The sequence below is a fragment of the Chiloscyllium plagiosum genome, unplaced genomic scaffold (assembly GCF_037043375.1).
Source record: "Chiloscyllium plagiosum isolate Xiang-an unplaced genomic scaffold, Cpla_swu_hap1 HiC_scaffold_29, whole genome shotgun sequence".
NCBI classification, from domain to species: Eukaryota; Metazoa; Chordata; class Chondrichthyes; order Orectolobiformes; family Hemiscylliidae; genus Chiloscyllium; species Chiloscyllium plagiosum.
Genome location: NW_028270167.1, coordinates 8,174,098 through 8,318,276, shown reverse-complemented (window position 1 = coordinate 8,318,276; position 144,179 = coordinate 8,174,098). Strand labels below are relative to the sequence as shown.

At 42.7% G+C, this 144,179-nt stretch overlaps 2 protein-coding genes across 5 annotated transcripts; one reads left to right on the top strand and one right to left on the bottom strand.

The window, feature by feature from the left end:
* The first annotated feature begins 41,741 nt into the window (after positions 1-41,741).
* On the top strand, positions 41,742-100,924 carry tmprss5 (transmembrane serine protease 5). Of its 4 annotated transcripts, none has more exons than XM_043676558.2 (15): positions 41,742-42,098; positions 51,801-51,882; positions 57,088-57,207; positions 65,302-65,668; positions 67,111-67,209; positions 75,871-75,987; positions 78,206-78,341; positions 81,939-82,052; positions 83,060-83,103; positions 87,671-87,833; positions 91,047-91,225; positions 95,660-95,758; positions 95,847-95,989; positions 97,052-97,204; positions 99,449-100,924. In XM_043676558.2, exons 3-15 carry the CDS (start codon positions 57,205-57,207, stop codon positions 99,470-99,472), a joined length of 1,641 nt encoding a protein of 546 aa, XP_043532493.2. In that variant the 5' UTR covers positions 41,742-42,098; positions 51,801-51,882; positions 57,088-57,204; the 3' UTR covers positions 99,473-100,924. The 4 variants fall into 4 exon arrangements, with proteins under 4 accessions (XP_043532493.2, XP_087832477.1, XP_043532494.2 ...); XM_087976351.1 differs by having other exon boundaries at positions 57,085-57,207; XM_043676559.2 differs by lacking the exon at positions 51,801-51,882.
* A 500-nt stretch (positions 100,925-101,424) lies between these two features.
* ankk1 (ankyrin repeat and kinase domain containing 1) lies at positions 101,425-130,013 on the bottom strand. Its single transcript, XM_043676555.2, has 8 exons — positions 129,741-130,013; positions 124,719-125,010; positions 122,927-123,069; positions 120,773-120,822; positions 116,185-116,340; positions 109,562-109,677; positions 108,758-108,833; positions 101,425-104,241 (listed from the first exon to the last, which is right to left on the bottom strand). Exons 1-8 carry the CDS (start codon positions 129,962-129,964, stop codon positions 102,944-102,946), a joined length of 2,355 nt encoding a protein of 784 aa, XP_043532490.2. The 5' UTR covers positions 129,965-130,013; the 3' UTR covers positions 101,425-102,943.
* Between the last annotated feature and the right edge of the window lie 14,166 nt (positions 130,014-144,179).

The window sequence follows — 144,179 nt, the reverse complement described above, 5'->3', positions numbered from 1 at the left end:
GCTTAGGGTTTAAAGTAGTGTTGGGGCAGAACGGATGACATTTTATTTTCCATCTGGCAATGTCTTTACTTGAAAGCTTGGTACTGGCCCCAGATGCGCCACAAGAAAACAAGATGGCCTAACTTGAATAACTAGCTGCAAGCAACTTCATTATTAAACACTTCATACACATTAAACTACTTCCTAATAAATCTCCTGCTGACTGCAAAATATATACCTCTTAGACCACAATGAATGTAGGCAGGCTTCAATACTGCAGGATTCTCTAGTTTAATTTCTTGGTGTGTATGAGTAATGGTGGTATAGGTTTGTCATTTAACTTTAATTTTCTGCATCCCTCCGTTTCTAGCCTCTTCCACTTCCCCAATTACCTTTTCTCCATCTTTGGAGGTCATGCCCCTTTACCTTATTCTTCTATAAGATGTGGGAATCACAAGCAAGGTCAACGTTTGTTGCCAAGTCTGAATTGTCCTTTAATGAGTGACTTGCTCGGCTACCTCAGAGGGCTTTATTACAACTCATTGGAGTAGTGTACTAGAATTCAAGCCTTTCTGTTCACAGAATTATCACAAATGATGAAGCTTTTATAAAGTATGCAGCGTTCCCAATTTACTTGACTTTCAGCCTCAGGATGATAGAAAGCAGAGACCAGGTTTATGTACCATTCAAATTCTGAGTAATTAACCCCATTCCCATTCCCTGCTTTCCTTTAGATGCTGGTGAGTTTTGACTGCAGAGAACAGAGAGACTGCTCTTGAGCTAGGGAAGAACTGAACACGGTCTCTCGCTTCCTCTATCTCCCTCTGTAACTTGTTTCCAGCTCCAAGTTGTTCAGTTGCCTGAAAACCAATCGCATGGTTGTTGGCAGGCAAAATGTCTCTGTCATGAAGCACTGTTCACTAATTCATAAACCAATCAATATCTTGCACCAAGAGGAGCTGCATCTGTAATCCCTCTTGATTACAAATGGTTTGCAATTCAAATTTCAATTACTGTATATTTAAATAATTATTTACACAATGCTTGGCATGGCTGTCAATTTGCTTTCAAAATATTTAGCTACCATTTCAACGACTGGCTCTAAAACAGTTATTTATGATTTCAGTCCAGTTTTTAAAACCTAAACCTAAAAGGGCATGATTCTGTCAGCTGTTAAACATCAACCACTCTTTTGGGGTCTGCTGTCACTTATCAGCTAGATGGGGTAAGGATGGAAGATTTCCTTCAATAAAAGATATTTTTGTGAAGGAATTGATGTAGTGTTAATATCACTGGATTAATAATCCAGAACCTCCAGTTTAATGTACTGGGGACATCTGTTCAAATCCCAATATGGCAGATGGTGAAATTTGAATTCAATAGAAATCTGCAATTTTTAAAAAAAATGGTGACTGTATGGCCACTATTGATTGTCATCAGAACCCATCTAATTCACTAATGCCGTCCAGAGTAGGAAATCCGACCCTAACCTGGTCTGACCTATATGCCTATCCAGATTCACAGATATGTGGCTGACACTTAATTGCCCTTTGAGCATTATGGATGGGTAGTAAATGCTGGCCCAACCAGTCACACTCATGTCCCATGGATAAATAAAAACAAAGCCAGTTTTTTAACAATTGACAATAGTTATGATCCTCATCACTGAGAATAGATTAATATTTCAGATATTCTCCAGGTGCCGTAGTAGGATTTGATCCCATATCCCCAGAGGAATATCCAGTGACAAACAACTATGCTGCCATATCCCTACCTTGTGACCTTAAGGTCTGCAATTATCTCTAACACCTCTTTACTTCTCTCCTTCTCTTAGCCAGCCTTTAAAGTTCATCACTCTGTCCAACCTTTTATCGTCTGTCTTTTATTTCTCCTTCAGCTCCCCTGAAGGCTCCAGGGAGGTATTAAAGAGGTTATACAAATGCAGCTGGTAGCTTAGATAAGCTTTTAAAAAATGAGAACTTGTCCTCTCTGGTCCTTCAAGATCTTTAGGAAAGGGTCAGAGGTATAATGTTGAGATTACACAAGACACTGATGAGGCCCCTTCTGGAGAGTTGTGTCTAGTTGTGCTTGCCCTGTTATACAAAGGATAGTATTGAGCTGGAAAGGGTTCAGAACAGATTTACCAGGATGTTGCTGGGAATGGAGAGTGAGTTATGGGGAGAGGCTGGAGAGACTGGGACTTCTTTCACTGGAGCGTAGGAGGTTGAGGGGTAACCTCATAGAGGTTCCTAAAATCGAGGGGTATAGATAAAGTGAATGGTAAGTGTTTTTCACGATTAGTGAGGGATTTCAAGACTAGAGGGCATACTCAAGGTGAGAGGAGAAAGATTTGAAAAGACCTGAGGAGCTTTTTGTTTACACACACAGTGGTTCGTGTGTGAAATGAACTTCCAGAGAAAATGGTGGATGTGGATATAGCAATGATGTTTAAAAGACATTTAGATAAGCACATGAATAACAAATGTTGGGAGGGATATGAGCCAAGTGCAGGCAGGTGGGACTGGTTTAGTTTGGCATTATTGTCAGCGTGGACTGGTCGGACTGAAGGGTCTGTTTCTGTGCTGTGACTCTGACTATCTCATTCTATCAGCCCTTTCTCCCCAATCAGAGACAAGAACAAGCTAAGGTAAAGTCTATGGAGTGCTGCTTCCTACATTTCGTGGAAGCATGTAGGGTCTGAAAGAGAAGAGGAACAGTTTATTTTATTGTTGTTTGAAGCGGGTGAGAGCAGAAACCAAGGGGCGTGAGGAAAATTGAGAGGGAGGGTCAGGGAAAAATGTGACCCAGCCTGTTATATTTCCTTGAGTTGAAGTGTGGTCCTTTTGTTTCAATCTAAAAAGTCACATATTTTAATTTAATTCACAGTGAAACAAAGTGAGGTTAGCAATCTGTCTCACTGCTTCTGCTTATATCTATATATACACCAAACATTTCCCACAGTGTTGACGACTGCACAAGTGTCTCACCACGGGAAGCAACTGGGAATAGGAGACGACAGGCAGAGAGAGGGCGAAGTAGGTTTGTCAGTTCTCCAAGCTGGTCATGGAGTCCACAGGAATTCAAGATTAATCTCGCAGACACTCCAAGGAGCAAAATCATAGGAGCATTGAAAATAACGTGGCTTGTTTTCATGTTCCTGGAACAATTCCGTTGATAAATTAGAAAATGATGTTAGAAATTAGAACAAAAAGGTGGTCGACCTACTCTTAATCATGCATTGGGTACAAAGACTGATCACTTTCTGTCAATGAACCAAATGAGTGCGTTAGGAAACTGGAAGTTTCAGCTAGCCACTGGAGAAGTGTGTGTGGAACTGGGGTGGCCAAAGATCATAGCACAGAGTCACAGAATAGATACAATGCAGCAGGAGGCCATTCAGCTCATTCGTTCTGAATGAACATATTATTTGGTACCAAATTTCTGCCTTTTCCCTGTAACCCCGTGCTTTGTTTTTATTCAAATCATCATCTAACTCCCTCTTGTATGCCTCATTTGAACCTGCCTCCACCACACTTAACAGGAATTGCATTGCAGCCCCTATCCACTCACCGTATAAGAAAAAGTTTTTTAGTAACTCGCATTCATTTCTTCTGCAAAATTGTGCCCTCCACTTCTCAATTCTTTTATAAGTGGGAATGGTTTCTCCCTATTCAGAACTCTCTCGATTTTGAATTTTTTTATTATGCGTTAGGAGGCTATTGCTGCCCATACCAATCCTAATTGTCCAGAGGGCAGTTAAAAGTCAGCCACATTGCTATGTGTCTGGAGTTACATGTAGGCCAGACCAGATAAGGATGGCAGTCCCATCCCTACAAGGCATTAGTGAACCAGGTGGGTTTTTCGTATAATTAACAATAGATTCATGGTCATCATTAAAATTCTGGAATTCAGAATCTATTGAACTCAAATTCTACGTTCTGCCATGCTGGGGTTCGAACTTGGGTCCCCTGAACATTACCTGGATTTCTGGATACAGTCCTGCGATAATACCACTGGGGCATCATCTCCACCTAAATCTATCAAGCTCTCTATCAAATCTCATCTTTCAAAGGAAAACAAACCAAATCTCCAGTTTTTTTTCTCATAATGACAGTGTTTCATCCATGCAGCTATTCTCGTAAACCTCTTTTGCTCTCTCTCTCATGTATTTGCATCATTCTGATGATATGGCACCTGGAACTGTAAGCAAAATTCCAGCAGAGTTCTAATTAGCATTCCAAACATGTTTAGTATAACCTTAATGCCATCATTCTTTATGTCACTGTTAAAGCCAAGGATACTATAGGTTTCACTAACTACTCTCTTCATCTGTCCTACCATCTTTTTAATATCTTCAAAATGTGATGATATTTACCATAGTTTGTTTCACCAACTCTCTGGAGTTATTGGGCAAAGGAGAAAGAAATAGCTGTGGATGCAGAATAGCAGGAATGGTTAGGAAAACATTTTTCAAGAGCTTATATGAAATAAAAACCTGGGGATGCTAGAGATCTGAAACAACCAGAAACAGAAACGTTTGTTTTTCTCTCCAGTGATGCTGCCAGACTGCTGGGTTTCTCCAGTAATTTCCAGCAAATATTTGCTTTCAGAGATTATTTTGGGGATGAGAGAGGGGGATGGGATGGCAGAAATGGAAGCTGAGATGAGGGCATAAATGCGAAAAGTTCTCCTTAAGTTTCCCTGCCTTTTTTGTCAGTCTCTCCTACTTTTAAGATTGGTTCAAAAGTAAGACCTTAAAAACTATCATTGGCTCACCTCTCCTGTAGTTGATAACAATTTTCTGTCTGATTAACACTTCTATGAAGTGCATGGGCTGTTTAACTATGAGATTGCTATATCAATGCAGTTTCTTGTTACAGTTCTCCATTTTTCCCAAGCATACCAATAATAGAACTGGATGATATGCCCAGGGTGTGTTCTACAATCTTGCCCACCCCTATACTCAGACTAGGAACAGACGGTCTATAAACAGCCTGGTGTAAACTTAGTCGGAGAAAGTGAGGACCGCAGATGCTGGAGATCAGAGTCGAGACTGTGGTACTGGAAAAGCATAGCAGATAAGGCAGCATCCGAGGAGCAGGAGAATCAACATTTCGTGCATAAGCCCTTCATTAGGAATCTTAGTAGGATCTACTGGGAGATACTTGATATTGAGCTCCCCCATTGCTAATGTATTAGGAGTGACTGGGTTATTTTGTTTGTAGAGGGTTTCAGTTAATGTGAAGAACTGTGAAGTACAGAACCAATACGTGTAGCATTAGATCAGCTGAAATTAGATGTTACACACACAAAAATAGCAGGAGGAACTCAGCAGGTCTGTCAGCATCTGTAGTGATAGAAGCAGTTAACATTAAGAGGTAAATCTTCTTAAAGCTGAAAGAAGTGAGAGTTTGTTTTAACTTTGACAGAGGTGGAGGAGGGTCAAAAGGAATAAGCAGTGTAGAGGCCCTGTGCACAAGATAAAGAGGCTGTAGATGGTGGTGAAAGATAAAGGGATGTAAAACCGTTATAAATTGCAGTATGAAAGGCAGCCTGACATCACAAAGCCTGTCCTTCGTTTATATTACATCACCCCCACCTCTCAGCCTTGTCTCGTTTGTGTTTTGTTCACTTTGTTGTCAATTGACAATTCTCTCCCTTTCTTGAAAAATCCATTTTCCAACCTCTTTTTCTCATTCTGATGTAGTCATATTGGACTCGCAATGTTAACTTTGTTTCTCTCTCCACAAATCTTGCTGAGATTCTCCAGCATTTTTCTGTCTTTTTCAGATTTCCAGTATCTACAGTATTTTGCTTTAATTTGAAATGATACATTGGCAATGTAGCATTGCTGTATTTTTGTTAAAAATCACATGACACCAGGTTGGTCCACCAGGTTTCTATAACATGGTGTTGTGCAACTTTTAACTTTGTCCATCCCAGTCCAACACCGTTTCCTCCACACAACGTATTTTTGACCACTGCACTCTGGGGTGCTGCGCAGAGTTCACGCATTTGCAATGGTGAATGAGTTTACAGCAATAATATGCATCAGACACATTCCTTTCAACTCACTTTCATTTTAATTACCCTTCCAAGGGTTGTTTCTGCAATGTTTGTGCTTCAGAGCAGTAATTGGACTGTGAGATAATGGGGAGTGGAGACCTGAGTATCCGAACTGGGAGAGAAACCCTGAGCCCATTTCTTCCACGGCTGTAATTCTTGCAATTGGCAAGACAGTATTGACTTGAATCGCATTCCTGGACTTTGGGCAATGTCTTAAACAGGCAACAAAAGCACCACCAAAGGCAAGGTCAATAAACGTGATATCTTTCACCTTCATCTGAAGCCTGAAGGCACAACAGAGCTCCTGTTGATTCTGTAGCAATGCTGTGGTCTGAACCCTCAATCTTGACCCTCACCCATTCTCAGTTGCCAGCATTTAATTTTGTTCTGGATTGGTTGCACGGTGGGTCAAGTTCAGATGGCCCTCAGGCTGACCCTTTTTGCTGATCACTCAAATCACCTGCTTGTTTCTCCCTCTTTAGGAGAAAAGAACCTGTGTTTATGTGGCGTCCTTTCATGGCATCCAAATATCTCCTCCAAGGGTTTTACAGCCAATGAAGTGGTTTTGAAGTGTAGTCACTATTGTTATTATTCTATATTATAATGTGAAAATGCACCAAGCAATTCGCACACATTCAAGCTGCCACAAACAGCATAGAAACATTGAAAATAGGAACAGGAGGAGGCCATTCAGCCTGTCAAGCCTGCACCATCATTCAATATGATCACGGCTGATCACCCAACTCATATCTTGTTCCCACTTTCTCCCCATACCCTTTGACCCTTGAGAACTATATCTATCACCTTCTTGAAAACATTCAATGTTTTGACCTCAACCGCTTTCTGTGACTAAAAATTCCAAGAGTTCACGACACTCTGGGTGAAGAGATTTCTCCTCATCTCAAGCTAAATGGCTTACCCCTTATTCTTCGATTCAGACCCATTGTTCTGGACTCTCCGGACATCAGCATCATCCTTTCTATGTTCAGAATCTGTTCTGAAGAAGCACCATACCATCCTCAAAACTTTAACTGTTTCTCTCTGTGGTTGTGGGTATGTTCACTGAGCTGGGAAGGTTGCTTGCAGACGCTTCGTTCCCTGTCTAGATGACCTCTTCAGTGCTTTGGAGCCTTCTGTGAAGTGCTGCTGTACTATGTCTTCTGGAATTTATTTCTTTCCATTTCTGCTGCTTCTGGTTGCTAGTTCCGGTAGTCCATTGCAGTGACCGGTATATTGGGTCTAGGTCAATGTGTTTGTTGATGGACTCCATGGATGAGTGCCATGCTTCTCAAAATTCTCCATCTGTCTTATGTTTCTCTCTGCACAAATGCTACCAGACCTGTTCAGTCTCTCCAGTGTTTACTGTGTTTTCAATCTTCATAGAGATGCTTGTTGAGAGACAATTATCATCCAGAAACTTGGTGAAACCTTTCTGCTCCTCCTTTGAGAAAGTTTCTTTAGATGCATCTGAGAGGGAAGAGGAGATCTCCAGCAATACAACCCTACCTCAGTGTAACACTGGGAATGTCAGAATGTCAAGTCTCTGCTGTAGGCCTTGAACCAGAGTAGAGAGCTACCAACTGATTCTCAGTTGAAACTAACAGACAGTTGTCAATGTCTCCCTCAATTCTTTGTTAAGTATCTATTAACTGAGGAGTGAAAAATGTTTTAAATGTGTGACTTAATAAAGCAAAATCTCAATTTTCCTGTGGGGATACTGGTGTCGGACTGGGTTGGACAAAGTCAGAAATCAGACAATGCCAGGTTATAGTCCAACAGAGTTATTTAAAATCACAAGCTCTCAGAGCGCTACTCTTTCATCAGTTTTTTTTTAAATAAATCTGTTGAATTATAGCCTGGTGTTGTGACTTCTCGATTTTCCCAAACAATGGGCCATCACTCTCCAAGCCATGTGTGTAAGGGATACTGGGGGAGTGTGTACAAACTTAAATTTACTCTCCTTGCTCCTGTGAGTAATTATTGTCAATGACTCATTGTGCACATGAGATCGATGTAAGTGAGAACAGCCGTACTGCAGGTGAAGCAGATGGGTGAAAGTCAAGCAAACAACAGAGGCTCAGAGGTGTTGTCATGTTTGGTGCTACTGTAGCTCAAATCCGAACTCACAGGAGACATCCATGAACCCATTCCCTGACATCATGGAAATGCTGATACAGGGAGGAAGCTGAGAGAGCAGGAGATGGGTGGGAGATAGTTTTGTCTTCCATGCTCCCTATACTCAATGGTCTATTGACACCTTTTTATATTGTGTTGCAGAAAATGCATGAATGATTGAGGAGTTAATGAGACTGGCTAGTTCCGATCCCACCTCCAGGTACTGAAGTGGGAAGTTGCTAAACCGGTTGACTCCTGAGGTGAACTTGGATTGAAATGTCATTGTCATTTCTCACCTTCCCCCAATTGCTAAAGATGCACCAATTTCTGACAAGTCACAGCTGATTACTGTAAAGGTTAATGATTTATTTGTATAAGCTAATTCTTCTATGAATGTCAGTGAAAAAGACTGAATCACGAGCCTGGCTTCCAGAAATGATCTAGCCTCATTAGTAATGAATATGACTGCAAGAAAGGTCAGGTCATCAGCCTGAGATTATGTTTAGCTGGTTTCTGAAAACAGGAACAAGACTTATTTCTTCCATTTTTCAAATGTGAACGGGCTCATTTGGAATGCACAGGAAAATGAGTGTGGGAATTGTAATACGTGATGTTAACATTCTGCTACCTGCAGTCAGCCCTAAATACACTCTCGTTGGCTTTATCTCCAAAGGACCCAAAATTATAACATATCAGCACCAACTAAAGCTGATGTCTACCCTTAGAAAGGGAGATGCATTTTGGCAGAGTAGATATGGGCAATCATGCTGGAAGTGAATCTAACCTGAACAATGAAAAATAGCACAACACGAAGGGAAAGGAGACTCTAAGGTTATCAGAGCTGAAAAATGTGTTGCTGGAAAAGCGCAGCAGGTCAGGCAGCATCCAAGGAGCAGGAGAAGGGCTTATGCCCGAAACGTCGATTCTCCTGCTCCTTGGACGCTGCCTGACCTGCTGCGCTTTTCCAGAATCACATTTTTCAGCTCTGATCTCCAGCATCTGCAGTCCTCACTTTCTCCTCTGAGATTATCAGGTCCATTACTGCAGACTTTGAAAAGGAGAGTTTTGAGATGATCTATGGTGAAGAACAGGATGCCTCCAAATGAACAATCAGAAGGCAGCGGGAGTATATAGGCAAAAATGAGGACTGCAGATGGTGGAAACCAGAGTTTAGATCAGAGTGGTGCTGGAAAAGCACAGCAGGTCAGGCAGCATCCGAGGAGCAGGAAAATCAACGTTTTGGGCAAAAGCCCTTCATCAGGAATAGTATATAACCATGGCAATCTCTGCCCGAGAGCCAAGTCCTAAGGAATGGATGCCTCAGGAAGTTCAATGGACTCACAATTGGTTAATAGCAGTGAATGTTGAAAAGCCATGTCCTGTCAATTGTACCTCAGTGGTGGGGATGCCATTGGAAGTAACACTGAGAGATAAATTTAATCTGCATTTAGAAAAACTAGGATTAATCAGGAACAGTCAGCATGGTTTTGTTAAGGGGAGGTGACATCTGAACACCTTGATTGAATTTTTCAAAGAGGTGATGAGGTGTGTAGATGAGGGCAATGCTTTTGATGTTGTCTACTTGGACTTCAGCAAGGCCTTTTGATAAGGTGGGAGGCTGATAACTAATACGAGTCAATGGCATTCAAGAATATAGGCAAATTGGATCCACAATGGCTATTTGGCAGGAAGCAGAAGGAGATGGTTAAGGGGTCTTTTTCCAATAGACGTCTGCTTCAGTGGGATCCCAGACAGGTCAGTACTGTATTGGGGCCCTTGTTTGTGGTAGGAAGTTTCAAAAACTGAATTCTATATATACTTGAAAAGGGAAAAACCAAACCGTGTCAGAAATAGGGACCAATTAGGGAAATGGGACTAAATGGGTGTTTCTCTTAAAGAGCTGACAAAGAGACAGCCCCTGTAGATTGAAAGACTCTTTAATCTGCTTTCAAAGACCCCAGGAGAAGCTGAAGATAAAGGGGCTTGCCAAATTCCAATTGCAGCACCCACAGAATTTTTAGAGGCAGCAGACTATCTCGTGTGTACAGAAACCAACCTCAAATTACATTGGTCTTAAAGCTTTTTGCCATAATTTCTGTTCAATGATGCCTAAAGACCTTAAACATTTCTGAAGCGACAGTTTCACATTCAAGTGATAAACTGGCCATCCCTCGAGGTTTGTAAAGCATCCCACTGATTTGAAGTAAAGGAGTAGCCCACAACAGAAATGCGTGAGGATGGTGACATATTATTCTGGTAGAGGCAGTAAAAATGATTTACATGCTCCAAACACAATTTAACCATGACAAATGGATTTTCTCTCTACCAATGTAAAACACGATTAATGTGTTTAACATGATGAACATTGAACCATGCTCAGCTCCTAATTACCTCTCCTGTAACATTCAGGATCACATTTTGAGGAGCTAACAAGTGCAACGAAAATAAATATAGAAAGATTAATGGCAGTTATCATCACTGACCCGCCTGGTTTAAGAGGCAGGAACCAAAATGATAACTAGGTGCTGATGGGTAAACTTGAAAAGTTGCAGCATTTTCTCCAATAGATACACATAAAAGTCTAGAGTGTGGTGCTGGAAAAGCACAGCAGGTCAGGCAGCATTTGAGGAGCAGGAGAGTCGATGTTTCGGGCAAAGGCCTTTCATCAGGAATGAGGCTGGGGGCCTCGGGGGTGGAGAGATAAATGGGAAGGGGTGGGGTTGGGGGGAAGGTAGCTGAAAGTGGTACGTCGGCTGACCTATCATCTCCGCACTGCCCGATTCTACCTCCTACCCAAGCCTGACTACCCCGGCTGACCTATTGTCACACTCTCAGCTACCTTCCTCCACCCACCCCCCCCCCCCCCCCCCACCCCCCTCCCATTTCTTTCTCCACCCCTGAGGCTCCTAGCCTCATTCCTGATGAAGGGCTTTTGCCCGAAATATCGATTTTCCTGCTCCTCAAATGCAGCCTGACCAGCTGTGCTTTTCCAGCACCACACTCTTGAGTCTAACCTCCAGCATCTGCCTTACACACCAAAGTCTGCTTTTCCCAGTCTGTGTTCAAGCAGAGTTATCAGAAAAGGACACTAGGTAAAAGAAGAAGAAAAATTGATCTGCAATCACTAAAGTGTAAATTAGAATATTTTGCACCCAGCAAGCTCCCATAAATAACAATGTGGTAATGAAGGGGAGGTGCTGGTATACGGTACTGAGTGGAGACTAGCAATGCCAGAGCCTTTGGCTACTGTACGGGAACATGGCTTTGAATCCTGCAATTGTAGATGGACAAATTTCTATTTAATAAAAACTGCCATTGGGTCAAAATCCTCACAAGTGGCATTGTGTGTGTACTTACATGAAATGATTAGATTAGATTACTTACAGTGTGGAAACAGGCCCTTCGGCCCAACAAGTCCACACCGACCCTTCGAGGAGCAACCCACCCAGGCCCATTCCCCTAACACTACGGGCAATTTAGCATAGCCAATTCACCTAACCTGCACACGTTTGGACTGTGGGAGGAAACCGGAGCACCCGGAGGAAACCCACACAGAGACTGGGAGGGTATGCAAACTCCACACAGAAAGTTGCCTGAGGTGGGAATTGAACATGGGTCTCTGGCGCTGTGAGGCAGCAATGCTAACCACTGTGCTGCCCATTTTTAAAAAGTTTTTTTTGGCAAGTTATATTTTTATTCTATCATGCACCTTCTAATTTTACTGCCCAGTAGATCGATGAATCACAAGGTGAGTCTCAGATACAATTATTCAAACACAAATGTGTAGTTGTTCAAGAAGGCACCACCTTCTGAAGGAATGGGCGAACAAATGTTGGCCCAGGCAGCGATGCCTATATCCTGGGAGTGAACAAAATAAAACTTAGATGTATGGTAACCATGTAACCACTGTTGGTTGTTGTAAAAATCCATCAGGCTCCTTTTGGGAAGGAAATCCACCATCCTTATTAGGTCTGACCCACATGTGATTCTAGACTCACAGCAACATGGTTAACTTTTGACTGCTCTCCGGGAAACTTGGGATGGGCAATAAACCGGCAACAACTCCCCAGTGATGTTCACAGCCTACGAGTAACTAAATGAAAACAGATAGTTTGTTTTTGAATGTATCTTGTTTGAAGAAGACCAGGATGTCAGAGAGAACGGCCCTTCTTCAGAATTATCAAGTAATAGCCAATTAAGCGAGCTTTACAGTCCAATTCGTCCATGCCGACCAGATATCCCAATCCAATCTAGTCCCATTTGCCAGCACTTGGCCCATATCCCTCTAAATCCTTCCTATTCATATACCCATCCAGATGCCTTTGAAGTGTTGCAATTGTACCATCCTCCATCACTTCCTCTGGCAGCTCATTCCATACATGTACCACCCTCTGTGTGAAAAGGTTGTCCCTTAGGTCTCTTTTATATCTTTCTCCTCTCACCCTAAACCTATGCCCTTTTGGTCTGAACTCCCCCTCCCCAAGGAAAAGATCTTGTCTATTTATTCTTTCCATGTCCCTCATTATTTTATAAACCTCTATAAGGTCACCCCCTCAGCCTCTGATGCTCCAGGGAAAACAGCCCCAGCCTGTTCAGCCTCTCCCTGTAGCTCAAATCCTCCAACCCTGGTAATGTCCTTGTAAATCATTTCTGAATCCTTTCATGTTTCACAACATCTTTCCGATAGGAAGGAGACCAGAATTGCATGCAATATTCCAAAAGGAACCTAACCAATGTCCTGTACAGCCACAACATGACCTCCCATCTTCCATACTCAATGTTCTGTTCAATAAAGGAAAGCATACCAAATGCCTTCTTCACTATCCTATCTGTCTGTGACTCTATTTTCAAGGAGATATGAACATTTTTTAAGGTGTGGAGATGCCAGTGTTGGAGTGGGGTGGACAATGGAGAATGGGGATGAGAAACCTATCAGCTTAGATTGAATGGCAGAGCAGACTAGATGGGCTGATTGGCCTAATTTCTGCTCCTTTTGGCCTTATGATTGTCCATTATTGGCTTTATGATCTACTCAATAATATTTTTGCTTTTCACAGGGTATAATGTTAGACCCATTAATTAATATGGTACAGACTTGATAACCCAGCATGTCTTTTATTGCATATTGTTTTCTAGTGTGGTGCAGATTGGTCTTGCCTCTGAATCAGTGGCTGTGAGCTCAGTCAAGGATGATCATCCATTTGAATACGACATATCTGACATTGAAATAGCAACAGTGCTTCATTTGCTGTAGCTTGCTCTGGGACATTCTAATTGTGTGCTGTTTCAATCTATAAATCCACGTCCTGCTCTTTAGGGTGGCTTTGAATGTCTTTTCCTATCTGTCATTTTTGTGTGTTTATATTCTGTCACATACCTCTCTCTGGGGATGAAGTTAATTTGAGGCATTCCTGCAAAATGACTGATAGTAAATTGACAACAGGTTTTATTCTCCATTGAGAAAAGAGAAAAAGAAATTGGACAGAGTGTAAAATGAGCTATCAATCATTATAATCCATATCAGACAACCATCCAAAATGAATTTCATTCTGATTAACCAGTATTGAAAGACACTCTGCATTCCTTTAACAAAAGCCTCATGATTTCTCTGTTAGGAAGGTTTTGTTTATTTTCTTATTTATGGGATGTCGGTGTCCTGTTTTGGGCCAATAGTTTTCACTCCTCCTTAACTTCCCTGGAGAAGGCAGTGACGAGCTGCTGCTTCAACCACCTGGTGAGAGTGGACCCACAATGCTGTTCGGCAGAGAATATTATGGTCCCAGCCAATGGCAAAACTGGACAAGTTATATCCCAGAATAAAACATGGTGTGATAGATCATTAGTTTAATTTTAATTAAAGTGCAAGTTTTAATTTTGTTAGTTACCATGGTAATTAGTCACTGAAGCTGCAAATGTTATTTAACAGAAGAACACAAATTTATTTTGCCAATAAAGAAAAAAATCAAACCTATGGATTACAGTTTAGAAAGATTTTAACATAAACAATGCTTTAGCCTATGTGTCAGCAATATCTTTTACATATATTCAAACCGAGAGAATTGTCACTCTAATCTCACTTCTCACATCTTCCTGAATTACTCTGCCCAGTTCCCCTCCTTTGACTGCTGTCACAGTTTTATGATTGTTTTCAAGGTCTGCTGTCATGAACTCTTTTTCAATTCTGCTGGTCCAAATTTTGATTCTGTTCTGACTACTTGAAAATGACTTGGAAATTCTCACGACCTACAGACTTCACAAACTAAAACCCTTCCGCTATGGTGAAACTATTGTCCTGACTGGAAATTTGAATGTTCTACTCTGAAGTCAAAACTAAATTTGTACCTTTTGACCCCTGGTTTACACTGTCAACCATAAACACAACAGTATAATCAATTCATCTATTAACACCACAGATATTTTGCTAGGTCCTTGTCTGAATCATATGCTTTCTTAGAAATCAAGTCTTCAGTTCACTGTTTCAAATGACATTCTGACCTCTTTTAGAAAAGAATTTAGCTTCACAGAACTAAAACCAAAACCCACCTCCCTCTGCTTTTAATAATTTAAATCCCATACCATAATACTAATTTATTACACATCTTTTATCATGAATTCCAAGATTTTGCAACAATGACAATGAAGGAATGACAATATAATGCAGAATCCGGAGGAGATGTGTCTTGGAGGCAAAATTGCAGGTACGAGTGCTCCCCTGCAACTCTCACCATTAACCTTCCAGGAGGAAGCTCTCTCAGATTTGGAAGCTGCTGCTGAAGGAGCTTTCTCAATATTCAAGAACAATCCCAATCAATTCATGTTGATGAATTATAAAAGATTAGCCATTGCATATAGCATTCTGTAGTCAATCCAACCAGAAGGTGATGCATGAAGTTGAAAATGCGTACAGTAGGCAGGAACAAAATACATTGCATTGTTAATGGCTTGATTAAAAACTGAGAGCATATTCTCTGAGTGGTTGGCAATTTCTCAGCACAGCCATGAGGCAGCCAGCAAGCTGCTGAGATCACCTGAATCTAAAATCTTGCAATTATAATGTGACATGATAAAAATCACACTTTGGGCACAGAATTGAAACCTTCAAACATTTTTTCACCATCATAAGTGTCATAGCAAACTGTGCTATCAACATTGTTCTTGCAATTTATGTGCAGTTCTTATTTTCTCTTTTGTTGCAGCATAGAAAACAGTATTCCAGCACTTGTAACTCAACCCCAAAATGTTGGCTCCCCTGTAGCCCCATTGCTGATCACAGGTTAGCCATTCAGAGGAAACTTACCTTGCACTATAATTTGTCGTGAGAAGCATGTTCTGCAACATTTTGATAGTAGAGAATGAATTTTACACAATTAAAATAGTTATTCCTGTTAATCTCTTATCTGAAATTATCAATGAAGAAATTACAGCCCAATGTTTAATGTTCAAAGTTTGTGCGAAGATTTGTAGCTCGGGTGCTCGTTGTTGTGGTTCTGTTCGCCGAGCTGGAAGTTTTTGTTGCAAACGTTTCGTCCCCTGGCTAGGCGACATCATCAGTGCTTGGGAGCCTCCTGCGAAGCGCTTCTTTGATGTTTCCTCCGGTGTTTATAGTGGTCTGTCCCTGCCGCTTCCGGTTTAATGTCTAATTTTTGCAGAAAGTATGCAAAATAATCAGCAGTGCCCCTGACTAGGGATAAATTCAATACATTTTACTGCTTACCGAATCTGACATTTTATTCCACAATTTCAATCTTACTCCAATTTATGAGAGTGTCTGTGCATGTTGTGTCTCTGTGTTTGCACAAATATGTGTGCATGCATCTGTGCATGTGTCTAAGTGTGGCCTGTGTGTCTCTCTGCATATGTAAGTTGTGCATGTGTGTTTGTGTTAGACATGTGCATGTATTTCTCTGCAAATGAGTTGTGCATGTGTGTATGTTGAGCATGTATGTTTTTGTCCATTTGTCTATTTGTCTGTAACTGTCTTTGTGTATATGTGCCTGTATGTGTCTATGCATTTGCGGGTGCTTGTATGTGTTTTTGTGTGGTAAAAACAAGGACTGCAGATGCTGGAAACCAGAGTTTAGATTAGAGTGGTGCTGGAAAAGCACAGCAGGTTAGGCAGCATCTGAGGAGCAGGAAAATCGACGTTTCGGGCAAAAGCCCTTCATCTATTCCTGATGAAGGGCTTTTGCCCAAAACGTTGATTTTCCTGCTCCTCGGATGCTGCCTGACCTGTGTTTTTGTGTATGTTTGTGAGTCTGTGTGTCTGTTCTTGTCTTTGTGTGACTGTGTGTGTGCACATCTGTGTGTGTCTCTGTGTCTGTGACTGTGAGTGTGTGTGCGTATGTCTTTGTGAGTGCGTGTGTGTCTGTGAGAGTGCGTGCATGTGTGTGTTTTGTGTGTGCATTCTGCCAAGTCACCACACATGGGGACCAGATAAGCATCTCCATTTTCTAGCATTCTGTGAACATGTAACAATTATGGAACTCTGTATTCCAAGAGTAGTTAGATGAAAATATTCAATTCTGACCTATAATAGGAGTGAGTTTCTTACGAGTTTCTGAATAAGTCCCTAAAATCAGTTAAAGGGTTGCTGAAAAGCAGATTGGGGACTCCAGTTGAGTTAGACAGAAACACTCCATGTTTGAAATGCTGGTTTTCAGTTGTCCTTCCGGGAAGCAGTCAAAACCAGCTGTGGAGTTCAGTGCAGTCAGACCTCGGAAGAAGTCAGTGATGCTGAGGAACTGGGAAGATTACCGTCTCCAGTTGGTGGAGGTTATGAGAAACTCAGGAGAAGCCTATGAGCATTAATACTTCAGTGCAGGCGTGAAAATGGAAGTGGAAAAGCCTATAAGCAACATTTCCAACATATGAATGAGCAAACTGAAAACATAGTGGCTCAGTAGTTAGCACTGCTGCCTCACAGCACCAGGGACCCGAGTTCGATTCCAACCTCGGGGGACTGTCTGTGTGGAGTTTGCACATTCTCCTCGTGTCTGCGTGGGTTTCCTCTCACAGTCCAAAGATGTGTAGATCAGGTGAATTGACCATTGTGTTCAGGGATGTGTAGGTTTAGTGCATTAGTCAGGGGTAAATAGGGTAATGGAATGGTTCTGGGTGGGTTACACTTTGGAGGATCAGTGTGGACTTGTTGGGCCGAAGGGCCTGTTTCCATACTGTAGGCCGTTTTTATGATTTGAATATATCTAGGTTGGCGACATTAGCCATCAGTGAGAAGTTGTGCCAGTGAATAAGTAATTGGAGTACAGTCTCAGAGTGCCAGAAAGGATGAATTGTGATTCCTACTGAAGTTTAATGAGATTTGAAGACCCACTGTGTCCTTAACATCTGAGAATTCCGTGGGACTTGTCTTATACAGTCATACAGTAAACAGACCCTTCAGTCTAACCAATCCATGCCAACCATAATGCCAAACTAAGCTAGTTCCACCTGAGAGCCCAAGTCTCACGAAACATTTCTTGTTTATGTTCTTATCTAAATGTCTTTTAAACGTTATAACTGTGCTCAGATCTGCCACTTCTTCTGGAAGTTCATTCCACACACACACACACACACTCTTTAAAAAAGACTTGAATGGCAATTTTTTTTAAATCTTTCTCCTCTCACCTTTAAAATATGCCTCCTAGTCTTGAAATCCTCCACCTTATCAATGTCTTAATAACATTTGCCACTTGATGAATTCTGTGGGGTGTTCAATCACAGTATGTTCCCAATGTTTACAATATGTTAATTTCTGTACTGACTTATATTGTACACAACTGCTGTCTGTTCCAAACTAGAATTTTGTTGACTTATCCTCTCAGTAAGCCCCTGAATCTCACCCTCAATATACCTTAAAACTAAAGTTACTGGTCGCTAAATGGATCGCGACATAACTTGGTGATCTCATAATTGATGGTCTGGACCGGGATCATAACAATATTTAAAAAAAAATTGACAGTATCACATGGGCTGGGAAAAAAAAGTAGAAAGCAGTCCCATGCATGTGGAAGACTTAAACAGTCATGTCATTTAAAGGGAGGAAGGATTTAGCTGTCTGTATAAATTTGTAGAGAGGTATTAATTGCACCCTTTTCATTTACCTTTTTGGACTGATAGGAAATTTGCCTGGACCAGCCATATGTTGCTACTGTGGCTACAAGCCTGAGTCAAAGGCTGGGAATTCTTCAGTGAATATCTCACATCTGGACTTCCCAAAGCCTGTCCACTGTCCACAAGTCACGAGTCAGGCGTGTGATGGAATTCTCCCTGCTTTCCTGGATGGTTGCAAATCTAACAACACTCAAGAAGCTCAACACCATCCAGGACAAAACAGCCCACTTGCAGTTTTCCCTGCATTCCATCTTTCCCACTTGACCAATGTCCACTCGATGTATAGTTGAAACTTTATTGCTGGAACAGCACAGCAGGTCAGGCAGCATCCAGGGAACAGGAGATTCGACGTTTCGGGCACAGGCCCTTCCTCAGGAATGAGCAGAGAGTGTTCAGCAGGAGAAGATAAAAGGTAGGGAGGAGGGACTTGGAGGAGGGGCGTTGGAAATGTGATAGGTGGAAAGAGGTCAAGGTGAGGGTGATAGGTCGGAGTAGGATGGAGGCGGAGAGGTCAAGAAGAAGACTGCAGGTCAGGAAGGCGGTGCCGGGCTGGAGGGATTCGGCTGAGACAAGGTGGGGGGAGGAGGGATGAAGAAACTGGTGAAGTCCAAGTTCATCCCCTGTGGTTGGAGGGTTCCCAGTCGGAAGATAAGACGCTCCTCCTCCGACCGTCGCGTTGTTGTGGTTTGGCGGTGGATGAGTCCAATGACCTGCATATCCTCGGTGGAGTGGGAGGGGGAGTTGAAATGCTGTGCTACAGGGTGGTTGGGTTGGTTCGTCCGGGTGGCCCAGAGTTGCTCTCTGAATCGCTCCGCAAGTAGGCGGCCTGTCTCCCCAATATAGAGGAGGCCACACCGGCTGCAGCGGATGCAGTAGATGATGTGGGTGGAGGTGCAGGTGAATCTGTGGCGGATATGGAAGTTTCCTTTGGGGCCTTGGAGAGAAGTGAGGGGGGAGGTGTGGGCGCAAGTGTTGCACCTCCTGCGGTTGCAAGGGAAGGTGCCGGGAGTACCACAACAACGCGACGGTCGGAGGAGGAGCGTCTTATCTTCCGACTGGGAACCCTCCAACCACAGGGGATGAACTTGGACTTCACCAGTTTCTTCATCCCCCCCTCCCCCCACCTTGTCTCAGCCGGATCCCTCCAGCCCGGCACCGCCTTCCTGACCTGCAGTCTTCTTCTTGACCTCTCCGCCTCCATCCTACTCCGACCTATCACCCTCACCTTGACCTCTTTCCACCTATCACATTTCCAACGCCCCTCCTCCAAGTCCCTCCTCCCTACCTTTTATCTTCTCCTGCTGAACACTCTCTGCTCATTCCTGAGGAAGGGCCTGTGCCCGAAACGTCGAATCTCCTGTTCCCTGGATGCTGCCTGACCTGCTGTGCTGTTCCAGCAATAAAGTTTCAACTTTGATCTCCAGCATCTGCAGACCTCACTTTCTCCACTCAATGTATACTATACTTAGCTTATTTCAGATGATGTATAATACATGGAATGTTCCTGATCTCTTCTCCACTTTAATTTTCTTGCCTCTGTACAATGTGCTTGTCCTTGTATATGATGCTGTTGTCACACATTGTTGTTTCTCATTTGTATAAAGGGTTTGGGGATGAGAATTTAGCAGGTATGATTAGTAGGTTAGCGGACAATACCAAAATTAGTGGTATAGTCAATAGTGAAAAAGGCTATTTAAGACGACAAAAGAGATCTTGATCAATTGGGGCAATGGGCTGAGGAGTGGCAGATGGAGTTTAATTTGGATAAATGCAAGGTATTGCATTTTGGTAAAACAGACAAGGGCAGGACTTATACAGTTAATGATAGGGCTCTGGGGAATGTTGAGAGAAAGTGAGGACTGCAGATGCTGGAGATCAGAGTCGAAAACTAGGGCACTGGAAAAGCACAGCAAGTCAGGCAACATCCGAGGAGCAGGGAGAGATGACATATTGGGCATAAGCCCTTCATCAGCAATGTGTCATTCCTGATGAAGGGCTTATGCCTGAAATGTGACTCTCTTGCTCCTCGGATGCTGCCTGACCTGCTGTGCTTTTCCAGCGCCACAATTTTCGACCCTGAGGAGTGTTGTCAAACAGAGGGGCCTAGGGTTCAAGTACATAGTTCTTTGAAAGTTGTGTCACAGGGTGGTTAAGAAGGCATTTACCATGCTTGCCATCATTGCTTAGAATATTGAGAATAGGAGTTCGAACATCATGTTGAGGTTGTACAGGACATTTGTTAGGCTACTTTTGAAGTACTGAAGTACAACAGTTCTGGTCGACCTGCTGTAGGAATGATATTATTAAATTGGAGAGGATCAGAAAAGATTTACCACTATGTTGCTGAGATGGCAGGGTTTGGGATATAAGGAGAGGCTGGATAGGTTCGGACTTTTTTCACTGCAGGGGTGACCTTACAGAGGTTAATAAAATCATGAGGGGCAGAGATTAGGTGAATAGCAAAGATCTTTTCCCGAGGGTAGGGGAGTTCAAAACTAACAGACATATTCTTAAGGTGTGAGGAGAAAGATTAAAAGGGACTTGAAGAGCAACCTTTTCACAAAGAGGAATGACCTGCCAGCGGAAGTGGTAGATGCAGGTAGTTGCAAAATTTAAAAGACACTTGGATAGGTACATGAATAGGAAAGATTTAGAGGGATGTCAGCCAAATACAGGCGAGCGGGACTCATTTAGTTTGGGAAATTTGATCGGCATGGATGAGTTGGACCAAAGGGTCTGCTTCAGTGCTCTATGGCTCTATAACAATGAGACTTGAACAATACTGTATATAGAGTATGTACTTTAGAATGTTAACCTTTAATCAGCTTACATTGAGAGGTTATCAACATCATTTGTGATAAATAGGAGACTTTTTGCTGTGCAAAAGTGACTCCATAGCCTCTCCACCATATATTGATATCAGCTAATAAGAATTAAGAAATTATCTATACTATCGGGTTCTTCAGAAGTGAAGGGTCTTTATTTGCTGCCAAACATTTGAAGGAAAGCTAGATAAATATGATTAAGAAAGGAATATAAGGACATGCAAATAGGATGCGATGAAGAAGAATGGGAGAAAAATCACATGGAACATAAATAATAGCACAAACTGTTTGGACTGAATTGCTTGTACAATACAATACAATAGTACATTTTTTTAAAAATGGGATTGATGAAACTCCAGAGCTAATTTACTCTTTGCACTGGCAATATAACTTCTTTTTAAATGCCAGTCTAACCCTAGAGGAGATTAAGTTGTGCCAGTTTCGAAAATGAAGGCCCTAGCCTCATACCGTCTATCAAGACTGACAGCAAGACTAATGTTATGATACCTGAATTTGTAAAGCCTTGCTAATCTTTTTGTTTGCAGAACTATAGTCACAGTCACTGCAATTCCATTTCTACTGTTACAAGCAAGTCCAGGGGGGTGAATAAATTCCTCCTCTTGGATAGCAAGATTGGTTGTAATAAAGTTTGAATTTTTAAAGAGTTGTGATGTATTTCTCCAATTTAGTGCATATTTGACAGTGGACAAGATGCATGGAGGAATAAACTAGAAAGATTTCTCGAGTTAACAAATATAAGGAGATATTTTTGCTTCAAACTCATTCAAGTAAAGTATAAAACTGATTAAAATGTTAAACATCTTCACACAGACACATATTTACACACATTCACGTGCACATATTCTCTCTTCCACACAAACACACACACACACACAAAACATTGAAGGAAGTCCATGAATTAAAGGAATTACAAGTTCTGAGGTAAATATGATGATCTCTGAGTTCCCTTGGGGTTGTGTCTGTTGTGGACTGATTATTCTTTGATGACTGTTTCATTTGAACTGCAATCTATCCTTTTGAAGGGTTGGGTGCTGGGGGGCACTTCAAGTTCTCTGTATTTTAAAGTTCTTTATCTTGTGAAGTCATCTAAATTGTGTTAGGATCACAGCACAACATTAAGTTTAATTTGTATTTTGTACATTAAGTCTTAAGAAGGACGAACACGGTTTAAGTTTCATTTTTAAAAAGTTGTTCTTGTGAGTTTGGTGCCATGAAGTCTGGAGACCAGTTTTTTAAAATTAGATTAGATTCCCTACAGTGTGGAAACAGGCCCCTCGGCCCAACCAGTCCACACCAACCCTCCGAAGAGCAACCCACCCAGACCCATTCCCCTCTGACTAATGCACCTAACACTACGGGGCAATTTAGCATGGCAAATTCACTTAACCTGCACATCTTTAGACTGTGGGAGGAAACCAGAGCACCCGGAGGAAACCCACACAGACAGGAAGAGAATGTGCAAACTCCACACAGACAGTTGCCTGAGGTGGGAATTGAACCCGTGTCCCTGGTGCGGTGAGGCAGCAGTGCTAACCACTGAGCCACCGTACCACCCCAGTTTGTTCACATGTATTTTTTTAAAAGGCTGCAAAATATAGGAGAAGAAATAGGCCATTCAGCCCATTGAGTTTTCTCCTCCATTCAGTGAAGTCATGAGAGTTTGACAATCCTCAACTCCACTTTCCTGCCCTTTTCCCCCAATACCCAGGACAAACCCAATGATTATATACTGTCTACCTCAGCCCTAATGATCCAGTCTCTACAGCACTTCACAGGAAGGTATTCCATAGATCCACCACCCGCAAGGAGAAGAAATTAATTTTCACCCCTGTCTGAAACGGGTGATCACTTATTCTGAGATGATGTCATCTGGACCTAACTTCTTCCACAAGGGGAAGCAACCTCTCTGCATGGACCTTGTCATCCCACAAGAATCCGATATGTTTCAATAAGGTCGCCTCTCTTTCTTCTAAATTCCAATGAGTACAGGCCCAACTTCCTTAACTTCTCCTCATAAGGCAAGCTCTCTAAGATTTTACAAGCCTGAAAGTGAAAAGGTGGGGTTTGGTAGTTGAGTCGAAACAGAAGTTGAAAAAACTGTCCTAATGCCTAGCAATAGGTGATCTAGGAAATTACAATGACAGAAAAATCCAAAAAGGGTTTTGTGTGTGTGTGTTATGTTTTATGTTTTGCACTTTATCGTGTGTGTGTGCGTTATGTTTTGTGTTGCATTTTATCGTGTGTGTGTGTGTGATGTGTCTGTGTGTGTATGGAAGTGTCATGTGTGTTTGTGTACATGTCTCTAAGAAACTCTCAAATAGTAAATTATGCAGGACTGCTGAAAACTAAGTTGGAGAACTTGTGTTTGTTCTGAAATTAAAGTAATAGTTTGCAGTTTGTTTTTGTTGTCTCAGAGAGAGATACCAGCTGAAGAAAAACATCTTCTGGTTGTGCAGAAATTCAGCTGAAAGAAACCAAAGGCATCTGCACCAGCCTGAGCTTGACACTTCGGTGGAGTTTTACTGGAGTTTTGGTGTTTGTAAGAATATTGCTGGGATTAAAGGAATAGTGTAAGTTTTGATTATTTTATGATGTGTAATGAAATATTCCCTACTTTTGTTTTTGTCCAGTAAGATAATGCTCACGTCTTTTGTTCACGGAATGTTTTACTCTTTGTGTTCAAAGCAAACTGGCAGGCTCTTGTGAAATTGAAACTGACCTCCACATTTTAAAAGTAAATAATAAAAGCAGGGTCTATCAAACCAAGTTTCTCTCTGAGATCAATTTTACCCAGTACTAATGTCAGGGTGGGATTATAACGTTTGTAACAGAGAAATAAAAAGCTGCTGAGAGACAGCTGTTGTGACTGTTCCATCCTGCACGTCTTTATGATGTTACGTCAGTCTGTAACGATTGGCTAAACTTATAATCATCACTTTTCACAAGGAGGAATTCCAGTCATGTGATTATTGGTAAAGAACAATGTATTTACATGAATGACTTCAGACTCTAATTACCGATGTTATTGAAACAGATAAGAGTCTTCAGCAAAATGAAGCAAAGAACTTCATTACTAGAAATCTGAAACAGAAACAAAAAACTCAATAGATCTGACAGCATCTGCGGAGGGAGAACAAGAGTTAACATTTTGAGTTCTTCAGTTCTTGAAGAAGAGTCATATTAAGGTTTGAAACATTTGCTCGGTTTCTCTTTCTACAGATGCTGCCTGATCTCCAGCATTCTCTGTGTTTAAACTAAGCTGATTGCTAATCTCAGTCCTCATGTTCCAGGCTTAATCTTAAAAAAGGCTTTTCCTTCGCTACATTGATGACTGTATCGGCGCTACCTCGTGCTCCCACGAGGAGGTTGAACAGTTCATCCACTACACTAACACCTTCCACCCCAACCTCAAATTCACCTGGACAGTCTCGGACTCCTCCCTCCCCTTCCTAGACCTTTCTGTTTCTATCTCAGGCGACCGAATCAACACAGACATCTACTACAAACCAACCGACTCCCACAGCTACCTGGACTACACCTCCTCCCATCCTGCCCCCTGTAAAAACGCCATCCCATTCTCCCAATTCCTTCAACTCCGCCGCATCTGCTCCCAGGAGGACCAGTTCAAAATACGTACAACACAGATGGCCTCCTTCTTCAAGGACCGCAATTTCCCCCCCGACGTGGTCGACGGTGCCCTCTACCGCATCTCCTCCACTTCCCGCTCCTCCGCCCTTGAGCCCCGCCCCTCCAACCGCCACCAGGACAGAACCCCACTGGTCCTCACCTACCACCCCACCAATCTCCATGTACAGCGCATCATCCGCCGTCACTTCCGCCACCTCCAAACAGACCCCAGCACCAAGGATATATTTCCCTCCCCTCCCCTATCAGCTTTCCGTAGAGACCACTCCCTCCGCGACTCCCTTGTCAGATCCACACCCCCCACCGACCCAACCTCCACTCCCGGCACCTTCCCTTGCAACCGCAGGAGGTGCAACACTTGCGCCCACACCTCCCCCCTCACTTCTCTCCAAGGCCCCAAAGGAAACTTCCATATCCGCCACAGATTCACCTGCATCTCCATCCACATCATCTACTGCATCCGCTGCAGCCGGTGTGGCCTCCTCTATATTGGGGAGACAGGCCGCCTACTTGCGCAGCGATTCAGAGAGCACCTCTGGGCCACCCGGACGAACCAACCCAACCACCCTGTAGCACAGCATTTCAACTCCCCCTCCCACTCCACCGAGGATATGCAGGTCATTGGACTCATCCACCGCCAAACCACAACAACGCGACGGTCGGAGGAGGAGCGTCTTATCTTCCGACTGGGAACCCTCCAACCGCAGGGGATGAACTTGGACTTCACCAGTTTCTTCATCCCCCCTCCCCCCACCTTGTCTCAGCCGGATCCCTCCAGCCCGGCACCGCCTTCCTGACCTGCAGTCTTCTTCTTGACCTCTTCGCCTCCATCCTACTCCGACCTATCACCCTCACCTTGACCTCTTTCCACCTATCACATTTCCAACGCCCCTCCTCCAAGTCCCTCCTCCCTACCTTTTATCTTCTCCTGCTGAACACTCTCTGCTCATTCCTGAAGAAGGGCCTGTGCCCGAAACGTCGAATCTCCTGTTCCCTGGATGCTGCCTGACCTGCTGTGCTGTTCCAGCAATAAAGTTTCAACTTGGTTGATATGGTCCAAGTTGCAGTTCTTAATATTCAGAAGGGACAGTTGGTCTAGCCAAATCATTCCCACTTCTAATGGGTGAAGCACAAGTTTTTAAAAAATGAGGGAATTGGGAGGAAGAAATTTCAACCCATGCACATAGCAAAATGTAAAAAAAAGTAGGAAAAGACATTGAGTTACTTTTATGATCTGCCAGTCATACACCTCCTCTGTGAGTTATAAAAATTCACTAGGGTCACCCTTCAGACAGATGCAATATATAAACCCTTTATATTCAGTCCTTTAAGTCTTTCACTGGAGGTTTCCCATAGTGTCAGATGCAACTCTGATATATTTTAAGAGAAAGAATAAGACTTGACTCTGCCTTACTTAGGCTAATTGCCTTTTTCCAACGGTTTTCACATAATTTAACATGTTGAGATGGGTTCACAAGCAATGCTGTGCTGTCCTCTGCTGGCTTAGCAATAGATCAGATAAGGCATGATTTAATCACAATTCATGCATATGTATGCAAAGGAAAGATTTGTACGTGTACGGGGAGAAATGTAGGAGTAACTTAGGCCACTCATTTAGAGAGACCTTAGTGGCACAATGGAAAGAATAGCCTCATTTAAGGCTACAAATCACACAACACCAGGTTATAGTCCAACAGGTTTAATTGGAAGCACTAGCTCCTTCATTGAGGAGTGGTGCTCAGAAAGCTAGTGCTTCGTATTAAACCTGTTGGACTATAACCTAGTGTTGTGTGATTTGTAACTTTATACACCCCAGTCCAACACTGGCATCTCCAAATCATTTAAGGCTATATGCTTCTACCTTTGTTGTGTAAACTGGCTGACAAAGGCTTCTCATGGTTGTAACTCCACTGAAAGCAATATGTTGCCTGGGAAATCAAATAGACCAATAATGCCTCTTTAACAGCTCTTAATAGCAGCCGAAAGAGATGGTTTCTGTCCCAGTTCTGGTAGAACAGAGGGAATTTAATAACCTTCGCTGATGATTTCAGTCACCCGCCTCAAGCCGGAAAATTTGAACCAGTTTCTATTCTCTTCACAGAAAGGTCTAAATCACTCAATTTAAGTTGTGGTCGATTTGCTAAGAAGCAAAGGTTCAGAGCATTTTTTAAAATCAATAGCAAACTACAGGGTATTCTGGTGGATTTAGAATTCCTCTAATGTTCTTTCAGTCCAACGTTCATCCTAAAGCACTTTACTTGCGATTTTCTGTGCTGTGTTCTCTCTCTCTCCCTCACTGGAGTGGTTATACAGAAAAAGGTTATTCAATCCTGTTGATGTTTATCTTCCAAATGAGCTGTGGTCTTAATCCTATCTGCCCAGCAAGTTTTTTCCAATATTCTTTAATCATCTTTTCGCTAACCACATTCCAAATCTATTAAAATGTTGACAAAGTGTTCCCTTCAGGCCTACTAGTACATTACAATCATCTGTGTAAACTACGTTTGCCCTGCTGCATCTTTTGTACTTAACCTTGTAGCGGTGGCCCTCCCTTCCAGGTCTCTGGTCAATTGAAAGTGACATTTCAAAATATTCCAGCCACAACAGACCAAATGGCACAAAGGAGAAAGTGAGGTCTGCAGATGCTGGAGATCAAAGTTGAAACTTTATTGCTGGAACAGCACAGCAGGTCAGGCAGCATCCAGGGAACAGGAGATTCGACGTTTCGGGCACAGGCCCTTCTTCAGGAATGAAGAAGGCACAAAGAACAGGCACAAAGAGCAGGCATGTCAACCACGATCCAGAAATGAAACTGGTCAGGAGCAGAGGCAACAGATTTGCTCTCCAGAGATCATTGGCAGTCCAGTCACACAGTTCAGAAACTGTGCTTCCACCTCAGAATCGTGACCCCAGGAGCATACTGAAAAAATTATACTCAACCTGTAAAACTTTATGACATAAGAGACTGTCAGCAAGTCACGATCCAGTCAGGAGACTAATTTCCTTGGGGCATATGAGAAACTCGTGACCTTTTTCAACTTATAAATGAATGAATCATCTATATTTTATACTCCTCAGAGTGAATGTGCCATCTTGGATGGTTTAGAACCTTTGTTCTATATGGGGAATTGTTCCCATAAAAACAACCTTATCACAAGCTCTCAAAATGCCAGGTCCTTGAGGTATTTCCAGAGACCAGTTAAAGTTCTCATAGCTCTCTCTTTCTCATGTCTGGTGAGCTTAGTGTTTCAAAAGTTTGGTCTTTACTTTATGTTGCATCTGTTGACACACCAACATGGTGTTTCAGAGCTGTAAGATAATGAAAACTGTGCTCTGAGAGAACAACATTGCTCTGTTGAGAGCTGGTGCTGAATTTTGGGTTTAGAAGAAGGAATCTAGCATTAACATCTGCAGGGGAACTCCAGGTTATGCCAGTACCTGCAGGGGAACCCCAGGTTATGCCAGTATCTGCAGGGGAACCCCAGGTTATGCCAGTATCTGCAGGGGAAACCCTGGTTATGTCAGTATCTGCAGGGGATCCACAGGTGTGTATCAGCATTTACAAGGGATCCCCAGGTATGTATCAACATCTACTGGGGATGCCCAGGTGTATATCAACAGCTGCAGAGGAATCACAGCAATGTGGTTGACTCTCAACTGCCCTCTGAAAGGCTTAGCAAGCCACTCAGTTCAAAGGCAACAAAGAATGGGCAATAAATGCTGACCAGCCAATGACGCCCACATCTATGAGTGAATAAAAAGAAAAAAGTCCTGAGACAAGAGAAGATTCTCTCTATCTTACCCCATTAACTCCCTTAATCTCAACATCTCCACTAAATCACACGTTTACACTCAAAGAAGCAGAAGCTTCAATCCAAGGATATAAAGTCAAATTTTGGAGGAACTTTGCATAACCTCAGGCCTGATTGTTAAACCGGGATTAAACCAAGAAAGTCTCACTTCCAGAATAATTTACATTGACCTCCAATCTGGAGGCAGGAAAGAAAAGAGGTTTCGGTGGTGGAAATTCAACTGATCCAAAGTTTTATCTCATGCGGAAATTCATTAAGTTTTAGGTCATGTTGAGCTGACACAAAGAAATACTTTTGCATTAGAATTTAATTAAAAACCATTTTTATGAGAAAAAGAAAGCTATCATACTTGGTGTGTAATTAATATCAACAAATGCCTAGTCTTCAGGGAATCACTTTTACTGATCCAGGTAAAGTATACACAGATCTTTAAGCACAACAGGGAAATTAAGCCAAAATATCATTTCTCTCTCGAACTAGTCACCTTTGTTTTCATAACGTGTAGACATTTAATAACTTGCTTTCTATAATCTTGCAGAATTTATAATTCATTGAACATACTTCTAGAAGATTTAGGATTCTTTTCCAAATACCAATTCTGGCTTTGCTAAACTCTAAGTTTTTCTTTAATCATCGATTACATTGGAAGAAGAGAATGTGGAGACTGGAAATTTTGATGATATAAATTAAGGGTTTTTAAAATTTGGGAATTTGAAAGACATTGATTGAGGGAGACATTTTTCTGCTGGTGGGCTGGAAGCAAGCCTAAGAAAAGGGGACTTAAAAATCTTAAACACTTTAAAATCAGAATTATTCAGGAGACAAGTTAGGAAGCACATCTTCATCAATAGGTAATAGAAATATGGAATTCTCTCCCACAGTCGATACCAACTCAATTAGTCCTTTTAAATCTGAGATGAATAGACTTTTGCTACATAAATGTCTCAAAGGATATGGATCCAAGGTGGGTAGAGTTAAGATAGAGACATTAGATGTGATGTTGAATGGTCAAATGGATTTGAAGGGCTGAATGGTCTTCACTATTTCCAATGTTCCTTTGTTCTTAAAGTAAAGTGAGGAGAATAGCCCAAGACAGCATTGAACTCTTGGAAGCTTATAGGTCTCTTGCTGTGACTCAAACGTGTGTGGTGAAAAACAATGCTATAACAGGGATGAACAGACAGCACTGCCAGTGTGTCCTGATTTAACACTATCTAACAGGCACACACTAGAGATCAAATCTAAGGCTTTCCCACTCAGCAACTTACTTGAGAAGATAACCAAAAGAGAAAATGCTGGAAAATCTCGGCAGTTCTGGCAGCATCTGTAAGGAGAGAAAAGAGCTGACGTTTCGAGTCTAGCTGACCCTTTGTCAAAGCTAAAAAAGAGAGAAATTAGGAGGTATTTATAATAGGCTGAGAGAAGGTGAGTCACGGCTCCAGAAGCAAAAGTTGCAATAAAGAGGTGATACTGTCATTATCACCTCTTTATTGCTGCCTTTGCTTCTGGAACCATGACTTACCTTCTCTCAGCCTAGTATAAATACCTCCCTATTTCCCCCTTTTTTTAGCTTTGACAAAGGGTCAGTTAGACTCAAAACGTCAGCTCTTTTCTCTCCTTACAGATGCTGCCAGACCTGCTGAGATTTTCCAGCATTTTCTCTTTTGGTTTCAGATTCTAACATCTGCAGTAATTTGATTTTTTACTTGAGAAGATCACTGATCCATGGGGGAACGTTACAATCTACTCAACAAAACAGGTTGTTTATGTCCAGGAGCATTGACTAATTGTGTGAAGTTATAATAAGGGATTAGGTTTTTCCCAATTTCAACTGAAGATAAGTTAGCAACTAGGGGATTAAGATTATTAATTATCGATTAAAATTAATGCCGACAAACACAGCGAGAAGTTAATAAAGGGGATGTTATGATGTGGAATATAGAAACAGTAATTCAAAGACAATCTATAATAACTTTTAAAAGGAAGGAAGATAAATCATCATCGCCAGATGTAAGGTACAAGTCAGGAGTGTATTGGAATGCTCTCCTCTTCTTGCAGTTCAAACAACACTCAAGAAACTCAACATCATCCGGAGCATCCCAATGTGACCTACTCTACATTGGAGAAACCAAATGCAGACTGGTTGACAGCTTTGCGGAACACCTCCGGTCCATGCACAACATGAGCCTGATCTTACTGTAGATGGTCATTTTAACACAATGTCCTGGTCACATGCCCCATATGTCTGACTTCTGTATGCTGCAGTGTTCCAGTGAATCACGCCCAAACTGGAGGAACAACATCTCATCTTCAGACTAGGCACTTTACAACCTTCTGGACTTAATAATGAGTTCAACACCTTCAAACTGTAGACCATTTCTTCCATTTCTTTTAGCTTGTTATCATGTCCTCCCCTTCCCCCTATCCCACATGCTGTCCTATCCAGTCAGGTAGGAGCCAAACCATTGTTCTGCCATTCTCACATTCTGAGCACTTAATCTGAGCTATCAACATCTTTTCTTCACCAGGACTCTACACCTACTACACCTACTCCCCTCAAACTATAACATAAAAGCTGCACCCTCCACACGTCATTTCAGCTCTAATGAAGAGTCATCTAGACTTGAAACATTAGCTTGCTCTCTCTCCATGGATGCTGTCTGACCTGCTGTGATCTCCAGCATTTGTTGTTTTCAGTACCATCCAAAGGAACCCAGCCCACTTTTTAAATGTTTTTTATATTTTCCTTTTGTATTGATCAGAAATGCACACCGAAATGACCCAGCAACCAGTTGGAATAACTGAGCCCCATTTGCTCATGAAAACATCTCACAAATTTTAACTGCATGAAAACTCCTGAAAGTTTATAATCCCTGCTCCTGAGAAGGTTATAACTCCTTTGATAAGCTTCAGTGATCTTGTCACATGAGTTATCAAATCTTATAGACTTGGAAGACATGGTGTTTGATCTCTAGTTTATTTTGAATTGAACATGAAGTGAGGTAACACTGGGGATACTGTAATTAATCTCAATGCCTGTGGATTATTTTCATACGCAAAATTTTAAAAATCAAACAATAGTCCTGTCATCAGCATTCCCTGTTAGCGGACACAGTTGAAGATAGGATTCTCCTCCATTGAAGAATATTCTGTGGTCAGATATAAATAATCCTGCGAGCAAGTGTTCAAATCTCACCATGTCACTTTGATGGCGAATACCCTTGCCGACCTCTATAGGTGTGCCACCGAGAGCATTCTGTCTGGATGTATCACTACCTGGTATGGCAACTGTACCATTCAAGATTGGAGATGATTTACAGAGAGTGGTGAACTCTGCCCGGACAAACACAAACGACAACCTCCCATCTGTAGAATCCATCTACGAGGCTCGCTGTCAAGGAAAAGCCGCCAGCATTCTCAAAGATCCATTCCACCCTGGCAATGTTTTTCTACAACCTCTACCATCGGGGAGAAGGTACAGAAGCCTGAACACACGCACCAGCCGGTTTTGTAACAGTTTCTACCCTACTGTTGTTAGAATACTGAATGGACTCACAAGCTCTTAACATTCGCCTGTCCCTGTGTTTTTGTTTTTGCTGCTGTTTACCTATTATTTACTTATCGATGCTACTTAACAGCTTTTCACTGTTCCTCAGAACACGTAACAATAAATTCAATTCAATTCAATTTCTGTTTTTTAAAACACATTTAAAATGTGTAAGTAAAACAATAAAATGGTGTCAGTGGAAGATGACAAGAAGCTGTTGGATTGTTGTAACAAGCCAATTGATTCTTTAGAGAAAGAAACCTGTCATACTTCCTTGATAGGGGTCTATTTGTAACTCCAACCCCACTTCAATAATGTTGAGTTTTAACCACACAGCCATCCATGTACTCAGCCAGATCAAACCATCAGCCTCCCCATTCAAATCACCTAACAGTGCCACCTTCAGGCATCAAGGTGGCTCAGTGGTTAACACTGCTGCTCCAAAGTGCCAGGGAACCAGCATTGATTCTAGTGTCGGCCAACTGCATGTTTGCACATTCTTTCCATGTCTGTATGAGTTTCCTGTGGCTGCTTCGGTTTCCTCCCACAGCCCAAAGATGTGCAGACGAGATCGATTAGCCCTAACAAATGCAGGGCCACAGGGATGGAGTGGGCCTGGATGGGATGATTTTCGGAGGGTCACTGCGGAGTTGATGGGCTGAATGATCTGCTTCCAAACTGTAAGGATTCCATGTGACAATTTGCGGTGAGCAATAGCCCCCTTTGCCAGATTTTCCAGGAACATTCATATCCTGAGAATAATTAATAACTCATTAACTAGGCTTGCATGTGGAGAACGGTAATTTAAAGTGTACATTGGACAAATGATGTGGTGATACCCATTTTGATCTGGCACCTGTGTCAAATTCCCACCCCTTACACTAGTACCAGTCAGTTGCTTCAGAACAAGATGGAAAATCCGAACTTCTAAATAGCTGAATTAAACTGCTGAACCATTATCATATGATTGCCTGGAATCTTCAGTTAATCTACATTGAAATTCATTGACAGTTGTCCAATGTTCTTTAAACAATGCTATCGGTGTCACAGTGACACTGCAATCATTGCTGTGCTCTCTGAGCAATCCTAATTGTCTAATTAACCATTTGTCAATAATAAAATGTAATCTTCAGCAGAGAATTCAAATGCCTGTGCACAAGCGGAGATGTGCCAAAGTCATCTGTCTGCACAGAACCTGACAGGATCATTTGTACAAAGATTGAAACAGCACAAGAAATTGTCTCTTCAATTTCTACCTCCACATGCCGCAGTCATCATAAGACATTCAGGGACTGCCAATGACAGGCGGTGTGATAGTGACTAGAGATACAACTGTTTCCAAATGTTCATATTAGGATTCCAAGTAAGCTGCAGGGTTGGCTCACAGGACATCTGTCTTTTCTCAACCTGATGGCCCAACGTTTCACAGAATTTCGGGTTGAAATCAAGCCAGAGGATTTTCTAATCATTGCCAATTATTTAATGAGAATGCTTGAATGGGTTAATGTCATCATCTAAACCTCAGTTGATGGAATTTGATGGATATTACTCCATCAAAAAGTACCGAGATCCATTTAGTTCACATGTCTAATGAAAGATCATTGTACTGGAATGTTAACTTAGTCTCTCTCTTCACAGATGCTGCCATTTTTTTGTCTCTAATTTAGCCTTTTACCATTCTGTGAGTGACACCATCATGTTGACTGATCACAGCAATCAATCTCTACAAATTACTCTGACCTGACTCAGACAGGAGGCAAAGAAAACTTAATTGTTTGTAGACAGTTTTAGGAAGCATTGTTGCTTCCTCCCCGCCAAGGATTGTCAGACACATTGGCACTCCATGTCTTAAATCACTCCTATATTGTGAGAAACCCAAAGAATGAATGTGCTCAGTTTATCCAATGTTAAATCATAGGCCATGAATTTAACACCATGAACGTAAACCGGATATCAAAATGAGGATTTCACAATCCATAATCCAATACAGAGCTTGCTTGCTGGGAAACAAATGGAGAAATCATAAGGTTCGTGATGTGTGTCGATGGTCAAGGAGGCTACCATCATTTGTAATGTTATGAGTCATAGAGCCATAGAGATGTACAGCATGGAAACAGACCCTTCAGTCCAACCTGTCCATGCCGACCAGATATCCCAACGCAATCTAGTCCCACCTGCCAGCACCCGGCCCATATCCCTCCAAACCCTTCCTATTCATATACCCATCCAAATGCCTCTTAAATATTGCAATTGTACCAGCCTCCACCACATCCTCTGGCAGCTCATTCCATACACGTACCACCCTCTGTGTGAAAAAGTTGTCCCTTAGGTATCTTTTATATCTTTCCCCTCTCACCCTAAACCTATGCCCTCTGGTTCTGGACCCCCGACCCCAGGAAAAAGACTTTGTCTATTTATCCTATCCATGCCCCTCATAATTTTGTAAACCTCTATAAGGTCACCCCTCAGCCTCCGATGCTCCAGGGAAAACAGCCCCAGCCTGTTCAGCCTCTCCCTGTAGCTCAGATCCTCTTATGGAAGCAAAATACTGCAAATGTTGGAAATTTCAAACATGAGCAGAAAAGGCTGGAGAAACCCAGCAGGTCTGACAACATCTGTGGATAGAGATACATGTTAACGTGTTCAGTGTGACTCCTCTCCAGAACTGTGTCTTCATTGGAACTATGTTCTTCAGTTCTGAAGAATAATCAGACCTGACTTGAAACACTAACTCTGTTTCTCTCTCCACTGCCAAACCTGCTGAGTTTCTCCAGCCTACTCTGTGCTTGTGTCTTTCCTAATGTTAAAAATCACACACACCAGGTTATAGTCCAACAGGCTTATTTGGAAGCTCTAGCTTTCAGAGCGCTGCTCCTTCATCAGGTAACTAGTTCATCAGGTAACCTGATGAAGGAGCAGCACTTCAAAAGCTTGTACTTCCAAATAAATCTATTGGACTATAACCTGGCATTGTGTGATTTTTGACTTTGTCCACCCCAGTTCCACACCATCTCCTCCACATCTTTCCTAACATTGTTTAACTTATTATATAATTCCAGCATTTCTGTTGTATTTCATATGATTTTGCAATAGAAGGCCATTCAGTTCAAAATGCTTGTGCTGACTCTTTCAGAGTTCTATTGGTCCCCCTATTCCTGGTCTGTATCCAAAACACCTCTTCTTCACTTTTCAAATATTTTTCCATCTATCTTTTGAAAGTTTCTGTTGGATGTTTTTCCAATGTCCAATCAAGCATAATGCCTAGCTGTGAACAAGTTCTCTTTGGCCTCTATTAGGTTCTTCTGGCAATTATTTTAAACCTACGTCATCTAGCTACTGCCCCACTCATTGGTGGAAGCAGTTTCTCTTTAGTTACCCAAAAAAAAAAATTCGCACCTTAATTAAATACTTTCTGTACTTCACAGGGAACAAATACTACCTTCTTTGTAGGACTTATTTAACCTGGAAAAAAAACTTTGATGGTTATCTGAAGAAGGTTTAATTAATAAGACTGTAAGACGTAGGAGCAGAATTAGGACAGTTATCCCGTTCTGTCTACTTAACCATTCAATGAGATCATGGCTGATCTGATAATAAGCATAACAGATATCACAGCAGAAGTTGGGCCATTCTGCCCATCGGGTTTTGTCTCCTCAAACTCCACTTTCCTGCCTTTTTCCCTTGTGTAGTGATTGCAACAAGGTCAGCCAGGTGGATCTCATTGTTTCTGAGTTCCCAGGTTAGGGCTCTTAACCTGGGCCTGATAGAGAGCCCTGACTGACAGATATAATCAGGAGTGTAAGAGGTTATGTTCACTCTGAGAGCTGGATCTTAGGATGCCAGATCAATATCAGATATATGTATGTGTAAGGGTGACTAGGTGATGGAATACTAGCCTCTGTAGAGTTATTTCACCTTGATTTCCTTATTGACTAAAAATCTGTCTATCTCAGCCTTGTATATACTTAATGATCGAGTAACTACAACCCTCTGCAAGTAACTTAAATTTGAGATTCCTTCCTCTGTGATTGTGCCTTCTGGTCCTAAACTGTCCCATTAGGGGAAATGACCTCTGAGTGTCTACCTTGTTAAGTCCCCCAAGAATCCTGATACATTTCAATGACATCACCTCTCAATCCCCTAAATTCCAGTTTGTATGGATTAATTCTACCAAGAGCAAAAGGTGCCTATCTCATCTCTTTCTGACAGAAGACGTTGTGTTCTGAGTGCAGTAGCGAGCAATCTGTTCAGCATGAATTATTTTTTGAAGTGCCTCAGGCTACTTCTCCCAGTTGGTGTGCCTCACAATGGAGGTCACATGACTATGGCAAAGCAGGAAGGGCATTTTTACATGATTTCATTAAGTCCAAATATTGTTCAGAACAGCTCAGCAATGCTTCATGAATTCCATTCACTAGTAATCCTTTAGTTAAGGAATGGTGAGTGGGTGGAAGATTGAGAGCAAATCCCTGCAATTTCCTCCATTGGGAGGTCTCGCTCATGACAACTTTCATTTATATAGCAATTTTAGTGGGGCACTACATAGCAAGAATCAAGATGTGTGGCACTGGAAAAGCACTGCATGTCAGGCTTCTTGACTCTGATCTGCAGCATCTGCAGTCCTCACTTTCTCCTCATATGTAGCAAGGTTTAGCAAGCAAACTCTGACACCGTGCTAGCGAAGGAGATATTAGGATGGAGAAATCGAAAGGCTTGGTCAAAGAGGTTTGTGTTAAGCAGCATCTTGAAGGAAAGAGAGAGAGAGGTAGAAAGGTGACAAGCTTTAGGGAAGGAATTCAGCAGCTGAAGTTACAGACTTGGAATGAGGAATGATTAATAACAGGGTAGCGTAAAAAGATCAAACTGGAGGAACACAAAAATTCTCAGATGGTTTACGAGCAGCAGGTGTTTGCAGATGGGGTTATGTTATGTATGGGCTTAAATCAGTAGGCACCAAGGTATAAAAGCATCATTATTACGCCTACACGGTTTACTTTCAAATTAAAATCATAAATGCTTTGTTTGTGAACACATTAATTTTAATATTAATATAGCACCAATTATGCAACAGGGGACAAGATAAAATACTCTGTGCAAAAATTTTGATGAGGTGCCTGAAGTAAATGTGACTGTAATAAGAATAAAGGAAACAGAAAGGCCATCTCAAAATTAAGCCTGATCACGAGCACAGCTGCTAACTGTCCAAAGAATCTTAATTGTATCACATTAATCCAATGAGGAGCAAATGAGTGAAATGCGTGGCACTACAGCTCTGCCTTACTGTTTTTGAATTCAAATCAAATCATGTTCATTCCCCTGGGATCCTGAGGCTGTATTAAAGTGTCAATCAGGCAGAGCCTTCCACAAACTGTGGAAACTCCTTAATCATGGTGTGGAGCAGTACTCTGTCCAACTCACAGGCTGCTTTATTAAAGAAAGTGCAACAGGAAAAATAGTGAAGTTACAAATGTTTTAAAATGATGCAGTTCTAAATTGTGTCTTGCCCCTCCCCTCCCCCAGCAGGACATAGAAGAATCACAGAATCCCAACAGTTTGGAAGCAGGCTATTTGGCCCATCACATCCACAATGACCCTTCAAAGAGCATCCCACCCAGACCCACCCGGTAACTCTGCATTTCCCACAGCTCACCCATCTAACCTGCACACTATGGACGATTTAGCATGGCCAATCCATCTGACCTGCACATTGTCGTACTGTGGGAGGAAACCAGACCCACACAGACACGTGGAGAATGTGCAAACTCCACTGCCTGAGGGTGGACTCAAACCTGGATCCCTGGCATTGTGAGGCAACAGTGCTAACCACTGAGTCGCTCAACAGGGTTGTCATTTTAGAATTAAATCTGGGAAGGATGACCCTAAAAATGCAACACAAGACTATGAGAGTGAGTGTCCCACTGTGGAGAGGCAATTGGGAGCACCATTTGAAGATTTTCAGCAGTAGCATGGGTTTTCCAGAGGCTGGGAAATGCGGTAGTGAAAGCTAGGTGGGAGCTGCTGGATTTACCAAAGTAAGTAAATCATCCTGAGCTCAACCAGTCCCACTGCATCCAGGAAGCTGTCGACCACTTCCCTCCTGACCTCATGCCCCATCAGCTCTCAGGTACTGGGGTCAGTCCCCAAAGGTCCCTGGCTGTAGGCTCCTGCTCACTCAACAGCCAGGCTTTCCATCTGAACAGCTGCTGAGAGCCAAAAGGAGCTAAAACAAAAATGCTACTTTTGACATGAATTTCACAAACCCAGACTTCCTGAGTTTTCAGACTTTGCCATTGCCCTGGTAAGACATCAAAGCCAACAATGAAGGAGCAATACCTTCTCGGTAAGGATGGTGAGTGAAGAAAAAAAAAACAAAAGAACTGGGGATGCTGGAAATCAGAAACAAAAACAGGAATTGCCAGAAAAGCTCGGCAGGTCTAGCAGTATCAGAAATCAGAGTTAACATTTCAGGTCCAGTGACTCTCAGAACACAGGATGGTGATTGGCTTGGAGGTGAACCTGCAAGTGGTGGTGATCCTATGTATCTTCTACTCCTGCTTTTTAAGAAACTCATAAATACTCACAGAGTCTTGCAGCGTGGAAGCAGAGGTCACACGTTTTCAAGGTGCTATCAAGGAGACTTGGTGAATTGTGACATCCATCTTGTGAAGGGTGTGCCATCGAGTGAATTGCTTTGACCTGGTTAATGTCAAGCTTCTCAAGTTTTTTGGAGCTGCACTCATCCAGGCAAGTAGAAGGTATTCCGTCAAAGTCCTGACTTGTGCCTTGCAGATGGGGGACAGGCTTTGTGGAGTCAGTTGAATTATTCACCTCAGAACTCCTGACGTATTCTCCTAGCCATATTACTTTTATGGCTGGCCCAGTTAGGTCTAATTCTAAACCCCAGAATATTGATAATGGTGGTTTCGGCAATAGTGATGCCACTGAAGGCCAAGAGAAGATGGTTGCACTTCCTCTTGTTGAAGATGTCATTACCTAGGCTCTTCTTTGTTGTGTGGAGAAAGTGAGGACTGCAGATGCTGGAGATCAGAGCTGAAAATGTGTTGCTGGAAAAGCGCAGCAAGTCAGGCAGCATCCAAGGAACAGGAGAATCGACGTTTCGGACATGAGCCCTTCTTCAGGAATGAGGAAGGTGTGTCCAGCAGGCTAAGATAAAAGGTAGGGAGGAGGGTCTTGGGGGAGGGGCGTTGGAAATGTGATAGGTGGAAGGAGGTCAAGGTGAGGGTTGTTGGAAATGTGATAGGTGGAAGGAGGTCACCTTGACCTCCTTCCACCTATCACATTTCCAACGACCCTCACCTTGACCTCCTTCCACCTATCACATTTCCAACGTCCCTCACCTTGACCTCCTTCCACCTATCACATTTCCAACGTCCCTCACCTTGACCTCCTTCCACCTATCACATTTCCAACGACCCTCACCTTGACCTCCTTCCACCTATCACATTTCCAACGTCCCTCACCTTGACCTCCTTCCACCTATCACATTTCCAACGACCCTCACCTTGACCTCCTTCCACCTATCACATTTCCAACGACCCTCACCTTGACCTCCTTCCACCTATCACATTTCCAACATCCCTCACCTTGACCTCCTTCCACCTATCACATTTCCAACGTCCCTCACCTTGACCTCCTTCCACCTATCACATTTCCAACATCCCTCACCTTGACCTCCTTCCACCTATCACATTTCCAACGACCCTCACCTTGACCTCCTTCCACCTATCACATTTCCAACATCCCTCACCTTGACCTCCTTCCACCTATCACATTTCCAACGACCCTCACCTTGACCTCCTTCCACCTATCACATTTCCAATGACCCTCACCTTGACCTCCTTCCACCTATCACATTTCCAACGACCCTCACCTTGACCTCCTTCCACCTATCACATTTCCAACACCCCTCCCCCAGGTCCCTCCTCCCTACCTTTTATCTAAGCCTGCTAGACACACCTTCTACTTGCCTGGATGAGTGCAGCTCCAAAAAACATTTTCAGCTCTTCTTTGTTGTGTATTTGTTCCTTATTAACCTTGCCTGAATGTTGTCTCAATGTTGCTGCAGGCAGGGATTGATAACTTGAGTATGTGAGGAGTTGCAGATAGACCAAATACTGTGAAGTCATCAGCAAGTATCCCCATTTCTAACTTTGTGATGGAGGGAAGGTCATTAATGAAGCAGATGAAGATGGTTGAACCTAAGAGACTGAGAAACTGTTGTAGCAATGTCCTGAGACTAAGATGATTGACATTCAACAACAAAATCATCATCCCTTTAGACTAGATATGACTCCAAAAAGTGAAGAGCTCCCCAAAACTGATTAACTTCAATTTACTCAATCAAATGATGCCTTAAGTTCAAGGAGAGTCAATTACACTTCTCCTCTGCAGTTGAATTATTTTGCTATTTTGGACCAGTACATTAATAAGATCAGGAGTCAAATGACTCTGGTGAAACCCATACTGAACATCAGTGAGCAGGTTATTGCTGGGTAGGTTTTGTTTGATAGCACGATCAACAATTGTTTCCATTATTCTGCTAATGATCAAGGGTAAATTGATGGGTTCATAAGTGACCAAATTGGATTTGTACAGCATTTTTGTGGACAGGACAATCTGGACTATTTTTCCACATTGTTGTGTTGTAGCCAGACTGGAACAGCTTGAATAGGAGCATAGCGAGTGCTGGAGCACAAATCTTCAGTACTAATGATGGGATCCTGCAAGGACACACAGCCTTTCCTGTGTTCAGTGCCTTCAGCCATTTCTTGATGTCATCTGACATCAATCTAATTGGCTGAAGATGGACACTTCTGGAGAAAGCCAAGATTAATCATCCACTTGGCACTTTTGGTTGACAATGATTACAAATGGTTCAGGCTTGTCTTTTGCACTGATGTATTGGGATCCCCATCACAGAGGACAAACCATTTTATTTGGTAACTCCTTCCTTCGATTAGTTGCTTAAATGTCCCCCACCCACTCACATCTGTTTGTGACAGGACTGCAGAGCTCTGATGTGATCCTTTATTGTGAGATCTCTTTGCCCTGTCTATTGTAAACTCTTCCCACTTTTTAGCACATTGTTAGTCCACTGTTGCACCTTCACTAGGTTGGCATCTCACTTTAAGCAACGTCTGGTGTTGCTGCTGTGTACACCTGTACAGAGGGAGCAAACACTCAACTTGACAGCGGAAGAAGCGCTTGTTTAAGAAATGGTGCTATAAGTGGTGGTTTGAGGGTTTAAAGTTGCAACACTGCAGCTACCACTGAACTGGTCAAAGTCTAAACTGTGTTATTGCCATGGGACCTGTGGCTATCAAATAGCATCCGCCCAGCTTCTGGATATTTTGTAGTTAACTATACTAATCATGCAAAATACTAGATTAGAGATATGGAGGCTGAAAAAATCTCCGGGTTAAATATTAACGGATTGTGCAAAAAAGATCATATCTACAGCAAACAACTTGCAGCTAATGGAACCACATGACAGAGTTCTTCCCTAGAGCTAATCACGTAATTGACTCACTTCTATATAAATGAACATCTCTCTCTCTCTGTTATTTCCATGAAGCAGTAACAGCTGAAGCCTCGCAGGCTATACTACATCATGACCACTTGTTTCCAAACAGCCTTCTTCCCCACTGCGAATTTGTACTTGGATAGAACAATGCACATAGACATCTGGGAGTGAGCACAGGTCAGAGCGACACAGCAAATCATCTTTCTCTGTCCTGCAGTAGAGAAGCTTTATTTTCAAAGAAGCACATTGCCCTTCCTTTCAAGTCAATGCAAAATGGTCAAGCTTGAGGTTCTTTAATGCAGTTACCTGCTTGTTTTTGATTTTCTTTTTCAAATTGGAAAAGGGAAAAGCTGAGAGATCCACTGCAGTAATTACCAATGATGAATGAAGGACCTCCATTGCAGTCAATGCCAACAATGCATGCAGCTGTACAGGTAAAAACAACTCATGTCATTTCATTGGAAATGAGACATAGGATGGCACTGTAGGCTGTCAATGGGTTATTTACATTTTCTAATCCACCGTTTCAGAGATGTTATGACATGAGTGAGAGTAAGTGGGAATTGATCCTTGGTCTCCTGGCTTGGAGGTAGGGACTCTACCATTGCAGTACAAGAACCCTACTTTAGGATTGCAATTAACTTTGTTGCTTGGTTGCTTGATGACTGGCTATTGGTATTTATAAAATATTTAGTGATAGGGGATGTAGTCTGAACTGGTCAACAATCTGCCTGGAATCTCTGCAGCAGGCTATGGTCAGGTTTGAAACAGTTTACATGAGATAGTTGTATTACAAAATTAGTTTTTCCTCAGGCTTCAAAAATGTGGAATTTCTCCATTCCTTCTGCAATAATGGTGGAGATGGTGGTGTAGTGGTTCTTTATTTCTTTGAGAATGTATTTGTATTTGTTAATGAGATATTGGTGTTGCTGGTAAAGCCAGCATGAGTTTGTCCTGAGCTAATAATCTAGAAAGCTTAAGCTAATGCTCTGTGGACAACAATACAAATTCTGCCATGGAAACTGATGACATTCAAATCCAATTTATTAACAAATCAGTAATTGAAAGTGGGTCTCAATAACAGGCACCATAAAACTAAAATTGATTGGTGTGAAAATCCATCTGGTTGACTGATGTCCCTTAAGGAGTAATATCTGCCATCCTTACTTGGTCTGGCCTACATGTGACTCCAGCCCGAAAGTTTCACAGCTGACTCTTGACTGCCCTCTGAAATGGTCAAAGGTTTCTGATTGGTTCTCCAGCTTTGACTGCCTATCCCTGTCTTTAATTGGACAGTAAGTGTGCCATCTGACTACTAATTGCCTAATTAACCATTGGGTGATTGTTCCAAAAATTGATAATAAGATCATAAGACGTAGCACCAGCAGAAGTTTGCACATTCTCCCCATGTCTTTGTGGGTTTCCTCCAGGTGCTCTGGTTTCGAGTCCCACAGTCTAAAAATGTGCAGTTAGGGTGGATTAGCCATGCTAAATTACCCACAGTGTTCAGGGATATGCAGGTTAGGTGTATTAGTCAGGTATAAATGTAGAGTAATAGGGTAGGGGAATGGGTCTGGGTGGGATACTTTTCGGAGGGTCAGTGTGGACTTGTTGGGCCAAATGGCCTGTTTCCAAACTGTAAGGATTCTATGATTTTAAGTGGGCCATTCAGTCTGTCAAAACACTTTGCCATTTAATAAGATCAAGGCTGATCTGATAACTCCACTTTCCTACCTTTTCCCCATAACCCTTGATTCCCCACTGATTAAAAATCCGTCTCTGCCTTGAGTTTGCTTAACAATTCAGTCTTGGTCTTCTGCCTCCCCTCTGAAAGAAGAAATTTCTCCTCATCTCTACCTTAAATCTGCGACACCTTAGAATCCCTACTGTATTATTATTCTGAGTTTATATCTGTTGATCGTAGTCGCTCTCACAAGGGAAAACAGCCTCTCAGATCTCAAATTCCCAAAGAATGTTTCAGTAAAACTGCCGCTCATTTTTCTGAATTGCAGTGAGTACCTGGCCAACCTACTCAACACCTCCTGAAAAGACAGTCCTCCCCATGACCGGGTGAGCCTAATGAACTTTCTCTGGACTATCTGTAATGCCAATCTATCTTTCCATAGAGAAGGGACCCATCACATTTCGCAATATTCTAGCTGTGGTCTGACCAGTACTTTGCAAAATCTCTCTACTTTAGATTCCTTTCTCACATAGCTAGGGAGTTCACCCACCACACCCACACCCACCCCAATTTGATTCTAGCAGTAAGGTTCTGAACCAAAACCCAAAGCCCTACAAATATTATAATTTTCCCCTGAGATCTAAATCTGCCAGTGAATTCTCCCTCTCATACAGCTGATAGGACATCTGCTAAAACCAAATTTTTAATTGCACCAAGCTACATTTTCATGAGAAAGATCTTTTTTTTTCACGAGTAGGTGAAACCTTTGGGCTTTCATAGAAAAAAATGACTGTTTGTATACTGTGACCCCAAAGCAGTGAACAAAAGTCCAGAAATCCTTTTTCCTTCAAACATAGAGTCATAGAGTTGTCCCACATGGAAATTGAACCTTCGGTCCAGCTCGTCTATGCTGACTAGGTATCCTAAATTAACCTAGTCCCATTTGCCAGCATTTCTATTTTTGGCTCTTTTAAAACTTTCCCATCTCACCTTAAACCTATACCCTCCAATTTTGGACTTCCCTACCCTGGGGAAAAGACCTTGACCATTTGCCCTATACATGCCCGTCATGATTTTATAAACTTCTATAAGACCCACCCTTCCCCCCTCTCCCCCCCCCCCCCCCCCCCCAGCCTCCGATGCTCCAGGGAATATAGCCCCAGCCTATTCAGCGTCTCCCTATTGCTCAAACCCTTCAATCCTGGCAACATCCTTGTAAATCTTTTCTGAACCCATTCAATTTTCACAACATCCTTCCTATATTCAGCCTAACGTAAGCATGGTGAATGGATTTAGCTTCAGAGCTGCTTTCAACTGTTAAGTGAGGGATGTGAGGCACATAAATTTATGCCTAAGGTCCTCTTAATTATCACAATTTAATTTAAGAGCTTTATAATTTTGATGTACATGGCATTATTAGCTTTGGGAAAAAGGTAAAAAAATGCTAGCTGCCTTTTCTCCTTGGTGTCCTCCTTCATTCCGACCCAGCTCCCTTTCTCCTGTAACCCGCTCTTCCATAATCACTCCCTCCTGATTTTATTTTGCATGCAGCCTGTTGTTTACTTATGTTTCTCCTCATAATATAAGAAATTAGATGTGAATGGCATAATATTGACAACCTCAACAGACAATTTTTACAACTACTGGTTATACATAAACATTGCATTTACAGGCACATAAATGTCTGGCTAATGGTAAACTGTCAGATTATAATAGAGCAGCAAGCTTTCGATAGTTTCATGCCTCAACTGGTCCTACACTAAGGTGGAAAATGAAGTTTATAAATTTAGGTCACATGTTAAGATACAATGATGATATCATTAGCATTTAGGGTGTAGGTTTGCTCGCTGAGCTGCAGGTTTGATATCCAGACGTTTCATTACCTGGCTAGGTAACATCATCAGTGGCGACCTCCAAGTGAAACAAAGCTGTTGTCTCCTGCTTTCTATTTATATGTTTGTCCTGGATGGGGTTCCTGGGGATTGTGGTGATGTCATTTCCTGTTTGTTTTCTGAGGGGTTGATAGATGGTATCTAGATCTATGTGTTTGTTTATGACATTGTGGTTGGAGTGCCAAGCCTCTAGGAATTCTCTGGCCTCTCTCAGGATAGATGTGTTGTCCCAGTCAAATTGGTGGTTTCTTTCATCCGTGTGTAGGGCTACGAGGAAGAGAGGGTCGTGTCTTTTTGTGGCTAGCTGGTGTTCGTGTATCCTGGTGGCTAACTTTCTTCCTGTTTGTCCTACGTAGTGTTTGTGGCAGTCCTTGCATGGAATTTTGTAGATGACGTTGGTTTTGTCCATGGGTTGTACTGGGTCTTTTAAGTTTGTTGGTTTTTGTTTGAGAGTGTTGGTGGGTTTGTGTGCTACTAGGATTCTGAGGGGTCTTAGTAGTCTGGCTGTCATTTCTGAAACTTCTTTGATGTATGGTAAGGTAGTTCGGGTTTCTGGCTGTGTTTGGTCTGCTTGTCGTGGTTTGTTTTTGTGGAATCTGCGGACTGTATTTTTTGAGTATCCGTTCTTCTTGAATACGTTGTATAGGTGGTTCTCCTCCACCACAAACTGCAGGAACCCCATCCAGGACAAACATATAAATAGAAAGCAGGAGACAACAGCTTTACTTCACTTGGAGGTCGCCACTGATGATGTTACCTAGCCAGGTAATGAAACGTCTGGATATCAAACCTATAGCTCAGTGAGCAAACCTACACCCTAAACCTCAACCTGAGCTACAAACCTTCACAAACCTTGCAAAAAATATCATTAGCATGTTTGAAAGACATACTGACTGTGAGATACAACACAACACTTGTCCCACTTCCCCAAATAACTATCTACTCCCCTTGGCCACACTTCCTCTCTCCCCAGACACATATCACATCTCCTGTATACATCCTTCTCTCAGCTCTCCTGCCACATCTCCCTTCCTCCATCCTCAGGCCATGAAAGAGATGTTAAGAAATGTATGCTGATATGGTTAGATGAAGGAGTTAGTGGGTCAGTTAGCTTAGTTGGCTGGTTTGTGATTTCAATTCCCACACCTACTGAGACTACCATGAAGGACTCTTCTTCTCAACCTCTCCCCCCACCTGAGGCTTGATGAACCTCAGGTTAAACCACCATCACTCTTGTCTTGCATGAGAGAACAGTCCTATAGTTTGGTAGGGCAATGATGACTTCAACCTTTTCAATGGGGTGAGAACTCTAAGTCCCGCTGCAGACCAATTGGCTTAATCCCATGATGTGGATTCTATGAAATGCGTAATAATATTTCTGAACAGGTTAATGAGAGAATACCTGTCACCTCAGTGCAAATGATGCTGCTTCCTGTGACTGAAGTTCTCTCATTCCCTCCCCAAAGACCTTTTGAGAAATATGTGAGGGATATATGATTCGGAGATGCCGGTGTTGGACTGGGGTGTACAAAGTTAAAAATCACACAACACCAGGTTATAGTCCAACAGGTTTAATTGGAAGCACACTAGCTTTCGGAGCGACGCTCCTTCATCAGGTGATTGTGGAGGGCTCGATCGTAACACAGAATTTATAGCAAAAATTTGCAGTGTGATGTAACTGAAATTATACATTGAAGAATTGATTGTCTGTTAAGCCTTTCATCTGTTAGAATACAGTGATAGTTTCACTTCTTTCATGTGTAAATCACAAAACCCTTTTTTTTAAAGTTGCATTCTCGGGTTAGCTGTTAACAATGGTGATAGCTAGACAATATGTTGAAGGTGTTAGTCCCCTGTGTTCTCTGTCTATGACCTGATGTTTAGATTGATTCTAATCTAACAAGTGAAATAACAGAGTTTTACATAAATTCATGCAGTTTTTGAGCTCAGAGTTCGACATGAATCTATGTGGTTTTTGAGCAAAGTGCAATGTAACTTTGTACCAAAAAAATTCACCCCACACAATATATATGTGTGCATGTGGGTCTTTGTCTGTCTGTGTGTGTGTCTGTCTGGGGTGGGGGTTGTGAGTGTGAGAAAGTGTGTGTGTGTGTGTTTGTGTGTAGTGAGTGCAGAGTGTCTTAAGTCTGTGAGGGGGTGCATGTGTGGGAGTCTGTGTGTCTATAAGGGTGTGTGTGGGTGTCTGTGTGCGCGTCTGTGTGTATCTGTGTCCGTGTGCATGTGAGTGTGTGTGTGTGTGTGTAGTGCAATGGTGATCACCTATAATGTGACATGAACCCAATGTACCATGCCTCTGGGCATCCCTGCCTGCAACATATAAGATAGACACATGAGTACCTGGCATGTACACGGTGGGAGGTGTTCCCATGCTTAATAGTGGTATCTATGTCCACAATCTGACACGTTTTGCAGCGTCCACTGTGACAGGGTTGTATGGAGTTGTCCTGAGAGCCGGGCAGTTCTAACCGTGTACATGGCAGGTACTCATGTGACTCAGCCAACATTGTCTATCTTATACGTTGCAGGCAGGGATGCCCAGAGGCATGGTACATTCGGGAAACTGAGCAAAGGCTACGACAACGGATGAATGGGCACCGCACAACAATCAACAGACAGGAGGGTTCCCTCCCAGTTGGGGAACACTTCAGTGGTCCAGGACATTCAGCCTCGGACCTTCGGGTGACCATCCTCCAAGGTGAACTTCGGGACAGGCAGCAGAGGAAAGTGGCTGAGCAGAGGCTGATAGCTAAGTTCGGTACCCATAGGGAGGGCCTCAACCGGGACCTTGGGTTCATGTCACATTACAGGTGATCACCATTGCACTACACACACACACACACACACACACTCTCACATGCACACGGACACAGATACACACAGACGTGCACACAGACACCCACATACACCCTTATAGACACACAGACTCCCACACATGCACCCCCTCACAGACTTAAGACACTCTGCACTCACTACACACACACACACACTTTCTCACACTCACAACCCCCACCCCAGACAGACACACACACAGACAGACAAAGACCCACATGCACACATATATATTGTGTGGGGTGAATTTTTTTGGTACAAAGTTACATTGCACTTTGCTCAAAAACCACATAGATTCATGTCGAACTCTGAGCTCAAAAACTGCATGAATTTATGTAAAACTCTGTTATTTCACTTTTTAGATTGGAATCAATCTAAACATCAGGTCATAGACAGAGAACATCTTCAACGTATTGTCTAGCTATCACCATTGTTAACAGCTAACCCGAGAATGCAACTTTAAAAAAAGGGTTTTGTAATTTACACATGAAAGAAGTGAAACTATCACTGTATTCTAACAGATGAAAGGCTTAACAGACAATCAATTTTTCAATGTATAATTTCAGTTACATCACACTGCAAATTTTTGCTATAAATTCTGTGTTACAATCGAGCCCTGATGAAGGAGCGTCGCTCCGAAAGCTAGTGTGCTTCCAATTAAACCTGTTGGACTACAACCTGGTGTTGTGTGATTTTGAACTGTGATGAATATATTAATTGTTAGCACTGGAACACTATGACAGCTAATTACTACTAATTCAAAGAGGGTTCTTCTGCTATTATCTACACTTAGAGTAGGAGGATCATCCATCTTGCTGAAGTTACTAATTCTAATACCTCTACAATTTAACTAACTGCAATCAGTTGACCGACACTGACTTATCTCATGTCATTGAGTTAAAAGCACCTGAAAAAGACAAAACTGGATTAAAGTAACAAACTTTTGACTAGGGGGCGCACCCATGGAGTGAGTTCCTAAATGCAGAAAACTTTCTCACACCCTATAAACAAACTCTGCAAGCACGTGGCTGGATATCTTTGGCTATGGTTTGGATTTGTGCAAGTGAGATGCAGTGTAGCAGCAGCAGTAATCGGTGCCCAGAGGAGAATAGGCTCCAAATATAACTGGAGCCATATCCCGAAGTTGCAAATTAATATAGACTGAATTCAAATGTATAAACTCTTATCTCCTATGAAATACAAAACTAAACAGTCATGCTCAGTCGTTAAGGTCTCAAACTCACCAGCCTGGTTTATAGAAAATCTAAACTGCACCTTCAAAATCTAGTTTAAAATAAAAATCTAGTTTCCTATTTGCTTCTAATAGTTGATGATCTGTTTGGGAATTTACATTTAAAAGCAAAAGATTTTCGCATGAATTGATCTCCACTGTCCCCTTGGTGTGTGAGCTAATAATGGAATTGTCGAATCAATCCCCCAACCAATGACCCTTTCTCCCTAATTATGCTCCTATTTATGTTGAAGAAATCTGTGCTCCCTATCGTACAATGAAGCTTCAGTGACTACAGTCAGTTTGTCATTGCATTTATGGCCATTAATCTAGAAGCTAGGCACCAAAGAAAATTAGATGCTTCAGTCATCTCCAGTGCTAAATGCCAACTTGTCATAGAGTTATAGAGTCATAGAGATGTGCAGCATGACAACAGACCCTTCGGTCCAACCTGTCCATGCCGACCAGATATCCCAACCCAATCTAGTCCCATTAGAATTCAGAGAGCTTTGGACATTGAATCTCTATTTACAATTTGTCTAAAGTCAGCATGTTAGTCCTTTTCATTGCACATAAATACCCTAAGACCAATGCCTGGAATATTTCTCAATTACAGCTCAACTCTTTCATTCTCTATGCTTGGGAAAAGTCCAAAAGTGAAGTTAAGGGTTATCAGATTGGCCATGATGGCATTGAATGGTAGACCTAACTCAATGGGCCAAATGGCCTATTTCTATTCCATGTCTTATGGTCTTATACCAAAACCAGTAAATCTCACTATTGCTGACAAACATCATTGTCACAGTAAGGAGCCACAATCAATATGACAGAATTACAGAATAGTCCTGGAGGTCTTGAGGTGCAGTGGGCAGCATCCCTGCCTCTGAGCCAAAACTCTAGGTTCGAGCCCCATTCCATGGCTTGATGAAGATATAATCATAGCATGGCCAAACAGGTTGATAATCAACTTCTATACATCCTTCCAACATGCATAGAGCTGGTAAGAGTGAGAGGGATTCCTGATAAGCCATGCGTTAGAAAGAAAATTGGGAGCCTCTACCAGTGCATAGAAACATAGAAATAGGAGCAGGGGTAGGCCATTAGGCCTCTCAGTTCAGCTCAGCACTGTCCCCATGACTTGTCCTACTTGCCTATCTTTTTTTCCACCTATCCACTCCATCCTCCTCCCTGACCTATCAACTTTATCCCCTCCCCCATTCACCTATTGTACCCTATGCTATTTTCTCCCCACCCCACCTTCCTCTCATTTATCTCTCCACCCTTCAGGCACTCTGCCTGTATTCCTGATGAAGGGCTTTTGCCCAAAACGTTGATTCTCCTGTTCCCTAGATGCTGCCTGACCTGCTGCGCTTTTCCAGCAACACATTTCCATCTTTTTACCCATTAGGCCTTTCAATATGATCATGGATAAGCATCCAACTCAGTTCCCTGTTCCCCCTTATTCCCCCTATTCTTTGATTCTTTTAGCCCTATGAACAATATCTATATCCTTCTTGAAAACATTCAACGTTTTGGCCTCAACCATTTTATGTGGTACTGAATTCCACAGGCCCACCATTCTCTGGGTTAAGATATTTCTCCTCATCTCAGTCTTAACTGGCCATTCTGAAAGTGTAATCTCTGTTTCTGAGCTGCCCTGTTGTTGGGAACATCCTTCCTATTTTTAACTTGTATAGTTGTATAGGTTAGGGGAGACCGCTTCCCCTCACCTTCCATTCTTCCTCATTAATCCTAACCAATCCAGTCTGTCTTCCTTTCAGTCTTGCCATCCCAGGCTGGTAAACCTTCATTGCTCTCCTTTGATAGCCAGAACATAGGGGGCAGCACAGTGGCTCAGTGGTTAGCACTGCTGCCTCACAGTGCAAGAGACCCAGGTTCGATTCTAACCTCGGGCGACTGTCTTGTGGAGTTTGTACATTCTCTCTGTGTCTGCGTGGGTTCCCTCTGGTTGCTCCGGTTTCCTCCCACAGTCCAAAGATGTGCAGGTTAAGTGAATGGTCATGCTAAATTGCCCAAAGTGCTAGGTGCATTAGTCAGAGGGAAATGGGTCTGGATGGGTTACTCTTCGGAGGGTCGGTGTGGACTGGTTGGGCTGAAGGGCCTGTTTCCACTCTGTAGGGAATCTAATCTCATCTAAACTACACAGACTACTCTAGGTGTGGTTTCACCAAGGCCATGTACAATTGCAGCAAGACATCTGTACTCGAATCCTCTCATTGTGAATGCTAACATACCATTTACCTTCTTCACATCCTGCTGTATAGGTATCCTTACTTCCAGTAATCGTTCCCCATATTCAGTCTCTATTTTCTGCCGATTGATCTTCTGACTGTGTACAAGATGAGTGCAACAATAAAGTAGGCAGTGAGTGCCATTACCTGTTACACGTGATATAATTGCTTTCAACATTTCTGACATTACTTTACAATACCGGCTAATTTTCCTTTAAATCCTGCAGTCGTGGTCCCTTTAAGAAGACAAGGACACAGATGCAAGATCAAAATTAAAATTACCGATCCAAAAATGACTCAAGCTTAAAGGTGCGGCCGACACAAAGTACACCTTGATATGTTTAACAATCACATTTTGCTGGGGGGCTTGTGGAAACTGTACATAAGGTCAGCTCAGTGGAGAACAAAACCTTCAAACAGTTTTGCAGTGTTGTCAATGCCACAGGTTTGTAAAACACAGGTAAAACTCACCAGAAAATCACCCCAGTTTGTTTTTTTCTGTTTAAAAGGTCAGATATCAGGTATACTTCTCGGTCTTGTCACAGAAGGCTCTTGCCACCTGATTAGTCACCCAAGTGAAGCATTTTCTCACACACACCAACCTTCACACACTGTTAGAAAGAACACAGGCTCTCTTTACCAGAATACACGATATACAGATTAATTATCAATCAAACACCATTTACATTCTCATCCCTTATCCAATATATACTGTAGGTAAAAGCATGTGATCAAAAGCAAATAAGAAGAGCTTTTCTTAATTTCTTTTCAAAGATTGTTGAAAGCAGAATCAATGACAAAATCAGAATTATTACAGTGCAGAAGGAGACTATTAACTACATCATATCTGTGCCTGCTGTTCAAATGAGCACCTCACTTATTCCCATCCTTCTGCCTTATTCCCTACACATTATTCTTTTTCAAATCACAGCCAAACTTCCTTTTGAAGGCCTTAATTGAAGCTGCCTCTAACACACACTCAAGCAATGCATTCAGGACCCTCACTATTCACTGTGTGAAAGAACAGAAATGAGAACATTAATCTTTGATTCCTGGAAAATGGAAGGCAATTCTGGAGGCGTTCTGAGCTCATCAGATTCAGACAAAAGGATCAATGAGCAGAGAAAGAAGTCCCAGATTGCCGTTGTCAGACATATTCAGAGAATGCACATTAAAATATGGAGGATAGGTTCAAAGTAGGTCCAGGCCAGCAGCTAGGTGAAAGTGAGTACTGCAGATGCTGGAGATTAGAGTCAAGATTAGAGTGATGCTGGGAAAGCGCAGCAGGTCAGGCAGCATCCGAGGAGCAGGAAAATCGACGTTTTGGGCAAAAGCCCTTCATCAGGATTAAGGTTGGGAGCTTTGAAGGTGGAGAGATAAATGGGAGGGCGGTGGGGGGGGGTAGGTAGTTGAGAGTGCAATAGGTGGATGGAGGTGGGGGTAAAGGTGATAGGTCGGAGAGAAAGGTGGAGCGGATAGGTGGGAATGAAGGTTGACAGATGGGACAGGTCATGAGGATAGTGCTGAGCTGGAAGGTTGGAACTAGGATAAGGTAGGGGGAAGGGAAATGAAGAAACTGGTGAAGTCCACATTGATGCCATGGGGTTGAAGGGTCCTGAGGCGGAAGATGATGCGTTCTTCCTCCAGGCGTCGGGTGGTGAGGGAGTGGCGATGGAGGAGGCCCAGGACCTGCATGTCCTCAGCAGAGTGGGAGGGAGAGTTGAAATGTTCGGCCACGGGGCAGTGGAGTTGATTGGTGCAGGTGCTCCGGAGATGTTAGCAACTGTCTATTCCATTGAAGGAAAGATTTATCATTACATAGCATCTTCCATAGTCACCAAACATTACAAAATCCTTCATTGACAATCAACTGCATTGTTGAATGTAATCACTATTGTATTGTAAAGAGTTAAAAATCTTCACCACCTGATGAACAGGCAGTACCTCAAAAGCTAGTGCTTCCAAATGAACCTGTTGGACTATAACCTGGTGTTGTCTGATTTTTAAATTTGTCCGTCCCAGTCCAACACCAGCACCTCCGAGTAATATAAAGAGCGCAACAATCAATTTGCATGTGGCAACCTCCCAAAAACAGCAATGTGTCAATAATCAGACAATCTCTCTTTGTGATGTTGATTGAGGGATAAATGTTGCCAGGATTTCAATGAGCTGGAATGTATCTTACTTTCACTTTCAGACAAGGATGAATGGTAACTATATTCCCTGTGGATTTAATGTGTACATTGTAAGCAAGGCAAGTATTCAGGATTTAATCAAATTCCTGTCTAGGTGGGTTGACCTAATGTCATTCTATTTTACAAATCCATCATAGACTATGAAGATTCCATATAAGTGATTGCAGAGCAATTAATGCAACTTTGAACTGACAAATGAAGACAATAAGCCTCATTTTTATACATCTTACTGATCTCATAAACCAAACAGAATCTAACCATCATCCCTTAATGTTCAATGGCAGTACTATTGCTGAATTCTCCATTATCAACGTTCTAGAGGTTACTATTCACCATAAACTGAACTGGACCCATCACAGCATCACAGAGTCATAGGGGTCTTCAGCACAGAAAAGACCTGTCACCCCATTGAGTCTGCACTGGTCAACAACATGCCCCTATCTATTCTAATCCCTTTTTCCAGCACTTGGCTCATAGCCTTGTATAGGCGAAAGTGAGGACTGCAGATGCTGGAGATCAGAGTGGAGAATGTGATGCTGAAAAAGCACAGAATGTCAGGTAGCATCCGAGGAGCAGGAGAATTGATGTTTCAGGCAAAAGCCCTTCATCAGGAATGGGGCTGTGAGCCGAGGGGGTGGAGAGATAATTGGGAGGGAGATGGGGCTGGGGTGAAGGTACCTAATGAGGGAGTTGTGGAGGGAATAGTCTTTGTAGAAAGTGGATAGGGGCGGGGAGGAAAAGGGACTTCAACACCTCCTCCCACTCCACCAAGGACATGCAGGTCCTGGGCCTCATCAATTGTTATTCCCTAACCACCCGACGTTTGGAGGAAGAACACTTCATCTTCCGCCTTGGGACCCTCCAACCCCATGGCATCAATGTGGATTTTACCAGTTTCCTCATTTCCCCTCCCCCCACATTACCCCAGTTCTAACCTTCTAGCTCAGCACCGTCCTCATGACCTGTCCCACCTGTCAATCTTCCTTCCCACCTATCCACTCCAGCCTCCACTATGACCTATCACCATCACCCCCACCTCTATCCACCTATCACACTCTCAGCTATGTTCCCCCAGCCCCAGTCCCCCTCCCCATTTATCTCTTCATCCGCGAGGCTCACAGCTCCATTCCTGCTGAAGAGTTTTGCCTGAAACATCAATTCTCCTGCTCCTCAGATGCTGCCTGACCTGCTGTGCTTTTCCTATACTGCACTCTAGACTCATAGCCTTGGCATCAAAGGAACATATCTAAATACTTCTTAAGTGTTAAATATACTCCGTGGCTGCAAAATCAAATCCAAAGCTAGGAATTCTGCAATAAGTAATTCACTTCCTGACTCCTTTATCATTTCCTGGATTTGATGCAACTGAAATAACACTCAAGAAGTTCAACTCCCTGCCGGACAAAACATCTTGCTTGATTGGCACTCCATTCACCACCTTTTACATTCACTCCCTTCAGCATCAATCTACAAGATGGCTCCACCAAGGCTTCTTCAACACCTCCTTCCATATCTTTGACCACTACCACCCTTAGAAGGGAAAGGTCAGCAGGTGTATGTGAATACCCACACATATTGTACCACAGAACATCACTGTTCCTTCATTGTTACTGGATCAACTTCCTGCAACTCCGTCCTTTACAGCTCTGTGATGTGTCTACAACACATCAAACCTTCGAGACGACAGTGCACCATCACTTACTCAAAGGCAGTTTGGAATGGGCAATAATTGCTGGTCTTGACCAAATAAACTGGGACCAAATAGATTGAAGCTTTTCTGACCACAATTACTGAGACTAACTTTAGATAACTCTTAAGCACCTGCCATGAAGGCACTGGAGAATGAGTTGAAAGGTGAGTAATTCCACTTCTAATCTCCAGATTGTAGTAAACAAAAAAGGAAGTTTCAGGCCTGGGAGGGCAGCTCGGCCAACTGGAATAACGATCCGGGTTTTGTGGGGAGTCATGAACACATTACTTACCCTAGATTGTGTCACCAATTGGACTGAGCAAGTCAGGAAGCTAGCTCACCATCACCTTCTCAAAGGTAACCCGGGATTTTGCCACATTCTGTGACTGCTGCAGGAGGGGCAGGGTTCAGTCAGAATTTGGGATCAAGGGATGTCGGATATCTGAGGGAGGTGAGGGGATGAGGGAGTAAGGTAAGATGTTTCTCCTGCTTGGTGAGTCTAGAACTAGGAGCACAGTTTAAGAATATGTACTGAGGTAAAGAAAAATAGCTTTAGTGAGAGGGTTGTGAATCTTTGGAAATTTTTATCCCAGAGGGCTGTGGAAGCTCAATCTTAGGGTATAATTAAAGTAGAGATTGGTAGATGTTTGTTCATCCACAGTGTGATGGGTTCTGAGGATACTGTGGATAAAAGGCATTAATTGTATTAAATTCAAGAACAGGCTTTGGGGGGGACTGGCCTATTTCTATTCCTTTGATGTCTAAAGAAAGCTGAGTCTCCTTGTTCATTGGTCTCTGAAAACTACCATGTAGATACAACAAACAATGAGAAAGACTCTGCCTTTATTACAGAGTACAGAAGTAAGGATGTCTTACTTCAGTTATATAGAACCTTGGTGTGACCACACCTAGAGTATGATGTGCCATTATGATCCCATTACCTAAAGAAGGACCCACCATAGAGAGAGTGGACCAAAGACTCATCAGAGTGATTCCCTGTGATGACAGCAATGTCCTTTGAGGAAAGATTGAGGGGACTGGGCCTGCATTCTTCAGAGTTATGAAGAATGAAAAGTGATCTCATTGAATCTGATAAATGTTCTTAATGAGCTCAATGTAAAAATAATTCTTCCCCTGGTTCAGTGGCCTTATACCAGGGACACAGTCTCCAAATACTTCATGACTGCAATGAGAAATTATATCCTCAAGAGGGTGTGAGTCTTTGGAATTCTGTCCCAGAGAGGGTCGTGGAAACTCAGTCAATAATATCTTCAAAGATTTCTAGATGCTAATGGCATTATGGTATATGGGGATAGCACAGGAAAGTGGCAATAAGATAAATGATCAGCCATGAGCTAGAATGGTGAAGCAAGATCAAGGGACTGAATGGCCTACTCTCATTCCTAGCTTTCACCAGCTGCCATCGTGTGCCCAGACCATGAGTCTGGGACACTGGGTTACTGGCCCAGTGACATTACTACGGTAATATCAACCTGCTTTGGTTGAAAAGTAAATTTATTTGTTGCCCAGCAACAGCTCAATTATATTTATGGAATTTGCCTGCAGCAGTGACATTGGGCAACTGGTTTTGCTGGCTGAATAACTTTTGCGATTGCTGTATTAAAGCAGAGCTCAACTGGTTGCAGCATCTCTCAGAGTGTCATTGGACAGTGCACAGAATAAAACAAAGCTCCAAAACTCCAGACACTGACAGCCATGAGTCGCATTTACTGAAAACCTTCAATTATGGTAAGACTAGCAAATTAGGAACTTAACTCATTGTTTCTGAAGTACCGATTACATTAATTTTTTTTTAAGAACTGTCATTTATTGTAACTTTGGTAGAAAATATTGAATATACATTGTTAGTCAGTCAGCACCTGAAGGGGAACAAATATCCTAACACTTCACGTAGACCTGATTCACCAATTCTACATGTATATTCATTTTTTATGCTAAAAAGTGGCTTGTACACAAATTGTCAAAATGCTCTTTTTTTTAAATGTTGCAACACATTATGCATTTACAGAATTATGTTGGAATAATGCTTTAAGTTGAAGGAATCAAATATGTCTCAGTGGGTAGCATTCTGGTTTGGAAACCACTACCAAAATGCAAATTCTAAGCTGTGTTGAGGAAGCACTGTGTTCTCCCTCTTTCTCTCTCTCTCTCTCTCTCTCTCTCTCTCTCTCACAGAGGTGTTAAGGCTGCTTGGTCCATAGCCTGGTATTCCTTGATTGAGCAAATGTACGTCTAAACTACTTAACATTCATGAGGATTTCTGCCTCTACCACAGTTACAGGCAGTGAGAGAGATGCAAAGATACCAGCATAGACTATCAGGACCAAATAGCCTGTTTCCGTAGCAAAGGTTTTCTGCATTTAAACAATGATAGATAGCGTGACAAACACCTGGGAATCTTCCACTATGTTAATATAGCTATGTATATAAATGCCAAGTTGGGTTTGACAGGCAGATCAAATGCGAATGTTCCATGCAGGAGTATGGGTGTCATTGTTTAACAGGCACACCCTATTTGCAAGTCACCAATGTCTGCCTCTTGCCTAAGGATCAGAAACTAATCCATTCCCTTTGAATGAACAGCTATTGCAGAAATTAGCCCCAGTTCTTTATGCAGAGAGTGGTAAGGGCGTGGAATGCCCTACCTGCTAAGGTAGTCACCTCAGCCCCATTAGGGAGATTTAAACAATCCTTAGATAAGCACATGGATGATTTTGGGAAAGTGTAGGGGGACGAGTTGAGAATGGTTCACAGGTCGGCTCAGCACTAATAAAAATCATTTCTTTCCTTCAGGAAGAGAATTCGATGACCCTCCCTCCTCCCTTTCTCTCTCCCACCATGCTCTTCTCCTTCTCTTCTCCTCTCTCTCACCTATCCCTTTCTCTTTTCTTCACTCCCTGTCTCCTCCTCCCTCTTCTTCTCTCCCTCACTCCTCACTTTCTCTAATCCTTGCCTTCCCCCATTCTTCTCTTTCTTGATTTCCAAGGCCATCTCTCGGACACTCTCTCCAACACTCCTTCTTAAACAGTGTGGCACAGTGGGCAGTGTCCCTACGTCCTCAGGGCTTGATGGCCATGGAAGTGTATCAGAATGAAAGTTGATCATTAATCTGTAAATCCCTCCAACGGGAGACCATGAGAGCAGAAGACTTTCCTGGTCAGCCAGAACTGCACTAGCTGCCAGACAGCAGCCTCCATATGTAGGTTCTTGCCATGAACAAGTGTCATCCTCATTCCAAGGGATTATCTCATACACTCTCCTTTCTGTTAGCCTCGTAGAGGGTCTCATCGGAATAGAAGATCTGCAGTGTGGAAACAGGCCCTTCGGCCCAACAAGTCCACACCGACCCTCTCAAGAGTAACCCACCCAGGCCCATTCCCCTATCCTACTATCTTATATTTACCCCTGACTAATGTACCTAACCTACACATCCCTGAACACTGTGGGCTATTTAACATGGCCAATTCACCTAACCTGCACGTCTTTGGACTGTGGGAGGAAACTGGAGGAAACAGACACAGACACAATGTGCAAACTTCACACAGTCACCTGAGGCTGGAATTGAACCGGGGTCCCTGGTACTGTAAGGTAGCCGTGCTAACCATTGAGCCACCGTGCCACATTGACTCCCTGTCTCCTCCTCCCTCCCCTTCTCTCCTCTTCTCTCGACCTGGGAAAATTGTTGTGTAGAGGTAATGCCATGGAATTCAAAGTTTGTGAGAAGATTTGTAGCTCGGGTGTTCGTTGTTGTGGTTTTGTTCGCCGAGCTGGGAATTTGTGTTGCAGACGTTTCGTCCCCTGTCTCGGTGACATCCTCAGTGTTTGGGAGCCTCCTGTGAAGCGCTTCAGTGCTCTTTCCTCCGGCATTTGTAGTGGTTTGTCTCTGCCGCTTCCGGTTGTCAGTTCCAGCTGTCTGTTGCAGTGGTCGGTATATTGGGTCCAGGTCGATGTGCTTATTGATTGAATCTGTGGATGAGTGCCATGCCTCTAGGAATTCCCTGGCTGTTCTCTGTTTGGCTTGTTTTATAATAGTAGTGTTGTCCCAGTTGAACTCATGTTGCTTATCATCTGCGTGTGTGGCTACTAAGGATAGCTGGTCGTATCGTTTCATGGCTAGTTGCTGTTAATGAATGCGGATCGTTAGCTGTCTTCCTGTTTGTCCTATGTAGTGTTTTGTGCAGTCCTTGCATGGGATTTTGTACACCACATTGGTTTTGCTCATTCTGGATATCGGGTCCTTCGTTCTGGTGAGTCTGAGAGTGGCTGTTGGTTTGTGTGCTGTTATAAGTCCTAGTGGTCGCAGTAGTCTGGCTGTCAGTTCGGAAATGCTCTTGATGTATGGTAGTGTGGCTAGTCCTTTGGGTTGTGGCATGTCCTCGTTCCGTTGTCTTTCCCTTAGGCATCTGTTGATGAAATTGCGGGGGTATCCGTTTTTGGCGAATACATTGTAGAGGTGTTCTTCTTCCTCTTTTTGCAGTTCTGGTGTACTGCAGTGTGTTGTGGCCCTTTTGAATAGTGTCTTGATGTAACTTCTTTTGTGTGTATTGGGGTGGTTGCTTTCGTAGTTCAGTACTTGGTCTGTGTGTGTGGCTTTCCTGTATATCTTTGTGGTGAATTCTCTGTTAGGTGTTCTCTGTACCATCACGTTTAGGAATGGGAGTTGGTTGTCCTTTACTTCCTCCCTAGTGAATCGGATTCCTGTGAGTGTGACATTGATGATCCGGTGTGTGTTCTCTATTTCTGTGTTTTTAATGATTACAAAGGATTACAGAGTCCAAATCAATGGCACACCCATGAGCTCACCCATCTCTGGACTCATAGCAGAAGCAGTAATGCAAAGGTTAGAACAAACAGTCATACTGCAAATTCAACCCAAACTCTGGGTCAGATATGTGGATGACACCTTTGTAATCATTAAAAACACAGAAATAGAAAACACACACCGGATCATCAACGCCACACTCACAGGAATCTGATTCACTAGAGAGAGGAAGAAAAGGACAACCAACTCCCATCCCTAAACGTGATGGTACAGAGAACACCTAACAGAGAATTCACCACAAAGGTATACAGGAAAGCCACACACATAGACCAAGTCCTGAACTACGAAAGCAACCACCCCAACACACACAAAAGTAGTTGCATCAAGACACTGTTCAAAAGGGCCACAACATACTGCAGTACACCAGAACTGCAAAAAGAGGAAGAAGAACACCTCTACAATGTATTCGCCAAAAACGGATACCCCCGCAATTTCATCAACAGATGCCTCAGGGAAAGACAACGGAATGAGGACATGCCGCAACCCAAAGGACTAGCCACACTGCCATACATCAAGAGCATTTCCGAACTGACAGCCAGACTACTGCGACCACTAGGATTCATAACGGCACACAAACCAACAGCCACTCTCAGACTAACAACTCACCGGAATGAAGGACCCGATACCCAAGGGCTGCACAAAACACTACATAGGACAAACAGGAAGACAGCTAACGATCCGCATCCATGAACACCAACTAGCCACGAAACGACACGACCTTATTAGCCACACACGCAGATGACAAGCAACATGAGTTCGACTGGGACAACACTACTATTATAGGACAAGCCAAACAGAGAACAGCCAAGGAATTCCTAGAGGCATGGCACTCATCCACAGATTCAATCAATAAGCACATCGAACTGGACCCAATATACCAACCACTGCAACGGACAGCTGGAACTGACAACCGGAAGCGGCAGAGACAAACCACTATAAATGCCGGAGGAAAGATCACAGAAGCACTTCACAGGAGGCTCCCAAGCACTGAGGATGTCACCTAGACAGGGGACGAAACGTCTGCAACACAAATTCCCAGCTCGGTGAACAGAACCACAACAATGCCATGGAATGGCCCAGATTATGGTTCTGGAGACTTAGGTTTAATCCTATCGCAGTATTTTTAAATTCTGCTAATTCATTTTCCAATATCTGGAATTGAAGCTTGTCACAGTAATGGTGACCATGGAATGATCATCAATTGTCACAAAAACTCACCCAGTTCATTCATTTTCTTTTAGGGAAAGAAATCATTTTTGTTCACTCTTTCAATCTGGGCATCACAGGCTCTGTCAGCATTTACTACCCATCCCTAGTTATCCTTAGGAAGGTGTTGGTGAGCTGCCATTTTGTACCACTGCAGTCCACATGCTTTAGATAAACCAACAATGCCCTTATGGAGGAAATTCTAGGAGTTTGACCCAGCAAGAGTGAAGGAATGGCAATATATTTGTAAGTCAGGATTGTGAATGGCTGAGAGGAAAACCTACAAGTCATCATGCTCCCAGGTATCTGCTGCCCTTGTCCTTCTAGATATAAGTATTCATGGGTTTGGAAGATGCTATCTGAGGATCTTTGGTGAATTTCTGCAGTGTACCTTATAGATTGTAGATACTGCTGCTACTAAGCATTGGTGGTGAAGGGAGTGGATATTTGTGGATGTGGTGCCAATCAAGTGGACTGCTTTGTCCTGGATGGTGTCAAGCCTCTTGAGTGTTGTTGGAGCTGCACTCATCCAGGCAAATGGAGGGTATTCCATCACCCTCTTGACTTGTGCCTTGTAGATGGTGGACATGCTTTGGGGGAGTCAGGAGGTGAGTTACTCACCACTGTATTTCTAGTCTCTAGTAGCCACTATGTTTATGTTGTGAGTCTAGTTCAGTGTTTGGTCAATGGTAAGCCCCAGGATGTTGATAGTGTGGGATCAGTGAGGTAACCCCACTGAATGTCAAGGAGTGGTAGTTAGATTGTTTCTTATCGGAGATGGTCATTGCCTGACATTTCTGTGTTGGGATGCTACTTGCCACTTGTTAGCCCAAGCTTGGATATTGTCCAAAGCTTGTTGCATTTTAACATGGATTGCTTCAGTGTTTGAGGAGTTACAAATGGTGCTGAATAATTTACAATCATGAGCAAACATCCCGACTTCTGACCTTGTTCAGAGTTCTGAAAACATTGACTCCACTTTCTCTCCACAGACGCTGCCAGACTTGCTGAGTTTCTTGAGATACTGCTGTAAGTTTGAAAATGCCACAGCCAATTTGCACAAAGCAAATTCTAAGTAACAACAATGTGATATTGACCAAATTGTCTGTTTTAGTCTAGCCAGTCCATGCCAAACAAATGCCAAACTAAACTAATCCTACCTACCCACTCCTGGCCCATATCCCTCCAAACCTTTCCTATTCAGTTATCTATTCAAATGTCTTTTAAACATTGCAATTCTACAGAACTGGCTCAAAGGTAGAAGACAGAGAGTGGTGGTGGAGGGTTGTTTTTCAGACTGGAGGCCTGTGACCAGTGGAGTGCCACAAGGATCAGTGCTGGGTCCACTACTTTTCATCATTTACATAAATGATTTGGATGTGACCATAAGAGGTATAGTTAATAAGTTTGCAGATGACACCAAAATTGGAGGTATAGTGGACAGCGAAGAAGGTTACCTCAGATTACAACAGGATCATGATCAGATAGGCCAATGGGCTGAGAAGTGGCAGATGGAGTTTAATTTAGATAAGTGCGAGGTGCTCCATTTTGGGAAAGCAAATCTTAGCAGGACTTATACACTTAATGGTAAGGTCTTCGGGAATGTTGCTGAACAAAGAGACCTTGGAGTGCAGGTTCCTAGCATCTTGAAAGTGGAGTCACAGGTAGATAGGATAGTGAAGAAGGCATTTGGTATGCTTTCCTTTATTGGCCAGAGTATTGAGTACAGGGGTTGGGAGGTCATGTTGTGGAGGATATTGGTTAGACCACTGTTGGAATATTGCGTGCAATTCTGGCCTCCTTCCTATTGGAAGGATGTTGTGAAACTTGAAAGGGTTCAGAAAAGATTTATAAGGATGTTGCCAGGGTTGGAGAATTTGAGCATAGAGAGAGGTTGAATAGGCTGGGGCTATTTTCCCTGGAGCATCAGTGACTGAGGGGTGACCTTATAGAGGTTTATAAAATCATGAGGGGCATGGATAGGATAAATAGACAAAGTCTTTTCCCTGGGGTGGGGAAGTGCAGAACTAGAGGGCATAGGTTTAGGGTGAGAGGGGAAAGATATAAAGAGACCTAAGGGAAAACATTTGTGGACGGCACGGTGGCACAGTGGTTAGCACTGCTGCCTCACAGCGCCAGAGATCCGGGTTCAATTCCCGCCTCAGGCGACCGACTGTGTGGAGTTTGCACATTCTCCCCGTGTCTGCGTGGGTTTCCTCCGGGTGCTCCGGTTTCCTCCCACACTCCAAAAATGTGCAGGTCAGGTGAATTGGCCACGCTAAATTGCCTGTAGTGTTAGGTGCAGGGGTAAATGTAGGGGAATGGGTCTGGGTGGGTGCGCTTCGGCGGGTCGGTGTGGACTTGTTGGGCCGAAGGGCCTGTTTCCACACTGTAAGTAATCTAATCTAATTTTCATGCAGAGGGTGGTGCGTGTGTGGAATGAGCTGCCAGATGAAGTGGTGGAGGCTGGTATAATTGCAACATTTAAAAGGCATCTGGATGAGTGTATGAATAGGAAGGGTTTGGAGGGATTTGGGGTGGGTGCTGGCAGATGAGACTAGATTGGGATGGGATTTCTGGTCGGCATGGACAAGTTAGACCAACGGCTCTGTTTCCGTGCTAAACATCCCTATGACTCTACCCACATCCGCCACTTCTTCAGGAAGTTCATTCCACATGCGAAACACCATCTGTGTAAAGAATTTGCCCCTCGTGTCTTTTTTAAATCTCTCCCCTCTCACCTTAAAAATGTGTCCCCTGGTCTTGAAATCTCCTATGGTAGTACCACTGGACTGTTTAACATTTAGCTTACAGGCTGCCAGTACCTAGAGTTAGCACCATAAGGTAGCATCTTCAACTCAGAACTGCACTGAAATGTCAATTTGGATTTTTGCTGAAAGATCTGAAGCTTGTACCCACAGCCAAAGTTTATAATTACCTTTTGGCAATGCTCATAGTCCATTTGTAAAGTTCAGTTTGTTTCAACACAAAGGATGGCAATTGCATTCAGAGACACTCACCTGATAGAGCCAACAAGTGGCCAGAGCCAACAATTACATTGTAACAGCTGTGATTTGGAGATGCCAGTGTTGGACTCGGGTGGACAAAGTCAAAAATCACTCAACACCAGGTTATAGTCCAACAGGTTTAATTGGAAGCTCTAGTTTTTGGAGCGTTGCTCCTTCATCAGCTGGTTGTCACACCTGGTGTTGTGTGATTTTTAACATTGTAACAGCTGGCATGGTAAAGTTGAATGGGAAATATTAATGCAGGAATTTACATCAGTAAATACAGACACAATACTTTGATTGAATATTATTGGTTCTGAAGTAAAGCTTTGAAATTTAATGTCCTCAGAAATTCCCTGGAATGGCTGAGACCCTCCAAATCCAGAGTTGTGTTTATTGCCAGCTTTTTGACTGTCCTATCATTGGCTGTTGAGAACTAAGCTCTGAAGGTCTATCCCTAAGCTTCTTCACCTGTCTGTCTCTCTCCCCTCCTTCAATATGTCTTTTTCAATCAATTGTTTTGACCAACTTTTGGTCACCTGTCCTAATATGGCTTGGTAACAGAATGTTAATACTTCTGTGGAGAAACTTTATGGCTTCTATACAAATGTAAAATGTTATTGTTAAACTGCTTTAAATAATGATGTGGAGGTGCCAGTGTTGGACTGGGTGGACAAGGTCAGAAGTCAAATAAACCTGTTGGACTATAACCTGGCATTGTTTGACCTCTGACCTTGCTTTGTATATACTCCTGCTATCTTTGATGAGTAATTTTCCATATTACAGAATTTGAACATTGAACCTTCTGGGACCATGCAAACCGCCGAACCCCAGGGAGAGATTATACCTTTAATAAAAGCAACAGCCACTGATACATCACCAGCACAGATTTCAGAAGACTGCACTCAGAGCTCCAAATGCATTGAACTCCAGGCGATGGGTGTGCCCGTTTTAGCAGAGTCAAAATTGGAAGCACCTGAGCTGCCTGTGCAAGACTCCAGCCTGGGATCTGAATTGACAGTACCAGCTTCAAAGGAAGACTCTTATCTCACTACGAAACCGATTGAACCCCAGGCTGTACCCTTGTTAGAGGCACCAATAGCAGAGGGCCCCTCTGAAGCTGTGCGTCGTAGGCGTTGGCATAGGAGATTCAGTAAGTCTGGAAAAGCACTCATACACAATCATTACAGTGCAGAATGAGGCCATTCAGCCCATCTTGCCGGTACCAGCTCTATTGTCTCGTGTCAATATCCTGCCTTTTGACCATATCCCTGCACAGCATTACTCTCCAAAGTAAACATCCAATGCCATTCCTTCTTCCTGCACCCCCGTGGATCATTAACATTGGTGTATTAACAGAACAGCAGAACAAGCAGCTCTAAATTATGAAGCCGTGCTTTGAGTTATTGCAGGGCACAGTTCCTAATAGTTGAGGAAAAAGTGAGGTCTGCAGATGCTGGAGATCAGAGCTGAAAATGTGTTGCTGGAAAAGCGCAGCAGGTCAGGCAGCATCCAGGAAACAGGATGCTTATGCCCGAAACGTCGATTCTCCTGTTCCCTGGATGCTGCCTGACCTGCTGCGCTTTTCCAGCAACACATTTTCAGCACAGTTCCTAACAGTGTCAACTTACTGCAGTCATTGAACATCAATAGCAGATAAGAGGATGTTTTGCCGTGTTCGTCTTTATGGCGCAATTCAAAAGACAAAAATTGAAATGCCACAAAGAATTTCAGAATTTCAGTAAGGCCACATTTGAACCTGTTACCAACACATTTCCAGGCAGTAGATGTCCGATCACCAGTATTAAAATCTGCTTTAAAGGCTGAGTGTCAAAAATAACTCTTGAGCAGGTGTTTGGGATATTTTACAACATAAAAGACACCAATTAGATGCAGCTTGTTATGACACTGAATGACCCAGGAACTATGAAAGCATTTCATACATCTGTTCATTCTCTTCTCAAGTCTTAACAACTCTATGTTCTATGATGCCTATAAACATAAAAATCTTTATAATTCATAAACTCTTGCTCATGAGTAGATAAGCAATGAAGGAATTGTTGGAAGATGAAAGACTAATGTCTATTTATTTCTCTTCTACCATCCCATGATCCACTGATGATGGGTGTCTTACTAAGCACAATGATTGATGTATATAACTAGACTACAAAGACCCAGAATATGAAGTAAGGAAACACATCAATTAATAGAGAGATCTGAGAACCAAGGCAAGGTGACCTGATGTTCCTCATCAGGCTGTGCTCACAACATATGTCTCTTTAATCAATCAGTGATGCCGGCTATGCCTTATTAGTCCTACACACAAGGTACTGAAATTCCTCCTCTTCACCTCTACCTCACTCTCTCCTCTGAGATACTTTGTAGGATTCATGTCTTTAATCAAACTTGCCATTTTTAATATTTCGTATGTGGTCCAAATTTATTGCTGTGAAGCATTTTGAGAAGTTTTCAGCAGTAAGACCTCTCTCTAGAAGTACAGGTCATTGTCTATCCAATGGGAGTTAGTGATAGACAGATTTCCTGCTGAAGAGGGGGATGGTTGCATTCAATCCATTTGTCATCTGGTTCCTTTAGGACCTCGCAGACGACCACCCCGTGCAACCAAGAGGATCCTCGTTCTCCTTTGTGCAGTCACCATCTTCTCTGCAATTGTCGTTGGAATATATTTTGTAGGTAAGACAACTAAATGTTTCTCAGAGGATCTCTGCATAAAGTGGGGCATTTTGAAAGGACCATCTCAAGTTTTAAGTTATCAACTTGAGTAAGTAGTCACATCTTAACATCGCCCGATAGTTGCCATTCCTTCTTCCTGCACCCCCGTGGATGATTAACATTTGTGTATTAACTGGAGGCTAACAGAACAGCAGAACAAGCAGCTCTACATTATGAAGCCTTGCTTTATGAATTATAGCAGGGCACCATTCCTAATAGTGTCATCTTACTGCAGTCATTGAACATCAGTAGCAGATTAGGGGATGTTTTGCCGTGTTCGGCTTTATGGCGCAATTCAAAGGATAAATTTGAAATGCCACAATGGAGTTCAGTTATTCACCTTTTAAAACTACAGAGTCGTGATGCTACAGGAGACCAGTCAGCCATCGGATCCATACTAACTCTCTGTAGGAAGTCAGTCCCATCTCCTCATCTCTCTTCATGGTCTTCTAAGTTTATGTCCTTCGAGTGCTCATCCAATTTTCTTTGGAAACCATTGATCATTGTCATTTTCACCATCCTCACTCCACATCATTGCCACTCTAAACATTTGAAGGTCCTTCCTCATATTCCCCCTGCATCTCTTGCTCAAAATCTTAAACCAGAAGTGGTTGAAGATGGGATCCTGCTCTATGAATGTCCAGAATCCATCTGTGTCTTTGCAAGGAACCACTCTTCATGTGTGAACAGGGTATTGCTAAAATATGATCAGGATCATTGGCTCTCCTCCTCTCTAACCCAGTGTAGAAGTCAATGATCATACATCTATTCAATCCCACCTCCTCCCCTCCGTTGACAGACATTGCTAATGTCCCTCAAGCTAAGTGACTGGCTGGACCATTTCAGAGGGAGGTTAAGAGTCTTAACACCTTGCTGAGTGTCATAGGTAGCCTAGACCAAGTGAAGGAAGGCAGATTTCCAACCTAAATAACATTAGTGAACCAGATGTGTTTCTGTGACAATCAATAGTCACTATAACTGACATTGTTTTGAATTCAAAAATTAATATTTTCCAAATCAATCTGTTCAGAGATGTTATTACAGACCTCTTGTGCAAATGGAAGCTGGACCCCAAACTCCTGACTCAGAAGTAGGATGCTCATTGGCAGTCACTCACTAATGTGTATGAATATGTCCACCTGGGAATTTCTGTGTCACTTGTCATGTGTTCTGTAGGTCCTTGTGTGACTGATGAGCCTGATCCTAGAGCCACATCTCCCACCGCAGGTGTTTGGCAGGTGTTTCCAGGTGGAATTGGTCCCTGGCCTTGAGATTGTTGCCATTCTTTTCTCTGATTCCTTTTCCGCATTCATCTTACCAATGGGTATACTCAAAGAATTGTATCCCTTCATATAGGAGCTTCCTACAAGTTGGTTTCTTCTGACCAAGCATCTCCCTTGCATTGACATTGATGTTGCATTTCCTGAGGGAAACCTTCAGGAGGTCTTTGAAACACTTCCTTTGTCCTCCTCTCGTTTGAGTGCCTTCCTTGAGCTGGGTGAAGAGGATTTGCTTTGGCAGTCAGAACGTAGGCATTCTCAACACAAGGCCAGCCCAGCAGAGTTGGTTTCATGGCCCAAATGCTGATGCTATTAGCTGCTGCAAGGTTACAGACGTTGGTACACCTGTCCTCTGAGCTGAGGCAGAGAATCTGTCTCAGACAACATTGATGGAATACCTTGAAGGCCTTGAGGTTGAGTCTGTATGTAGTCTAAGTTTCAGAGCCATATAGAAGAGTCAGAAGGGTGACAGCCTTATGTACAAGGGTCTTGGTATCAGCACGGTTGTCACAGTCATCCTTAGGCATCCAAAGACAATGCTCACAGATTGGATGTATTGTTGAACCTTCATATCAATGTGATCCTCAGATGAGAGGTAGCTTCCCACACAGGGGACATGTTCAAACATTTGGGAGGATTGCTCCATGGATCTTAATGGAGAGATGAACAGGTCAAGGTTGAGGCTGAGATCAATTCTTCAGAACGTTTCCATAAAGGCATTAATGAGAGGCTCAAAGATCCTCATCTGAGAGAACAGAGATGACACCATCATCCACAGACTGAAGGTGTACAAGTGAGGTCGGTGTTGATTGTTCTTGGGTTCTGACCAGTTGAGTTAGAAATGTTTTGCATTCATCCTGTCGTAAAGCCCAGGCCCACTGGGGAGCTTGTTGTTGACAAGGAAAGAATGGGGCCAATGACGCATCCCTGCTTGACCTCAAAGAATTCTGTCAAATTACTATCGAGAGTGAGGACCATCATTGACATCTTGACATGGAGTTGACAAAAGGACGTTGATGAACTTCTCTGAATTGTCAGCATAACATTCCCGAGCCTTGGTCGTGTCTATAAAGTCTATGTAGAGTGATTGGGCTTTTGTAACAATCAATGGTCACTATTACTGAGACTAGCTTTCAGTTCAAGATTTTCCTAACAATATGTTCAGAAATGTTGCGACAAACTTCTGGACCAGGTGAATGTAACTCTCCTAACTCAGGTTGGGACACTACCACTGTGCTACAAGATCCCTCAATTCAAGATTTCATTCATTGAATTTCAATGCCATCAGCTGTTGTGATGAGTCCTGAACTCATGGTTCCAGAGACTTAGCCTTAGTCTCTGGGTAGCTAGTCCAGTGACGTTACCACTGTAGAGCCTGGTGATCAAGACCAGGAATCCTTACATGAACACAGAACCAAAGAGGTGGACAGAAATCTGAAATGAGTACATAAGACCTATATAAGCTCAGCAAATACACAGGCAGCATCCATGGAGGGAATACAGAGTTAATGTTCAGATCAATTATGTCCCTGGAAGGCTTTGAAGAGACAAAAAAGGTGAAGATGGAACACCCCATCACTCCATCAGTTCAAATGGCTCACCCCGACTTTACCAGGGCAATGAGAATTGGGTTATAAATGCGGGCCTATCCAGGGACACACCCACATCCCATGAATGAATTATTAAGCATAGGAGTTAAATGAGTACAGAGAAAGGAAATACAGGCAGGACAGGAGGCTGGAATGTAAGGAAAGGTCAGGTCTACGATTAAATATAATTAAAATGACGGTACAAATTAAGAAACAAAAGTTCAGTCTCGAGGAAGGATAAATTCCAACAGCAGAATCAGAAATAACTGAAGTCTGAACAAAATGACGGCAGTGATCAGATCTGAAAGTTGTTGAACTCTACTCCGATTCTAACTCGAAACCAGTTTCACAGGATCTTGGAATCATTGTGAGTTGGATTTTACTTTGCAACTAAAGGTGAGGCAAGAATACAAATATTTTCAATCACACCCAGCTGACCTCACCTAAATGTTTTCATAGAATCATAGAGTCCCTACAGTGTAGAAACAGGCCCAACAAGTCCACACCGACCCTCCGAAGAGTAACCCACCCAGACCCATTCCCCTACTCTGTTACTCTTCATCTCCCCTGATGAACATACCTAGCCTACACATCCCTGAATGCTATTAATCAATGGTTGCACATCTCACACAGCCTTACAGACCACCATTTCAATATCATTTCGGCTCTCACTCTTACTGATAACCTCTGTTGCGCTGAAGATTGTGAATTTCTTCTGGTTGTTTGCACCTATTTCTGAGTTACATCCAACACAGAGAAAGGTCAATCAGTAAACTAACCCACACCACACAACCATGATCCCACCCCACTTCATTTTATCCTGTCAGTATTTCATTCTCTCATGTGTTTAACTAGTTGTCTAGCTATCTAGCATCATTTTATTTATGGTAGATTGGGACCTGAATATGTCTGTGTGATAATGATGGTATTAGGCCAACAGAGGGGGATGTCATATGTTCAGGGAACCAGACTGTAGAAGTGGTTTGGGGAACGATAAATTATAGAAATCCCTACACTGCAGAAGGAGGCCATTCAACCCATCGAATCCACACCAACCCTCCAAAGGACATTGGACCCAGACCCACGCCCCCTCCCAATCATTTTTCTCTGTAATCCAGCATTTCCCACAAATAATCCACCTAACCTACTCATCACTGGTACTTTGGGCAAATTCCCATGGCCAATCCACCTGACCTGCACATCTTTGGACTGTGGGAGGAAACCAGAGCACCCAATGGAGACCCTCACAGACACTGGGAGAACATGCAAACTCCACATATTCAATTGCCTGAGAGTGGGATTGAAAACGGGTCCTTGACACTGTTTAAGAGTAAGGACCAGTTTGGCAAGACAGAGGAGGGTATCTTCACCTATCCCCATTTCACCACCCTGCTCCTGCCTTCCCCTTTATCTACAGCTCCCCTGACACCCACCCCCAGTCCTGAAGAAGGATTATGCCGGAAAGAGTGACATCTCCACTTCCTGACGCTGCTGGCTTGCAGTGTTCTTCCAGCCTCCTGCCTGTTTACCTTGGATTTCAGCATCTGCTGTTTTCTTTGTCCTTGACACTGTGAGGCAGCAGTGCTAACCACTGAGCCACTGTGCTGTTCATGAGAAATTATAAAATCCAGAAGTCAGTTGTCGCTGTGATGCACTAGCAGCCCCAAAGAGTGTTATCACATGGAAAGTAGACCAATAATTGTGGGGGGGGGTTTAACTCACTAGAGCAATCAAATGGACAAAGGTAGTTTTGAGGAGATCATTAAATGCTTTTTGGATGTTCTGTTCAGGCTGTAATTTATAGAGGCAACCAGAAAATAAGTTATACTGGACATAATATTTTGCAGCTTGAGACTTATGAATGCTTTTATAGTGAAGGAGCTGTAGGTAGCATTAATAATAATAATACAATTGAATTTTATATTCAGTTTGAGCGAGAGGGGAATGGGTCCAAGACTAGTATTTTAAAGTCGAATGAAAGCAATTTGAGAGCATGAAAACAAAGTGAACTGGCAAAGTACGTAAAGGAGCCAGTCACTAGATTAAAAAAAAAGAGATTAGGTACACTTCAATGAGAAAGAAACATTCCAAAGAGCAACCCCACCATCTCTAGTTCACGAAAGGAAATCAAGGATTGTAGCAAACTTGCATATAATTGCACAAAGATGTGTGGTAGGTCAGAAGGTCAGAAGTCTTAATTTATATGTCCATACATTTGTATGTACCTCAATTACTTTACCTATAGTATATTCCACATTCTAGCCTCCCTCTGGGTTGAATAAATTCTCCTTGAATTCCTGATTAGAATTATTAGTGCCAATCTTATATTTATGATTTTTACTATGGGACTTCTTGACAAATACAAACATTTTCTCTATGTTTAATCTATCAAATTCTTCCACTATCTTAAAGGTCTTTATCAGGTACTGCATTTGTAATACAGGATGGCCATCGTGGTTATCCCAGAGCTCAGCAGTGAGACAGCACTGGCACCTAGTTCAGTCAGAATGTTTGCCTCGAGTATTCCCTCACAGCTCTGCAAGTACGGCTGTGCCCTGGGCAACTATAAGCAATTGCACTTAATAAAGGTGCATGACACAATCATGTACAGTTTCATTTTGATTTCTCGCATGTACGCCAGTTTACTGGATACAAATCAATTATAAACAGGAACATAGAAAGAAGCCATTTTGTCTGTCTAGTCTGTTCTAGTCTGAGGTTAGGAGCAGGAGTAGGCCATTCGACCCCTTGAGTCTGCTCACCCATTCAATATGATCATGGCTGATCATCAAGCTCAACACTCTAAATCCAGCCTTCACCAGCTCCCCCACCACATACCCTTGATCCTTTTTTGCTATACCTCCTTCTTGAAAACACATGTTTTGCCCTCAATTGCTTTCTATGGTAGTGGTTCACCACTCCTTAGATGAAGAAATTTCTCCTCAACTCAGTTCTGAAAGGTTTACCCCATACCCTGAAACTGTGACCCATGGTTTTGTCTCTCCCAGCTCAGGTACAAACAATTCTGCATCAAACAATTGCATTTAATAAAGGTGCGTGACACAATCATGTACAGTGTCATTTTGATTTCTCGCATGTACGCCAGTTGACTGGATACAGATCAATTATAAACTGGAATGTAGAATCTAGACCTGTTAGGATTTAAAATGTTTTGCTTCACATATTAGGAATGTTTGAAGACCCTGGGTTTATTCTTGATGGAGTTTAGAAGGATGACGGGGGATCTAATTGAAACATATAGAATACTGAATGGCCTGGAGAGTAGATGTTGGGAAGATGTTTCGGTTGGTAGGAGAGACGAGGACCCAAGGGCACAGCCTTAGAATAAAGGGAAAACCTTTTAGAATGGAAATAAGGAGAACCTTCTTCAGCTATAGGGTGGGGAATCATTGCCACAGAAGGCTGTGGAGACCAGGTCATTAAGTATATCTAAGACTGAGATGGATGGATGGATGGATGGATGGATGGATGGACGGACGGACGGACGGACGGACGGACGGACGTATCAGCCATGATGGAAAGGCGAAGCGGACTCGATGGGCTGGATGGCCTAATTTCTGTCCCTATGTCCTTTGGTCTTATGGCTTCTCTGAGATTCCTCCTCTTTCTTCTAAACAGTGAATACAATCCTAACCGACTCATCCACCAGTCAATGCAATCAGGGCTGATTTAGATCTAATCATCATCTACTCACCTTGATTCCATCTTTTCAATTGAGCAAAACCTATTCATTTCGAGTTTTATGGTTATTACTGAGCTTGTGTAGGCTGTTTTGTGTGGAAGAAAGTTCTTCACTTCAACTACAGGAAAGATATATAAGGGATCTAAGGGGCAACTTTTTCACATAGAGGGTGGTGTGTGCATGGAATGAGCTGCCAGAGGAAGTGGTGGAGGCTGGTACAATTACAACATTTAAAAGGCATCTGGATGGGTACATGAATAGGAAAGGTTTAGAGGGATATGGGAAATGGGACAGGATTAGGTAAATATATCTGGTCAGCATGGACGAGTTGAACCGAGGGATCTGTTTCCACATTGTACATCTCTATGACTCCAAGGCTCTATGACCACCATCTGTGTGAAAAAGTGTTTATTAATTTCTCTGATAAATTGGACTGGTTCTGATTTTGAGATTATTATATCTTCACATAGATCCCTCAAAGAGATCTAAAAGATAGTGACCTTTTGAGTGAAACTACAGTCTCTTTGATCTTCTAAGAATCGTTAATTTTAGGATGGTCAAGGAACAATGGCTGATGGGCTGACACAATCGTCATTTTATTTCCTCCAGTGAAAACCAGCAGAAAAATTATTTTTGCCTTATCTTTAATTGCAAGTCCGGTTTTAGTTGTATTCAATCCATGAGAAGAATTTTATCCAAAACATAATATTCTGAGAAAGAGTAACCTTTCTTCAATAAAATGGTTCACATTTTCTACTTGTGTAAATAATGTTAGTAAATGTTGAGAGAGTTAGGAGTTGATTTGCTTAACAAAGCTTAAATCTGACTCCTCCTGAGGGCTTGAACATTACTGATGTAATAAACACTGAGCCACCGCCCAGGAGAGTATAATCAATACTGCACTGAAAAGAGTGGGAGGGCTGATTCTATATAGGATATTAAAGCATGTTTTTTGCTGATGGGAGCCACTCCTTAACTGAGTCAACATCAGCGATAATCTGAGTCAACTCTGGAGTCATAACGTTGCAAGAAACTGAAAAACAATTTAAGATGACAATTTTTAGTTAATTCAGTCATGAGATGTGGTCATCACAGACTGAATGAACAATTCTCCAAACATCCCTCATCAGCAGCCTCCAAACCTGCCGATTCTACCAGCCACAAGGACAAAGGCAGCAGACACATAGGAAAGTTGCCAGCTACATTATACCCTCTAAGAGACACACCATCTGAAATGGGAACTATATCGTTGTTCCTTCATTGTCACTGGGTCAGAATCCCAGGACTTCCCTCCCTAACAGCATTATATTGCACTGTATGGACTCCAGCAGTTCCAAGAAAGCAGCTCACCACCACTTTCAACACATGCTGGTCCTTCCAGCAATACACACATCCCATCAGCAAATTTTTAAAAATGACATGCAAAAAGCATGACTGACAACCTTCATTTTCATCTCGTGCAATATTGTCTGTTCTTGATTAGGTAGATGAGTGCTAACTAGTTTGAGACATAGAGAACTCACTCACTCTCCTCAATTGGAATCACTGAAAGAAGCAGCAGTTCCGATTTAGATTTTAGATTTCATTGTTATGTGTACTCAAGTATAGGAGTACAGCCAAAAGTGCATAGTGTCACCACGCCTGGTGCCATCTTAGGTATCAAGGTTCCTAGGTACAAAAGAAGCTTAGGTACAAAGCAGTAAGAGAAACAAAATTTTAAAAGTTAAGCATTACTTCGTAGAATAGAAGAACAATAAAGAAATAGATAATAGTTCACTTTAAAGCCTTTTGTAGTTTAAACTAGGAAAATGAAGTTTCTTTAACACTCATTCAGCATCTTTGAAACTGCTGTTAAAGAACAATGCCAGGAATATGGGGCAGATTAACAAAACCCTCATAACTTTTCACAAACTGGTAGGTTACCAAATGTAATTCATTTGCCGATTATGGCACTGCACATGAGGCGTGAGACAGAGATACCCCAGGCCACTGAATTGTTCTGGCAACTAAAAGTCTCTTTCTTTTTAATGTTTTTTTTGTATTATGTTAGTGAAGCATTTGGAGAGACCAATTGAGAATAAAAACTCCATACCTACTGGAGGTAATGAACCCACAACTCTCTGCAATGGAACCGACACATATGACAGCAGTACACCCTCAAGCGCAGGTTGGTGTCTTCTGTAAAAACTGAAAGGACTGTGGATGTTGTAAATGAAAGACAAAAAGTAAAAACTGCTGGAACAGCTCAGCAGGTCTGGCAGCATCTGTGGAGAGAAATCAGAGTTAAAGTTTCAGGTCGAGTGACCCTTCCTCAGAACTTGAGGAACTGTGTGGACGGGTCACTTCATCTGAAATGTTAACTCTGATTTCTCTCCCCAGATGCCGCCAGATCTGCTGAGCTTTTCCAGCAACTTCTATTCTTGCCTGATGTCTTCTATAGTTCTGTTGGAAAAAAACTTGGCTTAACGTATTTGTAAACATTAAGTGAAGGTTAACTCTGCCAGAGAATTATTCTGTTCATCCCTCTTAATTATTGATGCCTCAGCCAACATCTCTCTTTTTGCATTTGATTGGTTAGAAATAGCCGATATGTAGAGTCCAGGAGTTGTTCAGCTGTTGGAGCAAAGCTGCTCTGAGCGTGCTCATGGAGTTTGTCAGCTTTTTGATGATACTCTATTTCTGGGGTTACTGTATTCCTAGAGCTGGTCTGCTCCAGTTGTCCTGATTTGTTTTGCTTCCGGAGTTGACCTGGAATAAATTTGCTCCTGATATTTGTCTCTCCCTGGTGATACTCCGCTCCTGGTTTGAGTCTGCTCCTACAGTTAGTTTGTTCCAGGAATAAGAATGCAGAAAGTTCTACCACAGAGTGAATTGAGGGTCCTACTGCATGAATTAGAAAAGCTAGCATTCAAGTTCAGTATTAAAAGGGAAGGTGATAAAACATTGCCTTTATTTCTCAGGGACGTGCAATTCTGGTCTCCTTCCAGAAAGATGTTGTGAACCTTGAGAGGGTTCAGAAAAGATTTACAAGGATGTTGCCAGGGTTGGAGGGTTTGAGCTATAGGGAGAGGCTGAACAGGCTTGGGGCTGTTTTCCCTGGAATGTTGGAGGCTGAGGGGTGACCTTATAGACGTTTACAAAATTATGAGGGGCATTAATAGGGTAAATAGGCAAAGTCTTTTCCCTGGGGTGGCGGAGTCCAGAACTAGAGGGCATAGGTTTAGGGTGAGAGGGGAAAGATATAAAAGAGACTTACGGGGCAACTTTTTCACACAGAGGGTGGTACATGTATGGAATGAGCTGCCGGAGGAAGTGGTGGAGGCTGGCACAATTGCAACATTTAAGAGGCATTTGGATGGGTATATGAATAGGAAGGGTTTGGAGGGATATGGGCCGGGTGCTGGCAGGTGGGACTAGATTGGGTTGGGATGTCTGGTCGGCATGGACGGGTTGGACCAAAGGGTCTGTTTCCATGCTGTACATCTCTACGACTCTATGACTAAGTTTTGCTATCTATACAAGATGCTCATGAGGCCATAACTGGAATATTTTGTCAGTTCCAATCCCCTTATCTAAGGAAAGATATCCTGGCATTGGAGGTAATCCAGAAAAAGCTCACTAGGTTGACCCTGTGTTTGAAAGGTTTTCTTATGAGGCGGGTTTGAGTAGGTTGGCTTAGTACTCAGTAGAGTTCAGAAGAATGACAAGAGACCTTATTGAAACATATGAGATTCTGATGGGGTTTGTTAGGATAAATGCAGAATGGTAGGACCAGAGGGAATAATCTCAGAGTCACCTATTTAAGACAGAAATGAGGAGGAATGTTTGTTAGAGTGTAATAAATCTGTGAAATTCTATACTGCAGAGGGCTGTAGAAGTTTAGTGTATTCAATGCTGAAGTGGACAGATCTTTAATCAGTAAGGAGGGTCAGAGTTTGGTGATAAAACAAATTAGTGATGTTCAGAATGATCAGATCTGGCATGACTTCGTGGAATGGTGGAGTGGACTCGATAGGCTGAATAGCCTACTTCTCCTATTATGCCTTATGGTCTCGCAAAGTTCCTAAATTCACGCTACTCCTTATGTTAGACTGCTCCTGGATTTCTGGAATTACACTGTTCCCAGAGACTGGGAAAAGGCAAGAAAAAACAGATATTAAGTCATAATGCTGATTCAGAGAGCCAGCACAGGCATGATGGACCAAGTGACCTCCTTCTGTACTCCTGCTGTGAGTCAGCTCCTCGTGCTCGCTTAGTTCAGAGAAGCTATTCTTAATGGTCCACCTGAAGATAGTGAGAAAATAAAGTAAGTTGAATCAAAAAGAATCCAATTCAACTGCATCACAGAATGAACTCTGCTCTGACTACCAATGGTTTGTGTTCAGTCTCTTTCAGAATTAACACTGAGAACTCTCTCCTGGAAATACATCACCAGTCCTGGCAGGCCTGGCTTCCTGTGTGTGATGAGAGATGGAACTCCTCGCTGGGTAAACTGATGTGCAGATACATGGGACGTATTAAGTACGCTGTGATTATTCACTTGATACATTACTGTACAATCAGAATATCTGAAATTCTGCTCAGTGTATCCCCTTGCCAGCCCTGTTGGGAGATACATCTGAACTTGATCAGGTCGACCTCATTGACCATCCACAAGTTCCCTGAAAGTCGCAAGACCTGCCAACATTGAGGGTGTCACTGGTCCTCATCCAGGCTCCTACCACAGTGTACCCCATAAGGGGTAAGCAGACACTGAATAAGATGAGCTTCAGTCAGAACCCAACTTATCTAATTCTTTGCTTCGAGTTACCCTCACACAACTCCTATTAAAATTACCGACTGTTAGGAATGAGATAACAAGCTGTCCGGTATTTACAGGGAAATGTTCAGGCTGTGCACAGAGTTGAAGACAGAATAATAAATTACTTGTAGTAAGCTGTGCACAGAGCACGTTCAATAGTGTCATACATAGAGGATGAATTAGCATCCTTAAGAGTATCACCGAGCAGGAATGTTAAGTACAGGATACTGAAAAGCACTCAATACCTTATTTATAGGAGTATGTTCAATCACAGGTCCACATTATCAGCAGGACCACTTACTTTCACCGCCATAACAGCACCTGACTTCACCCCTGCCTCAAATTCATCTGCTGTAAAAACCCTCATTCATGCTTTGGTCACTCCAAGGCTAAATATGCAATAGCTGTGCTGCCTGCTCTCCCTTATTTACTGTTGAGAACTCAAGGTTATTCAAATTTTGCTGGATATCTCCTTCATCACACCATGTCCCTTCCACCCTGATTCTCGCTGATGTATAATTTCCTCTGTTGAAGCAATGCCTTGATTTTGAAGTTGACATCCTTGTTTTCAAAGTCTTTCAGGGCATTTCCCCTCTCTATCAGTTTAATTACCTCATAACTCTCTGCACTCCTCATCTTAAATACCTGCACTCTTCAATTTCTGGCATCTTAAGCATCCTTGGTTTTAATCACTTCTCTGTTTATAATCGTGCCTTCAGCTGCCTGGGTCCTAATTTCCTCCACAAACCTCTCTCTGATCTCTACATTTCTTTCCTCATTTCAGATGTTTATCTAAAACCTGCCTCCTGACCTAAGCTTTCTGGCCAGCAGACTCATTTTATGAGGCTCAGTATCTGGTTTTAATTTAAGGTAATTTTTCTCAAACCGTCCAGGAATGTTATGAGACACCTCTGGAGCAGATGGGACTCCCATGTAAACCTCCTCACTCAGAGACAGGGGTTCTACCACTGCATCACAGAGCCCTCTTAGTTCTGATTTTCTTTCTCTTTTTTGTTTTATGTCTTATGTTTTTTTTCCCGTTTTTATATCCAGTAGTGCTATCACACACAACCAAATGGCTTTCTCCATGCCAAATCACCTGTGGTCTTATTCACCATGTGTAAATTCACCTTGTTTCCAATTGTTCAATTTAATGCAGAATCCACTAAGGGGAATACAGTTACACCAAAAGTAAGGGAGAGGTAAGGGGTGTGGGTGGTAATTCATAATGGAATTTTTAGGAGAGATAAGGCACCCTACCCATTACGATGCCCACCTCCTTCTAAAAGCATTAAGAGTATCAGGGGAGCCAGCATGCTCCCTCTTCCCTAGTTTTGATTTATAATTAAATCATAGAGTCATACAGCACAGAAACAGACCCTTTGATCCAACCAGTCCATGCTGACCATAATCCCAAACTACACTAGAGTCATCTGCTTTTGCTTGGCCCATTTCCCTCAAAACATTTCCAAATAGTTTTAAATGTTGTAACTGTACCTGCACCCATTGCTTCCTCTGGGAATTCATTCTGCACACAAACCACAAAAATTGCCTCTCATGTTTTTCTTAAATCATTTTCCTCTCACCTTAAAATTACATCGCCTCGTCTTGAAATCCCACCACTCTAGGGAAAAGACACCTGCCATTCACATTATCTATATCCCTCATTATTTTATAAACCTCTCTAAGGTCACCCCACTGCAAATGTGATTAGCCACAGACATCTCTATGAGATAGGAATTGCTTAAATATAGTTTAAAAGATACCACTCCACTAGTATGGGGCACGATGAGGAGATAGCCATTTCTGAACTGCAATGGGCAGTACGTTTACTGTTAATATCTGTCGGGATCACATGCTGAGCTAACAGATTCTCACTTCACAATGCTTCGCAAAGTACCTTATTATGTTAAGGGATTTTTACCAATATAAGCTGCTGTTGTAAGTCGGTGTGTAATGTGCAGCCCTTTGGCTGTCTTTTGCAGGATAACATGTCTCTTGATACACACTGTGCAGCAGCAAGACTTCAAGGAGATCACAAAGGTTTTTTTTAAAATGATAAGAAAAGCTGACAGTGAGAAAGAACTGCATCACTTCAGCTTCTCAATTTAGCAAAGCGGGCTTCGAGGTTTCTTTAACAGCTCATTGGGAAGGTACCACAGCTGCTGTCCATCACACTCCCAATCTCAGAGCAGAATCTTCACACCTTAAACAGGGTGAGATCTCCAATTGTAGTCCCAACAGAGTCCCGAGGATTCGAAGCATAACACAGTGGAGGCTGATCTAACTCCACATAAGATGTCACAGTCGAAACACGAGAAGAGATCTGCCCGTACTGCTCACAAACAAAGCTTTTCACTGTACTTAGGTACATGTGACAATAAATCAAATCAATCAATCACGAGTTTGATGTAGAAATGTTGATGGCTTGCCTGGGAATGTTGATTGCAAACTGACTTAAAACATAGAACATAGCAGCACAATACAGGCCCTTCAGCCCTCGATGTTGCACCGTCCTGTGAAACCAATCTGAAACGCATCTAACCTACATTAGTATATTCTCATCCAAAGTTAAAAATCACACAATGCCAGGTTAAAGTCCAACAGGTTTAATTGGAAGCACTAGCTTTTGGAGCACTGCTCCTTCATCAGGTGGTTGTGGAGGACACAGTTGTAAGACACAGAATTTATAGCAAAAGTTTACAGTATGATATAACTGAAATTATACATTGAAAAATACCTTGATTGTTTGTTGAGTCTCTCATCTGTTAGAGTGACCATGATAGTTTCACTTCTTTCATATGCAAATCACAAAACTTTTTTTGAAAAGTTACATCCTCAGGTTAACTGTAACAATTGTTGTCAGCCAGATAAGATGTTAAGATGTTGAAGGTGTTAGCCCCCTCTGTTTCCTGTCTGTGCCATTCTGTTTTCCAAACCATTCTCATCCATACACCTTTCCAATGACCATTTAAATGCACGTAAAGTTAGCGAGTCTGTAACTGTTGCAGCAGTGCATTTTACATCCCTACTACTCTCTAAGTAAAGCATTCACTAGCATTCTTCCATTGATAATGAAAAAGTCCAGGAAATGGAGAGTTAACTTTATAATGAGCCCTTTAGTAGCTGGCTGAAAACACCAATCAGTGAGAGACACATTCCTTGACAAGTGTGACATTTGAACTGGCGATCAGGTATTTGTGTTAATGGCCCCTGTTACCACCCTGCTGAGGCCTGGGATATATTGTATATTAATGGGAGCTGAATAAATTCATTGGGTGTGACATCATTCCAAACATTTGTGCATTATTCTGCAGGTACCTGAACTCCAGTGAAATAAGTGTGAGTGAGATTGGACCCAACTACACGCAAGGATTTGTTGAAGTCTCTAATGGATACAACAGAGATTTAGAGAAGATGTGGAGCTATAGGTTTGTACCATTCCCTCAGATCTCAGAAATGTTACATTTACACTAGATCAGAGGGGTAAGGGTCTACAGTTGTGAGGTAGAAAGAACAAGCTCTTTAGAAGATTCTTTTGAGGGAAGATTTCATAGTGGTTACAGGCCAGAGCAGTTCCTATTGGCAAAGGTGCTGTTGGTATTATCATTAGACTATTAATCCAGAGAGAAAATGAGCACTGCAGATGCTGGAGAGTCAGAGTTAAAAAGTGTGCCGCTGGAAAAGCGCAGCAGGCCAGGCAGCATCCGAGGTGCAGAGAGTTGATGTTTTGGGGTATAAGCTCTTCATCAGAAATCAATCCAGAGACGCAGGTAAGTCATAGAGACCTGGGTTCAAATCCTGCCATGGAAGAATGTGGAATTTGAATTCAATTTTTTTTTAACAATCTGGAATCAAGAGTCTAACAATAATCATGAAACTATTGTCAATGATCAGGAAAATCTCATCTGGTTCACTAAAGTCCTTTAAAGGAGGAAACTGCTTTCCTTACCTGGTCTGGCCTAAGCGTGACTCCAGTCCCTCCACAATGTGGCTGACTCTTAACCACACACTCTGCAATTAATGCTGGCCTCGCCAGTGACACTGACACCCCATGAAGTTCTGCTGACCAGTATTCATTCCTCACCCCTTCACAAAGACAGGCAATTCGATCATTATCATGCTATCGTGTGTGGGAACTTGCTGTGTGCACTTTGGCTGCGTATGTCCTACATTAAAGCAGTGACTATGTTTCAAAAACTGCCCTATTGTTGTAAAGTGCCTTGGAACATCCTGAGGCCAAAGAAGGTATTGCATAAAGGCAATATGTTTCCTTTATTTCCAAAAACATCCTTGTTAGCATCAACCTAAATCAGCTTAAGAGAGAGATATAAAATACAACCATCGTTCAATTAGTTGTTAATTCCTTTTGGTGACAGGTGTTTGCAATCCTCACAGCATCTTCCTGATAATTAATTCTTCTTGTTTCTTTCTCCAGGGCTAGCTGTGCATCTGGAAAAGTAATAAAACTGAAATGCTCTGGTAAGTGCAAGTGTTCAAAATGGAATCTTTAATGGGCATTGCTTTGATTCATTGTTCTCAAACCGGGGAATGTACACGATCTCAATCAACACTGGAAACTACTTTTACATTCTCCTCAAAGTCACATGACACACTGACCTGGACCTGTACTAACTGTTTCTTCATCATCCCAGGATCAATACCCTGGAATTCCTGACCATCACTGCTGCCCCAAGTATCACAAAGACTCCAGGGGTTCAGTCATACAGTCATATAGCACAGAAACAGAACCTTCAGTCCAACCAGTCCATGCCGAACATAACCTCAAACGAAACTAGTCCCACCATCTGCTTCTCCTCAAAGAAAATAATAATTGCTTGATGAAGCAATTCTGCCACAAACAGGGACATTGAATTCATTCCCAGCAGAGTACGAGGCAGCAACAATGGACAGATTAAGATTTTGTTAGTTTTTTTGGGAGAGGTTGCTTTTAAAGAGATCCATCTGTGCTTTGAGACAAGGAGGAGCCAGAAAGGAACTGTGTCATTGCAAAATACATTTGACAAACAATATGATGACTCACTAATTTTTGACATTGTCCTTTCATCAGCCAGTCGAGAAAGTTTACACAAAGTTGGCATCATGATGTTTGGAACCTGAAAAGTGTGAGTGCATCAGGGTGGAAAACCAACCACTTGACATAGAATATTTTTATTCAGGTTTGCATAGGTTTTACAGCAGAGAAACAGTCCATTCCACACAGACTGATCTGTGCTTTGCATGAACCTTCTCCCACTTTACATCATCCCACCATACCAGTGAATGAATGAATTTGTTTTATTGTCACATGTACTCAAATGAGTACAGTGAAAATTTTATGTCACCACTTACAGTGCCATCTTTGGTACAAAAGTACTTAGATACAGCTTCTTCAATGCAGCACTTTGTCTGTTGGATATTCTGGTAGGTTTCAAAGCCCAATCTGAGATGTCTCCCCAGATCTTACCACTTGGTGGTTTACTGTGTCTGTACATAATCCACAGGGACTACGGTACACTGTTGTTCCTTGAGTATTTTTAAATGCAGTGTTTCTGAGCACCACTAGGTGGCTTACATATGCAGAGTTAGAATGACATTTGATGCAAAGCCAGTAAAACTGAAAACTGTTTTCCCCATTCAAAGGTTTGGGGTGATTCAGGAGAGTGTTTTTGTTGATTCAGATGCAACTGTATGGCAAATGGTCTTAGAGTTAGTGGCATAGTTTTGATTAGTTCTACCTCAGAAGGGTGAATCTACACCACCAACACTCTGGGAACCATTACTGTCTGTACCCTGCGTTACACAGTGAAGCTAAACTCGCTTTGGAGCAGTGTAGCAGCTGCTGGGGTGACTGCAACCAATCTTCACTGCTTCAGCGAGCTTTGTTCGAAAAGCTGTTCTTTTCCTTTCCTGTTAATGGCAGGAAGTCACAGGTGCATATACACAGATGGGTTACAGTAATCATTTTTGATGTCAACACCTTTTTTTAAAATTTGTTCATGGGTGTGGATCTCAATAGCTGGATCAAGATTAATTGTCCATCCCTAATTGTTGTTGAACTGAGTGGCTTGCTAGATCATTTCAGAAGGCAGTTAAGAGTCAATCACATTACTGGGGGTCAGGAGTCACATGTATCTAGACCAGGTAAGGGTTTCCTTCCCTAAAGGACATTAATGAACCAGATAGGTTTGTTTTTAGTGACAATTGTTACGGTCACCGTTAGAACGGCATTTATATCCAGACATTTAAAAAAAATGAATGCCAATGATCTTTCCTGGTCCATCCACATTGACACAACAGTCCAAAAAGCACAACAATGCTCCTACTTCCTCAGGAGGCTAAGGAAATTCAGCATGTCCACAATGACTGTTACCAATTTTTATTGATGCACCATAGAAAACATCCTATCTGGGTACATCACAGCTTGGTATGGCAACTGTCTAAGAGCATAAGAGACTCCAGGGAGTTGTGAACACAGCCCAGTCCATCACGCAAACCCGCTTTCCATCCATTGACTCCATCTATACTTCCCACTGCCTTGGAAAATCAACCAACATCATCAAAGACCCATCCTACTCTGGTTATATTCTCTTCTTTGAGGAGAAAGTGAGGTCTGCAGATGCTGGAGATCAGAGCTGAAAATGTGTTGCTGGAAAAGCGCAGCAGGTCAGGCAGCATCCAGGGAACAGGAGAATCGACGTTTCGGGCATAAGCCCTTCTTCAGGATTCCTGAAGAAGGGCTGATGCCCGAAACGTCGATTCTCCTGTTCCCTGGATGCTGCCTGACCTGCTGCGCTTTTCCAGCAACACATTTTCAGCTTATATTCTCTTCTACCCTCCTCTTCTTCAGGCAGAAGATATAAAAGTGTGAATACATGAACGAACAGGTTCAAGAACAGCTTCTTCCATGCCTTTACCAGACTTTTGAACTGACTTCTCAAATGTTAATGCTGATCCCTCTCTCTGCACCTTCTCTGAGGCTGTAACACTGTATTCTGCACTCTGTTTTGCTACCTTGATGCATTTTGTATGGTACAATCTGCCTGTATATCATGCAAAACAATACTTTTCACTGTATCTCGGTACGTAAGACCACAATAACTCAATCAATCAATTCACATTCCAAACATTTGCCATGATGGGATTCAAACCAACGCCCACAAATCATCAGTTCTCTAAGTCAATGATATCACCAGTATGCTGCTTTTCCTGTATTAGGAATATATACTCCATAGGATACCAGGGATGGGAATCCAAGACCAATGACCAGAGAGATATTGAAGTAATCTTAAAAAGCTACCAGTATTCTAACTGAGTTACAATAACTCAGTACAGACCAAAGATTTCACCTGGGATCTTCCTTAGCTCTTATAGTCTACACCATGTAGAAAGTCTGTTAGTTCATTAAAACTCTGGAGCAAATTAGGGCTGTTTGCAAGTCAAGTATTATAAGCAGGTACCATAGAATCCCTACAGTGTGGAAAAAGGCCATTTGGCCCATCAAGTCCATACCAACCCTCCAAAGAGTAACCTACTCAGACCCAATGCCATATTACTTTACATTTACCCCTGACACATGCACCTAACCTACATATCCCTGAACACCATGGGCAATTTAGCATGGCCAATTCACCTGACCTGTACATCTTTGGACCATGGGAGGAAACTGGAGAACCCAGAGGAAACCCATGCAGACACTGGGAGAATGTGCAAACTCCACACTGACAGTCGCCTGAGGCTGGAATCGAACCTGGGTCCCTGGTTCTGAGAGGCAGCAGTGCTAACCACTGAGCCACCATGTCACCCCATGGTGTTTTCTCATAATATCATCCCACATTAGCCTCATTAGCTATCTACCCCACTCCAAAGTGCTCCTCTCGACCAAAACTAACCAGATTCTATCACTTACCATAGCTGGATGAAAGCACCATGGTGCAAACCCTAAATAAATTGGTGTCTCTGGTGGCACCAGTTGAGAAGCTTATACCTGGTCAAGCATTGGCAGTCCAGAGTTGCCGATTTCTGTTGACAAAGGACGCAAATCAATGCTTCTCACAGCACCAAGGTTGATGTTTACTAGCACATAACTACTCCATTTGCCATTTAATTACCAGGCTACACATCTCACCAGTACATGTGTACATAACATCATGCAGCCCTCTCCCCAGTGCCCACTATAGTCCAGCATCTGATCATTCTTCACAGTGGGGCCATCACATTTAGGGAAACCTTCAAGCAACGCAAAGGAAACCCCCCCCCCCACACACACACAGGGAGAATGTGCAAACTCCACACAGACAGTTGCCTGAGGCTGGAATTGAACTGAGGTCCCTGGTGCTGTGAGGCAGCAGTGCTAACCACTGAGCCATCATGCCACCCATTTTTTGCTCCCTTCACCCAGCCCCTTCTCCACCGCTTCAACTGAACACCCGCCCACACCATTTGCCTCTGGGCCATTAGAAACACGCTCCTTTGCACACGCACAATCTCTAACTGCAACAATCTGTCGTAGTCAAAATAGTCGGCTCTCATTGCAAGTACCAACAGTCTGCTATTGAGCCAATTGGCATTCAGGAACTCTAACTGTGATATATTTGCTTAGGCAGTAGCGCTCCTAACTTCTGATTTCTGTATTCAAGTCCCACTTCAGGACTTCGGCACAAAGGTCAAAGCTGACAGCCCCAGCTGAGGGTGTGATGCCTATTCAGAGATGCTGTCTTTTGAATGAGGAGTTAAGCTGTGGCTTTGTCTCCCTATTGAGGGGATGGAAAAAAAAAATCCATTGTGGTATTTTGAAGAAGAGTGTGGGTGTCCCAACCAATATTTATCCTTCAATGAATATCACAAGAATAGGTTATCAGGTCATGGTTGTGTTGTGGGATCTTGCTGTTCGTGAATTGGCAGCTGCATTTCCAACAATATAGCAGGGACTATGTTTCATAAGTACTTCATTGATTCTAAAGTGTTTTGAGGTGTCAAGCAGTTGTAAACATTTCTACCTAAATCCGACTTCTATCATCTTTCATTTGCTCTGTCTCTCAACATGAAGCCTGTGGAGAGAAGCATGACTTTTCCATGATCATCGGGGGACAGGAAGCTGAAAAGGGGAACTGGCCCTGGCAGGTCACACTGTACAATAACTACCAACACATGTGTGGAGGCTCCATCATTGACGGATACTGGATCATAACTGCAGCACACTGTTTACACAGGTACATCATCCATCGGCACAGAAGATAAAAGTCAAGCAATATTGTGCGGATCATTTATGTCTCAGTCCATATTCTGGTGGAGGGAGTTGATGGTTAAGGGTTTCGCCTTGCTATTCCCGGGCATAATGGAAATGCCTGTGTAATATCGATAAACTTCAACATCCCCCACCCACTCCCCTGTGGATCACAACACGAGATTGCATAACTATAATGATTGCCTTCACACACATCATTTATTTTGTATAATTATTGACAATACAGCTTGTTTTCACCCAGATGTGTTGTTCTCTTGGCTGCAGTTCTTATAGGGTTATTATGAACGAACTCTGTAGATTGTTAAATGTCTTGCACTGATCAAATAGACTCTGCTGAGTAATTAGACGGTTTGCTCTGAACAGTTTAGAGTGTCCTTACTCTGAGGACATTCTAAACCCTTCCTCACCTCTAGTTCAATGTCTGAGTAGACATTACGAACAGATATGTGTTTCAATGGACAAAATACGTCTTTTTCAAGTTTAAATGCAAGAGATCTGAGTATTGAGAAATGGAACCACTCTGTCATTTCATAGGAATATCAATGCATGGTTTTTTTTCATCTAAGATACAATCCAAAAGATGAGGAATCCTTCATTTCTCTTCCTCAGTGGTGTATCCTCATGCCAATACCATAGGATCAATCTGTATTTTGGATGTAGATTTGCTCGCTGAGCTTTCAAATATTTTCTTTTTTTATTGCATATTTATTCGGAGCCAGAATGACTCCTTTGATGCAAAATATGTATGTTCTTTTTCAACCCTTTGGGAAGATGTGTCTTCTCTCGCCATTTAAGCATCCATACCCAATTAAATAATGTAGCAGCAAGCTTTTGTGAGTTTAAAAATATTTACTCTCACACAATTAGCAACCTTGCACATCTTAATTCTCAAACATGCTCACAAAGGTCAGATATAAATTCCAGTTAATTCAGATTCTGGCTTCTTTCGTAGATTTGATTCTTTAAAGTTGAGGAAAAGACCTTATAAAGTGCAGGTTTCCTGCAGTTGGGGATGGTTCTCAGGGATTCTCATGGAAAGCTTTTTCAGCCACTTGAAGATCCTGCAGCTTATTTCCCAGTCCGCTTCACAGACTGGTTGAACTGATAGTTCGGATGATTGTGCTAGCTCTCATCCACAAACTGTTCTGAATTAATCTGTTAGACACACGGAGAAAATATGATTGCCTCACCATGTGGCTTTTCACAACTTCATGGTCTTTTCCAAATGAGGTGTGGTGTTTATGCTGATCCAAACCCTGTGTTGCAGGGTTGATATTTCTGAAATGCACCCTCTTCTCTGCAGATGGAGGAGGCCATCATGATACAGTGGGAGACACTGACCAATACTGGCTGCAGTAAACCATGACACATACTGTAATTTCTCCACTATATAAAACTCCCCTCAATTTTAAAGAATGAAATCCAAGACAAAAAAGAGACTGTATTAACTATACTCTTCATCTGAGTTTTTGAGTGTTTTTGAGAATTAGCATATGTTAATCCATCTGTCATAAATTGAATTTTGATCTTTTGTCCAGTATGAAACTGAGCAACATATCCTTAAACAAAGAGATGTGTGATTTGCCCAGATAGTGATAAGTTAACATTACCTGTGTGATGTTGTCTGATTAGGGTATTTGCCAAAAACTTGATACTTGCCTGTGGCTCAAATAGGACAAAGTGAGGACTGCAGATGCTGGAGATCAGAGCTGAAAATGTGTTGCTGGAAAAGAGCAGCAGGTCAGGCAGCATCCTGCTCCTTGGATGCTGCCTGACCTGCTGCGCTTTTCCAGCAACACATTCTCAGCTCCGTGGCTCAAATACCAAAGGTCCCATGATTTGTAGCAGCCATTTTAATAGCTTGTCTGTATCCAACTTTTGATGGTATTATCTAAAAGTTATGGCTTTCCTCTCCTGGGTGTGACACTACAGATGTTACAGTTCACACCCAATGTCTAGAAACTCGAACCCATTTCATATAGATCCTAGCAGAGATTCCTTCTTACCATGCTGGGCTGCTGGTAGATGCAGATTGCACTGTCAAAGCTCTGAGTTAATAGCTGAAAATTAAAAACTGAAATTGATAGGTTATCAATAGGTAAGGTCACAGAGTCAAAGTGGAGAAGTGGAGTTAAGAAGCAGATCAGCCATGATTGAAATGAATGGTGGCACATGTTTAAAAGGCAGAATGGCCTCCGTGCGTGGCTGCATTCCTTTCATCTGAATGCTGGAGAATTCCCGATTATCATCGCTCCAGGAATGGTTGCTGTGTCTTCAGCTGCTTGGTGCTAAACTCTGGAATCCCTTCCCTAAATCTCTCTGCCTCTCCACTTGCCATTTTTTCAGATGGTCTGTAAAATCTGTCTCACTGGCCCCGAGTGTGAATATCACCTTCTCTGGCTTACTGTCAAATAGTGGCTGATGATTGTTCCGGTGCAGCACATTGAGCTGTTTTACCGCCTGCTGCAGAAGTTGTTGTAAACTAATAAAATTCAAGCAGGTTCAACGCAGGAAGGGTGTTCCTGATCACTGGGAAATGCAGGATAGGCCATTCAGGACTAAAGTGAGAAGGAATTTCTTCACTCAGAAAGTGATGAGCATGAGGAATTTTCTGCCACTGCAAGTTGTTGAGGCCAAAACATTGAATGTTTTCAAGAAGGAGATGGATACTGAGTCACAGAGTCATATAGCATGGAAACAAACCCTTTAATCTAATCAGTCCATGCCGAACATAATCCCAAACTCAACCAGTCCCACCTGCCTGCTCTTGGCCCATATCCCTCCAAGCCTTTCCTGTTCATGTACTTATTTAAATGTTCTTTAAACGTTCAAATTGTACCCAACCACATCCACCACTTCCTCATAAAGTTCTTTCCACACATGAACCACGCTCTGTAAAACATTTGCCCCTCATGTCTCTTTTAAATCTCTCTGCTCTCACTTAAAAATATGCCCCCTGGTCTTGAAATGCCCCACTCTAGGGAAAAGACATTTACCACAGGGCTACAAAGATCAAAGGGTATGGGGAGAAATCGGGAACAGAGGACCGATTTGGGTGATCATATTGAATGATGAAGCAGGCTGGAAGGGCTGAATGGCCTACTCCTGCTCCTATTTTCTGTGTTTCCATGTTCCTTCGAGAGGTGCAGGGCAGCTCACACATCCCTTTCTGTTTCAGGTCACCCCATCCCTACAGCTGGTTGGTGTATGCTGGAATTCTGGATAGACAGACCATCCTGTTCAGCAGTGTCACCAGCTACTCAGTTGAGAAAATCATCTACCATGATGACTATGATGATGACACGCATGACTCCGACATTGCCCTCATGAAGCTAAAAAAGCCAGTGGAATTTTCAGGTATGAATGTTTGTTTAATTTGGACATGCAGATGGTTCCTTCTTCTGCTAGAATCTGTACAATGTATTCCCAGAAAATGTCGGCAGAGGCAAATTAGTTTCCCTTTGCCTTTGACCCAGTTCTCTGGCCTCTACCTTCCCCAGAAGTTTTGGTGGGTTGTGGGACTTTTCATCGCAACCAGCTTTCCTGCACTCCTCCTTCATAGCTGAGCCAAGGCACCAGTTACACTGTACTCAACTGTAGTGAGATCAGTTGCTCAACCATGGCAGGCATCACAGAGGAGTCTGGTCCCATTGTCTCTAGTCAGAGATTTTCCAGCAGCGACTGGCTTGCAATAAACTGGGTGGACGGACGGAATTTAATACACTCCAAAGAGGCACGTTTGGGGGGGGCATTTAGTCAGGGGATCATCGCACCATCTTGCCGCTCTGCCCTGATTAAGTCTAGCAAAGGGGTGTTCATTCGTAGATGGCCTTCCTGTCCTGCAGCCGTCTGAGGCCATGAGTATCGTCCTTTAGTTTACCCTGCGACAAAGCAGGAACCTTGTTATGACGGAAGCCCAAAAATGCAAACTCTGTGAACGTTGTTTCCAACTTTTTGTTTGGTGGGTGGGTTTCACCCTCAGGTGCTCAGTATGAATGGGTAGGTTTGTGTCAATCTATAACAAGCAGTGGTGAGTCTCTAATGAGGCAGATTTGAAGATCACAGTCAGCACTTTGTGCAGCACAGACTCTACAGACTTTGCAGTACTACAAAAAGCAGTAAGGACCTGGCGTGCGCGATAGCTGGCTTGGGAGGGTAGGGGGGAGACCAGCCAAGTTTGAACTGGGTTGAGATGTCCCCCGGTGCAATTACCACTCAAGAGAAACACACATGAAACAGGAAAAAAAAACTGAACAACAACCAAAGTTGATAAAAATGCAAATACAGCAGCTACATTGCTGAATGTCCCCACAGAATAGCAAGATTTTAAATCTCTCTCACACAGCAGATGTGTTCATAAAAGGCAGGAGCATCAGAATGTTTACGATCAAACTCCCTCACGTGAGTCACAGACTCGAATTTAAATACTTTAAGCAAAAGAAATGGTGACTTATTGACAAGCCCCTCTTGCTTTGGTTTGAGTACAGGAGTAGTGACCCCTTGCTTCAATTGCTTAGCAGCTTTGTCAGTCTGCAGCTGCAGTATGCAGTGTTGGTCTCCTTATCTCAAGAAAAATGATATTGTCATAGAGAGAGTGCCATGAAGGGTAAACCAGACTGGTTCTCAGGATAGTAGGACTGTCTGACAAAGAGAGATTGAATAAACTGGATCTGTATTCTCCAGAGTTGCAAAGAATAAGAAATGATCTCGTTGAAATTTATAAAATACTTAGAGATAAAAAGGGTAGATGCGGGTAAGAAGTTTCCTCTTATTGGGGAATTTCAAACTGGGGCGGGGGAGCACAATTTAAAAGTAAGACGGTTGGCACTTCATTCTGAGAAGAGAAGAATGTTTTGTTGTTCCGAGGGTTGTGAAACCTTGGAATCCTCTACCCCATAGGCCTGAGGAAAGTCAGTCAATATAATACAATACAGCACGGGAACAACCATTTGGCCCACCAAGCTTACACCTATTCCTAGTCCTTACTTAAACCCGCTCTCTATTACCCTTATGCAGTTTCTATCTCTCTGTTCACCTCCCATTCATGTGTCTATCAAATTACTCCTTGAATGTTGCTAATGTCCCTGCTTTCACCATCTTCACTGGCAGTATGTTCAGATTCAGAAAACTTTTCCCTACACTTCTCCCATAAACATTCCCCCTCTCTCCTTGGCCTGGTGCCCTCTTGTAGTTGACCTTTCCACTCTGGGGTAAAGCTTCTGACTAACCATCCCTATCTGTGACTCTCATAATTTTGTAGACCTCTGCCATGTCACCCCTTAGCCTCCGTCTTTCCAATGAAAACATTCCAAGATTATCCAACCTCTCCTCATAACTAAAACTCTCCAGACCAGGCAATACCCTGGTAAACCTTCCCTGCACCCTCTCCAAAGCACACAATATTCCAAATGTGGCCCTATGAACAGGAGGCAAACAGAGAGATAGAAACTCCATAAGGGCAATAGAGAGCGGTTTTAAATAAGACCTGGCAATAGGTGTAGGCTTGGTGGGCCAAAGGGTTTGTTCCTGTGCTGTATTGTGTTGTACAGCTGTAACATAACTTGCCAACTTTTATATTTGATGCCCTGGCAGAAGAAGGCAAGCTATGCTGTGTGCCATCTTGACCATTTTATCCACCTGTGTTTCAGGGATCTATGGACCCTTACGCAAGTCCAATGTCTTTGAGTATGCTTAAATTAGAGAGTGAAAGATTTCTGATTACCAATGAAGTACACAGTTATCGGAATAGGGTGGGTAACAGGCATTGAAGTGTTTGATCAACCATGATTGTACTGAATGGCTGGGTGGGCTCGATGGGCTGAATGGCCTATCATGCTCTTCTAGATTAGAGTGGTGCTGGAAAAGTACAGCAGTTCAGGCAGCATCCAAGGAGCAGGAAAATCGATGTTTCGGGCAAAAGCCCTTCATCAGGAATAGAGGCAGAGTGCCTGCAGGGTGGAGAGATAAATGAGAGGAGTGTGGGGGTGGGGAGAAAGTAGCATAGAGTACAATAGGTGAATGGGGGTGGGGATGGAGGTGATAGGTCAGGGAGGAGGGTGGGGGAAGGTAGCAAAGAGTACAATGGGTGAATGGGGGTGTGGATGATGGTGATAGGTCAGAGAGGAATGTGGAGTGGATAGGTGGAAAGGAAGATAGGCAGGTAGGACAAGTCATGGGGACAGTGCTGAGCTGGAAGTTTGGAACTAGGGTGAGGTGGGGGAAGGGGAAATGAGGAAACTGGTGAAGTCCACATTGATGCCCTGGGGTTGAAGTGTTCCAAGGCGGAAGATGAGGTGTTCTTCCTCCAGGTATCAGGTGGTGAGGGAGCGGCGGTGAAGGAGGCCCAGGACCTCTATGTCCTCAGCCGAGTGGGAGGGGGAGTTGAAATGTTGGGCCACAGAGCAGTGTGGTTGATTGGTGCAGGTGTCCCAGAGATGTTCCCTAAAACGCTCTGCTAGGAGGCGTCCAGTCTCCCGAATGTAGAGGAGACCGCATCAGGAGCAACGGATACAATAATTATATTGGTGGATATGCAGGTAAAGCTTTGATGGATGTGGAAAGCTCCTTTGGGGCCTTGGAGGTGAGGGAGGAGGTGTGGGCGCAGGTTTTGCAATTCCTGCGGTGGCAGGGGAAAGTGCCAGGACGGGAGGGTGGGTTGTTGGGGGGTGTGGATCTGACCAGGTAGTCACGGAGGGAATGGTCTTTGCGGAAGGTGGAAAGGGGTGGGGAGAGAAATATATCCATGGTGGTGGGGCCTGTTTGGAGATGGCAGAAATGTTGTTTGATGATTTGGTTTATGCGAAGGTTGGTAGGGTGGAACATAAGCACCAGGGGCATTCTGTCCTTGTTACGGTTGGAGGGGAGGGGTGGGGTCTGAGGGTGGAGGTGCAGGATGTGGACGAGATGCGTTGGAGGGCATCTTTAACCACATGGGAAGGGAAATTGTGGTCTCTAAAGAAGGAGGCCATCTGGTGTGTTCTGTGGTGGAACTGGTCCTCCTGGGAGCAGATACAGCGGAGGCGGAGTAATTGGGAATGCGGGATGGCATTTTTGCAGGTGGTAGCTGTGGGAGTCGGTGGGTTTGTAAAAAATGTCGGTGTCAAGTTGGTCATCATTAATGGAGATGGAGAGGTCCAGGAATGGGAGGGAGGTGTCAGAGATGTTCCAGGTAAATCTAAGGTCAGGGTGGAATGTGTTGGTGAAGTTGATAAATTGCTCAACCTCCTCGCGGGAGCACAAGGTTGCGCCAATGCAGTCACCAGTATAGCGGAGGAAGAGGTGGGGAGTGGTGCCAGTGTAACTACAGAAGATGGACTGGTCTACGTAGCCAACAAAGAGACAGGCATAGCTGGGGCCCATACGTGTGCCCATGGCTACCCCTTTGGTCTGGAGGAAGTGGGAGGATTCGAAGGAGAAATTGTGACGGGTGAGGACCAGTTCAGCCAAACGAATGAGAGTGTCGGTGGAAGGGTACTGGTGGGGACGTCAGGAGAGGAAGAAATGGAGGGCTTGGAGGCCTTGGTCATGGCGGTTGGAGGGATTGGATATCCATGGTGAAGATGGGGGCCGGGGAAATGGAAGTCTTGGAGGAGGTGGAGGGCATGGGTGGTGTCTCGAACGTATGTGGGGAGTTCCTGGACTAGGGGGGATAGGACAGTGTCATGCTCTTCTGTTCCTACACATTTCCATCAGCAACATCATCCTGCCTTTTTCTCTCACGTAGGCTGGGGTCCATTTCTTTCTTTATTTCAGATTCCCAGTCTTGATCGCCACATTGCTCCTCTTTTACAGATACAGTCAGAGCAGTCTGCCTGACAGGATACAATCAACAGATCACACCGGGCAAACAGTGTTGGATAACTGGCTGGGGTCATGCAAAACTAGATGCCTGTAAGTGTGAGAGGCACCATACACAGATTGTTTACAACGTAGGGGAATCTTTGGACACGGCTCACTCATTCCTGATTGTGTCTTCCAGATCAGACAGAAAATATTTTAAAGGAAGCTTCTGTCCCAATCATTAGCACCGAGATGTGTAACAGCAGTTGCATGTACAATGGTGCCATAACTTCCAGAATGTTCTGCGCAGGTTATAAGGAGGGCAAAGTTGATGCATGCCAGGTAAGTTGAGTTCATTGACCATGGACTGGAAATTATTTCAATACCATCGAGTTATGTCAGATGCTGGAAATATGGAATAAGAGAATGCTGATGACGTTGAGCAGGTCTGGCAGCATCCATGCGGTCAATTAACCTTTTACAGTCCAATATGGCTCCTCCTCAGAACTTCAGTTTTCAGTTGCAAATGTTGAGCAGTACAACTTTTTGAAATGAATCAACAAAGACATTTTAAGGTTAAGCCTGGAATATGAGCGCCAAAATTAGCAATCAACTCGGTTTAAAAACAGAAAGTGCTGGAGAAACTCGACAGGTCTGACAACCTGTACGTAGAGAAGAAAGTTGACGTTTTAACTCCGATATCTTCAGAAGTGATGAAGTCAAAATGTTAACTCTGTGCCTGTCTCCACATACACCACCTGATCCGCTGGGTCTCTCCAGCACTTGCGTTTTTATTTGAAAATTACTTGGCTTCTCATTCTCATCAGGTGAGTCTCTTAATCTAAGTTATTTGCTCTGACATTAGTGGTTGGAATGTTTGTCTCTGTGTGGGTTAGAGGATTTTGAGTTCTTCTGAGCACTAGATTCCATCTAGAGTGGCTATAGTCCTTATTGGATCATGAAACATATGTAGCCCAGGTAGACTACCAAGAAACATACTATACCTAACACAGAAGTAGTTCCTCCTACACTGCCCTGTTTTGTGACCTTAACTCAAATGCTGGTCCCCCCTACCATTGCAGTTTGTTCTTCCATTTCTCACATCTCAGTGAGACTGACAATTTGCATTCATTTGGGGGTGGTTTCTGCAGCCACCTACAAGCCCTTCACGTTCCCCTCTAAGCCATGCACACACCATCCTGAATTTGAATCATCTCACCATTCCTTCAGTGTAACTCTTCCCCCTTAACAGTATTGTAGATGTACCTGCTCCACCACCCACTTAGCAAAGGCATATAGGGACAGGCAATAAGTACTGGCTTAGCCACCGACACATGCATCCCATGAACAAATAAATTAAACAAAAGGGATTTACTGAGCACTGACTGTGAATATATGTTACAGGGAGACAGTGGTGGCCCTTTGGTGTGCGAGAACGTCCAAGCTTGGCAGTTGACCGGAGTAGTGAGTTGGGGCATTGGCTGTGCTGAAGCCAATCACCCAGGAGTTTACACAAAAGTGTCTGAGTTCCTGGATTGGATATACAGCACTATTGAGGTAAGCAATCCACTTTGAGAGAATTCAAGGGCAATGTTATTGCTCTTGTCCTTCATTAATAATAGTCACTAGGAGAAAGTGAGGACTGCAGATGCTGGAGATCAGAGTCAAGAGTGTGGTGCCAGAAAAGCACAGCAGGTCAGGCAGCATCTGAGGAGCAGGAGAATCAATGTTTCGGGTTTCAGGTTCCTGAAACATCGATTCTCCTGCTCCTCGGATGCTGCCTGACCTGCTGTGCTTTTCTAGCAACACACTCTCAACATTATTAATAGTCACGCCCAGTACATCTCTATCCTCTCAATCCATCTATCTTTCAAAATGGCTGGGATTGAACAAGCTTTCTAATTTATTATCCATCACTTAAAACCTACATTTTCAAAAGAAGTATAAAGTGGCCCTGACTGTTTCGCATCTGCATTAATGTCAATTGCAAAATTGTCAGGAATCAAGTCTAAGCTTTGTGTGTACTTTGGGAAAAATCTTATGGTTATTTGCTAGTTTGTTCCGGTATAAAAATGCAAAGACATGTAAAGGTGGAAAACTGCTCATTAATGAAAAGTAAAATATTCACATGCTGCAAAATTAAATAAAAACAGGAAGTGCTGGACAGGTCTGGCAAATTCTGTGGAGTGGAGAACAGAGAGAGCATTTCAGGTTCAGTGTGAGGTTTGAAGAAGCATCACACCAAACTCAAAATGTTAACTCTGTTTCTCCCTCTACCGACATTGCCAAAATGTGGTATTTCTCCAGCACTTTCTGTTTTTATTTAACATCCCATTAATACCAATTTCTGCACACACACACACGCACACACATATTCCCTAGCATATGGTAGCACAACTATTATGCAGCTGGTCTGGTAATCCAGAGGAACCAATGATCTGGAAATGGGAGTTAATGATCCCACCATGACGAATGATTCTGGAATAAATCCATCAGAATTGGTGACTGTCAAGTTGCCAAGATTGCCATAAAAAAACCATATGTAATATGGCTATCCTAACCCTAACCCTAACCTTAACCCTAACCTAACACTTATCCTAAACCTAACCCTAACTCTAACCTTAACCTAACAAGTATTCCATCTCTGACCCTAACCTTATCTAATTCTCTAATGTCCTTTCTCAGCCTGTTCAATTAGTGAAGTTTTTTAAAAGAACAGTAAATGGTGGATGCTCTCAGCAGGTTCAGCAGCTTCTGTGAGAGACAGAGTTAAAATTTCACATCTGTGATCTTCCATCAGAAAAATATTAGAAAAATGGGAAAAATATTAGAAACAAAATAGGATTTGAGCTTGGAGTGGACTGGACAAGGACATAAAGGATTGAATGATAGAAAAGTTAGTCCTCCAGAATCAAAGAGAATGGAGATGGGGCAAGAAAAGAGACAAACATTCTGAGGTTTGCTGCTCACTGCAGTTATTAATAACCTGGAGCCTCTATGTGAGCGCAGCCTCTGAAGGGACCTCACAAGCTCCTCAGTTATGTTCAAGAAGTCAGCTCTGCATTTCTGTAATAAGTGACGAAGTGTCAGAATTAAACTAAAGTCCAGACTGGAAAATTCAGTGTTTTTTTTTAGCTTCACAAAGGTGACTCACAGTCAAGAGCTTTGCTGAGTTAAACTGACCGTCTCACATAAGGGGACAACCATGTTCACAGGGACACACCCATTATAAATGGTGGGGACATAACCTGATTTAAATAGACTTGCACATATGTGCACCCAAACCGTGGCTTTCTACAAGCTATTGGACTATGATTGGCTTCACAACTAAGCTGAGACATCCACTTCTATACATTCTCTATTAGAAAGCCTGGGATAGTGAACATAGGCGTATTGCCTCTCTCCTAACCCACGAGTAGTGAAGCCAGTTTTAACAACCACCATGACCTTCCAGTCAGTCAAAATGAATCTAGACAATTATCTGTTTTTGAAAGCAAAGGTTTTGCTAATGACTGTCGCAAGCCCAGTAAACCAACCAAACAGTTTACTCCTAATACAATCTGATAAAGACTATTAACCCTGAATAATTGACCAGCTTTAACCATAATTGATTAAATAGACCAGCAAAACAATCAATAGCTACACAGGTAGGGGAGGTGGATGTGGATGTGGATGAGGTGCTGACCAGTCATGAATCCGTTGATTAGTGGAGTTGGCTCAGGGCTGAGTGGCCTCCTTCTGTTCCTGCATCGCTTACGGAGGAAAAAACACCTTGATTGTGTATTCTGTTCTCCCTTTTAGCGCTTGGATACCTCCGCCTTTTAGAAAGGATTCTCAGGTCTTCTAAACACCATGAGGGAGGGAATGCATTGAAGAAGACAAGCCAGTGACTCCGAGAAAGCTGAAGGGCTCACACAGATGCTGTTCCCTGACTTTAGATCTGGAGAAACCGCATGGATTATTTTCTCACTATGAGAAGAAGAAGAAACAAAATCTGACCTTAACCTCACTGAGTGAGATAAATTGTGTATGTGTTTTGTTTTTAAACTGTGTCCAGTAATCTGGTTTTCCCATAATGGGAAATTAGAGTTCACAACCTCCAAGACCAACTCCATTCTAAACAAAAACTGTTCTTCACACAGTTAAAACCCATTAAATTAACAAGGTTTGATACGTGTTACCTGCATGAGTCTGAGCACTTTGACATTCACCTCATCAAAAATCAAAAATTAAAAGACACTTTTTGCAAACTTCACAAATTTACTGTCTGGGGGTCTTTCTCTGTTTGCAGTACAAATCTTTGAGAATGCTATGGACAAGCCGTGTGTGGCATGGCCATCCTTAACAGCTACATGGTAATGTGAAACCATACCAGTTGGTATTGTGGCCAAATACTTTGGCTTTAAGAACCTCTGAATTTTTTTGTGAGCATTTTACTTTGTTCACATGTATCAGAGCAGAGTTTTTGCTGCAGAAGTCTGGTGCCAAAGCACTGTGTTTTTAACCCCACTGTGGCTGGAAAAGGTGGAACATGTTAAACGTGTATCCATTGGAGTTTAGAAGAATGAGGTCTTATCTTATTGGAACATATGAGATCTTGAGGGAACTGAATAAAGTCGATGTCCAGAATATGTTTCCTTTTGTGAGGAAGACTGAAATTCAAAAACATAATTTAAGATTAAGAGGTGTTCCTTTGAAGCCAGACATGAGGAGAATTATTTTTCTCTAAAGGGGACATCTGGTAGTCATCTGATAGAACAAGAGAGATATAGGCCTCTTATGCATCCCTGAGTTTCAGACCTCCACTATTAATGACCATGCCATCAGATGCAGAGGTTAATGCTCCCTACTTCCAAGCTTATTTCTCTCTATCTCTTGTTCCTCCTTTGAAATGCTCATTTTTTTTTGTTCATATTTTTGATCACCAGACCTAATAACTCTTTACAAGAGCTCTCTGCTTTGGAAGGCAATGGAAATGGGGTCAGTGAATGCTTTTAAGACAGAAGTGTGTCAATTCTTGATAGAAAGGTGAGATGGGGATATGGAATTCAAAACACAATTAGCTGTGATCTTATTGAATGTCAAGGCAGGCTCAAGGAGATCGATGGCCTACTACTGCTGCCTTTTCATATGTTCATTGCTCAATGTCAATTTATTTCTGATTGTGTTCCTGTAACATTTTTATATATTAAGGGTTTTCTAATGGTTAAATACACATGTATATTTAGAGTGGTGATGAACTGGAACTCGCTGTTTATGAGGGGGTTATAATAAAGATGATCATTGGTTTCCAAGGGAAGATGGATGTGTACCACAGAGACATAAACATGCAGTGCCACAGGAGAATCTGACTGACTGGGGAGCTCTTCAAAGAACTCAACAAATGGCAATCTTCCGTTTTGCAATGACTCTGTAATTCCATTAAAATGTAAATTGTTACAGGCATAATGAAAACATTCAAAGAGATAAACATTAAAAAATACAAAATTTAGTCATGAATTCCAGAAAAGGTGTTCAGAATATATTAATATTTAAGGATAGTAACCAAAAATTTTAAAATGTAATTTTTGCCAAAAAACCTGTTGGAGGTGTGCCAGTCACTAAATCAATAGGCCTCCTGTCCAATCAATGCATGAACTTCCCAGGAAATGGCACAAATTCATTAAATCCCACTTCCCAAGCATTGCCTTCTCTCTAATCTTTGTTCCTCCCTCAAAATGCTTCATTAAACTGTTTTGCTCAAATTTTCAATTACCTGCCCTAAACTTCCTTATTGGAATTCCACCTTGGAAGGCTGTGGAATCAGGGGCATTGACTCATTCTAAAACAGAGGGGAATAGATTCTTGGTGGTAAAAGTTATAGGGAGTAAATGGGAATGGGTGATTTGAAGTCCAAGCCGCATTTATTTTCCTGATTGAACTTTGTTTTGTATACTGCTTGCCTTTGGAATACAAATAAATTGTTTTTCTGATTAAGCTGTTCTTTTATTCATTCTCACGAGCCTTCTGTGCATCGATTTATCTTTTAATGTTCTCTGGCACTGATGCAGATACACCAATCCCACACTCCCAACTCCAAGTGACTAGCACTACTGCCTCACAGTGCCAGGGAGCCAGGTTCAATTCCAGCCTCTGGATACTGTTTGTGTAGAGTTTGAACATCATCCTCGTGAATGCATGGGTTTCCCCACGTGCTCCAGTTTCCCCCACAATCCAAAGATGTCCAGGTTAGGTGGATCTGCCATGGGAAAAGTGGAGATAGGGTAGGGGGTGGGTCTGGGCGGGATGCTCTTTGGAGGTTTGGTATGGACTCAATGGTCTGCTTCCACACAGCAGGGATTCTATGATTCTATGAACTCACAGACTGTTGCAAAGGTAGAGTGGGAGAATTAGTACTGCTGAATTAAGGGAGAGAGATAAAGAGAGAAGGGGAGGGAAAACATGGAAACAGAGGAAAAGGGGAATGGAAAGAAAGATTTTCAAAGAATAAGAGGCAATTTGATTAAAACATATCAGATCCTGATGACACTTGACAGGATGAATGGGTAAACGATGGTTCCTCATGTGGGAGAATCTCAAACCAGAGGTCACTGTTTAAAAACAAAATGTTGACCAATTAAGACAGGGATGAGGTTAAATGTATTCTTGCAGAATTTTCATCCTCTAAAGGTGTTGAGAGAAATGTCTTTGAATATTATTAAGACAAAGACCTGTAGTTTCTTGGTAAACAAAGGGGTTAAATGTTAATGAGACAGGACAGAATGACAGATTTGAAGTTATTACCAAATCAGCCATGATCCTTTTGAATGATAGAGCAAGACGAAGGTGCCAAGTGACCTACTGCTGCTCCTGGCTCATATGTCCACTCAATCCATTCACAAAGCTTCTCAAAAAGATTCACAGTTTGTCTCTGTTGGCTTAATATTCTGAATGATGGAATCATCCATTTTATGTGAGATCGAGTCAGCAAATTGTAAGCATGAAGGAAAGAAACAAGGTTGATGGGGATAATGCAGGACTGTCAGAGTTGAGTAAGATGATCAGGTTGGCAGAGGAGATTTGAAGGCTTAGTTCCCATTTCCACTGATGTTCTAAGCAGTTTGGACCGACAGTGTCAGATAGGAGCCCTGTGAGTCGATGCATGCTTAACACTGACTTGACAAAGGGGATTTTGCTATAATAGTCCAGCCTGAATTGAAGCAATTTAAACTAAATATGGAAGAATTGTTTTCTTACATACTACATTTTTCTTTGCTGCCTCTCGGTCATTGCATTTATTATGTTAGACTCTGGGGTTCAGTCAGTGGTGTAGTCATTTGATGGCTCCTCCCCTGTAAGTACATTGACTACACTTTGTTTCTGGTGTTTCAAAGCTAGCTGGAGTGGTGTGTTCTGATATATGTCCTCGGCTTTCAGATTGGCACCTTCCCTGATCAGCCTCTTCACCATAGCAGCATTCCCATTCAGCACAGCCAAGTGCAGTGGGGTCCACCTGAACCTATTGGCAACATTCACATTGGCTTTATGGTCAAGTAGCTTCACTAGACAGCAGAGTCTGCCCTTGTGTGCAGCAAGATGGAGGGGAGTCCACCCTGACACATCCGTGGCATCAGGATTGGCGCCACTGACTAGGAGCTCTGAGACAACGTCATTGTGGTTGTAGTATGTCGCCAAGTGCAAAGCCGTCCACTCTCTGTCACCACCAACATCAACATCTGAGAAATTCTCAATTAGCAAGTGGATGGTTGTGATCTGTCCCCTCATAGAGGCAAGGTGCAGGGCTGTCCAATTCTGTAAGGACCTTTGGTTGATATTCACTCCATGTTTCAGGAGATATCTACAGATCCCCGTGTAGCCGTTCAGAGCTGACAAGTGCAAAGGGCTGAAGTGAGAATGGTCCAGGCAGTTAACGTCAGCTCCACTGTTCACCAATAGCCTGACAACTCTGAAGAAACCCCTTTCAGCAGCCAAATGGATCGGTGTCCTGAAGCCAACCTGTATTTTGTTTAAATTAGCTCCTTGTCCAATCAGAAGCTTGGCGATGCTGTAATTGCCGTGATAGGCTGCAATGTGTAGAGGGGTGTGGTTGTCCCTGTCCTGTAGATCAACACTGGCCTGGCGTGTGAAGAGAATTCGGACAATATTTTCATGGGCATTCTGCGATGCCATGTGGAGTGGAGACCACCCATCATGCTCCCTGATGTTGACGTCAGCGTCTTTGTCCAACAGCAGCCGAGCAATTCGGTCATCCCCATTCTGAGATGCAAAATGCAGAGGTCCCCAGTTGTCCTCATCTGTGAGGTTCACATCAGCTCCCTCTTCAATAAGTAATTTGGAGATATCCTCAAACCCATGTTGTACGGCTATAATCAGAGGTGTCAACCCTCTGGAGGTTTGAGCATTGACAGAACCTCCATACTTCAGTATGAGCCTGACAAGTTCCACATCCCCGGTGAAAAGAGTCATGTGCAACAAAGTGTAGTCCTCCACAAAGTTCATAGCAACGTGTTCTTTCTTTAATATTTTCTTCACGTTGTTAAAGTTTTGTTCTAGTAGGTGCTGCAGGAGTTCCCTTCTGTCAATGGAGAGATCATCTACAATCAGAAACATATTTAAGAATGTAGATGAATGTTACATCATACTTGTGAGCTCCAGGCATCACTATATGGACCTTACTGTATTTTAATCCAATCTATATTTTTCAGCTGACCCAAGCATTGACTAATTATCAAGAGAAAAAGTTGGAAGATTGAGTGGCAGGAACCAGTTTTACTGTAACTATCTCTGGGATTGGTTCCAAGGTTTTTAATGTGGGTTTGTCTGTCCACATAAACTCAGGTCAGACCACAAGGTGTTTGTTCAAACAGCATTAATTTGTATGATATACATGATAATTTGGCTTATCCTAAGCTGCTTTAGCTCCAACCCTCACAGACAAGCAGGAGACTGGAAGAACGCAGCAAGCCAGGTAGCATCAAGAGGCTGGAAAAACACAGCAAGTCAGGCAGCATCAAGAGGCTAGAAAAACACAACAAGCCAGGCAGCATCAGGAGGTGGAGAAGTCAACGCTTCAGGCGTAACCCTTCTTCAAGACTAGGGGTGGGTGATGGGGGAACTGCAAAACAAGAGGGTGACAGGGACAGGGTGGTGAAGTGGGGATAAGTGAAGACAGTCAAGATCAGGTGGTGCTGGAAAAGCACAGCAGATTAGGCAGCATCCGAGGAGCAGGAAAATTCATCAAAAGCTCATCATCAGAAATGAGGCTGGGAGCCTCAGGGATGGAGAGATAAATGGGAGGGGGCTGGGGCTGGGGGTGAAGGTAGATGAGAGTACAATACGTGGACAGAGGTGGGGGTAAAGATGATAGGTCAGAGTGGAGGGTGGAGCAGATAGGTGAGAAAGAAGATTGACAAGTAGGACAGGTCATGAGGACGGTGCTGAGCTGGAAGGTTGGAACTGGGGTAAGGTTGGGGGTGGGAAAATGAGGAAACTGGTGAAGTCCACATTGATGCCATGTGATTGGAGGGTCCTGAGGCGGAAGATGAGGCGTCCTTCCTCCAGGCATCGGGTGGTGAGGGAGTGGCGATGGAGGAGGCCAGGGACCTGCATGTCCTCAGCAGAGTGGGAGGGATAGTTGAAATGTTCGGCCACAGGGCAGTGGGGTTGATTGGTTCGGGTGTCCTAGAGATGTTCTCTGAGGTGAAGACAGGTAGACGGTACGACCTGGTTGGTCAATGGGAGGAATGAATCCCGTAGGTGGCTGGGAGAGTGGAAGGGATGGGGAGGGACTGGGAAGGGAGTGTGGGAAGAAGGGGGTGCGGTGGAGAGCTGTCTGAATGCAAGAGCGGGGTAAGCACATTGTTCAAGATAGGTGGACATCTGAGATACTTAGAAGTGGACTATCTCCTCGTCCGAGCAGATGTGGCGGAAGCAGAAGAATTGGGAGAATGGGATGGATCTCTTGCAGGATACTGGGTGGGAGGAAGTGTAGTCCAGGTAGTAATGTGAGTCTGTGGTTTATAGTAAACATCATGGAGACTGTCACCAGAGATGGAAATGAAGAGGTCAAGAAAAGGGAGGGAGATGTCCAAGATGGACCAAGTGAATTTGAGAGGGGCGGGGTGGAAGTTGTGGGCGAAGTTGACAAACTACTCCAGTTCAGTCTGGATGCACCAATGCAGTCATCGATGTAATTGTGGAAGAGTTGGGGCACGGTGCCTGTGTAGGTACTGAAGAGGGACTGTTCAACATAGCCAACAAAGAGGCAGATGTAGCTGGCATCCATCCTGGTACTACCCCCTGGATTTCAAGGAAATGGGAGGAGTTAAAGAAAAAGTTATTAAGGGTGAGGATTAGTTTGGCTAGGTGGCGGGGGACTGGATAGGTCTCTTAGAGAGGTAAGGGGTGAAGATCTGAAGGCCATGCTTAGTGGCAAGGGGTATGGAATTAGATGTCAGATTTTGGTACCAACCTATCTCTAATGCAAAACGTATAACCAGCCGCACTCACACAGGGAGATCAGTGAACAGATGCCAGGAGAGGTTGAATAAAGTCAGTGTGAAATATCATTGGTGCCAACTTCCATCTGACACTTGATTCAAGTGACCAATTTACTTGTGTCAGTCTGGATAGTAACGGTTTAATTTTAAATTAAAGTAGGAATTTTGAATGAATCAAAATTTCAAAGGATTTGTTCATTTAACTAGATGACAGCCTCTCAATGTGGATGTTCTCACAGTGTGGATTCATGAAGTTACCATGAAGGACTCTCCTTCTCAAGTTCTCCCCTTGCCTGAGGCATACTGACCCTTAGGTTAAACTCAACACCAGTCACCTCTCTCTCTCTCTCTCTCTCCAATGAGATGAGAGCAGCCTTATCTCCAGTAGGACTGTGTAGAATTTGCTTATATCATTGGCACCTTCATCGTAAAGTAAAATGCAAAATGAGGCCACCAGCGTGGGCCCAGTTCCCAGACTCACTGAGATTACTGTGAAGATTCTGATTGAACAAAAAGCCAGTTGACCCTCCCGCAGGTGAGAGGTATGGGTCAATAGTGACTTTGACTTCAAAACCACATCCTAGGGTCGGCTTCAGTGGTGTGCACATGGAATGGGGTGTGAGTACCTTCAGAGATAATCCCTCGCTGGCGAGGAATGTTTGCTTGCTCCAGCTGCTCACTGAGCTTCTTGTCCAAGGCATCTCACCTGTCCTGCCTGAGGTTACCATTGTCTGGCTGGAGCCTGAATGCTGTTCATAGAATCCCTACAGTGCAGAAAGAGGCCATTTGGCCCATTAAGACTGCATTGACCCTCCCAAAGAGCATCCCACACCCCCGACCCATAACCCTGCATGGAGTTTTTAAACCATGAGTAACCCCTTCTAACTTGTGCACCCCCAGACACTTTGGGGCAATTTAGTATGGCCAAACCACTTAACCTGCACATCTTATTTTGTGACTCTGGGAGGAAAGCAGACCACCCAGTGGAAACTCACTCAGACATGGGGAGAATGTGCAAACTCCACACAGTCACCCAAGAGCTGGATCTGAACCTGGGTCCCTGGCACTGTGAGGCAGCAGTGCTAACCACTGGACTACCGTGCTGCCTCTGTTCTTCAAAACTGCAATGCTGAGTTGTTAAATCTATTTTCAAGGGCTAGAATGAGCAATACGGGAGAGGAGAATTCTTCAGAGGCAAGGGAAGGAGGAAAGATCACAAGATATAAGAGCAGAATGAGGCCTTTCAGCCCATTGAGTCTGCTTCACCCTTCAATCATGATTGATATGTTTCTCAATCCCATTCTCCTGCCTTCTCCCTGTAACTGTTGATCCTCTTACTGATCCAGAAATAATCCATCTCTGTTTGAAATATACTCAGTTACTTGATGCCCACAGGCCTCTGTGGCAGTGAACTCCACAGATTCTTTTGTTGAAGAAATTCCTCCTCATCTCAGTTCTAAAGTGACATCCTTTCACTCTGAGGCTGCACCGTTGGGTTCAAGTCTCTCTTACTAGCAGAAATATCTACCTAGGCCTCTCGGAATCCTGATTCTCCCTCATCCTTCTAAACTCCATCTTGTACAGACCCAGAGTCCTCACTGCTCCTCATGTGACAAGCCCTCCATCCCTGGGATCATTTTTATAAACCTCTTCTGGATCCCCTCCAACGCCTTTTTTTAAAATGGCACCTAAAACTGCTCAAAATATTATAATAGTGGTTTTCATTGTCTCCTTATTGCCATTCCTGATTGGTCCCAGCTTTGAACAAATGATAGGCCCATCTCTAGACGCAGGGGGAAGGTTGCCATTGTTTCCCTATTGGAAACAAATCACTTTTCTCTCCTGCTGGGAAGACAGGTATTTGGGCCAGACTTGTGCTGAGACCTTTAAGTGTCTGTTCACTGACTATATAAAAGTTTTAATTGCTGGTGCATGTTGCCTAGGGTCCTTCACAACCAGATCCTACTCGCTGACGCATTGAGAAGGGGTTGAGTGAGCCAACTTAACCAATATTTGTCCTCCCCACACTTTTTTCTCCATCGCCATGTTGGAGAAAATTGCTGTTAAATGGTTTAGATGACAAGGATGAACCAATCATGGTTAACAAGCCACCTGATGAAGTGGTGCTCCGAAAGCTAGTGTGCTTCCAATTAAACTTGTTGGATTATAACCTAGTGTTGTGTGATTTTTAACATGGTTAACAAAGGCAGTCAAGGAGAGTGTCCAATGAAAACTAAGGCATGCAAAGCAGCTAAAATTAATAGTAGGCCAGAATATTAATGACTATTTTAGGAACCAGAGGTAGATGACTCAAAAGCTAATAAAGAAGGAGAAACCAGATTGTGAAACTAAAATAGTAATAAACATAAACACAAAAAGTATGAGCTTTTACAGGTATTTAAAAAGAAAGAGAGTAGCTAATGTAAGTGTGGAGATCTTGGATGGTGTAACTGATGAATTAATAATGAGAATCAAGGTCACTTTCAAATACAGCCTAAAAACCAGGAAGTCCTTACTGTAATCAATATTTTCCTCACTTGGCCTCAGATTCTTGACATCAGTACAATACATAAAGTACACTCCGCAGCACGAGCTCTACGCAAATACTCACCATTAACCCCAGACTTTGACACCAGATTCATATTCTGCAATTCAATGTTTGCAATATCAGCAATTATTTTGCTATTCTACAATAAAGGAAAAGAGAAAATCCATTGACTTACTGTTCAGAAATTCTAAATCTTATCATTGTATTTGCTTTAGTGACATGTAATAAGCTATACTCATTTTGTGAATGTTTGCTGATTAAACTACTGTGCACATCAAGGTGAGAAATCTCAACGTTAAGAAATTTCACACATTCTGAAGTTTAGAAGAATGCGAGGTGATATAATTGAAACGTAGATGTTTGAGGACTTCAGAGATTGCTCCCTCTGGCTGGAGAGTTTTGAACTAGGGGGTCATATAATCTCAGGATAAGGGGTTGACCTTTTACGACTGGGATAAGGAATCATTTCTTTCCCCTGAGAGTTGCAAATCTGTGGAATTCTCTACTTTAGGGCCTATACTTGCTCAGATGTTAAGTGTTGAATTAGCAGCACACAGACATTTAAATCAACTGGCTAGTGTCAGTCATTATATTCCCATTCGTAGGAGAAAGTAAGGACTGCAGACGCTGGAGATCAGAGTCAAAATGTGTGGTGCTGAAAAAGCATAGCCGGTCAGGCAGCATCCGAGGAGCAGGAGAGTCGACGTTTTGAGCATAAGTTCTTCTTCAGGAATGGCTTCATCAGCATATTCCCATGTGTACTCTTCTAAAGCTCTTCAGCTCACCCTACCTGTATGTCCCTCTCTTTAAAACAATCAAGCACAATGCTTTTCAAAAGATGCAATCATAAGAAAAAGGTCACCATACCTGGATGCTGCTACTTGATGGGAGAGGAGCCAGGTTTGGTATTTCTATTTGTCTGTCGACTTGAATATGTGGAGACTGTGACAGGTTGTACAGCATTTCAGTTTCCAGAACAATTTCTAGAGAGCAAAATGTATACAGGTTAGTTTCTCAAACTACGGATTTGTCAACTGGTGGTTCCCTGATATTTTTAGTGTAAGGTGGATATAAGAGTGGAGCTGCACCATATCCTTTCCCCAGGAAACTCGCATATCACTGGTTTGCATCTGTTTTCTGATAGAACATAGTAACATGTGGATTTCCTCAAACACAGAATGCAAACGTAGCTCTGCAAACCCCTCGCCTACAACTATGTACAAGAGACTAAGGAACAAAGAACAGTACAAGACAGGAATAGGCCCTTCGGCCCACCAAGCCTGTGCCAACACATGACGCCTTTCTAAGCTAAATGCCTTTTGCCTTAAGTGGTCTGTATCCCTGTATTCCCTGCCTGTTTATGTATCTGTAAAGATGCATCTTAAACATTATACTGTAACCAGAAAACAAATTTGCTGCATTTACGTCACTTCCGAATTGATGTAACTTTAATCCTGCAAGACCACTGGCTGATGTGTCTAGACTAAGAGACACAGTCTCAGAATAAGGGACAAGCCATTTTGGACCAAGCTGCATTTCTTCACTTAGAAGCTGATGAATCATTAGAATTTCTACCTTAAAGGGCTGTAAAAGTTCAGTGACTGACTGTGATCAAGACAGAAATTGGTTCATTTCTAGATATTAAAGGCATTTGAGGATTGTGCGGGAAAATGGCTTTGAGGTGTGAGTTTATTAAATGGCTGATTAGGCTCAACCGGCAGGATTACTCTACTCAGCAAATTGCACAAATCACCATTTCTGGAATCTTACTCAAAAGGTTTTGCAATTTGTTTTTCCATTCTTGAGATGTACATTGTATTTTGTTTTGATTTTCTTATAATGTCAGCAGAACTTGTTGCATTTCAACTGGAAAAGCATAATTATACCTTCATAAACATGTTGGGCACGATTAGTTAGAATTTAATCATTAATTTTCAAATTTCAGTGAGATAAATGACTTCAAGAAGATGATGCCTGTTCTGGGCTTTCTACAGGACCAATTACTGACTGATTTCTGTCTGTGTAATGCTGGGGTTTAGGTTCGGGGTTGTAGAACACTGAGTGTCATAGAAGCCCATGTGAACTGTAATGTAGCATCGGTGTAATTTGGATTGAGGAAAGCCGGACCAACATTAGGAAGAAGAAACAGTTGAAATAGGACATTCAGCCCTCTTGAGCCTGCTCCACTAATTCATTCTGATCTGGCCTAGTCTTCTACACACTCTCTTTGAGCTCACCCTATCAATTGGCTGAGAATAACTTGCATTCTGGCTGCATTTTGAATATGTTTAAATTTTAGAGAATTTTTTAATATACCTCAGTTATCGTCTTATTTGAACCATTGACCCTACATTTTCATCTGGTCTATTTCTCTTGCCCTCTCACTCTCTCAAAGCCCTCAATTGCTGTGGGAAAGGTTTGCTACATAGTTAGTACAGGGCCCAGTTTAGCTCAGTTGGCTGGGCAGTCGGTTTATTATGTAGGATACCATCAATGGTGGTAATTTAGTTCCCTCGTCAGCTTGAGCTTACCACGAAGGACCCATCTTCTCAACCTCTCCCCTCGCCTGAGATATGGTGACCCTTGGTTTAAACCACCATCCATCTCTCTTTAATGAGAGGACAGCCTATGGCAGACAATGTCAACTTTACGTTTAACTTTGTAAAGCAGCACACCACCCAAATCACAAACATAGGCCAAGATCCTTCTTCCTCTTATCATTCACATGCAGGTCAAGTGAGTAGATACAATGCTAACCAGTCAGCAGGTTAATTTGGTAAGACGTTGATGCTAGATTCTTCAACCAGCAGAAAAGAGAGAGCGATGAGATTCATTACAGCTGCCTTCTCATTGTAAAAACTCATTTCATGTGCTGCTGGATTCTGATCCGAAACAAATTAGTTGGGTAAAGGGCACCCACTTCATAAATTGTTATTGATGAATCGATTTTAGGACCTCTCAAATCTCTGCTGTTCATCTAATTTCCACTTAGTCTCACTTGCTCACCATCAAACTCTGAACGGACTTCTCAAACATAATTCTGATGTCTCTCTCTGTACTTTCTCTGCGGGTGTAACACTGTATTCTGCAAGGTTTGTGAGAAGACTTGTAGCTCAGGTGCTCGTTGTTGTGGTTCTGTTTGCCGAGCTGGGAATTTGTGTTGCAGACATTTTGTCCCCTGTCTAGGTGACATCCTCAGTGCTTGGGAGCCTCCTGTGAAGCACTTCTGTGATCTTTCCTCCGGCATTTGTAATGATTTGTACCTGCCGCTTCCGGTTGTCAGTTCCAGCTGTCCCTTGCAGTGGTCGGTATATTGGGTCCAGGTCGATGTGCTTATTGACTGAATCTGTGGATGAATGCCATGCCTCTAGGAATTCCCTGGCTGTTCTCTGTTTGGCTTGTCCTATAATAGTAGGGTTGTCCCAGTCGAACTCATGTTGCTTGTCATCTGCGTGTGTGGCTACTAAGGATAGCTGGTCGTGTCGTTTTGTATCTAGTTGGTGTTCATGGATGCGGATCGTTAGCTGTCTTCCTGTTGTCCTATGTAGTGTTTTGTGCAGTCCTTGCATGGGATTTTGTACACTACATTGGTTTTGCTCATGCTGGGTATCGGGTCCTTCGTTCTGGTGAGTTGTTGTCTGAGAGTGGCTGTTGGTTTGTGTGCTGTTATGAATCCTAGTGGTTGCAGTAGTCTGGCGGTCAGTTCGGAAATGCTCTTGATGTATGGTAGTGTGGCTAGTCCTTTGGGTTGTGGTTCCGGTGACAACAGAACGAGGACATGCCGCAATACAAAGGACTAGCCACACTACCATACATCAAAAACATTTCTGAACTGACAGCCAGACTACTGCGACCACTAGGATTCATAACAGCACACAAACCAACAGCCACTCTCAGACAACTCACCAGAACGAAGGACCCGATACCCAGCATGAGCAAAACCAATGTAGTGTACAAAATCCCATGCAAGGATTGCACAAAACACTACATAGGACAACAGGAAGACAGCTAACGATCCGCATCCATGAACACCAACTAGCCACGAAACTACAAACCAGTTATCCTTAGTAGCCACACACGCAGATGACAAGCAACATGAGTTCGACTGGGACAACACTACTATTATAGGACAAGCCAAACAGAGAACAGCCAGTGAATTCCTAGAGGCATGGCACTCATCCACAGATTCTATCAATAAGCACATCGACCTGGACCCAATATACTGACCACTGCAACGGACAGCTGGAACTGACAACCGGAAGCGGCAGATTCAAACCACTACAAATGCCGGAGGAAATATCACAGAAGCGCTTCACAGGAGGCTCCCAAGCACTGAGGATGTCACCTAGACAGGGGACGAAACGTCTGCAACACAAATTCCCAGCTCGGCAAACAGAACCACAACAACTGTATGCTGCACTCTGTTCTGTGATCCTGATGCACTTTGTATGGTATAATCTGCAAGTAAGCATGCCAAACAGCGTTTTTCACTGTTTCTCACAAGATGTGACAACAATAAATCAAACTCAAATTGTGCCAGTTGACTTATCTTGACTCTTGCTCCCACAATGCCTCAATTTTAAAATTCTCAATTTCAGATTCAATTCCACCTACAACCTCACCCCCAAAAACCCCTCCAGCTATCCAAGAATTTTGAGCTTGATCTACATCAGTCTTGTGAATTGTCCATTTCCTTCACTCCATTGTTGACGGCTGCATCTTCAGCCCTCTAAGACATCAGTTCTGGAATTCACTCACTACCTCGCCATCCCTTTCTCCTCCTTCAAGACACGCCATACCAGTTTGTCCAGGTTTATGGTCACCTATCTTAACGTCTCCTTCTTTGGTTGGCTGTTTTCCTTTTATGCCAATGTTTATTGGCATTAGACATGTGCTAGTGACTAAAGGACCCTCATGGTGCATTTCTGATCCATTTACAAGATCCATCTGTTCTGTGTTTTTTTATTTTTCTGAATGTTCTTAAGATTTCGTACTTAGGTCCTGATGAAGAATCCCAACCTGAAACATCAACGCTCCAGCTCCTCTGATGCTGCCTGACCTGCTGTGCCTTTCCAGCTTTACATTTTATCAACTTCTGTACCTAGGTACCTTGTATCTGAGATGGAATGAAGGACGGTAATGCTGAACTATTCAGACTCCTCCAGAATTCTGCTTATTGTAAAATATCACATGGTGCTTAAGGGAACCATAATGGGGCATAAACAGCCAACCCAAAGTAAGATAGGTGACCAGAAATCTATTCCCAACATCTTGTAACTAGGTACTTTTGTTCCTAAGATGGTACCGTAAACAGCGACGTTGTAAACTTTTCCCTGCACTTTTATGAGTACAAGTGAGAATAAACTTAATTTTAATTCTAATCCTAATTTGAATTCAATGCTGTACCTTGGGCTGCACCAGTAGCTACAATTGTAATGTTGCAGCAAGGATACTGTGTGCTCAGGGACACACACCCAGCTCGTGGACTGGAGCAGAGTGTATCTCCAGACTGTCTCAGCGCTCACTCACACCAAACCTGCCTGGATGCTCACACCACCCCTGCCTTGTCTTGCCGCTCTTTGACCCCTGAGCCTGAGCTACAAGGCTCATTGACTGCTGCCTTGCCTTACCATTTACTGCAGACACAAAAAGCTACAGATTATTGTCAGCAATAATCTGTGGTCAACAGAGACAGCCTTTGATCAGGGTTTCAAACACAGTAAGTCAAGGGCAGTCCATGGCAGGAGCTTTGAAATAATGTGCCAGTCGCTCGGGATGCTCAGTCAGGATGCTCCCCTCACACTGAGTGAGGGGCTTACTGTCAGGCAGCCCACCATGTACCTTTACCCCTTCTGCCTCACTGTTGGCTATTGGCCTCCTCAATCCGAGAGCAAGAGGCAGGTATTAAGGGAGATGAAAATGGGTGGCACAGCTGGTGGTGCAGGTGGGAAGGTGTCATGTGGGTATGGCTAGGGCAGCACAAACAGCATGGAGAGCTGTAGGGGACCGGCATGGGTGACAGCATGTGAGGGAAGATGCAGCAGCCAATAGTGAGAGTGGTAGAGCATGACCCTTGGTGAGAGGTGGCTACAGGAGCAGAAGGAGAGGGAGGGTGAGAGAACGGTGAGGAGACTTACCTAGGGAGAGCAGCAGTTACGCTGGTGAAGTGGAGAAGGTGATCGAGATTACTCTCAACTGGGTGGCAGCCTCACACAGGCTGACATGGTCTGAAGTCATGGCCTCCACTGCTGGTTATAGTCACAGAGGGTGCTAGTCCAGGGGGCGGTGGGCAGTGCGAATAGGAATGTGTGTGGTGAAGTAAGTCCAAGCTCTGCACCACGTAACCCAGCTTGCCAACCAGGTCCCTGCCCTCCCAGTGGTACACTGATTTCCCGCGCCTGCTGCACCCGGAGTAAATCCCAGGAATCGAGCAGGGCAGCTCTGGACAGTACCTGCCCAGGTATACAGCGAGCTTTTAACAATGGCGTGAGCACTAGAGATGCTGGTGGGGATGGGGTAAGTAGTTAATGAGGCAAGTTTGATAAGATATGGTTCAAAATTTCAATAGGCCTAGGGCAGAAAACCTTCCAAAATATTCAACACATCTTGAATTTAGCCAGAAGTCCTATCAGAGAGCAGAATGTTATAATATAAACTCAAAGTTCTATCCGTAGAATCCATACAGAGTGGAATCCGGCCATTTAGCCCAACAAGTAAGTCTACACCAACCATCCGATGAGTAACCCACCCAGACCCATTCCCTTCCGCTATTGCTCTACAGTACCCCTGACTACTGTACCTAACTTACACATCCCTGAACACTATGGGGCAACTTAGCATGGCCAATCTATCTAACCTGCACATCTTTGATTTGTGGGAGGAAATCAGAGCACCCATAGGAAACCCACACAGACACAGGGAGAACATGCAAACTTTAAAAAATCACCTGAGGCTGGAATCGAACCCAGGTCGCTGGCAGTGTGAGGCAGCAATGCTAACCACTGAGCCACCGTGCCACCCCATTTTTGTTGGTTGCCACCAACCAAGTTGTTGGTTTTGTTTCTCCCAACAACACAATACTGGAGCCAGAACTGGTGATACTGGGGCAATGCTAAACCACATGTAAAAGTACCAATAATGGCACATTCAAGGCTCCTTAAAAAAATTGATTCTCATAAAACAAGAGGCAATCACAGAGTTACTGGGATCATGTACTGTTCTCAAGTGTTCCTTAGTGCAGTAAGTTGAAACTTATTTGATAAAAGATGTTGAAACTTTGATTGAAATCCAAGAATGTGCTGGCAAATTATAAAAAGGTTTGAGTCACCACTGAACAATACATTAGGAACTGTCTTGTACTATTTGGGCATGTCAAATCCAAACATTTGTTTAATCCCTGAACTATATTTTCTATATATCCAATGTTCAGCATTCTATAGTTTCATAACACTTTTAAAGACAGCTTGTTCCACAGGAAATGAATCTCATGCCTGAGAATGCAGGCCGCCTTTTCAACTCCCAATCCCAACATCTCTTCATCAAGTCAACCATCTGTGCACACTCTTGTGGAGAATTTTCTGGAATGAATGTTAGGCACGGTCTTTCTCCTGCCACCACTTTAACAAATACAGCCATGGCGTTTGTTCCTGGAATGGAAAGAATGAGTAAGATTCATATAATGTCTCAACAATATCAGTTTTGCCTTAAATCAAGGAAGGACCGTAGCTGTTTGCACCAATACTGGGATAAACAAGTACAATGCCAGCTAAGTAATGGTACACACACGCAGACACACTCTCACACACACACACAGACAGACACACATAGACACACACACAGACACACACACACATACAGACATACACACACAGACACACATACAGACACACACACAAAGACACACATCCACACACACACAGACATACATACAGACACACACATAAAGACACACACACACACAGACACACACAGACACACAAACAAACACACACACACTCTCACACACAGACACAGACACAGACACAGACTTATTCATTTGGAAGCACTAGCTTTCGGAGCGCTGCTCCTTCATCAGGTGTTTGTGGAGATCGTAGGACGCACAGAATTTATAGCAAAAGTTTACAGTGTGATGAAACTGAAATTATATATTGAAAAAGACCTAGGCCAACTTAACACTTATTGTTAAAAATAGTTCACTTGAGAATGTATCTTTAAGAAAGTTCTGGAATTTACATGTGAAAGAACTGAAACCAACATGCCCATTCTAATAGATGAGAGACTGAACAAACAATCCAGGTTTCTTTCAATATATAATTTCAGTTATATCACAGTGTAAACTTTTGCCATAAGTTTGCCAGGGTTGGAGGATCTGAGCTACAGGGAGAGGCTGAACAGGCTGGGGCTGTTTTCCCTGGAGCGTCGGAGGCTGAGGGGTGACCTAATAGAGGTTTACAAAATTATGAGGAGCATGGATAGGGTAAATAGACAAAGTCTTTTCCCTGGGGTCGGGGAGTGCAGAACTAGAGGGCATAGGTTTAGGGTGAGAGGAGAAAGATATAATAGGGACCTAAGGGGCAACTTTTTCACGCAGAGGGTGGTACGTGTATGGAATGAGCTGCCAGGGGATGTGGTGGAGGCTGGTACAATTACAACATTTAAGAGGCATTTGGATGGGTATATGAATAGGAAGAGTTTGGAGGGATATGGGCCGGGTGCTGGCAGGTGGGACTAGATTGGGTTGGGATATCTGGTCGGCATGGACAGGTTGGACCGAAGGGTCTGTTTCCATGCCATACATCTCTATGACTCTAAGTTCTGTGTCCTACAATCTTATACTCCACAACCACCTGATGAAGGAGCAGTGCTCCAAAAGCTAGTGCTTCCAATTAAACCTGTTGGACTATAACCTGGTGTTGTGTGATTTTTAACTTTGCACATCCCAGTACAACACCGGCACCTCCAAATCACACTTATTCATGTATGTGTCCATATGCAAATTCATACATAACTCGTGTTGACTATATAAATTGACGCTTCCTTCGTAAAAATAGATAGAAGGTATTCTTTGGCTACTTGAGTATACATTGTATTTTAAAAACTCACCTGCATATATGCACTTGAGGTTTTATATTTTACATGGCTAGAGACCATAGCAATGAAAGTGAGGTCGGGTTGGGATAGCATTTAATGTTGCTGGCACATTTCAGCTTATTATGAAATACAGCCATTCATTCTCCTGAATGAGTTAAAGAACCAGAGACAAAGAAACAACAGTTGAGTTTTTGGCTGGAACCCAGGGATCTTTGAGAACGCATTAACAAATTTATTTTAGCTCTCACTTGTCCATTATGGAGATATCATTGATGGAGCAGCATGCTGGTTAACATGTTGGTAGTGTAATTTATTAATGCATTTTTGTAATGCAGCCATTAATCTATTTATTTGAGTGATTATGTTAGAATAGCATTCACACTGGGATTAGCCAATCCACACAAAACCATTTGGAGGCCAATGAATCATAATCCATCAAATGTTTTGCTGAGGAGCAGTGATTCATAACAGCTTTGGGCTTTATACATATACTATTGTGAGCAAACACTAAAGCAAATAGACAACTGAATGTTATTCAAACTCAGCTGTCTTCAACAACTAGAAACATATATTCATAAGACCATAAGAAATAAAAGAAAGGGGATGGCCATTTCGGCCCTCATGCCTGCTCTGCCAGTCACTAAGATCTCCATGTAGTCTCAACTCCATTTTTCTGTCTGTTTTCCCCCACGCCACACCCTCCCCCCAACAACTCAATCCTTCATCAATCAAAAATCTGTCTATCTCAGTAATGAATACAGTCAATAACCTATCCCTCCACTGCTCTCTGTTCAACACAATTCAAAATACAACCAACACTGTGAGGAAGTTTTCCCTCATCCCCTTCATTAATGGGAGACTCTCATTTTTAAACGATGTCATCTGCTGAATTCTAGACCACTCCATTACAGGAAATATCTGCTCAGCATCTACGCTGTTAAGCCAAAACAAACTTACATAGGGTCAGAGGGTCATAGAGCATGGAAACAGACACTTCAGCACAACTCATCCATGCTGACCAGGTGTCTCCAACTGAACTAGCTCAATTTGCCTGTGTTTGGTCCATATCCCTCTAAAACTTTCCTATCCATGTACCTATCCAGGTGTCTTTTAAATGGTGTAATTGTACCAGCCTCCACCATTTCTTCTGACAGCTTATTCCATACACGCACTAGCCTCTGCATGAAAAAGTTGCCCCTTAGGTTCCTTTTAAATCCTTCCTCTTTCACCTTAAACCTATGCCCTCTAGTTTTGAACTTCTTAACCCTGGAAAAAAGACCTTGGCTACTCACCTTATCGATGTCCCTCATGATTTTATAAGGTCACCCCTCAGCCTCTGATGCTTCAGAGTAAGAAGTCCCAGCCTAACATTATGTCTCAAACTCTCCTTCCAGCCCCAGCAACATCCTTGTAAATGTTTTCTGTATCCTCGCTAGTTTAACAACATCCTTTCTATAGCAGAATGATCAATGTTTTAAAAGTGGCTTCAGCAATGTCTGTACAACTGCAACATGATGCCCCAAATCCTATACTCTGACTAATGAAGGCAAGCATTTGGAACATCTTCCTCACCACCTTGTCTATCTGTAATGCCACTGTCAAGGAACTATGAAGCTGCATCCATACATCCCTCTGTTTGTCAACACTGCCCAAGGCCCCACCATTGACTGTAACGTCCTGCCCTGGTTTGCCTTACCAAATGCAACAAGTAAGTTCTCTAAATTAAACTTTATCTGCCATTTCTCAGCCTATTGGCCCATCTACTCAAGATCACATTGTATTCTTCTTCGCTGTCCACTATACCATCAATTTTGGTGTCATCTGCCAATTTATTAACCATAACTCCTAGATTCTCATCCAAATCATTGATATAAATGACAAACAACAGTGGACCCAGAATCAGTACATCTGACCTCATGACTATGAATCCAGAAACCAGGTAATGTTCTCAGGATCTAGGTTTGAATCTCACCACGGCAGATGGCGGAATTTGAATTCAATAAAAATCTTGAATCAAGAGTCTAACAATGACCATTATTGATTGTCAGGAAAACCCATCTGGTTCATTAATGTCCTTTAGGTACAGAAACTGCCATTCTTAGCTGGTCTGGTCTACATGTGACTCCAGACCCACAGCAATGTGGTTGACTCTTAAAATGCCCTCTGGGCAATTGAGGGCGACTATTAAATGCCCAGCAATGCCCACATCCAATGAATGAATAAAAACAAAATTGTTTCAAATTCCAATGAGTATATATACAACCTGCTCACCTTCATAAGAATGGCCAAGTGAATTTTCTTTTCCATTACAAACATACCCATCCTGAGTAAGGACTGAAAACTGTATACATCAAAATGAGAATTTATTATATAATTAAATGTTTTGGAAATTATGAGAAGGTTCACCACAGCATGTTTCCATGGGTGGAGAAAAAGGAAAGTTGATCTTTTTCTGAATAAATCAAGATTATCCCATTTGAAAAATCATATCCTATTCAACAGCCAAGCTTGCTTTGAATTTTAATTGACTCTGATTGGCCAAGAAATTGTCCTAAAAATGAACCAGAGAAAGGCTGTCATCTATTTTATTGAATTGAAACATGGACAATGTAAATCTTTTTTCTTTATGTTTGCAGAGAATAGGTCCTTGTGTATTAATATCTGTAGCTTCCAGTATGCACCAATATGCCACGCAGTTTTGCAGTTAACTGTCTGTCATCATCTATTGGTGCAGGGTCTGTGTCAACTCCTCTATCAGTCAGAGTCCACCTAAATTCTAATCAACATTCTCCTCTCATATAGAATCAATATTTGTTTCAATTTACTTTGATATTTCTTGCGATGAGTGCAAAAAGAAAAGCTTCAACAAAATGCGTTTTTCTTAAAATGATTCAATCTACTCACAAGGATTGTCAATTATTCTGAAAAAGGGACTAATAGTTGCTACGTACACTCAATGAATGTATGAGCTATCAGAGACAGTATTACCTGCATAGGGCTTCTGCTGAGTCAGGACCTCCCACATAATAATCGAAAAGCTAGAATGATAAGTCTCCAGTAAGTTCCCTCAAGGCAGAAAAAACAAGTAATGGCAAGTTAAACTGAATGAACAGGTGACTGTTTTATGCAACATAAAGGAAACAACTTGCACTTTTATAATATTATAAAACAGAAAGTTCTGGAGAAACTCAGCAGGTCTGGCAGCATCTATGGAGAGAGAAAGAGAGATAATGTTTCAAGTTCGATGCGACTCTTCTTCAAGTTCAACACTGAGAAGACTCATATCAGACTCAAAACATTAAAAGACATCACCAACATCTGATGAGTTCCTCCAGCAGTTTCTGCTTTTATTTCAGATTTCCAGCATCCACAGAATCCTGTTTTCATGTGCATTTGTAAAGCAATTTTAACACAGTGGAACATTCCAAGGTGTTTCACAGGTACATTAATAGATACATTTCACATCAGGAGTATAACTGGTGCAAAATTCTCAATCAAAAATGTAGTTTAATGGGAGAAGGACAGTAATACAGACAGAGAGGTGTAGGTGAGGAATTCCAAATCTGAAGGCACGTGATTACAATTGCACAAGAGGTCAGAACTGGAGGAATATAAAGAACTTTAAGTGTTTTTGGTTAGAGGAAGTTACAGAGATAGGCAAGTATTAAGCCAGGAAGGGATTTGAAAATGATTTGAGAAAATAACAAATGGAATGTTCGGACTCATTTCCAGGAACTTTTAATACAGAAGTAAAGATGTCTTGCTGCAGTTGTATAGAGCCTTGGTAAGACCTTATCTAGAGGATTATGTTCAGTTTTGGTCACCGTATCTCAGGAAGGGAATATTTTCTACAAAGGGAGAAGGATGGACATTCACCAGACGTACTCCTGGAATGGTACGACTTTCTTATGGGGAGTGAGCAAGAGCGGCCTGTACTCTCTAGAGTTTCAAAATATGAGAGGTGATCTTATTGAAACTTAAAAAATAATTACAGACTGGATGTAGATGGAATGTTACTCTGGTTACTGTCACTAGAACCAGGAGATTGAATCTCAAAATAAGCAGTTGGCCATTTAAGATTAAGCTGAGCATGAATTTCTTCAATCTTTGTGAAATATTTGCAGAGGCCAGTATCCCTTTATCCCTTTGTCACTAAGTCAGCCTTTATTTTTATGTACACATTACATGGACTCTGAGCCAGCTTAGAGCCAGTCCCTAGAATGAGGAGACTCTCTGAATTTCCTGTTTATATCTGTCAGGCAGGGCTCCTTAATTAGCCCAGGTTAACAGCCCCAATCAGGGAACTCATACTTAATTAGATCTTCCTGGCCCTTGCTCCAATCACTGCATTTTGGAATTCCTGACCCCAGGGAGCTGTGAAGACTTCATTGTTGAACAAGTTTAACACAGAAATTCGTAGGTTCCTGGAGACTAAAGACATTAAGGGACATGGAGATAGTGCAGGGAAGTAACATTGAGGAGCTGATCTAGAATGGCAGGGCTGAATGGCCTAGTCATGTTCCCATGTTACTAAAACAATTATGAACATTTTAAAATGAAGCAATACTTAACCAGGAAGCTATAACTCATCAATGGCGAATGGTATTACCACTCTGGTGTCTAACTTGCGCTGGTGATATAAGTTACTGCATGCAGGTTTGAGACTTCCATTTCTCGCTAACAAATACAAATTATGGTTGACCGTTTATGGAACAAACATCGGGTCAAACAATGTAAAGCAAACTAACACAAAGAAAGAGGCAAGGAGAAACAAAAGGAAATACATTTGTATGGCACATATCATGATCTCATGACATACCAAACACCTTCCAACAATGAAATAGTTCTGAAGCATAGTCATAGTTTTAATGTGCAATCACAGCAGCCAATCTGCACATAGCAATATCCCACATGATACTGAGTAGATAATCTGTTTTAGTACTGATTTGGAGATAGAGGCTACACTGAATACTGGAAAGAACTCACTGCTCTCATCTGAAAAGTGTCATTAGACCTGCAATGTCCACCTCACCTTAGACATGGCACCTCCAACAGTGCAGCAATCGCTTTGGACTGACATGCTCAAAACTCGTAAAGGAAATCAAAATCATTATTGAGTCTAAAACACCTGGAAACACTCACCTGTAAACATCATGCTTGACTCCAGAAGGTCCATTCAATAGTTCAGGTGGCATATAACTGATAGTTCCTCTTATCACAGACCTTTCAATTAGTTCCTTGCTACTCAAGTAATCTTCCCATTTTGATAATCCAAAATTGGCAATCTAAAACATGGACATTGTTTAACATTCACATATCTTTGTAATGGTAAAAACCTGTTATGATTCTGTTCTTCTGGGACTGTTATTCACATTGTTGAGAAGTGCAGAGGAAGAAGCAGTTAATACTTTGTCTCCATCCCACTCTCTACAGACAGCTCTGCTCACCAATATTTAATCAGGTGAATTCACACTTATTGCACAAATATTGCCCTGAAGTAGCCTCTCACCACTTGTCAGAAATTGGACTTCTCTTAAATAACAACTACAACAAAATTTGTGCGTTTTCCATATAACAAAAACAGAATAAATTAAAAGGAAAACATCAATGTTGGTAGCTCTTACAATAGCACAGCACCACTCTCGTTCAGTTGATATTGCAGAATACTGTCTCTCTTTGACTCTCTTCATCTATTCCCATCAACGTATCTTTCCAGTCCCTTCTCCCTCATGAGTTTATCTAGCTCCTCCTTAAAGTAGATCTACGATACTTGCGTCAGTCGGATTGTCAAGGATCATGAAGGTAGCTCACCACCACCCCCTCAAGAAATCCCTCCTACTGAATTGCAGAAAGTGACACTTTGTGAATTAATTTCTCCAGCTATGTCTTTCTGCTGCATCAGTCAATAACACTGCCTGCCTTCCTTACAGATGAGTCAAGTTTAAAATTGCTTAAAATAGCATCTCTGACAGCACAACACTCCTTTATTACTGCTGTGGAATGTTAGCCCGTATTATATGCTCAAGTGGCTGAAGTAGGACTTAAACCCATAGCCTTCTGACTCAATGATGGAAAAGCTTAGTGGAGGGCTCAATCCTAACACACAGAATTTATAGCAAAAATTTACAGTGTGATGAGCCCTCCACTATCACCTGATGAAGGAACGACGCTCCGAAAGCTAGTGTGCTTCCAATTAAACTTGTTGGACTATAACCTGGTGTTGGGTGATTTTTAAGAGAAAGTGAGGGCTGCAGATACTGGAGATCAGAGCTGAAAATGTGTTGCTGGAAAAGCACAGCAGGTCAGGCAGCATCCAAGGAACAGGAGAATCGACGTTTCGGGCATAAGCCCTTCCTGAAGAAGGGCTTATGCCCGAAACGTCGATTCTCCTGTTCCTTGGATGCTGCCTGACCTGCTGCGCTTTTCCAGCAACACATTTTCAGCTTGGGTGATTTTTAACTTTGTACATCCCAGTGCAACACCAGCATCTCCAAATCATGACCTAGTTAGGAGTGCTCTTGTGGTCTGGGAAGGCCAGCCTGAGCTGGGAAGGCCTAGGTTCAATTCCTATCTGTTCCAGAGGTGTGTTAGAACATGTCTAAACAGGTTGATTAACAGAGCTGTATTTCATGCCCCACCTACTCCTCAGTTTTGTCTGAACAGGTTGACCAAAACTATTTGTATCTCATTAAGACTTGAAACACAGTTGTAAATGTAGGAAATGCAGCAGTCAGCTTGCATGCAGCAAGTTCCCACACATAGCAATGTGATTCTAATCAGATAATCGTTTTGATGTTAAGATAAATGTTAGGCAGGAAACCTCCCTGTTTTCCTTTGAATCTTGTCATTGAACCACCTGATAGGATAGACCTGGCCTCGACATAACCCCGAATTTAAAATCTCAGATATAAGTTTGAATATTTAACATGGCAACCTTGATATGAAGATTCTCATCCACCAGAACGTTTCCAGGTTTCAGATCCAAATGAAGGAGGGGTGGTTTCATACTATGCAGGAAGTTCATTCCCATTGCTATCTCATGAATAATCCGAGACTTCGTCATCCAGGTTAGTGTGTACCTGACAAGCAGTTTATCCAGAGCACCATTGTTCATGTATTCCACTACAATTCCGGCCGGTCTTGTACAAATCCCATATATTGGTAGGATATACTTGAACTTTATTTCCAAAATCCTTGCTGCCTCCTGCAGTAGATGGCTCATATTCCTTTAACAAATGGACATGAAAAGATAGTCATAATTATCCATTTCCTCAAGTAATCCTGCTATGAATCAATTTTCACTCCACTTGAAATGTCAACTCTACCCAGATTTGTTTTGAATTCATTCATGGAGCGTGAACATCATTTGGCAAGACAAACATTTATCTCCCATCCCCAGCTGATCTTCAGGTGCCAGTTACTAACAAGCAATGAATTAACTTTCTTCCATATATGAAGCCAGTATGAGCCAATCTATATGTCCAGTTGTTTGCTAAAGTTATGACGTACATAAAAAAGTTAATTTTAGAATTAAAACTTAAGGCAAAGACTGTGAACTACGTTTTTTTAATGATTCAAAAAGCTAGCACAGATAAATTTACAGCACAGAAACATACCATCTGGTCCAACTGGTGCCTGCTAATAGAAACTAGAAAACAGAGAAAATAGGAACAGGAGTAGGCCATTAGGCCCATTGAGTTTATTCCACCAATCAACATGATCATGGCTGATCCTGTATCTCAATGGCACACTCTCACTCTCTCCCCGCACCTTTTGATAACTTAAGCCTTAGAATTGAAAATGTATCTATTTGAAACCTATTGAGTGACGTTACCTCCTCAGACTTTTGTGGTGGAGAATTCCACAGGTTCACCATCCTCTGAATGAAGGGACTTGTCCCCATCTCAGTTAAAAGTGGCTGCCTTGTCCTAGATTCCCTGGCCATAATACCCCTGCAGGCAGCCCTATTGGAATTTGATCTGTTTTAATGAGATCCCCTCTCAATTTTCAAAACTACAGGGAATAAATGACTAGTCAGCCCAATCTTTCCTTGGAAAGCAAAAACTGCCTTCCCAGGATTCAGTAATTGCTGGAAAGGCTCAGCAGGTCTGGCAGCATCTGTGGAGAGAAAGCAGAGTTAACATTTCAGGGCCAGTGACCCTCCCTCCAAACATGTTGACCAAAACCACCTGGACCTAAATCAGACCTGAAGCACAGTTGTAATGTATGAAGCTCCCCCACAAATAGTAATGTGATGTTAAGCAGTTCTTAAGAAGGGTCACTAAGCCCAAAACATTAAATTTGCTTTCTCTCCACAGATGCTGCCTGACTTGCTGAGTTTTTCTCACAATTTCTGATTTTGTTTATGATTTCCAACGTCTGTGGTTCTTTGGAGAATTTTTAAATTCCCCAGGAATCAGTCTGGTTGACTCTCCATTGACTCTCTTCATCCAATCCCATCAACATAACCTTCCAGTCCCTTCTCCCTCATGAGTTTACCTAGCTCCCCCTTAAAGTAGATCTACGATACTTGCTTCAGACAGATTGTCAAGGATCATGAAGGTAGCTCACCACTACCCCCTCAAGAAACCCCTTAATGATACAATCCTGGGGAGTGTTGCTGAACAAAGAGACCTTGGGGTGCAGGTTCATTGCTCCTTGAAAGTAGAGTCACAGGAGGACAAGGTGATGAAGAATGTTTTGTCTTTATTGGTCAGTGCATTGTGTATAGGAGTTGGGAGGTCATGTTGTGGTTGTGCAGGTGAGGCCACTTTTGGAATATTGTGTGCAGTTCTGATCTCCCTGCTATAGAAAATATGTTATTAAACTTGAAATGGTTCAGAAACAATTTGCAAGGATGTTACTAGGGTTGGAGGGTTTGAGCTACAGGGAGACTCTGAATACGCTGGGGCTCTTTTCCCTGGAGCATCAGAGGCTGAGGGGGTGACCTTATAGAGGTTTATAAAAACATGAGGGGCATGGATAGGGTGAATTTTCAAGATCTTTTTCCCAGGGTAGGGGAGTCCAAATAGGGAAGAGGTTTAAGGTGAGAGGGGAAAGATTTAAAAGTGACCTAAGGGACAACATTTTCACACAGAGGGTGGTGCGTATATGGAATGAGCTGACAGAGGAACTGGTGGACAATAGACAATAGATATGGGAGTAGGCCATTTGGCCCTTCGAGCCAGCACCACCATTCATTATGATCATGTGATCATCCACAACCAGTATCCTGTTCCTGCCTTATCCCCATAACCCTTGATTCCACTATCTTTAAGAGCTCTATCCATCTCTTTCTTGAACGTATCCAGAGACTTGGCCTCCACTGCTATCTGAGGCAGAGCATTCCATATATCCACCACTCTCTGGGTGAAGACATTTCTCCTCAACTCTTCTAAATGGTCTATCCCGTATTTTAAAGCTGTGTCCTCTGGTTTGGCACTCACCCATCAGCGGAAACATGCTTCCTGCCTCCAGAGTGTCCAATCCTTTAATAATCTTATATGTCTCAATCAGATCCCCTCTCATCCTTCTAATCTCAAGTGTATACAAGCCCAGTGGCTCCAATCTTTCAACATATGATAGTCCCGCCATTCCGGGAATTGACTTCGTGAACCTACGCTGCACTCCCTTATTAGCCAGAATGTCCTTCCTCAAATTTGGATACTCCAGGTGCGGTCTCACCAGGGCCCTGTACAGCTGCAGAAGGACCTCTTTGCTCCTATACGCAATTCCTCTTGTTACGAAGGCCAGCATGCCATTAGCTTTCTTCACTGCCTGCTATATCTGCATGCTTTCTTTCATTGACTGATGTACAAGAACACCCAGATCTCGTTGTACTTCCCCTTTACCTAACTTGACTCCATTTAGATAGTAATCTGCCTTCCTGTTCTGGAGGCTGGTACAATTATGACATTTGGAAGACATCTGGATGGGTACATGAAAAGGAAGGGTTTGCGATATCCACCTGGTTGATTGATAGGAATTTCAGGATTCTGACTCAGCGACATTGAAGGAACCATGATATATTTCTAAGTCAGGATGATGAGTGGCTTGGAGGGGAACTAGCAGGTGGTGGTGTTCCCGCATATCTGCTGTCCTTCCCCTCCTAGTGGTTTTGGGTTTGGAAAATGTTATCCAAGGATCTTTGGTGAATTTCTGCAGTGCATATCTTGGAGTTTGTACACACCGCTGCTACTAAGCATCAGTGGTGGAGCGTGTGGATGTTGTAGATGTGGTGCCAATCAAGCCAGTTGCTTTGGCCTGGATGGTGTCAAGCTTCTTGAATGTTGTTGGAGCTGCACCCATCCAGGTAAGTGGCAGTATTCCATCATATCCCTGACATGTGCATTGTAAATGGTAAACAGACTTTGGGGAGTCAGGAGGTGAGTTACGTGCTGCAGAATTCCTAGCCTCTAACCAGGTATAGATACAATAAAGCATAAGAAAGGACATCTCTATAACTCTGCTGCCTTCAGTCCTAGCTCCATGCGATCTGACATCATTATGACATATGCACGTAGAATAAGATTCAAGCCTGCTCCATCATTAATGAATCATGGCTGATCTGTTTAACCTGAACTCTAATTGCTGCATTTTCCAATAATTGTTCATTCTGTTGGTAATCAAGTATCTATTTACTGCTGCCTTAAAAATATTTAAAGATTCTGCATCACCTGTTTTCCCTGAGGAAAGGAATTCCAAAAACTGACAACTTTCTGAGAGAATTGTTTTCTTTCCTCAACTCTGTCTTAAATGGGCACTCTTTTATTTTTAAACTATCACCTCTTGTTTTAGATTATCCCACAAGAGGAAAATCCTTTCCGCATCTACCCAGTCTAGTCCCCTCAGGATCTCACATGTTTTAATTACGTCACCTCTTACTCTTCTAAACTCCAGAGGATACAGGCCCACCCTGTCTAGCCTTTCCTCATAAGGCAATCGAGTCATTCCAGAGATTAGTCAAGTGACCCTTCTCTGGACTGCTTCCAATGTATTAACGCCCTTCATTAAGTACAGTGACCAGTACTGTACACAGAGCTCCAGATGTGGCTCTCACAAAACCCTGAACACAGAAACATAACCTCCCTACTCTTGTATTCAATTCCCCTCATTCTGTTAGCTTTCCTGATTACTTGCTGCACCTGCAGACTAACCTGTGATTCAGGCAGGAGAACACCCAGATCCCTCTGCATTTCAGAGCTCTGCAGCCTCTTACCATTTAGACAATATGCTTCTTTTTTATCCTTTCTGTTAATTGGACCATTTCACACTTTCTTACATTCTACTCCATTTGCCAGATCTTTGCCCACTCACCTAAGCTATCAATTTCATGGCACAGTGACCACACAGCGCCAGGGACCCGGGTTCAATTCCACCCTCAGGTGACTATTTGTGTGGAGTTTGCACATTCTCCCCATGTCTGTGTGGGTTTCCTCCGGAACATCCTCTGATTTCCTCCCACAGTCCAAAGATACAAAGTTAGGGTTGATTGGCAATGTCAAATTGCCCAAATTGTCTGGGAATGTGTAGACTAGGTGTATGAGCTATGGGAGGTATGCAGGAATAGGGTGGGGAGAGTAAGGTGAGTTTGGGTGTGATGCTCTTCGAAAAGTCAGTGTGGACCTGGGCCGAATGGCCTATTTCCACATAGGGATTCTATGTAGGGATTCTATGGAATATCCCCGTAGGCTCCTTATATCGTCTTCATATAGCTCACGACACACATGTTTAGTGGCTATTATTACTGTAAAACACTGTCTATGTAAAAAGATTACTAACCAAGTTTAGTTGCTGTTTAATGGAGTATTAATTACCAGTTCATATCTTCCTAAATTGTTAGTTTATCATGCTCTTACTTTGATCATATTGAACAGGTTTGGTTGAATGATCTACAGAAAAGACGGTACCACCAGGAGGTTGATTCTCACCATTAACATTAACGACTACTACCCACCTCTCAAATGAAGATGATTCCTCACAGAACAAATGGGAGCACTTCACAACTAAGTTCACCCTCCATAGTTTGTGTTTTGCTTTGAAGACATTTGCAAAGCTTCCTGACGCAATCTTGTTGAAAGGCTCAAAGTCGTCCTCAGTGAAATAGTTGACATTGGTAAATGGCTGCTGGAGGAGGGAGCTCATGGGCTCACCTGCCATTGTGAGAGGAGAAAACAACATCAAACACTGGCAACTGAACTTCCTGGTTCAGAGTCTGGGTGTGCACCAAGTGTAAAATGAAACCATACTGTCTCAAGGCAAATATGTTGTAATTCAGAAAATTAGCAATTATTAAGTTGTGTAATATCTTCAATGGAAAGAGACTTGTTGTCAAGCATTCCTGTTAATGAAAGCACTGAGTTGTTTGAGAAGGTTACCTCAGATTACAACAGGATCTTGATCTGATGGGCCAATGGGCTGAGGAGTGGCAGGTGGAGTTTAATTCAGATAAATGCAAGGTCTGCATTTTGGGAAAGCAAATAGTAGCAAGACTTATACACTTAATGGTAAGGTCCTCGGGAGTGTTAATGAACAAAGAGACCTTGGAGTGCAGGTTCATAGCTCCTTGAAAGTGGAGTCACAGGTAGATAGGATAGTGAAGAAGGCGTTTGGTATGCTTTCCTTTATAGGTCAGAGTACTGCGTACAGGAGTTGGAAGGTCATGTTGTGACTGTACAGGACATTGGTTAGGCCACTGTTGGAATATTGCGTGCAATTCTGGTCTCCTTCCTATTGGAAAGATGTTGTGAAACTTGAAAGGGTTCAGAAAAGATTTGCAGGGTTGGAGAATTTGAGCAATAGGGAGAGGTTGAAAAGGCTGGGGCTGTTTTCCTGGAGTGTTGGAGGCTGAGGGGTGACTTTATAGAGGTTTATAAAATCATGAGGGGCATGGATAGGGTAAATAAACAAGGTCTTTTCCCTGGGGTGGGGGAGTCCAGAACTAAAGGGTATAGTTTTAGGGTGAGAGAGGAAAGATGTAAAAGAGACTTAAGGGGCACTCTTTCACGCAGAGGATGTGTGTGTGTGTGTGTGTGTGTGTGGAACTGGCTTCCAGAGGAAATGGTAGAGGCAACATTTAAAAGGCATCTGGATGGGTATATGATTAGGAAGCGTTTGGAGGGATATGGGCCGGGTGTTGGCAGGTGGGACTAGATTCAGTTGGGATTTCTGGTCAGCATGGATGAGTTGGGCCGAAGGGTCTGAATCCATGCTGTACATCTCTATGACTCTACTGGACAGGAGCAGAAGTAGGCCATTCAGCCCATCAAGTCTGCTCTGAGATCATAGCTGATCTGATCACTCTCAACTCCACTTTTCTGCCTTTCCCTTGATATCCTTACTGATTTAAAGACCATAGGTTATCCTGAGATTGTGACCCTGTTGTTCTAGACTTCCCAACTATGAGGATCATTTTCAGCAACTATACCTTGAGCACATTGAAAGTGTTATGTTTTGTAATTGGTTGTGAATGCTGCTAACGCCCCCTCTAGGTGGTGCAAAGTTCCCACAGGCATGAAAGGGCTCCCTGAACCATGCAGATGTACCTAGAAAGCCATAGCCAGTCTCAAATATGGCACTGCCAGGAGTTCTGAGGGCATATTTTATGCCAGAAGTTCGGTGTGATCCAAGACTGTGGAAGGGAGAAATGAAGGCTGATGCCAGAGTTTGCCTCCACCACTGATGACAGCAAAGTTGGTCCCCTCAGTTGGTGCTCCTTCACTGCCCTCAGCCCACTCCCTCAGAGCAGACAAAAATGGAAACCTAGTACAGCAACTGCAAGTTATTTCTTGGAAAGAGGTCCTTCAATCCATTGTGTCTGCACCACCTTCATCAGATATATCTCTATTCTAACCCCATTTTCTCACCTTTGACCCATAGCCTTATGTGCCATGTAATTTCAAGTAATCATCTAAATACTTACTTACAGTGTGGAAACAGGCCCTTCAGCCCAACAAGTCCACACCAACCCACTGAAGCGAGTCCACCCAGTCCCATTCCCCTATACCTAACATTACGGGCTATTTAGCATGGCCAATTCACCTAATCTGCACATTTTTGGATTGTGGGAGGAAAACAGAGCACCCAGGGAAAACCCACGCAGACAAGGGGAGAATGTGCAAACTCCTGAGGCGGGAATTGAACCCGGGTCTGTGAGGCAGCAGTGCTAACTACTGTGCCACCATGCCGTTTCTTAAATGTCTTGAAGATTTCTGCCTCCGTCTCCATTTTAGGCAGACACTCGCCACCTTCTGGGTGAAGATATGTTTCCTTGAAACTTTCTGCTCCTCAGTTTAAAACCTGGTTATTAGCCAATCTGCTCAGGGTAAAGTTTCTCCTTATCTACCCTGACTATGCCCCTAAGAACTTTGTGCACCTCAATCAGTTCCCACTTTAACCTTCCCTGCACTAAAGAAAATAAACCCAGTTTATCCAGTCTCTCATCACGAGCTGACAGGACAACAAGAAGCCATTTGGCCCATCCATTTACGCCAGCACCTCTCCCAAATGGGACTAGATTAATTTAGAATATCCGATCAGCACGTACCAGTAGGACCAAGGGGTCTGTTTCCAAGCTGTACAGCTCTATGACTGTATGACTTGCTGACTCTTAATATTTCCTCACTAACCCAGCACATTTGCAGAAGACATAACACTTGCTCAATCACGTACTCCCTCCTCTCTTCACTGGCCTTTTCACATCTGGATTGACACCCACTTTACACCTTTATCACCTTTTATCACTAACATTGTCCTTTGCTCTGTGCCCCGTCATCATCTGTTTCACTCAAGCATAAAGACCTCAATTTTCCAGATCCTTTCAGTTCTGAAGAGGAGTCATATTGGACTCAACACATTAACTCTGTTTTTCTCTCTCCACAGAGGCTGCCAGATCTTTTTGTTTTTATTATTAGTAGCTCCTCATTTAGGAACACAGGAACAGGAAGAAGCACTTTCAGTCCATCCAACATTACGACTCATCTGTGACCTAATTCCACATTCCTGCCTTCCCTACATATCCCTTAGTAGCTTCTCAATTTAAAAAATGTGAATCTCAGATTGAAAATTTGCTGGTCTAGCAATGAATTCCATGATGAGAAGGAGCCAGTGTTGGACTGAGATGGACTAAGTTAAAACTCACACAACATCAGGTTATAGTCCAACCGGATTATTTGGAAGCACTAGCTTTCGGAACACTGCTCCTTCATCAGGCAAGTATGCGATGTGTTTCCAAATAAACCTGTTGGACTATAACCTGGTGTTGTGTGATTTTTAACTTTAGCAAAGAATTGTCATTTTTAGCCTACAGTTCCAAATATGTACTGCCCTTGCTGTGAGAAAGTGTGGCCCAATTTCCCTCTTGAACAATCTAGCTCTAATTCCCGAATTAGCAGAACTTTTTCTCACAATCTGCCCATTGGTTCCCCTTAACATAAAACAAAGGATTGTGGATGGTGGAGATCTAAAGCCAAAACAGAAAGTGCTGAAGAAACTCAGTGGGTCTGGCAACATTTGGGGTAAGTAAAACAGAGCTAATGTTTTGAGTCAAGTGAGGAGGAATTTCTCGAAGCATGGAGTGAAGCTGTGAAATTCTTAACTGCAGATATCTGTCAAAACTAGATTGTTACATTAATCCAAGACTGAGATCGACAGATTTTTAATCAGTATGGGAATCAAGGATTATAGGGAAAAGTTAGGAAAGCAGAAGTGAGGTTTACCAGATCAGCAGTGATCTTATTGAAAGGTGGGCCAATTGGCTTACTTCTACACCGACATCATAAAGTATAAGTATAAAATGCAGGAAATACTCTGCAGATCAGGTAGTATCTGTGTATGAAAGGTCATAAACCCAAAACATTAACTCTCTTTTGCTTGTCATGAGTGCTAGCTCCCATGAATTTATAATTTGTTGGCTTCAAGATGTTTCCTCCTTTAATCTGATGATTAATAGTATTGCAGAGCTTCAGGAATTTGAGACTTGAGCTTTTGTATACAATATTAAACTATTAATGAAGTGTGAGAAATCTCATGTAACAAAGGAGGTGTATCATTATTTCTGAAGTGTAAACCACGGACTGTGTATTAAAATCACCTTTTGTCGCTTGCTTTCGGATTAACTTGTATGGTTCTTTGAATGGAGGTGGTTCCATTGGTACATTGTTTGGTTTTGGAGAAATGTGTGTAAGAAAGCACAGGATTTTTGATGGTTTAACTGCCTGTATTGTGAAACAATGCTACATTTATTGGAGTGCTGTCCTGTGGGACTGACTCGGTCAGGGTTTCAGAATTTTTGAAAGCTATTGTCAGTTTGTTACGTTCTATCATATAGAGTGCCATATGGAGAACTGACATAGATTCCTCTATGCATTTGATGAATCGCTTTTTAGTGTTCAGACAAGTCAAGGATTTTGTGCTTTATATCTGTCATCTTATGTGCTTTTATCCTCATTTTCTTTTGGTGAAAACCCTTTTATTTACTCTTGACCTCCCTGAGAAAGTAATTGTTTGTGGGTGACTCATTATTTCTATATCCCTTTCTGCTGTTAAGTTCTTGAGAAAGTGCAATTTCTCTTTGCCTGTAAGTGTTACCTCTTTGGCTTTATTTGCCTTAAAAGGCCGAGGACATAAAAAGGTTTCTGAATTGGGTTTCATTCTGGATTCACTTCAGAGCTGATTTAGTCAGCGACTCATAGAGGTCTACAGCACGGAAAAAGGCCCTTCAGTCCGTCAAGTCTGCACTAGCCAAATCTTTGAGGAGAAAGTGAGGTCTGCAGATGCTGGAGATCAGAACTGAAAATGTGTTGCTGGAAAACTCCTGAAGAAGGGCTTATGCCCGAAACGTCGATTCTCCTGTTCCCTGGATGCTGCCTGATCTGCTGCGCTTTTCCAGCAACACATTTTCGGCACTAGCCAAAACCAAACACCTAACCTAGACCGTTCAGGAGAGATGTTAGGAAGCACTTTTATATCTTAAGGATGGTGGATATTGAGAATTCTCTTCCACAAACAGCAATGGATACTGGATCAGTTGTTAATTTTAAATCTGAAATTAGTAAATTTTGGATAAGCAAAGATATTAAACATTAGGCAAAGTGGGTCGTTGGCATGTATATGGAGTTAGACACAGATCTGCCATAGTCTCATTTATGTCAGAACAGGCTCAATGGGCTAAATGGACTACTACTCTTCCTATGTTCCTATTGTAATCCCATTTTGCAGCACTTGGCCAGGAGCCTTCCCTGTTTTGGCATTGCAAGTGCACATCTGAATAATGTGAAAAATAAGCTGTCAGACGTTTGGTCACTTAATTTAGTGCTAATGAGGGTAGCCATGATGGTTTAAAAGTTTTAAATTTCATACACTTTCAGAGGAAGCCCTATGCCTTCTGTGGCCAATGTGTTTAAGTCATTCTTTTATTGCACTAGAAATAGGTGCTGACTAACAGAGAAGCAATTAAAGGCACCAGGTACCAGGATATTTGATCAGTCAAAGGCAGAGGGAGAACTGGGTGTCTGTGAAAAATCCTTTTAGCTTCCAGAGGGTCATTCAGTGGGCTGAAGGTGTTTCAGGTGGATTCTTACACCGCTGGAGATCCTAGAACTCCTTCCTTTGCTGCAAAACTATTGCAAAAATAATTTACTGTAGCAACTGTTGTGAAACTAATTGGCTATTATTTCCTAATTCATAAGTGACAGATGAGAGTAAGGAATGATTAGGCACGGAGAAGTCTGTGCTTGGAATTATATTTTGTAGCGCTTCTAGCAATGAAGTCACAACAGTTCCAGTGGACCATAGGGCTACTCTGTCATTAGAGACTGTTGACTGGTGGTGGTTTTATCTGAGAATCTCAGGCAAGGGGAGAAATTTATAGCAACCTCAGTCACTGAAGAAATTGAACCCATGCTGTTAGTGTAACTCTGCATTGTAAACCATCCAGCCAACTGAGCTAAGTGAACCCCACCTCTGGTGACAAATGACCTGATGTAAAATGTCTCAGAAGACCATCTTTATTAAAGTTTTGGTTTTGGTTTTCTTTTTAAACTGGCACTGTCAAAAAATGAAGCACTTTTCAAGAAGTTTGCTGATACAGATTGGATTGAACCATGGTTACTTCCGGAATCTTTACAGGATACTATCTACAGTTCTGGAGGCACTCTCATTGTAGCTGAAAAAGGCAGTGCACAGTCAGAAATGATTTGGACACAGGGGGCTAACACCTTCAACATATTGTCTAGCTATCACCATTGTTAACAGCTAACCTGAGAATGCAACTTTTTAAAAAAAGGTTTTGTGATTTACACATGAAAGAAGTGAAACTATCATGGTATTCGAACAGATGAAAGACTTAACAGACAATCAAGGTATTTTTAAATGTATAATTTCAGTTACATCACACTGTAAATTTTTGCTATAAATTCTGTGCCTTACAATTGTGTCCTCTACAATCACCTGATGAAGGAGCAGCGCTCCGAAAGCTAGTGTGCCTCCAATTAAACCTGTTGGACTACAACCTGGTGTTGTGTGATTTTTAACTTTGTACACCCCAGTCCAATACCGGCATCTCCAAATCATTCTCCAACCTGGCTGAGTAATAAAGATTCATGGCCAAATTATTTCAATATTTCAGCTTGGGTTTCTCTGACTGAATGACCAGGAAAGCTGAAAAATATGAACATAGAATAATAGGAACAGAAGTAGTTTTGAGTTATTTGAGTCGAGAGTGTGGCGCTGGAAACGCACAGCAGGTCAGGCAGCAGTCGAGGAGCAGGAGAGTCTCACTTTTACCATTCAGCTTTTTGAGCCTGCCCCACCATTCATGGCTGATCACCCAACTTGGAACCCTGTTCCTGCTTTCTCCCCATTCCCTTTGATCCCTTTAACCTGAAGAATTATATCAAACTCCTTGAAAACATTCAATATTTTGGCCTCAACTGCCTCCATGGCAGAGAACTCTCAGTTCACCAAATTCTGGGTGAAGAAATATCTCCTCACCACAGCTTTAAATGTCTACCCCATATCCTTAGACTGTGACTTCCTACTTCTGTACTCCCCAATCATCAGGAACATCTTTCCTGAATTTATCCTATCTAGTCTAATCAAGTGTCTTGTACAGCCCGTGATCGCACTTCTCAGAAATATTGCACTTATGGTTAGATTAGATTAGATTCCCTACAGTCTGGAAACAGGCCCTTCAGCCGAACAAGTCCACACCGACCCTCTGAAGAGTAACCCACCCAGACCCATTACCCTATATTTACCCCTGACTAGGGCACCTAACACTATGGGCATTTACCTGACCCCTGCACATCTTTTACTGTGGGAGGAAACCGAAGCACCTGGTGGAAACCCACACAGACACAGGGAGAATGTGCATATTCCACACAGACAGTCACCCAAGGCAGGGATCAAACCCGGGTCCTTGGTGCCATGAGGCAGCAGTGCTAACCACTGAGCCACCATGCCACTCCTTTGTAAGAGGTTCTTTGTAAGACCCTAATAAGGAAGACTTTCACATCCTAAAATCAGGATATCCCAAACTATCTTGCCACCAACAAAGTACTTTTAAAATGCAGATACTGCCATAAAGAAGGAAACAAGGCAGCTAATTTATACATTGCAAGTTCAAATGGACAACAATGTGATAATGGCTAGATAATCTATTTAGTGCAAGACAAACATTGGCCAGGACACACCTGGTCAAAGTAATGTCATAGGATCCTTTGCATCGAGCTAACAAGCAATGTCTTTATTCCTGCAGCACTTGCAAGTCACAGACCAGATTTCCCATTTGCCTGCATTTCCTGCACTAAAGGATTGGCCTGGATTTCATGTTCCAGTCTCTGGAATGGGACACGAACATACAAATTCTGAGTTCAGAATGTTATCCAATGAGCAACATTTGACACAGCTTAATTAGTGAATGTCAATAGGTAATATAAATATGGAGAAAGTGATGACTGCAGATGCTGGAGACCAGAGTTGAAAAGTGTGGTGCTGGAAAAGCGCAGCAGGCCAGGCAGCATCTGAGGAGCAGGAGAATTGACGTTTCGGGCATAAGCCCTTCTTCAGGAACCTGAAGAAGGGCTTATGCCTGAAACGTCGATTCTCCTGCTCCTCGGATGCTGCATGGCCTGCTGCGCTTTTCCGGGTAATATAAATATACCTGGCTAGTCATCCTTTCAACTCTCTTAACTTGCTTGACGCAAATAAGTAAATCACTTTCGGGTTAAATTTCAACTTTTTCTATTTTTTATATTGCTTATTGAAATGTACCCAAGTTTTCTTTGGCCACTCATCATTGGAAATTTTCATTAATTTGCAACAGCTTCTCAAAATGAGCTTCTTTCATCCCAAATTATAACTTCAGAGGGTCCTTTGAATTTGCAGAATGAAATGGGTTCTTTGAATTTGCAGAATTTTCTTATGCAGTGAGAAATCAGCCAGGAACATGTAATTCATACAATTGAATATTCAAAGTCTTTAGCCTTTAGTGAAGATAAATTGATGTAGTGATTATAGCAATCGGCCCTGAATTTGCACTCAACAGTGGCATTCATACAAATTAGGAGCAGTAGAACACTTGGCCCCTCATTGCTACAATTGCCAAATTTGCTTATCTAAATTGGCAGATTGTTAGTAATCATTGGCAGCCCAATCTTTGAAATTGAAACCTCTCTGTTTTTGTGTCTTCGCATGTGCTAGGGTTGAAAAGAATGCACTATCTGACAAACTCAGACGGTTAAGTGACCTGCCCATTTAACCACTCAGAGCATAACAGGCAGATTCCAGTTATGCATCAAGGATTAGAGTTGGTGAATGGTTAGAGGAGCATCAATTGATGAGGTACTGCCTTTTATATCTAATGTCAGAGTAACACCCTGTCTGCCTGTTCAGGAGAATGCAAAAGATTCCATAGCACTATCTGAAAAAGGAATTTATCTGTTGTCCTAATCACAATTCTCCCTCACTATATCTCCCTTTATATGCTTTTTGTGATTGTGCTGTAGACAAATTGGCTGGCATGTTTGCCTACCTAAGAGTGAGAACCTTTCTGAAAAGTTATCATGGCTATGAGACATTATGGTTTTTGTTACACCCTGAATTGAACACAAACAGCTTTACTTTTAGATTCGGCTCTTCAAACAGAATGTCGTGAAACGCTGAGATTTGGTGACTTCATCGTTGGTTGGGTCAGCAAAGTGGAAGTGGATGTCATCAATGAGGTGGACCCAGCAACGACAGATGACACTCTGACTTTGGTGGGGCCAGTGTAGCTGGTGACAAGGCAGTGGCAGAGGGAAATGGGCCCAGCAGCAAAAGATGGCACCTGAAAGAGTGGTGACTTCAATATTAGTTTTGTCCAGTATAGATGGCGGCGAGGTGGTGACGGAGGGATAGAACATAGAACATTACAGCGCAGTACATGCCCTTCGGCACTTGATGTTGCGCCGACCTGTGAATCCAACATGGAGCCCATCTAACTTCCACTATTCCACTGTCATCCATATATTTATCCAATGACCATTTAAATGCCCTTAAAGTTGGTGAGTCCACTGCTGTTGCAGGTAGAGCATTCCACACCCTTATTACTCTCTGAGTAAAGAACGTACCTCTGACATCTGTCCTATATCAATCACCCCTCAATTTATAGCTATGACCCCTCATGCTAGCCATCACCATCCGAGGAAAAAGGCTCTCAACGTTCACCCTATCTAATCCTCTGATCGTCACCTTTTAATCTTCTTCTCTCTGACGAAAACAGCCTCAAGGCCCTCAGCCTTTCCTCATAAGACATTCCCTGCATACCAGGCCACGATGGCTCAGTGCCTGCCTGACAGCGCCAGGAACCCGGGTTCGATTCCAGCCTCAGACGACTGTCTGTGTGGAGTTTGCACATTCTTCCAGTGTTTGCATGGGTTTCCTCCATTAGATTAGATTAGATTAGATTACTTACAGTGTGGAAACAGGCCCTTCGGCCCAACAAGTCCACACCGACCCGCCGAAGCACAACCCACCCATACCCCTACATTTACCCCTTACCTAACACTACGGGCAATTTAGTATGGCCAATTCACCTGACCTGCACATCTTTGGACTGTGGAAGGAAACCGGAGCACCCGGGGAAAACCCACACAGACACGTGGAGAACGTGCAAACTCCACACAGTCAGTCGCCTGAGGCGGGAATTGAACCCAGGTCTCTGGCGCTGTGAGGCAGCGGTGCTAACCACTGTGCCATCGTGCCGCCCACTATTTATACCACTCATGATTTTATGATTCCATGTGGTCCAGTTTCCTCCCATGATCCAAAGATGTGCAGGTTAGGTGAATTGACTATGCTAAATTGCCCATAGTCCAAAGTTTGTGAGAAGATTTGTAGCTCGGGTGCTCGTTGTTGCTTGATGTTACCATACATCAAGAACATCTCTGAACTGACAGCCAGACTACTGCGACCACTAGGACTCATAACAGCACACAAACCAACAGCCACTCTCAGACAACAACTCACCAGGACAAAGGACCCGATACCCAGCATGAGCAAAACCAACGTAGTGTACAAAATCCCATGTAAGGATTGCACAAAACACTACATAGGACAAACAGGAAGACAGCTAACAATCCGTATCCATGAACACCAACTAGCCACGAAACGACATGACCAGCTATCCTTAGAAGCCACACACGCAGATGACAAGCAACATGAGTTCGACTGGGACAACACTACTATTATAGGACAAGCCAAACAGAGAACAGCCAGGGAATTCCTAGAGGCATGGCACTCATCCACAGATTCAATCAATAAGCACATCGACCTGGACCCAATATACTGGCCACTGCAGCGGACAGCTGGAACTGACAACTGGAAGCGGCAGAGACAAACCACTACAAATGCTGGAGGAAAAATCATAGAAGCGCTTCACAGGAGGCTCCCAAGCACTGAGGATGTCACCTTGACAGGGGATGAAACGTCTGCAACACAAATTCCCAGCTCGGCGAACAGAACCACAACAATGCCCATAGTGTTCAGGGATGTTTAGGGTAGGTGCATTAGTCAGGGGTAAATATAGGATAATAAGGCAGGGGAATGGGTCTGGGTGGGTTGCTCTTTGGAGGGTCAGTGTGGACTTATTGGGCTGAAGGGCTTGTTTCCACACTGTAGGGATTCTATAAATTCTAACATCCTGGTAAATGTCCTCTGCACCCTTTCCAATGCTTCCACATCCCATAATGCAGCAACCAGAACTGAACGCAATACCCTTAGTGTGGCCGGACCAGAGTTTTATACAGCTGCAACATGACCTCATGGCTCCGTATGCCTACTTAACAACCATATCAACCTGGGTGGCAACTTTCAGGGATCTATGCATATGGACACCGAGATCTCTCTGCCCATCCACACTACCAAGAATCTTAACATTAGCCCAGGCATCATTGATGATGAACTGGCTCAGGACTGATAGACTCTCTTTAAACTGTATCTTTCTATTCTTTTCTCTTACTCTTCAAACTATTCAAAATGGTGCTGGATATTGGCAACAGTGGGAAAGCTTTTTGCTGTATTTTATTGCTTTTTTAACTGTGAAATACACGTGAAAATAATTAATTAATTCATAACGTATTGCACTATACACAAAGGACTTCAAATGCACAAAGAAATTAATTTTGATTTTTACAATAACATCAAAGATGAAAGAATTGCTTCAATGTACAGAGTTGAAAGGAGAATGGGCCGAAACTGACATTAACAGTCCAGATGAGTTTTACACAAATCTAATTTTCCAACATATATTGTAAGAGCTAAGTAATGCAAAGACTCAATCCTGCAAACAAATTACAGTACAAATTAAAGCTCACAGTACCTATTATGTAGTGTTAATCTCTGAAAGAACAGGATTTATTACCAACAGGAGTCATCTAACAGTTCTTTAAATTCCGACAAATCAGATCTGCAGTTCTTGGAACTCCTTCAAACACTGCTGTGGAAATCTTAGCGTGAAATGCTTAATGCATTTGTGCATAATCTTTTTATTCTCTATTTTAATGAAGATGTAAATCATATTTTATTGGATCAACTTCTCTAGTAAAACAGCACAAAGTATTCAGGCTGCAAAATTTCACAACCAAATTGAAATAAAGTTGTGGAATAAATTACTAGGAAAAGCCACTGGAATGGACAATGTAAATTGAAACTCAACATACAATTACATGTATTTTTGGAGAAAATGAAAATTAATGGATAAGGCAAGATTTATAGCAGATGGGGTTGAATTATATAAAATGAGACAGGCTTATAAGCTTTAACAGTCAATTTTACACATCAATGTAAGAAGCATAATCACAATTTTTTTGTGTGAAATTGGTGTTTCAGTTCAGTTTCTAGTTTGAGTTTTATCCTCGTGACTTGAATGAGGTGGCACATGCATGGCTATTTTTTTTCAAAATTCCCTATATTCAAGAAACGTTCCATCAGATTGGAAAGTAGCAAATATAACCCTTCTATTCAAGAAGGGAGGGAGGCATAAAACAGGAAACAATAAGGTACTTAATAACTGTAAAGGGAAAGTTTAAGGATTGGTCATGAAAGAGGTTATAGTTGGCCACATAGGAAAACTCAAGGTAATCGGGAAGAGTCAGTTTTGTGAAAGGGACATTTTATTAGAGTTTATTAGAGTTATTTGAATTAGTAGCATGCATTGTTGATAAAATGGGAGCCTGCAGACATACAGTATTCGGATTTTCAGAAGGCATTTCATAAGATGCACTATTTAAGGATATTGTGGAAAATAAAAGCTCTTGCTTCAGGAGAAAATACTGACCGGGATAGAAGATTGGCTAACTGGCAGAAAACAAAACATGCAGCAATGAGTCTTTGTCTTGTTGACTGGATGTGGCAAATCCCTCTGGGATATGAGTTGGAGACCCAACCTTTTACAATTTATACCAATGACTTTGATGGAGAAAGTAACGCAGACATAGATAGGAAAATATGTTGGTTGTGTCAACATAAGATGACTGAAGGCAGATACAAATCGATTGAGGAAAATTGTGGCAGATAGAGTATATAATGTGGAGTTGTTGATTTTTGCAAGAAGAATAAAGAAGCAGGGTATTACTTAAATGGAGAACATCTGAAGAATTCCAAAGTACCGATGGATCCAGGAGTTCCTGTATGTAGGTGTAGCACCAAATCAAGAAAGCCAACGGGATGCTTTATTACGAGAGGATTACTACGTTAAAGTAACAATATTATTTTTCACTTGTAATGGGCATTGGTGACAGCACATTCTGTGTAGTTTTTGGTATGCTTGTTTAAGAATAAATGCTTTGGAGGTAGTTCAGAAGTAATTTACCAAATTGATACCTGCAATGTGGATTTGTTTATGTCAGTAGGTTGGACATGCTGGGCTAATTTTCACTGGAGCTTAGAACAGAGAGGGATGTTGTGGTTCAGTTCGCCGAGCTGGGAATTTGTGTTGCAGACATTTCGTCCCCTGTCTAGGTGACATCCTCAGTGCTTGGGAGCCTCCTGTGAAGTGCTTCTGTGATCTTTCCTCCGGCATTTGTAGTGGTTTGTCTCTGCCGCTTCCGGTTGTCAGTTCCAGCTGTCCCTTGCAGTGGTCGGTATATTGGGTCCAGGTCAATGTGCTTATTGATTGAATCTGTGGATGTGTTCCATGCCTCTAGGAATTCCCTGGCTGTTCTCTGTTTGGCTTGTCCTATAATAGTAATGTTGTCCCAGTCGAACTCATGTTGCTTGTCATCTGCGTGTGTGGCTACTAAGGATAGCTGGTCGTGTCGTTTCGTGGCTAATTGGTGTTCATGGATGCGGATCGTTAGCTGTCTTCCTGTTGTCCTATGTAGTGTTTTGTGCAATCCTTGCATGGGATTTTGTACACTACATTGGTTTTGCTCATGCTGGGTATTGGGTCCTTCGTTCTGGTGAGTTGTTGTCTGAGAGTGGCTGTTGGTTTGTGTGCTGTTATGAATCCTAGTGGTCGCAGTAGTCTGGCTGTCAGTTCGGAAATGCTCTTGATGTATGGTAGTGTGGCTAGTCCTTTGGGTTGCGGCATGTCCTCGTTCCGTTGTCTTTTCCTTAGGCATCTGTTGATGAAATTGCGTGGGTATCCGTTTTTGGCGAATACATTGTATAGGTGTTCTTCTTCCTCTTTTTGCAGTTCTGGTGTACTGCAGTGTGTTGTGGCCCTTTTGAACAGTGTCTTGATGCAACTTCTTTTGAGTGTGTTGGGGTGGTTGCTTTTGTAGAACTACGAAAGCAACCACCCTAACACACACAAAGGAAGTTGCATCAAGACACTATTCAAAAGGGCCACAACACACTGCAGTACACCAGAACTGCAAAAAGAGGAAGAAGAACACCTATACAATGTATTCGCCAA

Coding starts and splice junctions, on each gene's coding strand:
- tmprss5 (XM_043676559.2), top strand. Junction 83,104..87,670: donor AATAAAACTGAAATGCTCTG/GTAAGTGCAAGT, acceptor CTCAACATGAAG/CCTGTGGAGAGAAGCATGAC. Junction 97,205..99,448: donor GGATATACAGCACTATTGAG/GTAAGCAATCCA, acceptor TCTCCCTTTTAG/CGCTTGGATACCTCCGCCTT.
- ankk1 (XM_043676555.2), bottom strand. CDS start 129,964: ATGTTGTTTTCTCCTCTCACAATGGCAGGTGAGCCCATGAGCTCCCTC. Junction 125,011..129,740: donor GAATCATCTTCATTTGAGAG/GTGGGTAGTAGT, acceptor CATTTGTTAAAG/GAATATGAGCCATCTACTGC. Junction 109,678..116,184: donor AAGGCGGCCTGCATTCTCAG/GCATGAGATTCA, acceptor TTTGCTCTCTAG/AAATTGTTCTGGAAACTGAA.